This window comes from Felis catus, chromosome B4 (assembly GCF_018350175.1).
Source record: "Felis catus isolate Fca126 chromosome B4, F.catus_Fca126_mat1.0, whole genome shotgun sequence".
Classification (NCBI taxonomy): Eukaryota; Metazoa; Chordata; class Mammalia; order Carnivora; family Felidae; genus Felis; species Felis catus.
The window spans coordinates 122,655,666-122,799,844 of record NC_058374.1 but is presented as its reverse complement, the minus strand read 5'-3'; the positions used below and the strand labels follow the sequence as shown (position 1 = coordinate 122,799,844).

Genomic DNA, 144,179 nt, shown 5'->3' with positions numbered 1-144,179 from the left:
TGTCTGAGTCTTCTTTAGCTCCGAAGCTACCAGGGACTTCACTTCCTTCTCCTGAGTCTCACTTTCCCCACGCCTGCCTGTAGTCGATTGAATCACCAGTCCCAGGTCTTCACTCCTACATTCACAGCCTTTCATGGCCTCTTCATGGGGGCAGTGGGCTTCCCTACCTTTTGATTTTTGAGTCTGGCCACATGATTTGCTTTGGCCCGTGGCATGTGGGCAGAAATAACAATGAGCCAGTTCGAAGCTTAGGCCTTAAAAGGGCTCACATATTTCTCGCCAAGGTGACTCAGTCGGTTAAGTGTCTGACTTCAGCTAAGGTCATGATCTCTTGATTCACGAGTTCAAGCCCTGCACGGGGCTCTGTGCTGACAGCTCAGAGCCTGGAACCTGCCTCAGATTCTGTGTCTTCCTCTCTCTCTGCCCCTCCCCTGCTCACACTCTGTCTCTCTCTCAAAAAGATAAACATTTTAAGAAAATTTTTTTAAAAAGGGCTCACATATTTCTGTTTACACTTTGTTATCACTGGTTCCTAGAAGAGGATAAGAGATATGTGAGAGCCTTCCAATCTGCAATAGCCTGAATGGAGTTATCCCTATCTAACCAAAGATTACATTTACAGGCAGATTTGCTCACCCAAGTCCATTCCAGATGAAAAAACCACAGCCAACTTGCAAAAGCACTAACAATGTATGATTATTATTTTGAACCACATGACTTTGGAGTGATAGGTTATGTAGCATTTGATAACTGATACACTGACTTCCTTATACTGGCTGTCAATATCACCTTTCTGGCCCATATTCTTGGACATTTACTGACTACATATCCTGGGCATCTTGGAGCAAGATGTTTAGACTTCACATCTGAAAAGACTTCGCTTTTCTTCCCTGTAGGGTTGCCAGATAAAATATAGGATGCCCAGTTTAAGTTGCATTTCAAATAAAACCTGAATGTTGTTTAGTGTTAGTATATTCTGAGCAATATTTGCAAATATTTATCTGAAATTCAAATTTGGGGCACCTGGGTTGCTCACTTGGTTAAGCGTCCAACTCTTGGTCTCAGCTCAGGTCATGGGTTCAGCTCACAGTTTGTGGGTTCGAGCCCTGTGTCTGGCTCCATGCTGACAGTGTGGGACCTGCTTGGGAATCTCTCTCCCCCCTCTGTCTCTGCCCCTCTCCACTCACGCCTGCCTGCTTCAAGATAAATAAATAAACTTACAAAGTTTCAAATTCAAATTTAACCGGGCTTTCTGCACTTTATATTTATTAAATCTAACAACACTGCTCCTCTACTGCTTAACTCTGGTTGGCTCTGAAAAAAGAAGAAGATGCCCCTCCCCCACAGCACACACACACTTCAGGTTTAGGATCACTTGCTCTGTCACTTCACGGAAGAGTTATTTGCAATGAAAGTTTAGAGCATTTTTTGGGTCAGTTTGTTTGAAGTGACTGCCCTGTGAATATTCTCTCCAAATTCCAAGGTGCAGAGGTGAGGGAGGGAAGATATGTGGAGTTGTTTACACTCTGTGCTCGTGCAGTTAACTGAGTAAGGACTCATTTCTCTCTCCGTTGGGAAAATCTGTCCATTCTCAACACATCAGAGGTGAAACATAGAGTTAAATTCCAGCAGCCACATATTGAGATTGCAAATGGCTGCTTATCATTCCTCAGTTCATAGAAGGACCATATCTTTTATTGTCAATTTGATTAAAGGCTTCAGCTTCAAAATAAAATTCGTGTCCAAGGGGCTTTCATTTTCCCTTTGATAAACGGGCATAATTCACTTTTCTTTAATGTTATTCCAAAGAGTGTTGTGTTACAATGGGGTTTTTGTGATGCCCCAAAAACATTTTTTGAAACTGTTCTTATCTTTCCAGCCTCTTGCTAACAGCCACCACGATACTCTCTTGGGCATAAGTGTGCCTGCTCTAGTAAAGGCTCAAGAAATAAGTTCATAGCCTCTGGAAGTTGGATCTCCTGGGTGGGAGGGAAAAAAGGTTGCACATAAATTCTTTTCCATAAAAGGCTTTATCAAATGACTGAAACAGAGCATACTAGGTAAGTAGTTCCAGATTCATTTTCAATCAGCATTTTGTGAGCACCAGCTAGGTACAGGGTGGTTCATGGTGGTTCCTAACCTTGAATGCACATGAGAATCACAGAGGGAGCTTTTTAAAACTACTGCTCCCTGGTGCCCACCCTCAGAGACTCTAGCTCAATTGGTTTGGGGTGGGGGCTGAGCATTAGTATTTTAAAAAGCTCCCTAATGATTCTAAGTTGGAGGCAGCAATAAGCCACGCTGATATATACAATTTCGTTTATTCTCCCCTACAATCTGACAAGGTCGGCAGGGGTATCAAGTATAACACAGGAGGGGATTTCTCATTATAAAGCAGCCTCAGTGACCTCCTCAAGCTTGGGCTTATTTCATGCTCAATTTCATACTATGACAGCTCCAGGCACCAAGAGACTGAAGGGAATTTTTTTTTGAGGCCTCTAAAAAGAGTTTAAATGCTCAGAGCATCTCAGAAAATTAAACTCAACATACCAAACCTTAAACTTTATATTATCAAGTGATTAACACACATAAAAGCAAAGGTGCAGTGTGACTGACCCCCCATTACCTGTCTCTCAACTTCAGCAATTACATACAGTTTCCTAGTTCTGCTTCCTCTCTGTCCTCCAGGGTTTCGTTTGTTTTGTTTTCTGAGATTATTTATTTATTTTTAATGTTTTACTTATTTTTGAAAGAGAGAGAGAGAGGCAGAGAAAGAGGGGGACAGAGACTCCCAAGCAGGCTCCACACTGACAGCAGAGAGCTCGATGTGGGGCTTGTACTCAGGAATGGTGAGATCATGACCTGAGCTGAATTCAGACTCTTTTTTTTTTTCAATTTTTTTTAACGTTTATTTTTTACTTTGGAGACAGAGAGAGACAGAGCATGAATGGGGGAGGGTCAGAGAGAGAGAGGGAGACACAGAATCTGAAACAGGCTCCAGGCTCTGAGCTGTCAGCACAGAGACCGACGCGGGGCTTGAACTCACGGACCGCGAGATCATGACTTGAGCCGAAGTCGGACGCTTAGCCAACTGAGCCACCCAGGCGCCCCTGAAGTCAGACTCTTAACCAACTGAGCCACCCAGGCATCCCGCTCTATCCGGTTATTTTAAAGCAAATCCCAGCTGTCGTATTATTCACCTGTGACTAATCCAGAATTTATCTCTAACACCTGAGGACTTTTTTTGTTGCGATGGTAAAATAAACACGACACAAGATTTACTATTTTAACCATCTTTAAGCGTACAGTTCAGCGGTATTAGGAACATTCACATTCTTGTGCAGCCATCACCACCACCCATTCCTAGAACTTTTCTCATATTCCCAAACTGAAACTCTGTTCCCATTAAACAGTAACTCTCCGTTCTCCCTTCACTCAACCCGTGACAACCACCACTCTACTTTCTGTCCTTATGAGTTTGACTCCTCTAGATCCTAGTTTCAGTGGAATCATATGATATTTGTCCTTTTGTGTCTGGCTTATTTTACTTAACACAATTTCTTCAAAGTTCATTCATGTTGCAGCGTGAAAAACACTAAGGACTTTTTTTTTCTGTAGCAAAATCCAGTACCATTTTCATCCTTGATGAAATTAATATGATATTATTAAGATAAATTTCCTTTAATCTAATAGTGCCCTCTTACCCCAAACCCGGCACCATTTTGTGCCATTTATTTGTTAAAGAAACCAGGTCATTTGTCCATAGAATTGTCCATGTTAAATTTGGCTGGTTATATTCTCACTCCCTGGGAAGGATTTGGTATGCCCCTCAATCCCATTATTTCCTGAAAGCTGGTGGGTAGAATCAGAAGCTTGACCAGACTTGGACGATTGCCCAATTTTTTGGCAAGAAGAATTCACGGGGGGTGTGACATATGTTGTATGGTGCCTTTCAGGAGGCTAGTAATGTCTGATTGTCCTTTTAGTGATGTTAAGGTTACTCAGGTGATGCCACCCTGATCTTCTATCCAACTTCTCCATGATAGAATTTCAATACTTAAAGAAGCCACTTTGAATTTATGACCCCCCTAACCAGCTTTTCTCCTCTGTTTGAAGGAAGAAATAGTACCAAAGAAGCTTAAGGATTTGTTCAACATCATTGGTTTGTCAACCAATATATATCAAGTTCCCACTCCTGAGAGAACTCTTTCTTCTCCATCCTTCCATGTGGCTCAGTTCGTAAAGAACTTAGTAGGCCATGAAAACTTCCTAGAGTAGACCACAAGCCACAGGAGGGAAGAGAGCTTATCTATTTATTCTCCATTGAACTCCTTGGGCAGATGGCACAGAGCAAAGACTACTAAATATTTGTTATATCAGAGAAAGACAAAAATGAATGAATGAATAATTACTTAATTTAATTAAAAGATGCATGAACTTTTTGGGCACTTTTCCAAACATTAGTTTCTACATACATCTTCATAAAAGAAAGCCAAGTAGCTTTTAATAGATTCTGTCCATGATTCCATCTCAATATAAATTTTAGATACTTGTAAAAAAGCAGTGTAATCCTTTGCAAAATGCCTTTTCTGGGAGCTCTCACAAGGGGTCAAGGACTGGCTTTGATTCCCCCACAGGGCTCTGAAGTCTCTTACCTGGATACTCTGATGCCCCTCTACAATTTGCAGAGAGCAGCCAGGGTGAAATTTTTCAAATGCAATTCTGATCATGTCATTCCACCACTGAAAACCCTCCAATGTCCTTCCATTGTGCTTTAGAATAAAGCCCAAACTCCTAGCTGGGACCCCCAAATTCCTATCTAGCCTACCTCATATCCATCTCTCCAGCCTCTTCTCTTAGCTTCTCTTCTCCTTCACTGGCCTCTTCATTTCCCTGACCCTAGAACCTGAAGCCTGTTCCCACCCAAGGACTTTTGTACCTGCTTTCCCTTCTGCCTGGCCTGTTCCCCCACAGATCTTCTTAAGGGTGGCCTCTAATCAATCGCCCTGGGAAAACCCTACTTAAAATAGGCCTCCCTCCTCCTGGTGTTCCATCACTGGGGGTATTTACTTCTGTTCCATCACTGTGGGTATTTACTTCATAACACCATCATCATTTTATTTTATTTATATTTTCCCTTGTTGACTATACCTCTTCTCCATTAAAACAGAAGATCCATGAAGACAGAGAATTTGTATTTTTAGCATTCTATTCTCAACAACTAGAACAGTGCTGAAAACAGAAAATAAATTGAATAACTATTTACTAGGTGAATGAATTAAGGCAAACCTTTATAACTTGTGAATGCAGAATGCCTAAATCCTTACATCAGCCTGGCTGCTCCCCTATTCTGGGCCTCAACACAGTATACAGCTAAGCCTTTTGATGCACTATGACTCCCCTCAGACCCAGACTATAGGAAATGCTGAAAGAGCCCTGATTTGCTTGGATCTCACATCTAATTTCCCTCATGTGAAGCCTACTCCCACTTTGGGCCTGAGGTCTAACTCCTAAGGTTGTGGCTTATTCCTTCACCTAAATATCCACATTATTCCTCAGGTCATACATAGACTCTGCCTTTTTCTCCCTGCTTCTCCCTCTGCCTTATTCTTATCCACTCTCCCCCGATCACAGGAGTTAGAGCCTGGTCCTTATCCTATCCCTGTGCTTGGGCCATGCTGCTGCTGACCTGGTGGGTCTCAACTGGATCTATCTCCACTCCCCCATCAAAGCCTCTCACCAACTCTTGACCAAAGCAGCCAACACCAGAATGGTGGGCCATCTTAAGTACTATTACACCAAGAGCAAGCAAACTTGTCTTGCTTCTCCTCTATGGAAGATGGAAAGGGTGTCCCCAAGGTCTTGAAAAGGAAGACGAAGTGGGCCTGTTTCTCTCATAAACACTTAGAATAAAAAGAAACATCAACATTGCAGATTTGAACTATTAAGTTGAACTGCATGAAATTGCCAGTATGCTACCTACCAAAAAACAAAAAAGAAGGTTCTTATCAGTCAGCCTAAAACATTTCCCACATGCCTCTTCCACCCAGTCATGGCACACAAAGCTATTGTCAGCTGTTTTAGACTAACTTGGAGTGAAGAAAATATGGACCATAATTAAAGGGTGAAGTCTGAGACCAAAAAATTCTGTGGAAGAGAAAGCCTCCCAACCCCTTTGTCATTGCTTAGGAACACTTGAAGCCAAGGATAAGAAGGAAATATTGGTCATTCATTCGATTCCTCAGCACAAATGCATTCAAGTCCTATGTGCGCTAGTCACTATGCCTTTAACCTAACATTATCTTCATACTTCATGTTTGATCCTAGCCTTATTCTTCCTTTCTAGGAAGATCTTTGTGTTACAACAGAAACAGCACTGCTTTAGGGTCCCATATCTGTTCTTAATTAGCTGCATGACCATGGGAGAAGTTTCAGACTCTGAGTTCTGATTTTTCTCATTGATAAAATGGGTATAAGAAATACCCACACTATACTTTGAAGATGAAATCAGTTGATCCATACAACAAGTGTACTCACTACGGGAACATTCCCTTCATTTCTCCTTTTTTTCATAAACACTTTATATATTCTCAGATTTCCTCGTAGCAGCCACAGCCTCTATTTTTGATAGGTTTGTACAGTTGGAGCACACACTTAAAAAAGTCTGGGGTAAGGTTCATAGACACCAGGTGAAGAGTCCCTGATGTATGTTTACATGCTCCAATACTCAGTGGATGACTCTGACCCCAAATTATCAATGTTGCTGTTTGCTTTCCTGTTCTATTTTTGGATGTTTTATAAACACACTAATATCAAAGAGCAATATCAGAGTTTGGCTGTCACACTGGACTTTGCCCAAAGTCCTTGGCCAACGTGATCATTGGTCACGACTAATTGTTAACAAAGCTGCAAAGAAGAGCCACCACTCTTATGTCCTGCTAGGGAAAGTATAAATTCAGAATACTTTTTGGAAGACAATTTGACAGTCCATATTAAAACCCCAGAAATGTGTATAACTTGTGATCTAGAAATTCACCATTAAGAATACCTGGTGGGAAAATAATACATTAGATGTTTGTTTATAACACATTGGAGGGGAACCCCTCAATATCCACCCAGAAACTTAATTAAATCAAGTATAGCTTCCCATAAAATGGAATACAATGAGCCACCAGACATTTCACGATGAAATGAGAAAGTGTCATCTGTTGCTAAGGGAATAAAGCTGACTATAAAACAACATAGAACAATGTTTATTTCATTTACTTATTTTTAATAAATACACCAAAGTTTTAACAGCGGTTACATCTACATGAAGGGATTATTGGTGGTTTTTGTCACCCTCTGTGATTTTGTATATTTTCTAAATTTTCTGCAACCCACATAAAATACTTACAATGCTTTCAAAATTAGGAGGTGGGTGAAAGGATGCATCTTTTTGTTTCTAAGTAGTTGATTTAAAAACAACTCTTCAAATAGCACTGCCCCATTGGGTTGTAGAGCAGAGAGCACGGACTTCTGAGAATGATGGGGATATAAATAGCCATTTATGTCTATGAAAGATTTGAGGATCAACTCTGTTGACATTTCCCTGTTCTATATCGTTACATGTTTAGAGGATGTTGTAAGTTTTCCAGGCGACATACAAAAGATTTCCTTGACCAGTTGCATTAGACTCAGTGAATAATAATACAATGAATTTCAGGGCATAAAGGAATCTTCAAAATCAATTTGTTTTGTTCCCTTTCTTAGATGAGGCATCTACTCAGAGGAGTCAAGTGACTTGTCTTAGGCTACAGAGCTAGTCATGTCCTTACATATGACACTATGTAGAAAGTATATTGGGGTTCATATGATGAATGGGGAAAGATTACCACAGATTGGAAAGACCCATCACAAAACTATCCATCTGGAACAAGGTGGAGTATAAAAATCAGTAATGAAACAAGATGAAAACTGTGTCTGCCAGCATTCCACTGAAGGAGAGAGCACAGTGTTTGCTTCAAGGAATGTTATGATAAGCTTACTTAGACTGGAAGTTGAGGCCATGGGGTCATGAAATGGTTGGTGCCAAGGCTTTAGGAAGGGGGCAGAACCTCTCTCCACAAGAGGAGAGAAATGTATCTTTTCCTTAAAAAGGTAAGGATGAGGAAAGAGGAAAGAGATGAGAAATGTTAGTCATGAAACATTGGTGAATAGATGTGTTTTTTTGGGAGGTCCATGAAATAGCTATGTTCTGTACCCAAGTTGAGGCAGTCAGTATGCTGACTTGTCCCAACTCATCCAAGTTTGCCTAGGACTTTCCTAGTTTAGCAGTCATAGTCCCATGCCCCAGGAGACCCTCAGTCCTGGACAAACCAGGATAGTTTATCACTCCATGGCAACATGCATAGTTATGGGAGTTGGAGGCCTCATTTAACATTTAGTTTACAAAATAACTTTTTTAAAAATCCAAAGGACTGTCAAATTTTGCAAAACACTATGAAGTTTTGTAACAGGTTAAGTGAGCAAAAAGGGAAAGAAAACATCTCTTCCCACATCAAAAGAATGTATAATTTTTCAGAAGCCACTTCCTAGGATAATAGTAATGCTTTAAATTATTTATGAATGTGAGAATCTTAATTAGAAAGCTTCTCTCTTGCCAGTCTTGTGCCTGACGAGCAGGGATTAAATTCCTACCCTCCCAATGGTGCAGCTTACCAAACTTCTGTGATACATGTAGAAATCACATCTCCTATAAATAAAATCAAACTTCCATATGTAAAATGGAAATATAATTGTTGTACTATTTCAAAGTTCCAAGGTTTAAATGAGCTCACGAGTGTAATAGTGACTTAAAAAGTTGCAAGTTTCTTTGACTTTTACTGGTTAGAGGTGCCGTTTGCATTTCTATTTCATTTTTAGATCCTCTGAAAATATGCTTAAGATTGAAGGCAGAAGAAAACTGAATGCAAAAAGCCCCACATCATAGTGCTGGGCCAGAAGCTGCTCCCCAGCTCATAGAAACTGCCACTTTTTCCTCTTCTAAGTTTTCTCACTTTTCCTTTCTTAGTCTAATTCTCTGCAGCTCCAGAGTGAGGATTTGGGTGGCCATCACCCATGCCTCAGAGGAGAACTTGCCTTGGGAGGAAGAGTCAGGTCAGTTGGAAAAAGATGTGCCTTCCTTCTTGTCATTGCATTAAAGCCCTCCAGAGTTTGGTACAGCTCTCATAAACTGCCTTTCTTGTGGTCTCTTTGTGGCCACAATGGTAAGGATAGCATAAGGGGGAGGTGATGATGGAAAGATGTGAATTGAACAACAACAACAACAACAACAATGAAAACACCTGTCCATTTAACTCCTAAATAAGAGTTAGGAGTATCTTGTTCTAGTGGGTATAGAATAATGGTTCTCAACCCTAACTGAGCATTAGAATCACCAAAGAAATTTGTTAAAAATAGAAATGCTACTATAGATTTACTCAATCTGTAGGTCAGCTATGACCTGAATGTTTGTTTCCCCTCAGAATTTATACATTGAGATCCTAACACCTCAGGTGATAGTATTAGGAAGAGAGGCCTTTAGGAAGTAATTAGGTCATGAGGGTGGCACCCTTGTAAATGGGATTAGTGCCCTTATGAAAGACATCTGAGAGAGATCTCCTGCCTCTTCCACCATGTGAGGACACAATGAGAAGTCTGCAGCCTGGTAAGAGGTCCCTCACCCAACTATGCCAGGACCTTGTGGTTGGACTTCCAGCCTCCAGGACTGTGAAGAATAAATTCCTGTTGTTTTTAGGCCACCTAGTCTGTGGTATTTCGTTATGCCAACCCAAATGGAGTAAGATCAGGTTTATATTTTTAGCAGGCATATGTATATTTAACTACTTCCTCAGATAATTCCAAAGTAAAGTCAGGATTGAGAATCTTGAGTATAGCATATGTGTGCTATACTGGGTGCAATGGGTCTCAGACTGGGGGGTTCTGAGGCAAGTAGAATGCAAGCTGCACTCTCAGAAAGGGTGCTTCAGTAGTTAAGAGCACAGGTTCTGAAGTCAGGAGGACCTGGGTTGGAATTCCAGCTCTGCCCATGTATAATCAGACAAATTACTTAACCTGGGTCTCACTTTCCTTAGGTATAAATTGAGAATGAAAGTAAGACCTTCCTGTTAGATGAGAGAATGTTTGCAAAATATTTATAAGCACATTAACAAGGTATACAGTAAATAGCAAAATATAAGCGTTCCTTTATTTCTAACTAGTCACTTAATCCTCTGTTAGTCTCAACAACCTCATCCACAGAACAGAGTGTGCTCAAGATTATCTCTCTGGTGACTCTCAGTTCCCATTTTCTGTAAAGGAGGCATTGGAAAACTTTTTCTCTAAAATGGTAAATATTTTAGTCTTTGCAGACCATACAGTGTCTGTTGCAACTGCTAGACTCTGCCATTATAATGTGAAATAAGCCATAGTTAATACATAAATGAGTGAGTGTGACTGTGTTCCAATAAAAGTTTATCAACAAAAACAGGCAGTGGGCCAGATTTGACCCTGGGCTATAGTTTGTAGAACCCTGATATGAAGGATAAAAGGAGAAGGCAAGTTCTCTCCACTCTGTGCTAGTCAGAACAACTGCAGGTACTACAATTTTAGAATATACTAAGGCACAGAGAAGTTACATAATATGCCTGTGGTATGCATATTTTTCAAATATGGTCATAACAACGTCTCCCACTGCACATGCTGTTCATACAATGAGACTTTGACATCCTTTCATCAAGAGGTGGGGTCCATATTTCTTACCTTTAACTCTGGGCAAAATTATGACTATGGCATGATGGCACAATGTGTCTTTTGAGACAAGTTCATAAACAGTGATACAGCTTCCATCTGGTTCTCTTGGGACACTTGGCCTTTGTAACCTAGACACTATGCTGTGAGAAGCCCAAGGTCTTCTTGTGATAAAACCCACATGGAGAGAAATTGGCAGTTAGCACCAAATTATCAGTCATGGGAATAAGCCATCTTGGAAGTGCATCATCCAACAATAGATGGACCACCCCAGCTGCGAGGATCAGAGATGAAATGTTCCTGCTGAGTGCTGTGCAGGTTGAAGATTCATGAACTAAATAAATTATTGCTTTTACTCTAATCTGTAAGTTTGGAATGGTATATCATGGAGCAATTGATAACATTTGGTACTGGGAACGGGAGGAAAAAGTAAAATACACCATACCAGCTTTGGGATTGAACAGTGGGCAGAAATCTAAAGGGTCTTGAAGAGAGTGAAAGCCAAAAGGCCTTAAGAAGGTATAAAAAGAAAAGTGAATTCAATGTTATTTTGAAGCTAGAGGAAAGGGTATCCATACTGTGTAGTGGCAGAAAATTTGACAAGTCAGTCACCTAGAGTAACATGGCCAATAGGAAATGTACCTAGTGAATTTGATGACTTAGCTAAAGGGATTTCCAAAAATATTGGAAAAAGCCACCTTGCTTCTTCTCGCTATCTATGATAAAATGTGAGAGGAGACAAATTAGCTAAAGAACAAACTATTGTGTACAAATAAGCCAGGATTTGCAGGGTTTGAAAATAAAACTGTCTCATTCCTAGCCTTTCCAAGATTTTCAAATCTATAAATGGCTTCAAGGGAAAGATGATTAAATACAGGGTGTGACTATAAATCCTTTTGTTAGGGCTTCAGAAAAATTTAACCTGGTGCCTCAGAGACCTTGATAAAAGGACTTCTAAGAATATGAGGGGCATAGATCACCAATGATCTCCATTAAATAATAGGGTTTCCAAGAATCTTAAAGGCAATGTCATCCAGTCGACTCACAGGGGGCCAAATATTTAAAGGTCTGAAATAGGTTTGTGGGTTTAACTTTTGTCTAATGGGTAAAGATCAATATGATGCATAGAAAACCCACAGTGTTTTTAAAATAATTTTTCTGGTGGAAGCACTACCAATTTAGGTTGAAAGGGACAAAGACTATATAAAATTAAAAGACTTTTGGACTGGGGTATGGACTAAGAAAATTACTCAGCTGCAAACACAGTCTACTGTTTATGCATAATAAAGGATAATTCAGAAGATGGAACCAAGAGTTAGAAGGTAGAGAACCAAGAGCTGTGGAGAACCATTCTAGAGAGTAGGATGAGCCCTAATCAAGGACTAACATATGTGTTTGGCTGGATTCCAAAATTATTATAGCCCCAAACCGTTGTGTGTTTATTTTCCCTCTCTCTGAAAGACAACGTGTGTCAGGTTATTTAATGACTATCCCAAATTATATGTTGGCTATGAGAAGAGCAGATAATTTGCCTCTCTAGTCACAAGTCATCAGAATAAATACTCAAATGACTGTACTTGATGCCATAACGAGATGAGATTTGGGGTTCTGGGAGAAGGGGATGGTACTCCTCTATCAAAACGTGATACTCTGTGCCTTCTGAGGCTAGGTCGTAAAAGATAATACAGCTTTTGCCCAGTTATCTTGAACTACTCATCCTTGGAATTCAACCACCAAGCTACAAGACAGCCCAAGCTCTCATATGGAGAGGTCTCTGTTGAAATTGTCAGCCATGTAAGTGAGCCATCTTGGAAGTAGGTCTTCCAACCTTAAATGTGCCACCCCCAGCCGATACCGTGCAAAAGAGAGATGAGCCACTGAACCTTACCCAAATTGCAGATTTATGCCATAAATAAATGATGATTGTTTTTAAGCCATTATGTTTTAAGCCAACACATTATTATGTTTTAAGTCTGTCACATAGTGACAGATAACTGGAACACTAAACAAATGGTGGAGCTCACACTTGAACACGGGTATTCTAACTCCAGAGTCCACATTTGCAGTTGATACAGAGTTGATGCAGGATCTGCACTGCCCAGATTTCCCTGCAGGAAAGAAAGGCGTATTCACTCAAGTGCTGCGTATGTTGCTCACCAATGGCTCTCAGTTCTCAGGTCCCTACTGTAATTGCCCTTGGCTGAAAAGAGACACCTTGCCTAAGGTCATGGCTCTCTCCAGGAGCAGCCTGCATCCAACATCTGGTTGACGTAGAGACATGAAAGCTCGGCCTCCTTCCCCTGACCTGGGCCAATTCTGAAGGGCTGCCCCAGCTTCAGAACTCTCTGAGGTCAACTAAGGCCTTCCTGCTGCTGTGCCACAGCACAGCTTCTCTCTCTTCCCAATCTGCTGCTTTCACTTCCTCCACAGGTGCAGATCCTGAGAAACCTCCACCAAAACTTCCTGCATGCAAATCTCCATTTCAGAATATTTTTCTTGAGGAACCCAACCTGTAACACTATTCTTATCCATCATGAAAATAGAATGAGATGTCTACAAAGGACACAAGCTTAAGGCATTCAAGCACAGGCACTTGATGGAAATAGGGTAGAGAGGGAAGTTAGTCTATGTAAGTAACTTTTAGTGATTACCTACTACATGGGAATATAAAAATAAGAGACTGCCTTTATCTAGAAAAGCTTGCCATCTAATAAAGGATATAGACAAACATGGAATTACAATACAGTGTTATAAGTACTATGAGACAGAAGGATTCTAATGGGTCCATGAGAACCTAAAGGACCAGGGACAGTGTCTCTGTGCTTTGAAATATGGCAGAACATGAGCAGCATATAGGGATCCATTGTCACTGCTGAAAATACAAAAGGGTGGGAACTGGTAAGTGATACAGCTATAGAAGTTGGCATGGGCTGGACCATGAGAGACTGTGAGTACCCTGCTTAGTGGAATGTATTTTACTCTATAGGAAAATAGGCTTCCACTGAAGGGTTTCAAGAAATGGATCATCAGAGTTATACCCACATTCTAGAAAGATTACAATGGTCACATCTTGGAAGATAATTTTTAAAATGGCAACATTGGAGACAGAAAGAGCATTTAAGGTTTGCTGTAGCAATGATCCAGATGTGAAATTAAGATCTTTATTATTCTTCAGTGGTGCCGACTAAGAAAAATGGGAATTCTGTACCTCTTCCCCATCTCCCTGCCAAAGATTAAACCATCTAATCTGGGAAGTCAATGTTAAATGTGACTGTCTGGACTGATTAAACTGAGCAATTAGCTGATTAATCCTCTCTTCCATGGAGAGGCTGAGAAAGCAGAAGAAACAGCAATAGGTCACCAGTTTTGTTAGGGAAAATTAGTTCCTCCAGCCGCAGCGCTTCAGAGAAAGCACCAGTTCCTCAAAATGAAGATCTGTATTAGCCACTTCTGTGACATGCCACTGCCTAGCCAAGTGTTGAGACATTCTGGGCACCCCTAAGGAGTGATTTCCCTGCCCCGGAGTGTCAGGACCACTCGAGGGACTTTCCTCAAGGATGAGAACATTTCTGCTGGCAATGTCTTATCAAGAATATCTAGTCCAGCTTGTGCCAGAACTTATTTGTTGTTTGTGTTTACCTTAAAAAGTTATCAGCCGTCGTTTCTTTGGTTCACAGGAAAGCAGAGACCTGAGAACAGTGCAACAGCAGAAGAAGTATGAAGGAGGTCATTCTCATGATTGGCTGGGAGCAGAATAATCTCAGCATTAGGACATCTAAGAGTTCAAGAAAATTGCTGGAATCCTTTCATATTCAATTCCCTTAAGATTAGAAGGTGGGAATGGAAATAGGAAGGAAGTTTCTATTTTGTTTCATTAACTACAATCTACACATACACACATACATACACAACTACCCCAATTCACTTAACATTTTAATTTCTTAAAATAGGTCCTACTTGAGCATATTAAAAAAATTACACAATACAACATACTATAGTAAAAATAATGTTTTTCTCTTTCACCTTGTCTAGCTTATCTCTCATTCTTCTCAATTTCCATGTTAGGGGAATTACTGTGTGCAGTTTCTTCTACATCCTTCCAGTGATATTATATATATATATATATATATATATATATATATATATATATACACACACACACACACACACACACACACACACACATACACACATACATACACACATTTTTACACATATGGTAGCATATTATTCAAGCCATTATTAATATTGCTTTTCTATATTAATAATACACATTGATGATCTTTCTGTATCCGTACAGATAGAACCTTCTTATTTATTTAGCAGCCACACAGGATTCCAATATATGGTTGGCAATAATTTGTTTAATCAGTCTCTTACATTGATAGACATTGAAACTGTGTCCAAAATTTTGCTACTACAAATAATTAGGCAGTGAATATTGTGTGTATATGTGTATGTATTTGTGCAGTTGTATGCATTTATCAAGTGCATAAACTTATAGAATTGGAAATATTGCATGGAAGGGTATGAGCATTTAAATTTTTGAAATATAGTGCCATACAGGCCCTTTGTTTCCGATGCCCCACCATACCCTTTCCTTAGTCACTAATGGCTTCCTACTACAAGCACCTGCACGGCTTTGTCTGAGGGATTTCCCTGGCTGTCAAAGTGTGTTTTGAGTGCTCTCGGGTAGGCCAGAAAAGCTGGGAACTGAACATACCAAAGAGAAGTCCTCAGTCAATGACAAATAAATGCCCCCACTTTCTTCACCCATTGGCAGGGAACATCTCTAAACTGAGGTCTGTAGTGGAAATGAGCCTCAGCTATCCACAATGATAGCCCTCTCATTAACGTACCCTTTTATTGGCTTCCTTCCCTTCCCTCGCCTTTACCCATGTTACATGGGATCGCCTACTAAGTAAACTACTTGCTCTCAAATCTTTGTCTCAGAGCTTACTTCTGAGGAAATACAATTTGAAAGTACCCTCCACAAAATTTGTGATAATTTGCACCTCCACAATGTCTGATCCCATCCCCATTTCAATTCCATCCCCACTCCAACTCACTATCTGTTTTATTGGGTTTTTTATTCATTTGTTCATTTGTTCAATAGATACTTCTTGAGTATTCTCTATGTTTCAGGCACTAAGCTGGCCCCTGGATACAATATGAAGCACTACAGATCAGACGTACCTCCATTGCCTGTATTCCTCCTCCTTTAAGTTGACACTTAAATTGCTTCTAAGAAAAGGAAGTCCAATATTACTCCATGGTCAGAGGAAAAGCATTGAAAATGCATAATCTTGACTAAAGAAACACACAAGTGAGGGATTCCAAAAATCTGTTATCAGCAGCAACAAGACTGATTATCAAATCCTCCCCAGGTTTGTAGATGGATGGGATTGAAGAGAACGGGAGATGTCAGACCTTTGAAGTAGGTCAAAGGGACCTAGGACAGAAGATATTCTTCAGAGATTTCACATGGTGATCGAGACTAGGGTCTTGTCCAGTACAAAAAGAAACTGTGTAGTAAGCAAGCAATTCTGTCATACAGCTACAAGTGTTCTGCTTTCGTGATTCATGGACATGTTTTTGTTTTTCAGACTGCCTGTTTTAATAGTAAAGAACTTTATTCCCAGAGCACTAATTAATGGAGGTATTATTGTTCTTAAAAGAACAAGAAGGAAAGTCACCCCTATTCTGGACAAATGCCACAGTCTGCCTTCTCTGCTCCTAAACCAGGCTGCCAAGCTTTGCTGGGAAGAAGTAGCTCCATTCTAAAATCATGGACTCCAACCACAGCTGAGCCCTGGTTGCTCTGAATATGACCTGATGCTTGCCCACAGTCAACTTTCCCCCATTTTTCTCAGCAGCTATTTTAAACTTTCTCCTTTCTCTTTAACCCCCCTGAGCTTCTACCTTTTGCCTTAATCTAAGCACATGAAACTTTTTCCTATTTTAAGGGCAAAAACTGGGCAATCCAAACATGGGCTCCTCCATCCACAAATCTTTCCATATCTGCTCCATCTTCTGCTCTCGATTACTGAGAGGACTCAAGGACCTTACCTATTTCTCTGGTCTCCTCCAACTCATTACTCTAGGGCTCACCTCCTATACCTCTTGTATTTTCATTTTCCCAAGACTTCACTACAGACCTTTGTTTTTAGCAAATAAACATACCCAGATCTTTCCCAACTTTAATTAAGAGGTGCTTTTTGGGTCATTCCCTCAAACTCGCTCCCTCTCTAATTTCTTTGATAATTTTATGGCTTGAAATAATTGCCTATCCTCACTGCCTTTACTCCACCTCCCATCACTCCAAACTCCCTGCATCTTCATCCACCCACCACAAACACATGTACTGTTCTCCTTTTCCATATTTTCAAGTCGAATAAACTCTTTTCACATTTCAACCTTCTTCAAAATCTCCATAGCAGTGGTTCTCAAAGGTGGTCCCCAGACCAGCAAGCAATCAATACATACATACATACATACATACATACATACATACATCACCTGGGAACTCTTGAGAGATTTAAACTCTTGGGCTCCTCTCAAGACTTACTGAATTAGAAATGCTGCGGTGGGGCCCAGCAATCTGTGTTTCAGCAAGCCTTCTAGGTGACTCTGAGTTTAATACTTCTAACCTTTCCTCTTCCTTTCCAAGATTCCTTCTTCACTTAATTTCTGTGAGCTAGATAGTACTGATTCTTCTTTTACATTTTAAGCTATTCTTTTTAGTCTCCTTCTTCCATTCATCCATAAATACGGTTTTTCCTGGTGCTCTATTATCTCACTATCTGTCCTGCCCATGTGATGTAATCTATTTACAATACTTCAGTTACAACCAGCATTAGTCAGGACTCTAGGTTATAAATGGCAGAAAATGCAATTCAACTTAAGTGATGTTGAACAATGTTAAACAAAAGATAGAATTTATTGGTTCATGTAACATGTTTGTCTTGCCCCAGGATCTTAAATAATGTTATGAGGATTTGGCCTCATTCTCTTTCTCTCTTAACTCTGCTTCCATCCAACTTGGTTTTGCTTCTAGTCCACGTCCCTCTATGTGGTCCCTTAAAGCTCCAAAAATACATGCTTTCAGTTCCAGGGCCATATTGGTTTATGTGCCCATCCTAAACCAATCATTGTCTCCAACAAAGTAATATGATTACTTGTTAATCCTGAGTCATATCACCATTTCTGGAGGCAGGAGTGAGGTCAACCTCAAAAAAACTGGTGTTTATTTAACATACATTGAGCACTTACTATGTGCCCAGTTCTTTGTTCTAGGAATGCAATAGTGACCAACAGAGTCAAAGTCCCTAGGCTCATGGAGCTTATATTACAGAGGGAGATATAGTCAATAAACAAATAAAAGAAACAAACAAAGGAAGATAAGCATAGGAAGATAAGGGAGTGGAGAGTGGTAAGCTGCTGAGAGGGACAGGGGTAACTTCCCAGAAAATATCAGGATGTTGTTAACAGAAGGAATAATGAATTCTAAGTGGCTAAAAACAATAGATACAATTCCCAGGTCTACATCTTTAACAATTATAATCAATTGCCTATTGACCCTATCACTTAATAGGAAAATTAAAATTCCCAAACTGAAATTAGCATATGCCCTACTTTGAAGTTCTTACTCAGTTTTCTTTGAATTGTTTTTCCTTTTTAAATGCATGATTTTTTTTTTAATTATTAGGGATCAATATCTTGTCTTCATCCCTTCAAACTGGAAGTTATAAATAACAAAGGATAGTAGAATGGAAGCCTCACAAACAGGAATGGAGAGAAACTACAAAGACTATTTTTGAGAAGTCTTAGGTAGGAAGTTTGTTGAAAGATGAAGTGTAAAGAAATGAACAACAACCTATGAACAACAGAAATGAACAACTTCCTATGAACAATAACCTTCCTATGAAGTCCCCTCCAATCATCCAATGAAATACTCTGGGTAAAATCTTAAATCTAGAATGACTTCATTTGTCCATTATCTCTAGCTTCTACCTGATGGTTCATGATACGAGCCAAACTGATGATCTAATTTCCCAGGTCAAGTTTCACTCACCAAATCTTGCAAATTCTGCTTCCTAAATGTTTTTGGAAAATATTCTCTAACCAACATTCCTGTGACTATTTTTCTAGTTCATGGCCCACCATCTCTTTTCTGATTCTTTCATCTGAATCCTACCCTGTCTTCTTGTTTGTAGTATTGTCCCCTTCCTCAATATTCTTCACATTATTTCTGGAAAGGTCTTAGATTTCCAAGCAGTACAACCTACTGTACTGTAGGTTGATTTGATGTTTTAGGGGAAAAAAATCTAATGTGAGGCTGCTCAGCCTGATTATGTGTTTTTGTTAGCCACATTCAATGATAAGGTGCAGCTAGGGAATCAACAGAGATTTAGAGTTGGGGTTTTTGCCAGACAAATATGGTGGGAGGAGGGATGGACAAGGTATATATACACATAGGGATGGATTAAAGTGCCAGGTCATGGAACCTAAATTGGTAGAGAGGGAAGCAAGGGCATGAGGGAATAAGACAGGGAAATATGGTAGAATCAAAGGATTGGATATCCCAGTGGGGTTAAGAATGGTTAGAGGAAGAGTACTGAAAGAAGTAAACTGGAAAGATAGAAGATGGTATGCAGGCAGTGGTAGGTATACTTGGAATAGGGATTTTGGAGATGATTCTTTTTTTTCTTCCCTGAGAACATGTTTATCTAACATATTCTGAAAACAATGGAAAATGGATTGAATTCAATTTAAATTGAATTCAATTTAAAGTGAAAGCATGCTTTTGCATTGGAATTTTGAGGAATAATACTTGGTCACCTAAGTAAGTGGCAAAAGCCACAAACCCCCAAACATAAACTTGAACCCTGAACCCTCGGACTAAACATCTGATGCTCTACCAACTGAGATACCCAAGAGAGTAGTAATTGAAATAGAAATCTCTAGGGTATAGTGTGTGCATGTGGAAGGTGGGTGATAGCTGAGACAGAGTGAAGGAACAGATGATTGGATGCAAGAAAGCCAAGGAGTTCAAAGACCACATTATCAGATGGATTGTTCATATGGATGCTATAGTCTTCAAGAATGGTTACAAGAACAATGATGGAAGGAAAGACAATGATCCAGACAACAAATCTTCAATGAATGAAAGGGAATGACTAGGAAGACAATGGGTAATAGCAATAAGGTGGGATAGAAGGTGGCATATTCTGATAGCTTGTGCTCCCCAGGAGCTGGAAGTAGAGTAGCTTAGGAAAGAAAGAGCAAAATCAGAAAATTGTCATGGGGAATAAAAAGGACATCTATCCATCATTTCCAGACCCTGCTGTTTATGAAATATAACATGAAAAAATAAAAGTCTCAAGAGAAGACTAGGAAAAATTGCTGTCCTCAAGAGACAGATGGGTTTCAGTTAGAGTAAAAAGGGGAAGCAAAAGATGAAGAAATGGGGGATTTTGCTGATGACATGTCATGAGTTCCAAAGAGCATAGTTGAAGACTTTGGGGAAGGAATACAGAAGACTAAGTCAGATTAAGGAACCTGTAGAGCAGGATAAAGAATATTCATTATGAGATGTGACCTGAAATGTAAACAAGGATCAAAAACATGATGGGGTTAGTCTACGTAGTCTTTTAGAGGGAAGTTAGTAACCAGCTCTGGTTGTAGTCTCCTTTCTGTGACTGGTCTCTGAAGCAGTTTTCAGTAATGAGGTGGGAAGTGTTGGAAAGCAACATGGTCTTGCTAAAAAGCACGAGAAGCTCTGTTAGCCTTTTAAGGAACCCCAAAGCAATTCCTATTAACCTCTGCATAAACTGGAACCTTTACAGGGACTGTTTGTACTTCTAAGTGAGGCTGTTTTCCTTAAGTATATGGAGGGAAGGGATTTGGGCCTTTACATCTTGCCTCCTCTGATCCATTTTTATGTATGTTCCTCCACTTCACCTCAGCTAATTGTCTAGAGAGTTAACATGGCAGAACAAAAATTACAGGTGCTACTCAAATCATCAAAATAAGATAAATGCTAATCATCAAATCATCAAAAATAAACAAATCATCAAAATAAGATAAACACTAATATTTAATGTAATGTCTTTCTAAATTAAAGCTAACAAATATGACAGAGAGATCAATGTGACTATTTTCAGTTTGAATGAAATTTCAGAATCTGAAATTCTTTTGGATAGCTATTAGGTGTCCACTGTGGATTAATGACAGGGATAGTAAATTTTATAGTAGGTGATATTTCCTATGGACATTGCAATCATTCATATTAGCTAGCTTATCTATCAAGGCTTAAATAAATTTGAGAACATCCAAATTGGTTTGAAACAGGTCACCTTGACCTTGACCCAATTTTTCTACTAAAGAGAGGCCATCGGGAAACTCTGTATACAGATAGCACAAAATAGGTTCCAAATTGGAAAACTTTATGTTAGTGGTTTGTACTCAATGTATATAAACATTCTCACACTAACAACATCTCCTTTACTAGCACTTTTTGTGTGCTCAATCCATGAATTATGTATCCATATCCTAATGTTATAGGTAAGTAGTTTTCCAGAGAATAAATAACTAGCCCAAAATCATACCAGCAGTTAATGATGCTGCTGGGATTTAAGTCTCAGTCTGCTTCAACCTGGGATTATAGATAGAAAAGCTCAGAGAGAATGAGTAAATATCCAAGGTCATAGAACTATTTGGCAATACTTCTGGGATTTAAATCCAGGTCTTGTCTCAAGTTCTGTGACACTTAATTTGGGGTTATTTACTCTTTCCAACACAATGCTTCTATGTCCCAACCTAGACCATCTTGAAGCTTGGCCTATCCACCCAAAAATCTATGTCTAAACTTCCTTTCTTTTAGTGTTGCCTCTCTTTTCTGAGGCACACAAATCTAGAAGAAATCTTTTTTCCCAGGCAAGTGCCCATCAATGTGTCCAAGAGGCCATTCTATTTATTCACCTACCTCTCCCACAAAGTGCCATATTAGTGAACATATATAGCAAAGATACATTTCTTCTTTCTTGTTCTGTTGCCCAGTTGAGATCACTGTACCTCATTATTCTGTACATTATCCCTCATCAGATCTCCCATTATCCATTTCAGTAAGATATCAAATGAATAGTCAGGTGGACTTGTGGTTTCTAAGGTCCCTTCCAATACTAAAATACCATGAGTCTCTCAATACTGTACTTCTGATTCTTGTCTTGAAACATGGTACATTAAGCACTGATAGCAAATATGTGCTTTTCCTTGCTATCACTCCTCCTCCACCCCTCCACAAGGATATGCATAGTATTTATTTTAAGTGTTGGCTTTGCATTTCCATAGTTTCTTCCATGATGTCAAGTAATAAGGGTTAGTCACGAAGAGGGAAGGTTGTTATGGTTTTCTGTATTTGCCATCTAAGTTTCCACATACTCAGTAGTAAGATGAAAAGATGATGTTGGCTTTCCTGTCTTTGAGGCTGAGAGTCCATATGTACTAATGAGTGGTTCATGTGCTTCTTCTAGATGTCTACAGATTGTCTGTTTTAGAAACTTTCTTGGCAATTTACCAATTAAGCTTTGTCTATTGCAGCTTCTGATTTTCTATGAGTTTTCTCAAATAGCTTTCCACCTACATCTAACACAATTTTGGTTCAGTTCTGTGAACTAGATAAAATTATTTTCTTTTTTTTTAATGTTTATTTATTTTTCACAGAGAGAGAGAGACAGAGCTTGAGCAGGGAAGTGGCAGAGAGAGAGGGAGACACAGAATCGGAAGCAGGCTCCAGGCTCTGAGCTGTCAGCACAGAGCCTGATGCAGGGCTCGAACTCACAGACTGCGAGATCATGACCTGAGCCGAAGTTGGACGCTCAACCAACTGAGCCACCCAGGTGCCCCAGCTTAAATTATTTTCTGCCAATAAACTAAAATTATCATAATTATAATTCAGTAACATAAGAAGCAGTATCTAATTCACCAATGATTTGTGTTCTAAATGTTTATGTACTCCAAGAAATCGTAGCTGCATGAAGGAACTGAGGCCTGTGGACATTAACCCACTTGCTAGGATATTGGCTATGAAGTCACACTGCAATACAAAGCCCTTCTTTTATTCCAATTTTCTTTTTACTCTGCCTACTTTTAAGAAGTGCTTTTTTTTTCCTAAAGAAAAGATTATTTCTATTCAGTTGGAATCAGACCTTTAGGAATTCTTACCACTGATAACACTGTGATTTCCCCTACTCCCTATAACAATATACACATTTTTAATTCAGTAGGGAAAAGTCCAACAACAGAAAGGTAAAAGGAGAGAGAGAGATGAGCTGGCAGCTGGATGGGAAGGCAGAATCAAGATGGGAGAAGGGCAAGCATATTTATGTGCTAGTGAGAATGATGCAGGAGGGAGGACTAATTGAGAATACAGGAGAGAAGGGAAGAATTTCTAGAGCGAGGTCCTTGTACAGGCAAGAGGGAAGGCAAAGGTGATTAGTCTCAACTAGGAGCATGGGCATGTACATCTGCTAGTGGGAAAGCCACAGTATGTGGCTACAAAAAAATGGGTGGACAAAAGAATACTATGGGAGGAGGTTGTAGGAAGTCTCTTTTGATGCTTCTATCTTTTTGATGAAACAGGAAGTAAGGTCTTCAACTAAGAGTGAGGATGGTGGTAGAGGTGGTAGAGAATTTGAGAGATGAGAGAAAATGAAAACCACCATCTATAAGAGGAGGTGAGTGAACAGATAAAGGAAATGAAGTATGATTGCTAGCCAAGGTCAAGGGCCCATTCTCCCCTCTCTGCTGACCATAGCAATAAATACATACCAATAATCACATAATCTAGGAATTCATCATCACATGTTCAATTTAATACTTCATGGCTATATCATCTCTAATTTTTTTGTGTGTTTAGTGTCTCTTAAATCAAAAGAGCTAGCTCCTCCAAGTCATAGATCATGTCATGTATTTCTCTGTGTCCTCCTGGTGCCAACTAATGGAGTGGGACACATAGTAGAAGTTCCATGAATGCTCACTGCTTTCAATTAGAACCATAACTGCTCCCTCTCTAGAATCAGAAACTGACCTCATGTGGCAGCACTCACAAGCATGATGCCAACACAAAAAGAGAATGTGGTTCAGAATGGTTGATTTTGAGCTCCCTGGTCTTAGAGCTTGGGGATTTGGACTGGGGGTAATGGTTAGGAGGGTACCAACTGGGATACAAACATCTACACTGGAGAGTTGTATGCTCTGTGGAGACTTCAGACTACAGAGGTGGCTTTGGAAGACTTACTGTGTTCAAGTAACGTCACCAGGAATGCATGACAAAACCTTATCCAGCCCATGGCAAGTACAGTAAAACACAGTCAAATCTTTATCTGTGCCATTTAGATAAGTTAACTGTTAATCCATTTGCTTGCTCATTTTCCAAGAACCTTTGAATATTTGTTTCAATTTATACAAACTACAACTTTAAATGAGGAAACTTTGATTCAACTCTTAGTACTAAGCTTATTCTGCCAGCTAAAAAGTTTAAGCAACTTGAGATTTTAGTTTTTATTATTGGTCCTTTAACCATGATTATCATAACAGGTAATTTCTTTTAAAGAACTACTTCTAGATTCTTACATTTTTAATCTTATTTCAAATTTAAATTATTTACCATCTCTTGAGTCTAACTTATTTTCTACCTGCATTTAAAAAAAAAAGTTACTTTGGGTTCATGTTGTTTAGTTAAAGCCCACAGTTAGTGCCCACAGCACACTTTCCCTTTGTGTTTCTAGGAGGCCTTTTTTCAAAGTGGGTCAGTGATACAATCAATTAACCCAGGTACTGGATAGAAGAATGCAGCTAGAAGAATATAGATTGTATTTCTACTTCTTACCATGTTGCCTATTATGCTCAATGACTATCTTGTGAATGAAGGAATAAATATACAAATAAGTGTCTGTATGCCTATACAAATGCATACAAGAGGAGAAGGGCATGAATAAGTGATATGGGAGTTTACAGGGATGAATCATCACTTCTAGCCAGTGCAGGGGTGAGGAGGGCGTGGAAGAAATGGCAGGAGGATTAAGGAAGGATAGGTGGAAAACATGCCAGAATTTTCAAGCCAAATGTGCTGAGGTTGAGGTAAGGATGAAAATGACTTTAGTAGGAGCAGAAGGTACAAATGGGGCAACACATGTCTAGAGTATAGTAAGCAGTCTAATTTGGTCCGATGGACAGATGAGTTATGGAACAAGAGGTACTTTTGTTTGCAAAGGTACGTTTAGGCTTATTTGTAAAGGGCTTGGAAGTTGTACTGATTTATAATAACTTCAAAATAAAAAGCTGGTGTGATTCAATACATTACCCTCCAGGATAGAGAACATAGAGAAGCAGATATCTACAAAGAATCTAAATACTTCTTTTATTTTTTAATGTTTATTTATTCATTTTGAGAGAAAGTGCAGAAGCTGAGGAGGGGCAGAGAGAGAGGGAGAGAGAGAATCCCATGCTGGTTCCTTGCTGTCAGCACAAAGCCCAACGCGGGGCTTGAACTCACAAACCACGAGATCATGACCTGAGCCAAAATCAAGAGCTGGATGCTTAACAGACTGAGCCGCCCATGTGTCCCAAGTCTAAATTCTTCTTAAGATGACTCTTTAGGGGTTGCTTAGAATGTCTCCTTTTGGAGGACATTCTGAAATGTAAGCAACACAACAAATAGAAGCCTCTTGTTCTGACAGTGCAGGACACTGAAAGGTCTGATTTTACAAAGTTTGGATACTCAGTGATACAGTCAAGGTGATCTCTATCTGTATTTGCATTCCTTGTCCCTAGAAATTTCCGGCAAAAGTCCGTTTGACAGTAGCAATGAGCATGGCACCATGAGACTAAAGTGAAAAAGAAAGATCTCAGATGGAAAGGTCCTTCAGTATTGCCTTTGCTTGCTCTTTCTTTTCTTTTTCTCTTTCTTCCCACTGCTTTTTACGTGTTTGTTTTGTTTTGCACACGTACACTTACTTAACTGGAACTATGGGATTTAGCATTATAATTCCACACGTATCATATTTCAAGTGTTTCTCTGTCTCAGTTACTAAAATCAGACTTCCTGGGCAAGGAGAAAGCCTCCACTCTGCTCCCAGCAGATGATTGGGACATAATGAACATCTGGAATGTATACTCAGCTTCTTTACATGATTACTGATAGACCCAATCCTATTGCGTTCTTCCAGGACTATAAAAACGTGTTAACATGGTTACATCACACACTTCAGCTGGTTTGTATAAGGCTGATTTTGTCACATGATATTTACTTTAAAAAGTAAATAATAGTCTCATTCAAAGTGATGCTGTAATTCAGGGCACCCATGTCAGCCCAGCCCTGGCATTTCCTGCCCATTTTCTGGACTTAACCAAATTACTTAGCACTGAGCTATGTAAATGTATTCTCCAGGCAGCACAATTTAGTAGTTTCAGGAGAATGAAGTTTTCTCCAGTTTGGGATGACCCCAGCTTCAGTGTGAGTAGCTGGTATGCCCTAAATGATGAATTGGATCTTCTAGTCATGTGTTTCAGAAATGACTTACCTTTCACAAAGAAAATCCCTCTTGTGTAGGATAACACAGCCTTGGGTTTGGCATGTTCGGGACATGATTGCCGGTAAAATTTTTCAAAAGGGCTCAATGAAGATCCTGTGGAACTGTTATTTATAACCTGCAAAAATGCAAATTTATCATCACTGATGCTAAATGCTGACAATTGCTATTTTCTGGTTATTCCTGACTACACTTAGCATTTGTTCTTGGTTCTTCTCTCCCACTGAAAAAAATTCCCTTCATTCCCCAGGAACTTTGGGTTTTATGCCTTGTCTATTTTGTGTTTGGGTCTTAAGAGTTGGTTAGGTTTGGATCACAAGAGTCCCTTGCCCCACTGAGGCTATCCATGGATGCAACACTGGCATATTGACTGTTGTTTGACAACACATGCTTCATCTGAAAAATCCACAAGTGAGTGGGTAGGAAAAGTTCAGATGTTGGAAAACTTGACCTAGATAGCCGCTTGGGAAAAACAGATGCCCTCACGTAGCAGCCCCAGCCTCTCTTCAAACACTGCAAATGCTACAAATGCCTCTGGATGTCTCTTGCTTTCCAAAGTAGTGGAGTGAGTTTAACAACCTTGGCACCTTGCAGAGAAGCTAGCTACTCCAGGATATGGGATTGCTACCTTGATGGGAACCCAAGCAGGGAAGGAGCCTGCCAGTTGGATTGGCAGTGATCTAGCCCCAGCAAGATCCAAATCTGAAGTCACCATCTTCCTTGTGAAGAATCAGAAAAGGAAAGCCAGAGAGCAGTTGATTAAAGGGAACTAGTTCAGCTAGTATTCATTAGCCAGTAAAAGAATGGAAAGAAAGGGGTATGGAAACGAACACAAAGAGTAACTGGGAACGAAAGGCCAAAATACTAATTAGTGAACATACAGTCTGGTCAAAGCATCCTACCTTGAATCGAAGAAAAGTCAGCAAAAAATTAGGAACTGTTCCTAATCTATCCTGAGGTCCATTTGGGAATTGCCAGACAGGAAAAGAAATAGCTTTCTGAGAACCCTCAACCTGTACTGGTTCTAAGGCAGGTTGAGAGGGATTTGCTATGTTATCCATCCCAGGACAACCTGTAGCTGTTTCCCAACCTTAAGAAGTACAGACACCAAAAATTGAGTTTGCCCTAATGTCTAAGAGTCTAAGAAGTTGAGCATAAATTACCATCAAATAGTAAATGTTAAGATCTTAATGTCTCATTGGAACAAGTTCATATAAATCAGAGTAGAATTCAGTAGATAGACGTTTGGCGGTGCGAGTTGCTTTACTGCAGCTGCCCACATGTACATCCCAGAAAATCTACACTCTGTTCTTACTGTAATCAGGAGAGTATAAGCCTCCTGTCTGAGGCAAGCTCTGCCTGAGCTTTTGGCTTGGGCTCTTGTACCTTTTGCTTCTTGAGAGTAATTGTCTATTTATTTGGTTACTTGTTTTGTTTTATTAGACACAACATACTGTAGTGAAAATTCTGTGGGGACTTGTTTTCTTCTCTATGCTTCTGAGGCAGCAGCTCAGGCTGAAAGTAAGCATAATCTTTCTTTGTTAGTTTCTTTTAATATGCTCCAAACCTGGCTGTAACCAGACTCCACCCTAAGAGCTCATCTCTGAGCTCTTCAGGCTGGCTATTTTAGAAATTACTATTACAATTATTCTAAATTCATGTTTAGAATTAATTATCCCTTTACTGAGCAGCAAAGAAAGTAGAATATTGTACAATGGGGGATGGAGGGATTATACAACAAAATACTGAAAGGATCATCCATCTACTAAAGATGTATAAACCATGTCATGTTATATAGTAGACTAGCCTGAATTTGAGTCCTGGCTCTGTAATTTACCAACCATGGGACATTAGGCAAATCATTATGTTCTCCTAGCTCAATTTTCTCTTCATTCATCCAACAAATACTTTTGAGAATCTGATTATGTTCTAAGAAGTGTGCCAGGCACTTTGACATGAAAATGGTAATAGAGTATTTCATTGGGATATGTGAGAATTAAGTGATACAATTAAAGTAATATGAAATAAAGAACTGAATATAATATATACTTAATAATACCAGTAGTTATTGTCATTGTCAATTAACAAATATATACTGAGAGCCTATTAAAAAGCAAGCACTATGCTGGGACTAGGGATATGCTGGTGGACAACAACAGGTTATGAAGAAGCCATGATGAGCATTATCAAGAGAGGAGGCTACTGGGAAAGGGGGTGTTTTGAATGGGAGGAGAGAGACTTAGATGTGGCCAAGGGACTCTGAGGCAATGTGAAACACATGAACATGGCATTTGAGGAGGATGATTCTAGAAACCAGAATTGGCTAGAATGACATGAGGGAAGATTTGTTAGGAGCCCATGCAATAATCCAGGAATTCATTAATCCAATCTAAAACAATGCTGGGCAAATTGAGAGGAAGAGGCTGAGCTTTTCAGACATTATAAAGGAAGGTGGAAGAATGAAGGTGAGGTTTGATGAGTGAGTGTGTATCCACATCACATAAGTAAGCCAAGACCAAGATAGTAATCACAGAAGTCCAAAAGATTTGCAGAGGTAAACCGAGTTACTAGATACACATCTTCTCAAACACAAATGCATATATGCTCCTATTCAGTCAATACTAAGGACAGATGACATTTTCAATAAAATTTTTGAGACTTTTATTGACTATAAAAGTAGTACCTGCTGAATATAAAATAACAATAATAATAATAATTGGAAAATGCAGGAAAATATTAAGAAGAAAGTTAAAATACCACTTGTCTTCCTGAATCTGAAAAGAGCATCAGCCCCAAAAAGCCAGGCATGGAGTCAGTCTCTGGAGGCAGAAGCATGTGGGAAATTTCTCTCCCATTTTGCAAAAAGGCAAGACATCATCCTACCCAAACACCACCATAGGCCTGAAACTTCTCTCCAGTGATCGAAACAGCTAGTTTTAAAATAAGAGAATGAATACACTTATTATCTAGAGAAACTAAGCACTGATGTTTGAGTGTTATTGTGTGCATACGTTAGAGTTGTGTGAGTGTGTGTGTATGTGTGTTATGTATATTTGTTCCCATTAGTGGTAGGGAAAAAAAACTGTTATTGTTTTTTGTCACCAGTGAGAAGTATCTTCATAAAATATAATGACATGGACAAGGCAAGTGCCCTGTGACTTCCTTTTATAAATAATCAGGGAACAGTGAGTGCAGGAGCCAAAGGTTTAAGAAAAATGTATAGGAAGAAAACTTAGAATTGGGAAATATAATCCATTAACTTGAGTTTTCTTTTCTGCCGGGAAAAGACAATTATTATTGTTCAATTTTAGTGAGGGAGGACTAGTGAATGTACCTTTGGGGAACCAGTGGTGTGATATTAATATATATGTCAGCTTGGCTAAGCCACAGTAGCCATATATTTGGTCACATTCTAGATGTTTTGTAAAGTTAATTTTTTATTTTTGAACTTTTATTATTTTTAAGTTTATTTATGTATTTTGAGAGAGACAGAGAATGTGCAGGAAGGGCAGAGAGAGAAGAAGAGAGAATCCCAAGCAGGCTCCACACTGTCAGTGCAGAGCCAAATGCAGGGCTCGAACCCACCAGCCGTGAGATCATGACCTGAGCCAAAACTGAGAGTTGGACACTCAGCTGACTGAGTCACCCAGGCGCCCCTGTGAAGGTAATTTTTAGATGATGTTAATATTTAAATCAGTATACTTTGAGTAAAAGCAGATTACCCTCCATAAAGTGGGTAGGCCTCATCCAATTAGGTGAAGGCCTCCACGGAAGAAGAGGGAATTCTACCAGCAGACCACCTTTGGATTCAAACTGCAACTCTTCCCTGAGTCTCCAACCTGCTGGCCTATCCTGCAGATTTTGGACTTGCTAATCCTTCACATTCATATGTACCAATTCCTTAAAATACATTGAGAGAGAGAGAGAGAGAGATCCTATTGGTTCTGTTTCTCTGGAGAACTCTGATCAATACAACTGGGTTTAAATATTTATGTTGAGTTCTGGAAGAAGCTGAGGCCTTTAGCAGGTGTTGTGAAAAATAGCAAAGTGTGTTATAGGCATATCTGAATCCCTGCCTGTAAGGTGTCCATAGCCTCCTTTCACCCCATGCTCTCAAAGAGAACAACAACACTTCCCTGATTGACCCACATAAAGAGTGGGATGCTCTCATGAACCGGTTTTTATAGCAAATTCAGGTCTCACCAGAAATAAGACCTTTCTGACTTATTGTGCAAAATCTTTATCAAATATAATTATTTCATTTTTCCATTAAAACCTACTTACCAAAGTATACACACAATTTAATCTTTCCAAATGGAAGCTCTGGCAAGACCATTGGGTGACCAATAGATACCTCAGTCTTTCTCACCTAGCACTGCTCAAATTGACCTATGTTATAATGTAACCCAGGTTTGTTCTTGCATATTTACCTTGGGGCACAATGCTATTCCCAGAGGTAATCACAGATTCAGCTACGTACAAATCTTTGTATCATGAGAGAATTAAGACTATTTTCCAGTCTTGTAGCCAAGCAAGGACTACTGATGGTGAAAGAAGACAAAAGGGTTTCCACAGTGCAGAAGTCTGAGAGCATAGCTACAGCCTCATCCCCTCACATCCCTCCAACAATGGGAACCTCTTCATTCGTATATAACTTTGTCCAAGCTGTTCCTTCTGCCCAGAATAGCCTTTACTGTTTTTTTTTTTTTTTTTCATCTTGGACGTGAACTCATGCCTCAAGACCTAACTCAAATGCTATTCACTCCTTTTTCAACATCTCTAAGCTCTATGAAAGACTGGAATAAAAATGAATGTGAGTTTAAAGGGTATTTAAATTATTAAGAAATGTAATCAATACATTTATATGGTAGCATTTTTTACATGCAGGGTCTTTGTTCCATACTTTTTCATTGTGGCTATGAACTTTTTTTCCCCAACACATGGCAGAGTCTACCACAGTGATTTTCAAACATCAGATATTCAAATATCAATTACACATTTGTTTTTTGGTCATAACTGTTGGCCACCTATATTATCTACTTACTTAATTTTTTTTCTTAAATTGATTTTTTAAAAGTTAGATGCTAAGTTAGATTCTGACAGAATCTGAGATTTAAAATATCTATTTCAAAAACAGCATCAATTGCCCTAAAAAGATCCTTAAAAATAAACTCCATGAAAACAAAATAACACTTTTAAATTCTGGATAAAACCGCTGCACGCAAAGCCTTTGGGCTTAAGGTCCATTTTTGTTTGTTTGTTTGTTTGTTTGTTTGTTTGTTTGTTGTAATCAGACAGGAAGATTAGGAAATGTTAGAGAGGCAGCGAAGGCAGGCTGGTACCAAATTGAGATTTTCTCCCTGGTAAACTTAGGGTAGAAAGAATTGACAATAAAACTACACCCACACTTGTGTGACTCTTTAATGCCCTGTCTTTGACCATCAGTGTAAAAGCCCTTATTTTGAACGGTGATGAGCATAGAGCAGACAGGAAGAGTGGATTTGAGATCCACTTACAAGCACCTAAATTTGTTTCATTAAACAAGTAAGTCACTTTTCTATCCATCGATGCCCCCCCCTTCATTTTTCTTATTCACCCGTAAGAGAATTTATTATAGTTTTCACGTGAAATAGTTTACCTTTATCATCACTTATTTTCCGGACTTGCATTAAATCAACAAAATGTTCTGAACCCATACCAGGAGCTCAGCATTGGGACTGCAGTCACGGGAAAGACATGTGTGCCCTCGCTAAGTTTGTCATCTTTCTCTCCCCTTAGCTCTCTTCCCCTTTTTAAAACTACAGCGAATCAAAGACCCAGCTTATTTATTTCAAAAAGATGAAAAGATTAAAGATTAGTGCAGCTTAAAGTCTATTTGAATCCGGAGATTTTCAAAACGCCCCACTCCTCCCAAACTCCACACATTAACCACGAAGATTGCCCTGGCACTTTCCCTGCAGGCCACTAGGCGGCGCGCACATTTTTCGATTCCAAAAGAAAGTGCGTATGTGGGTACTTCCGCTGAAGTTTGGAATTGGTGTCTCCTTTCCCCACTTTCTATTTAACTTGGGGCAATTGTGGAGCCCTGGGGTTCTCTCACTGCACCAAGACATCCCCGCCCCGTGCAGTGACTCCTTGTCTGCCATTACGAAGAATTCTTTTGCTCCCCAAACCACAACAGTTTTGCTTCTGACTGTTTTCAGCATTTGCCCTTTTGACATTTTAGAAGAAATGGGATCCAAGTTTGATGTTGAAAAGAAAGCACTGATTTATTTAGTGAGAAGATCTCTTCTCGCTATTACCGTTTTCCCTAGCTGTGGGGAAAATGCTCCTCTAAGGATTTAAAGCAGTTCATTTGAGCTAAAGATCGTCCTAAAGAATAACAGAGCTCCTTCTGAGCAGATCTTTCAGAGCTGACATTGGTGCCCTCGTTCAGCAGCATGTTGTATTTTTGAGGTCCAGCCTTCTTCTCTGAGTTTTACATTCTGAACTGACAAACGTTTGATTTCAAACATTGCAGAATACGCTTCCAGACTAACCGTCCCAATAAATCATGGTCTAAGACATACATCCAAGAGTTCCCTACCTTCTTTGCCTGGTAGGTGGCCCTAGAACCTTACACCTCACTGTTTCTCTGATCCCAAAGTCCCCTTCCCTCTAAATATCCATCCTGAGCATTTCTTGGGAGTCAGCAAAGCCATTAATGAAATAAATTGTAAATATGCCCTATTGTACATGGATATGTAATTGCCTTTGGGGTGAGTTCCTCTGCAGTTGACCCGGGGAAGGCTGGGAACATGTTTTGAGAAAAAAGAGTGAAGACTGGGCCTTGCCCACTGCGTTGTGTGAATTTCCATCAGCCTGCTCTTTAAGGAGATGAACAACTTTTTTGTTTGTTTGTTTAAAGAGAGGTGTCAGAAGTCTTCTGAGGCTGCAGCTTTATGCAAATACGCTACTCAAGAAGCCGGCTCTAGGGGAGAGTTATTTATATCCCATAGGCATTACACATGCAAAAGGTGAAACTGTGAATCTCTGAATTTCCAGGAGTGGATGTTCTCATGATGAGCACATCCTTGCAGTTAGCTATTTTGGTGGCACACAGTTCCCATACCTAACTGTCAGATTGTTCCAGACAGGAGACTACATAATCATTCAGTAATTTTAGAATGACCCCGTATGTTTCTCTCCCCATGGGACTTCATGATCTGAACTTTTCCTAGGATCAGATTTACTACCACCTTGGACTGTCTGGTAATAGATACATTTCATTTCTTTTTTTCCTAAACAGGTACAGCCCTCAGTTATTAAAAGGTAATCATGTGGCACATTTATTGCCCTTTTACTTTCATATTGACTCGTGGAATTAGCAAAGAAATTCCATTTCTCTAGGAATTATTGCCCCGCTCCATTGCTGGCTCACCCTACCCAGAAATACAGACCATTCTCCACATCGAAGTATACAATAATCACTTCAGGAAATTGCTTTCCCTATTGGAAACTGAGAGCTCACATCGGAATGTTTCCACAGCACAGCTGATGATAATTACGACTCACTGAAATTTCAGTTTTCTTTGATTGTGACATAAAAACTGGGACATAAATTAAAACCCAATTATCCTTTAAGGGTAATTGGGGTTATAAAACCAAGAGACTGTGAGTCAGTGTGTCGATATCGCAGGAGCACAGCGTCTGACGGAACAATATGTGTCCTGTGTCCCAAACAGCCTTTCACACGAAATGGTTGGGGATAAGGTGATCTGTGCACAATGCATATGCCGAGAGAGTACATCAGACTGGGTTACGGCCTTGGAGAAATGCAGTGAGCCTCTAGGACATCTTGGAAAGATTAAAATGTGCTAACACTGCAGTTGGAACGTCCTGGCCTTCACCTGTGAAGGTGTCCAGTGGTGGAGCAAGGCACTCAGCACCGAGACTCCAGCCAAGACCTGACTGCACGCTTGGAAAATGCAGTTCTTTCTACCTGGGAAATAGGTACAGCTGTTTGGCTTAATACAATCTATATCATCAATGTCCACGAAAGGGTAGGCTTTGTTTTTTACAAAGGGCATGATCCACAAAGGCTGCAGAAAGGATTTTTGGTAAATCATGTCATAAATTAAGTGCGCAGAGGGGAGCTCATTAAAGGAAGACCTGAGTTATTCTTTAGGACAGGAATTGCCCACACACCTGCAGCTGCCTACCAGGCCACCTCCCGCTGATGTGTATTTGTATACACTCTTCAGGTCACATCAAATCCACTGAAACTTCCCAACATTGTACCCCAAACCCTCTCGTGACACATCCCTCATTCTGGATTTCCAAAGAGTTTCACTTCCCCATCTTTCTAGAGAATTTTTTACTCCCTCTTGGTGTGTACTGTTTGTATTTTTACAAGAGCACATACCCGCCACATGACAGTGACATTTTCCTCTCTGGCTCTGCCACTCAGCTGAAAGCCCCGTGGGGGCCTTGACTGCAATTCATGCAGCTGGGCACACAGTAGACACTCACTAAATGATGCTGAATATAATGCACCATCCAAACAGCATGACTCCAGATTTCCAGTTTTTCTTTCTGGAAGGTAAACATTGCCACGAGTTATTAACTACACAGAAGACTTGACCAAACCCAACCCCCTTGCAAAACCAACCAGGTTTTCCTTTGAGGACACTCACCTCTGCAAACAAATTTCTGGCCACAGGACACCATAAAGGTCCAGACTAGGGTTTGGAGCAGACCTCTGTTTTAGTTGTTGCGTCAGACCCATCGAGGCCCCTGAGAATCACGAGAGAGAAACGCAAGGTCCAGGTTATTTCCACCAACCCCGGGAAACCGTGCCTGGATAGACATCTAGGGAAAGTGTTATGTCTGATCTGGGCTTTTGCAACCTTATTTCATAATCTACTTTCTTATCTACTATCTCACAAAACCAAAGAGCAATTGGTACAAACTGTATTGACAAAAGATCAGAACTTGATTCTCAATGGCAAAGGCAAGTATACATTATAAATAGCAAAACAGCTGGCTTGGACCATGTTGCCGGCCACTCATCCAGTTGAGGGATTTAAATGACATCATAACCCTTGAGAGGGTATTGCTAGCCAGCTGGTGTTATTTAGAATACACAAACATTGGAGAAAGAAAACACACACACACACACATTCACACACACACACACACACACACATACACACACACACACACACACACACACACACACACACAGGTTCAAGTTATGTAGAAAAACACGAACAATGGAAAAATAGTTTGCCCCTCAGGTGCCCTTCCCCTGGGGGGTTGATAGGAAGCCTAGCGGAGAAAGGAAGAAAAAGATTTTATTTTTTCAATTGGCTTTACAGCTCAGCAAAGTCTTTGCCCTGTTGTGGGCAAAAAGCATGAGACAGTGTCCTAAAGGGAGCCAATTGCAATGCTGCCTGCCCCTTTTCTAGGTTCTAGGAAATGAGATCATTCCCCTTGCTTGGCAACTAGGACAAGGGGTCACCCCAGTGCTATCTTCCAACCTAGTTTACCCTGGTCATTTCAGGGTTAAAATTATAGGGTTTGCTCAAGCTGGTTTTTTTCTTCATTTCTTTTAATTTTGCATTTGCTCTAGAATATAAAAACGTTTGCCCATCCTCCATCGTATGTTCCTTTAATACTGGTAAGGTGTATTAGCAGATGTGTCTCCCTGCCCAGCAGAAAGTTAATCAGAGAACAGATCCTTATTTTCTATGGCAGCATCAGTATTTTAATGTCTGCTAACCCTGTCACTAACACACATTCTTTTAAGGGAAAAAAATGCTTCTGTGCTCTAGTTTTAAAATGCAAAGGTATGATGTTATTTGTCACCATGCCCAAAAAAGTCCTTACTCGATAACTTTGCCAGAAGAGGGAGAGAGAGAGAAGGCAAATGTTCCCCCAGCTGTTTCCTGTCTACAGTGTCTGTGTTTTGTAGATAAATGTGAGGATTTTCTCTAAATCCCTCTTCTGTTTGCTAAATCTCACTGTCACTGCTAAATTCAGAGCAGATAGAGCCTGCGCAATGGAATAAAGTCCTCAAAATTGAAATGTGACATTGCTCTCAACATCTCCCATCTCTCTGGATTTCTTTTTGCCTCATTATTCCTGCTAAGCAATTCATTTCCAGACTTTGCACTTCAGAAGCAATGGGAAAAATCAGCAGTCTTCCAACCCAATTATTTAAGTGCTGCTTTTGTGATTTCTTGAAGGTAAATATGTCTTACTCTTTAAAGTCATTGGGGAATTTTCTTTAAATTGTGTACTGTTTGCTTCTGCCTAGAAATGTTATTCACTTTAGAATTTTCATTGTTTCGGAACTGGGAGTTATTTATAAATTGCTGAATATGCATTTCTGTGGGATCTGAAAAAATAGCTCCGGGAGATGGATGCCTTTGCACAGATATCTGTATGAGTAGAAACTATTGCAAGGTACTTGTGCTAAATCCTCCACTTCTGCAGGGCTTCAGTGGTGTCCTTATAGAAGATTCCTTTAAATCCTGTCTATGGTTAAAGACTGTAGAGCATGGATATGAACTTTTGGATTTTTTTTGCAGGTGCAGATGTTTTATTTTTAAGACCATGTTCGTGTGTCTATGTGTGTGTATGTGTGTGTATGTGTGTGTGTGTGTGTGTGTGTGTGTATAACTTGTCAGGACTGGACTTTTTATTACAAGGCACATACGAAGAGTTATCTGTTAGATGATATTAAAGCTTTTAAATATGATCTTTGGAGCTAAGGTCCCAGAACTCTCTGCACTTATGCCCAGAGAGTCAAAGTTAGAGTGAAGTTTAATTTGCTCTTCCGAAAAAGAACTCCTTGACAATTCTTGCTGACCTCGCATATTCGTATAATTTAAACAAATGCATACTGTATATACGGAGAGGGAAAACTTTCTAGCAACTGCATGTCTAAGTTTTCTCTTTTGAAGAGGACTATCATGGGCGAAGTTTGGACTTAGGGTTTCGTGTTGTAACACTCTGATTTTATACTCGGTGTTGTAAAGTCTCTTTAGGTAAATTTGGCTGCTGTTGTTAATGCCAACTTCTCGTTTCCAATCACTGGCCCTAGTTCAAGTTTCCATTCTCAGCAAAATTATATCCTTCAAGACTTGTGTTTTTCCAATTTGCAAGCACTTTTAAGCCGCTGTCACTGGCTTCTCGATGCAATTGCCTAAGAGCTCAATTCATAAAACGTCCCTGCACTTAGTACAGCATTCATTCGCTGCTTTCAAATACTCCACCACTAGGACTTTTCTTAGTCAAGTAAGTGGCTTAGGAGTTAGGGATACGGCTTTGTCAGGCACCTGATTCTGCTACCCTCAAGATACAAAGCCACATGATGGGTACTTTGCTTTTAAAAGAAATGAAGTCTCTCTATATGTATATGCATGTATGTGTGTGTGTGCATATATATATATATGTGTGTGTGTGTGTGTGTGTGTGTGTGTGTGTATCCATATATATATGTGTGTATATATATATGTGTGTAGATAGATAGATAGATAGATAGATCACGCGATCTTACAGCTAGGGTTTTTGTCTCCCTACTTAGATATTCATAAAAGAGGTTGTTGAGTGTTATTCTGCATTAATTACAAGTTTAGAAAACTGTCTGCAGATGAACTTTTCAGAAGTAAAGCTAGCAATAAGTTATTGCTTTCCCCCCATTCCTGGAGCAGTAAGTGGTTTGAGGAAGCTGTGTGATCCTTCAAACATAATTCAGTAAGTAAAGGTGTCCTGCCTAGAGGCAGCATTCACAACTTGATTGTACTGAGTCTCAAGATATTTGCAAGTGTTTGAGTCAGAGGGAAGAGGGTAAGGCAGAAGACTGGAGCTTGGGTCACTGTTCAGGGTGGCTACAATAGGCACACAATGGAAACTGGTGCCTTGATTGGGAGCAAAAGATTGACTCAAATCCCAGCTGTGCAATTTGTTCATTGTTTGAATGGACAAAAGGCAGTTTACCCAGGCTAATAGCATACCTGCCTGGGTGTCCAAATGTAACTAGATGCTTTCACAAGCCCCACCCACAAAGCAGCACATGTTTTTAAGTCCTGTTTTCTATTCACATCAGCCTCATAATACCCACCCTGACCTGCTGTAAAAGATCTGGAACAAACAAAAATGGTTACACCTACAGTGAGTATTTTCTTATGACTATTGCCCTGAAATTTTGCTGGGCATTTTCGTTGTAGCCCAGACATCTGGAATCAATTGATATTCCATTTATTTAAGATAAAAAGAAAGGTCTTTTAAATTTTGAAAATGTGAATGATTTTTGAGAAACAGTGTTCTGATGTTTTTCCCCCTTTTTTTTTCTCTCCTTCTCTTTCTGGTTCTTCTTTCCTTTCTCTCTGTATCTTTCCTTTCTGTTTCTTTTGTGTTTGGCAAAATAAAAGACCAAGAAAAGGATGAACATATGGGGCCACTTGTTTCAAACTTTTAACTCCTAAGCGAGTTTGTTATTGTTTTCTTTTAGGGGAACATGATGTGATAAAATTCTCTGGTTCTCTGTGGGTGTACTGGACTGTTCTCTGAACTAAAGGAAAATGCAGTAGAGGTTCTATCCTGTCCTAGAGATAAAAGTGCTGATATTTATCTAACAATATAACTCAGCAAAAAAGAAAAGGAAAAAGAAAAATCTATATAAAATCAATCTCAAATTCTTAAATGTTAGTGATCTATAGGTATTGTTGGGCTTATATGTGTGATACCAGAAATAACTATGGAAAATACAGTTTTGACATCTCCCGAAGTTCTCAATTCACTAAGGCTATCTCTTTCCCTGGGTTTCACGAAAACTAAAGAACTTCAAGGCATCTACAGTTGCAGGTGCTTGGCCCTCGGCATTACTATAAACTCAACAAAGAAGGGAGAGATGGAGAAGTGAGACAGGTAGACTAGCACACATCTAAAACTGGCCCATTGCCAGAGTGTGGGGTATGTTCTGTAAGATCAGTTTGGAGTTTGCTCTTTTGAAAAAGGCAGTGAAGTCTAGTTGGGTTGGAATTGTTGAGATTTCCACTGGAAGTATTGAAGGGGAAAGCCCCCACCAATTATTTTATAACTAAGACCAATGCAGATTGGCTGATGACCTGTGCCCAGCAGTCCTGGTGGCTTTGGCTATGTGGTGGCAGAGGGCTTCCAGGCAGAGATCCTCCTGAGAAAATGGAAGAGATGTTCGGTTGGGTGTTTACCTTCTCTTCTATTTTACGGTCATTATTTATGATGATCTGCAAACAGAGGGCACTTTTCATCTTAAACTGTTTTACAAGCATTAACTAAATATTTACGTTGTGTTAACAAGAGTCAGGGGTTTAAGGTTTTTTCCCAATTTCTGAGCTGAAGGTCTGGCCACAAAAATGGAAATCTTAATTAGAATGATGGAGTAAAGTCTGCCACTGATGTAGAGAGCCATTAAGTTGAGAGTTCATGGAGGGCAAGGAGGACAAATGATGGAGTCTGTTCCTCCAAAAGGGATGGGGTTGAATGGACCGGCCTCTACTGTGAGGTTCAGAAAAGCCTCTTTTTATAATGATCACTTCCAGCGTAACTCCATGACCCTTTTGACAGGGTCCCTCACTTACATCCTGTCAGTGACTCATCCAAGGCCACTGAAAGTAAATGCATCTGAAAGAGGTGAAGCTACTTGCCTTGGGAGTCTTCCTGGAAGAAACCACATCTTTGTGCCACAAGTAGCAATGTGGGAAAGTTAGTGATCACTACTACTCTGAGAGTGGATGGAGCCTTGAGCCACAGAAATCTTGCTTTAGGCAAGGCTGCCATTTGGCTTCTATTATTGGCTAAATAAGTCAACCAGGGGTCCCTTGGTATATTTTGCTGTAAAATGGATACAGTGACACATAAGTCCCTCTGAGACATGAAGTCACAATTCCTGTGACAAAAAAAAAAAAAAAAAAAAAGAAGTCTTTTGCAGGTTTTGAGCTTAATGCCCTGTTCTTGGAAGGCAGTATCTACACATACGTTGATTTGATAGTGCACTTGACACAGAGGGCATTAGAATACAGAAGGTGAAGGGTCTACTTAGCATGAGCCAATTTCATTCCTAAATCCTCATATTTCTCCAGTTTCTGTTCATATTTTCACTTCCACTTGTGGTTGTGTTAACTACTGATATTCCCTAGGTAAAAAGTTTCTCTCTTTGTGCTTCTCTCTGTCTCTGTTTCTCTCTTTCTCTCTCTCATTAAGTGAAAAATTAAAAAAAAAACCCACCCTATAACAACATACAGTATTTTCACAAGTCCTTTTTTATCCACAGTAAATTCTTTTTAATAAGTAGCTGGGGAATGCTGTTCTAGTTAACTTAATATTCTGGTCCATAACGAATGCATATGTCATCTTTGAATGGCCAATCTTCAGAGAATTTAAATTAATAAAACGTATTTGGCCCCAAATCTGGACTGAGCATAGTTTAACCTTTGAAAATTCAGAAGGTTTACCAGGATCTCTGAGTGGTGTGGGATTCTACTGCAATAATAGCATTTTTCATTTACATAGTAAATGTTTCTAGATGTTTTATCTCATTGAATTGTAATAGGAATCTGTAAAGAAGGGGTTCGGAAAAAGTCCACGGTGGCAAGGGGATTAAACACAGGTTGTTTGATGCCAAGACATGATCTGTCCACACCACCCTATGGTCTGTCATGCACTCTGATGCACTTTTGTGCAGGGTAGTTCTGACTAATGGCAGTAACAGAATGTGTGTGTGAGGGGAGGGGCAGGGGGGCAATGTACCTTTGCCTCACCCACACTGCCCTTGCAAGGACCAGGGAGGAAACATGACCATTCTTCTGTGTTTTTGGCAGGTAAAGATGCACATCATGTCCCCCTCTCATCTCTTCTATCTGGGCCTGTGCTTGCTCACCTTCACCAGCTCTGCCACAGCTGGACCAGAGACGCTCTGTGGGGCTGAGTTGGTGGACGCTCTTCAGTTCGTGTGTGGAGACAGGGGTTTTTATTTCAGTAAGTAGCCCTCCCTCTCACTGCTCTGTGGATTTACAACCGCAGGGAGTGTGTGAATAACTGAATGACTGCCCGTGGCTGGCAGCCGTCCTCAGCCTCTGAGATTCTTCACCTTAAAGTAAGCCTAGTGTTTCAACGGGGCTGTGGCAGGTTTTGCAGATTTAGGATGGAATTTTCCTCCTTAGCAGTTTGTCTTTTAACTACTTCCTGCTGAGAGCTTTCCCAAATCTATTGTGCTCTACCCTCACTATTCCTTTCCTTTCAGTGAAAGGATGGGACAAGATGGAGACTAGAGGATTGCGTTTTTTTTTGTCTCAAGATCTGTGGGTGCACATATAAACATATGGAAACAAGTGCTAGGTAATTTGGAGTAAAATAGTAAGGGGGACTTGGAGAAAGAATTAAGGGGGCACATCCCAGATGTCTCCACGCAATATGAAATCACCAGGAACAGAAGGTGAACTTCACTCAAAGGCACATTTGCAAATACAAAGACAGTCTCTAAATGCAAACTCAAATGCCATATTAATTTGTCCTCTATGCAAATTGACCTTGATTTTTTTGGTTATTGCCTTCCTTTGACTTAGCTTTTCTCTGGGACTCTCCATCTGGAAAAGGGTTTCTGACAAGTGTGGGGTTACTTATCCCATAAGTAGATCTCAGGTGATTAAAATGTTGACAGTCAATAAAAAATAGACAGCCAACTCAATGTTTCCAAATAATAAACACAAATATAACTCAATGTTGCCTGGGGGAACTGATCACTTAAAGAATCTACCTCAGAGGTACCTATCAAATTGTACATTATAGGACAGTGAAAGATTTAAAGCCAATTGCTCATTCTATATAATTGTTTGGAATTTTAGAGAGTTCCAGGAAACTGATGTTCAGGTCCTCAGTGGGCATGAATCATTCTTAGAGGTTCATTATCACTCGAGTGTAGACAGCTTACCTCAGTTGCCCACTAAGCTTTGAATAGCTCCTCTGATGACTCACAGACTTCAAGTCTCTCTCATCTTCTTCCTGAGGAAGGTGGTGTGTGCTTGTGTGTGTGTGTGTGTGTGTGTGTGTGTGTGTGTGTGTGAGAGAGAGAGAGAGAGAGAGAGAGAGAGAGAGAGAGAGAGAGACTAGGGGAAGGGTCCTGAATATAGCAGTCTGTGATGAGTCGGGGAGATGGGAAAGGAGAGGCTGGTGGAGGACTGATGGGTACTCATTACAGATTTGGCAACAAATAGTCTTTAAACAACTACAAACAGAGAATGAGAAGTGCTTTCTATACTTGAATGAGTAAATTTCCCCTCTCTGTTTCCAGCTAATGCTTCAATAGAGTGAATTCAGGTATTTTTCTCCCAACAAAGCAATTCTATCTGGTTCTCTGTTGTAGTGCAGATGAATGAGTTCATTGGGTGGGTACTTTTAAAATAGCAGACCTGTTTTACCTTTGAAATATCCAGTGAAAGGCAAATGTGTTTGTTACATCAACATCACCCAATGGTGGGTTGTCATTACTCTTTATTTTGCTGCTACTGATCCACATATAAAAAATGAATAAGTAATTCCACTTATTATGCTCAAGAGATTTTCCCCCTTGATAATCCATTTGCAAAATTTCCTTTGATCCAAGGATCAAGGTGATTGCCAAGCCCACAATTGTCTTCTGTTATGTGCCAAGCTGAATTGTCTTGTTTGACATGATGTGCTCCAGGATTTCCATGCACAGTGCATGGAAACTGGATCATTCTGTGCCTGTGATATTTGAATTAGATGACGAAAAATGGGAACAGAAATAATGATTTGGTCCCACATAATCATATAATACCGATACATGTGCACAGAGACAGTTAAGAGTATGGGACAACTAAGATGGAAACCAATTTCAAGCCACTGAAATGGTTCTTTTATTGTTACTACAATGATCAAATTTTAGCAGATGTTTTTAAACTCCATTTTAATAACTTGAAAGGGAAAGTTTATATATAGGCACTCTTAATGTTTGAAGTATAACTTTGGATAGAAAGTGGTTTCATAAATTGTGATTATTGTCAGCATTGCCATTGAGACTCTATGTTTCATAAATTCTGCCTAATAGAATTCTATGACTTATATAAATTTTTTGTCTGACGCAGAACCTCATGAACAAAAGTATTCTTGTTAACTTTCTAGTCAACTGGACAATCTCTTTTGCCAAAGAGAAGTTAGCTTTAATTCAAAACATTGATGGAGCATGTGCTATATGTGAGATACTGTACTAGGCATGAATAAGATGCCTAGAAATGAATGAGAGATTGACTTTGCTTTCAAGAAACTCATAGTCTGATCAGGATGTTTCAAAACTGCATGTAACTATTATCAAATGTCATATGAGAAACACAATCATAGAAGAATAGATTATAGTCCTTTATGCTTTTCCTGAAGATTTTGTCCCATTTGAAATCACCTAGCCATGATCTACCCCCTCAATGGGCTTCTTGATGCCAAAGACTATATTTATTTACCATTGAATCCTAGTAGCTAGCCCTATGCCTGGCTGATATAGTAAAGGCTCGTATTTGATTATTGAACTGACAAGCTTGAATTGAATTTAATTGAATCCAATTGAATGGAATGGAATTACTTATTTGGGATCTCAGTCTTCAGAACCTTAAAGAACTAGGTTTGTCAAGTACTTTGGACAATTTATACCTCCTATATATCTAGCTATTGGATAAAACTATTTTTCTTTTATTCAACTGAATACAGTGTATACTAACAATGTCTTAGAGACTGCATTTTGGTCATCCCCAAGCTACACTGATGGTCTGGTTTGTGTCTAAGCCAATTATTCTAACAGGCATTAACTGTTGTCAACAAATTTTATTGAGTTTCCTTTTTGTCCGCTGAGATTTAGTGTGTGTAGAAGTCAGCTTTAAGCATTTACAGTCTTTGAGATACTTTTTAGAGGAAATCAGTCTTCCCCACCTCTATCCCCTGTCAATTGACTCTTATCATTGTTTTTATCCTTATTTTCAAAGTTTTACTGTGGCTGTGCTTTTTATTTTAAGCTGTGTCAAATCCATTTTGAAAGTATAGTTTTGTTGTTCTTGTTATTTTTTAATAGTGGAAGGCAGTTTCTGATCTTAGTTTGAAATTCAAACATCTAAAAGAAAATTGCCTCCATATTTATCTTTTTGCTTGGCCCGAATATTTAACAAGGGGAATTTTCTCAACCTATTAGAAAAGAACAGTTCTGAATATAAAAAAAGTTTTTAATGTTGACTTTGTATTGACTGACCCAGTGTGTGAATGAGCTCATCTTTGTCTACAAGCACAAGTTCCACTACAGCACAGTGGAAGCATCCTTCTAGATTATCTGTTTTGTGAATATTTTCCCAGCATAAGTGGAACAGTTCCTCTATAATTAATGCAGCTTCCCCAGACATTTTATGAAATGAAAGTTCCAATGAACAGCTAATTACTAATTCTTCCCTATGTATCATAGTAAGAGAAGGTATCAGCCAGTCTTGTGCTCTCACCGTCCTATGAGGGAAATGGTAGCATAATGAAGTGGCACATTGGGAAAGAGCTAGCTATTATCTTGCCAGATTGATGGAGCCCTCATAGAGGAGGGCTTGTTATAACCTCATTTTGCATGAAACATAGCAAGAGGAAAAGAGCTTCAACTGAAATAGAAGTTAAGCTTGCCATAGATATAATTTTTTGACAGTCATGGTGATTAACCATTTTAACGTGTACTTTAGGGGCTCGTGGAATTTCTCTCTTTGGAGATACTTAAAAAATTGACAGACAACCAACCATCTTGGATGGTTTCAATTAAGAGCAACCAAAAGAAAGCAAGTTTCGGGGGTCCTTTTTAGTTTTAAGAGTCTATAAACAGTCCCTTAAATAAACTGTATATGCTTTACCTCGGCGGTCTGGGAAAAAGGAGAAGTAAATCAATTAGAAAAAAAAGTTGGATACCCTTTCAGCTATTCCAGATTTATGGCTTTTGTAAAACATACTTCCAATGCATAGTTATTAAGAACGGGTCTGAATAAACTAAAGGCATTCTTCATGTATTAAAACATACTGCTTTAAGTGAAACTTTGCAATGAATTTCATTGTTATTGATTGCAACAACCTTCCTAGATCTAGGTATTATTATTAACTCAGGCTTCTTTCATTTGAAATATAGTGCTCAGAAAACTGCTCCCAGACCTGTCATTCATTAGCTGTATGACTTTGGCAGGCATTTAAACTTCCTGGGTCAAAATGTCCTTGTCTATAAAACAAGGGGATTTTGTTAAAGCAAATGACTTCTTCTAACTTTAATGGACTCATAGTCCAGATTGTAATTATCAAGGATTGGGTGCTATTCAAGAAAGAAGAACCTTGGATTTAAGTAGTGGACAAAGTACATTTAGTGTCCTTTATCTTCTCTACAGAGTTTCTGTTTGCCCCTAAAGATAGGCGATTCCACCTACTTAATGAAAGAGTAGCCAGCTTCTTTGTTTTGTTTTGTTTTGTTTTGTTTTGTTTTGTTTTGTTTTGTTTTAAGGTGAGCTTCAACCCCTCAGGGATGGAATAAAAGTTCAGACATGACCAAATACATGAGGGTCATCTGGCCAAAGGAGCACACACCTCATGAAAGCAGATAGATATCTTTCTTTGCAAGGAAGGACTAGCTCACAGGTCTCATCTTTACATATTCTTACTCTCTTGAATGTGAGAACAAGTGAGTAGGTCAGTTTTAAGTTGCACTTGATTACATTTGAGGGGACAAGAAGAATCTATAGGCTTCTAAACCTTGACCAGCCACCTTTTGCCAGCCTATTGATACTGTCTTTCCAACTAAAGAAGGAAGTGTATAGTTTGGGGCATTCAAAGATGCATACTATTAGCATTGCTTTGAATGGGGCTGCGTTTGGGCTACACCATTTGTATTCCTTGTTTTGGTACCCCTTGGACTGCCAGTCATGCATTTGTATGACAGCTGGTCAAAGTTAAGGGTACAGTCACTGGCTGTGGAAAAGATTTTCAAAGAGAAAAGCTTTGAAATTAATTGGCACATGTGGGGTTTGACCTATGGCCCTGGCCTCATTAGCACCACTAAGCTAATAAGTCACAGGTATTCTTAAAGAAAAGCAAAGAGTTTTTACATTGACCTGAAGTGCTTGCTACTACTCTAAATATGCCCAAGAGGACCAGTCTATGCAACCAAAGGACCACTTAAAAAGTGATAGTATCTATGCAAAATAAGAAACTAATTTGCATTTTTCTGACATTTTTAATGTTCTTTGGGTTTATCTTCCTGATGGAGAATTATGGGAAGCAGAAAAGTGAAGGGTTCGAGACTAAGATCCTGGTCTCTATTGACAAAAATTTAGAGTTTGAATTCTAATTTACTTGGTGTGTGGCCCTGAGCAAGCTACTTAACATCTGTTCCTCAATTTCCTCATCTGTAAAATGGGGGCCTACCTCATAGAAGTGGTATTAGGATTAAATGAGTTAATGTATTAGAACATATTGACTTAGAATACTGCCTGGCACATAGTAAGCACATCCATATGTTAGCAATTATATTTATTTATTCTTTTCTGGGATCTGTTGCAGAGTCTATTGCAAAGGTTGAGGAATCTGCACAGCCCAATAAGTTATACACTCATTTTCTCTCCTTAGGGACAACTGATAACACCTGTTATTAGTAATAATTGGTATATAGCAGTATCAGTAACAAGAAGAATGTCTTGTGTTTGAATAGTACATTTACTTTTTCAAAATCCAGTTGCATGAGTTTTCTCACTTTGTTTGGTTTTACCCCTGGAATGCAAGAATTATGGCTTCACTGAATAAATGAGAAACATAAGACACTGAGACTTTGTGACTTACCTCACTGGCTGGATCCAGAACCAAAGCTAAGTTCTCTTGTCTCCAAGAAGCATATTCATTTGGCCATTTACATTGTTTAGAGGCCCAACGTGTGATAGCATAGGGAGACGCTTCCAAAAATCCCAGTCCTCTTCCGAGAGATAAGGAGCAGAAACCCCTGGGTAACCGAATTGATTCTGAAAACTTCTTTGGAAGGAGGCATGAGGGAGATATTCATGTGATAACCCTACAGTTTCTCTTGTAGGAAAAATTAGGAAATACTAGTAGAATTTCCTCAGGGTGCACAACAAAATCTTTGATTGGAGGCTACTGCTGTTCAAGAGCCTTCAGAGACTGGACCCCATTCAGACAGAACACTGCAGCTCACCTGTGAGCACCAGGATATGTAGTATGATCTGGGGGGGGGGGGAACATCTCCTCTGGCCAACTTCAAGTTCTCTTCATTCTCTTCCAGCAAACTTCAGGTGCCTCATTTCTTGCAGCTGTTAGTTCTGTTGCTTTTTCTCAAAGACTGGTTGAAGAAGGGCTGTTTATTTGGACCAGAAATCTTTCTCTGGGGATTATGAGAGAGATGTGGTAAAGGATAGGTGGTCACAAGGTTCCATAATCCAGATAGTGTGCCAGGCAGGAAGAGGCTTCTCCAATTTGGCCATGGAAGGAGTTATGAGAGCAGGCTTGGGTTTGGATGAAAGGCTTCCACCTGTGCAGGTATCACTCAACCAGCTTTTTGAAGACCATTGGTTTTGGATGTCTCGTATCTTAAGTGGCTCGTAGGTTAGGCATTTTAGATCCAGAAGAGAGTTTTGGCATTCTTCAAATTCCCTGGGCCTCCATATACCTTGTCCAGACATCATGTTCCATGCCAGCATTCCTCAGGGCCTCTGTTAAGAGATGACTATCCCTCTAGCAACCTTCCTTCCCATTTCACAGCCTGCAACAAAGAATCCGACACACTGAAAACAGGCACAAGATCTCTCTCAAGTACATTTTTCATTGTTCTCAATAATGGACTACAAAGCCTTTGCTCTTTTATGCAGCCAGACGTCTTTGACAACCATGGTGGCAAAAAATCGTTTTTGCACTGAGCTGCTGCTCTGGCAAAGTTCCATCCTACACCTCTCTGTGAAACATCAGCAAGCTCTTACATCACAAAGAATTACTTTTGGTTGCCTGGAAAGTTCAAATCCTCAGGCCTTATTAGCTGTTAGACTAAGAAGATGACAACACAGCATTTTGTTTGTCTTTATCTACATGTGAGATCATGTTTAAAACAGCAAAGAGCTGTTATTTGACGTGCAATTCCTGAACCGTAGTAAGTTGTATGCCTATTTAATGCATTGTTTAGTCTCACATTGGCTAAAGCCACTTAAAGAAGCACTTGGCAAGCTCTGGCTTTTCATTCTTGGCATAGCTGCCCCTCTTACTTTTTCACTGAACCTTAAATACCAAGAAAAACCCTTCACTTACTTTATATCTGGCATATTGCTTTATGCAGTTGGCCAGAACTTTTTCATGTGGCCCTCTGCATTTGTCCTAAGGTAATTAATGGCTTTGCAATATTTGATCAGCAGCAGTACGGATACAAAGAGAAATTGTGCAACCAGTAGAGACCACACAGTCTTTTAAATTAAAACCTTTTGCATTTAATGCTCAGGCATACTACAGGATAATGGTTTCCATGCCAAAAAAAAGGGGGGGCATGGGGACGCCCCTGGGAAGACATGCAAAAAACTGATTATTGATTAAGCATACATCTCTCTAATATCTCCCTCTTAAAACTACCTGATTGTTCAAAGGAAGTAAAATTAAAGACTGCTACAAGCTTGGAAAGCCTTGAAAAATAGTCAAACATCAAGAATGAAATTCAGAGAGGGGCGCCTGGGTGGCTTAGTCAGTTGAGTGTCCGACTTCAGCTCAGGTCATGATCTTGTAGTTCATGAGTTCCAGCCCCACATCAGTCTCTGTGCTGACAGCTCAGAGCCTGGAGCTTGCCTTGGATTTTCTCTCTCTCTCTCTCTCTCTCTCTCTCTCTCTCTCTCTCTCTCTCTCAAAAATGAATAAATATTTAAAAAAGAGATTTAAACTCAGAGAGAAGTGATGTGTCCAAGGTCACACTGCTAATTAGTGACAGAAATAGAAAAAGATACTGTTGATTCTGTTTTCTGATTCTAATGCAGTGTTTGGCCTTTAGAAGCAATGAACCATGCCTATATCAAAATTACCTGGTAAATTAAAATGGCCAGGAGGGGCCTCCAATCAAGCTCACCCAAATGAACGTAGATCTTGGTGGCTCTCATTCCAACAAACTCACCTGAAAGTTAACACTTTTGTTCCCTTGCTGTAGAAATTTTCACAAACTAAAATAATTCCCTGCCTGTTTCTTATACATTACACAAAACCTGCAGATGCTTTGGGCATTCCACTCCACTTAAGGTCATAATTTAGACTATTATTGTATATTATATTATTCTGACTCTTTGGTCACTCTCTCCAATGTCAACTTGGGTAGAACAGCTTTGGAATGACTTAGCAAAGCTGTGCTCCTGGAAAATCTGAAACAGTCTGACGAGTTGTTGGATCAGCTTTTTTTTCTGGAGATTTCTCTGACGGCCCTAGGCCAAAAGAAATTTACACCTGATTTTTTTGCAGACTTCCAAGCAAATACTCTATGAATCTCTTCAGACTTTCTTCTTTCATCTGTGGTCTTTATGAGGTACTAAAAAGGCTGTTGAAGGGGTCTTTTTAAACTTTGAAATTTTGTTAGTCATAGACTCAATTCTGTGAATATTGCTGGGAAGATGGTACTACCTCTGTGCCATTTACCCTGGTGAAATGGTCTTTCATCAGAAGCAAGTGATTAAGAAAGTCCACACTGAGCCAACCCACAAGCAGCCAACTCCTGATAATCTATGAAACTGGGGAAAGGAGCACCAAGAGTTAGAATTCTGGGTTAAACTGATTTGAGGACACTGTAGATTTTGGCCTCCTTTCTCGCTGCCCCCTGCCCCAGCTCCTTTGTGAGACCAAGTGGCCTGTTTTTAAATCCTACTTCATTCTCATACTCCCCACTTGCCTCCGTGAGCAGTGCCATTGGCAAGAGAATTTCTCAACCTAAGCACTATTGACATTTTGAGCCAGATATTTTTTTTTGTTGGGGAAGGAGGGCTGCTCTGTGCATTGTGAATGTTTAGCACCACACATGGCTCCTACCTTCTGGATGCCAGTGTCCTTCCTCCCAGTTGTGACAATCAAAATATCTCCAGACATTCCCAGTTGTGACAATCAAAATATCTCCAGACATTGCCAGATGTCTCCGGCGGTGGGCCGGGGGGTGAGGGGTAGTGTGGAATCACCCCTAGTTGAGCACTACTGGACTAGAGGTCTCCAGAAGAGAAGCAGTTAGAGATATGAGAAAGCCATTAGTGAAACTAACACAGAAAGTAATTGTCAGTCACTGGTTAATCAGAAGTCTATGTTCCATTACCCAGGGTAACAATGAGAAGACTCATTGTGGTTTCAAAAGTCTTTCCCTGAAAATAAAAAGCTCTTCCTATAGGCTATCTAGAAGGTATTTGTAGGTGCTCCTTCTTGTCTTATAGCTGTGGAATTCATTTATTTTAGTAACGCAGCAAAGGAAGGCGAAATGGTGTAAAGCAAGACTTTGTGCTTCGAAGTATGATTATGACCACCTGGAGCAAAAGATAACTAGATAAGCTAGTTATCTTTGACCTCAATATTTATGGCCATTCCCTTCTTAGTCATATAACAAATAAGCTGTCAATGTCCCACAGTTGAAAAGGCCTGGTTCAGATATGGTGGCCATGATTTTTCTCTTCCCTTCTTGTGTCTTTCCTATCTGAATATCATCAGAGGCATTTTATTGCCAAGAAACAGCCCCAGCAGAAAACAGAAAGAGAAGACACTGGAAATCAGAAGTTCCACATTTGGGCCTCACCCAGCTCCCCTACTTAACAGCATTTCTCCCCTTTGGAGCAGTTAGTTAATATCCTTGCGTCTTACATTCCTCATTAGTAAAGTGGGAATTAAAATATTATACCTCAGAGTTCTTTTGAGGCTCAACTATAGAAGGGTTTGGAAAACCTAAGGGGTCATCCAAACATGTTGCTATAATTGATTGAATTAAATGCTTTGCCTTGTCCCTCTAATCACCACCACAAATTAGTTTAGTGGTTCAACTTCAATTATTAATGACATTGACCCATTAGTTCAATTGTTCTGCAATAATTATAATCTAGACAAGTTAATTTGGCAGTGTATCACCTCAACTTTATTAATTAGAAAGAAAAGTATGTTGGTATCTTCTGTTCACTTCTATATCACTTTACATTTAGACCACCCAAGAGTTAATTAATGTATTTTCAGAATGCTCACCCAGTATTACTGTTATGTCCTCATTGCAGGGAACAGGAAAGAGACAGAGCCTATCACTTTACCACGCTAAGCTTGCTTAAAAAGTCTGTCTCCACAAGGTGGTTTTGTAGGCACTGAGGAATCACATGTAGGCAAGAGATTTCCATTCTCCCAAGTCAGCTATTGGTTATTTCTGCTTAGCCTCAAAATGCGGTGTTCAGCAGAGGGAATGTACTCTCTAATCAGAAAAGTATCTTTGCACTCTCAGGTTGCCCATTGTAACAGCTTCCTTATCATAGCCTGACTTAGGGGAATTGAATTTTTTTGTTTGAGCATGGCTTTGATGAAATCAGAATTGTGAGTTTTATCACCATGCAGTCCAGTGACCAACTGGCACGTGTTTCTTCTATCCCAGAGGCTTCAAATCCAACAGCTCTCAGATACATAATATTTGACTTAGCAAAGACACTTTTGAACCTCACAATCAAGTACTGGTTACCACTGCTGTGAATTTTCATTCTATTTTGAGCTCTTTTAGAAAAACAAAGTTTTACTTTTTTTCCTGTCCTCCACACCATCCAATATTGGGCACTTAAAACTCCTTGACTTGATGTTAACAAAGTCATTCCAACAACTATTTCCTTCTACCAGTCCCCAGAATATACCCCCATCTGCTGCTGCCACCATTAAGGATCTGAGATTTAAGATATAGAACTAAAAATCTATTTGAGGTATCATCTCTTAGGACACATTCACTATTGCCCCAGTAAAAATTTCTCCTTGCTCAACAGTAGGCTAATTCTAGTCAACAGAGAGTTTTCGAGGTCTACAATAGGAGCCTTCACAAAAAGATTCTACCTGTGGAAATGGCTTTGAAAACAGACCTCTATTTAGTTCCTCTCTATTTCATCTGAGGTATCCATACTAAAAGGAGCGATGGTAGCCACGGGCAGGCAGGTAACAAAAGGTAAATCCCTGGCAAATAAGCCCCCAAGGTGGGTAAAAAAGCTGGAGTACCAGCCCTCAGAGAACTCTACAAGTAGTTTTTATTTGCCAAAGTATAATCGAAGAATCGGAGAGCTAGAAAGAACTGCAGAGAGCAATCTGGTCCAGTGCACTCACTTCCCAGATGAAATGAGATCCAGAAGAAAACAATGTGCATCAGGTCACAAAGTACACTGGTGGGAAGGCTGGGACTGCAATTCAGTCACCTTGCTCAGTCTAGGGTTTTTTTTTACACAGGAAGATGCTTTGAACTTAACCTTGAAAAACCCACATGAAGGTAGCATTAACAACTCAGAACTGCTATGTCATTCTTCTGTTGTAATGCATTAGAATAGTATTTGAAAATCTGAGCCCTTAACCAACAAGAAAACATTTTTTCCAACTACTACCACCCTTTGGATAACATCATCAAGTCTCTTTATCTCAAATCTGATCAACCTGACTACAGGACTATGGATCTTCATAGACCCTAGTAGTTTGATGAATTGGAGGCCTAAAAGAAAAAAGTGACGAGTTCATTTCTTTTTAGAGATACTTTTAATTTAAAGTCATGTCAGTTGGTTGTCTAGTTTATGCATTTGTATTGCATGTTAATTCAGAAGCTACCCAAAACAAAAGGCACTGTCAATACATTATTTTTGTCTCCACATTCCTGACTTGCTAGTCTTCCATGAAGGTCTTCCATGAAGAAGCTTAAATTTTCCTACGTATTTTGAGTTTTATGTTTCTTTCCATTAAAGTTTCCAGCCGTTCATAGACATATTTAGTTTGGCAGAAGGTCGTGGTGACTCATGGAATGAAGAAATTTGAAAGCAAAGCTACTGAAAATGGATCTAATTTCTTTTTGGGGTAATTTGGGAGCGAGCGATTGATAATTTGTCTAATTTTTCCTGGTTTCATCAGCTGCCATACTGCCAAATATTTGTTCCATATGGATGCTTTGTTATTACTGAAACATATAACAAATTTCAGCTGCAACTATATCTAATATGGTCAAAGGGCAAGACTATTGTTGGCTCATTTTCTCATTGTTTTTGGCTGGACACCCTCAATCAATGGTTATTGAGTGAAAAAACAGGATCATATTGAAACCATTTTCAGCATGTTCCTTCCTATGGATCCAACCGTTTCACTGTGAGTTTGTCAAGCACGGCAAATGTTCCTTATTAAAGGGATGATTATGTTTTCGGCATAGACGTGACTGCCAGTTAATTGCATTCACCTTATAATTCCACTCTCTCAATTTGGTATAGAGATAGTTTTTGGCTTGCCAAAGATTCCTTCTTTTCTGCTGATTCTTGCCTCCCACTATGGAATAGATATTTGGGGACAGATTCTGAGGAGATCAATGACATACTCACACAATAAGCATCATTTCAGACTTACCTTAAGATAGTCTATGAGCCCTGAGTCATTTGAATCTTAAGACTTATAAAAGGTATTAGTGCCACAAATCTGGCTGGCATTCTGTAGATTACTAGTGCTTTGCATGCAATTGTGGAAATCTCCCTTACCAGAGAAGCCAGACAAGGGTTCAGTAACATTGCATGGAAACACTGGCCTGCATAAGCTAAAGACATGGAAGGACTTCTGGCTGATTCTGAAGTAGGCATTGATCACTTACTGTCTTAAAGTCATTCAGCAGGTAACTGATTTCTTTCAATATATATGATTTCAAATCCCACCCCACAAAAAAACACAAAAGCAATAATAAAAAACAGAGAAGTCTATCTCTTAGAAGAAACCAGATGTTATTGAAGACCATGGAAAGTGATTTGTGGCAAGTAGTCTCTTGTTTATGATAGGAAAATTTGGTTTGACTAACAAATGTTCTAAGGGGCACACATGTCACATAGTAAAAATATAGCTTAGCGTATGAAGACAGATACAGAACCTTGCTACTTACTCAAAGCAACCTGATAGCTTGTTTGAAATGCAGAATCAGGGGCTCTACTCCAGACTAATTAAAACAAAATCTGCACTTGTAACCAGATACCCAGGAGATTTGCATGCACGTTAGGATTCAAAGGGCCCTGGTCTAGGGAATCACAGGAAATAACAGGTACATGTTGATTAGTGACTCATCTCTGAAGAAAGAGAACACCAACTAGTCAGGGCTGAACTTCCACTGAAGTTTTGAAAAATGTTGTTGGGGCCAAACATGCTTGTGATCATTAACAATATATATATTGATTGAACAGTATTAAGTCCCTGATTCCTTAGGTCAATGGAGCCTTTCCTCAGGGGAAGTATAGAACTGCTCCAAGGATAACCCCAAGGCCTGACCTTCTGTGAACTGGAAATTGGAACTCCTAATTGCTGTGGCTGCAATTTCCAAACCCATCACTGGGGCCAGGAACTGAGATCCAGTCCTTAAGATCTTGCCAGCTTCTTTTTCAATAGTTACATTTTATAAGAACAGCCAAGCAAGAGTCCTTAAAAAAAATATTTCTAATTGCATTGAGTGGACAAATGTGTGTTTTACTCATATCAAATTGCTTCCTTTGTCATGCTCAGCCAGGTTCTAATATTATTTCTTATGACTCTGGGTTGATCAGATCCATTAGATTTGTTATCAAGATTTAAAAGAAATGGTTTTGAGCTAAGAAAAGTGGGTTTCTATCTCCTATTGGAAGATGAAGGGTAAACTTTAAAACTGCTTTTCAAAGAGGCAGTTGGCTCCCCAGTTGAAAGCCTTCACTAGATCCATTCTGGAACTCGGCAAGCTCCCCAGCCTGAACTTTAATGAAGGTCTAGATATCTAAAGGACATGTTTCTTCAGAAAGATCTTATCCCACAGCAGGGCAGGTAAAAGTGATAGAAGACCAGTTTATAACTTATTTTCCTTGAATGACACTAGAAAAATGGGGGAGAGCTTTGAATTAGGAAGTTAGGGAATCTTGGATTTACTCATAGGTTTATCACTAAATAACTTGGTAAATTTGGTGAATAGTCCCATGAGTCTCAAAACCTGTTTCTATTGGAACAATACTATTAAGATGAACCATGACATTCCACTACTGAAATGGGATCACTGTGATCTCTTTTCACAGTTTTCTGGGGGGGAGCCGGCGGGGGGGGGGGGGCGGGAATAAGTCATAGACATAGTTTTCACATTTTTTTTCATATTCATTTTCCTTAAACTTTAAATAACTGTCACCTCTTGATTGCGTTCAATTCTAGGATTGGTGGTATTGGACTTAGCTAACAATTATATATTTTATTTGTTCAGACTTAATCCACAGCATTTTAATGCAATAACCCTTACTTCTTAGCACTATACCCATTGAAAGAATGTTGATAAGATACTAAGACCTTTTCCAAAACTAATATTTACTATTGTTTCATGGAAATCTCTAAAATCCTTTAAGAAATCCAACTGGATATAAAGCTATTATTGTTTCTTTATTAGCATTCTTCTTTCATTACTTTTATTCAGAGCTTCAGTAAAATGTATAGAAGTAAAATTATGTACTAACCAATTTAATTATAGCATTGACTAAGTATCTGCTCTGTGTTAAGCAATACCCAAGGGAGGATGAAACTATGCCTTGAAAGAGGTTTCACACTGGTGCATGAGGACCCATTAAATATCAATCTTAAACCCCAAACTTGGGTCAGATAGAAATATCTCTCCCCTCTCTTATTCCAGTCTACACCATCCATTGAGTGCCTTCTGGTTAGCAAAACACTAATGATTGAAAGGAATGTAAAGCATACCTACTACCCTCATGGAGTTACTTTAGAGCAGATGTCACAAAATGGTGCCCTATTCCAATCCCACCTGAATCTAGTTCAAAACTGTTTTGTTTTCTCCAGCCAATATACTTTCTAAGTTTTGGAATTATAAACACCAAGAGATTTAAAATAAAAACAAAGATTAAAAGCTCCTCTTGAAAAGTTAGGTGATCTAGCATTGCTGGCCAGCATTCCTGAGTAGCAGCTATTGGCTAGAGCTTTTTAGGTGGGATATGTATCCCTCCAGCTCACCACCGGGCCTTACAAGCTTGCTTTATTCATCTATATACCAACCTGGCCTTAGCATACATGGACAAATGCCTTTCCTACCCCAGATATGCAAGATCTCTTAACACAACTTTCTTTTTTATTCAACACAACACTCACTTATTGCCTTTGTACCATCACCCATGCATTAGGCCAGCCACTGCTGATTCATATGAATAAGGCACAAAATTTTTATTTAAGGCACTTCATAGTTCTTCTCAAACATAGAAAAGGTATAGTTCAGGTAAAATTTAAAAGACAATCAAGTCCTCCTGGTGAAGGAAGAACCCAAATATGAAAAATTCAACATTCAATAATTTAGAGATCATCAAAGGGATATTTCTTCAAGAGTAAGTGGAGTTTTTGGCCAGTGACCTTGTAAAGCAGGAAAGACCAGGTTCCCAGCCAATGCAATGGATGAGTTACGCAATCACTCAGAGTGCTTAGGACAATGGAGACCATCAGACCCAACTCTTCAGACAAAGTGAGTTGTAGCATTGTAGTTTGTTTTGCACCAAGATCCAGAACAGCTGTTACCAATTCACTGGAAGATTACACATGTGTCCTTCCTTCCATTCCCATCACTATTTAGGACCTCCTCATCACTCACCAAAACTATTGCAACAGCCTCCTCAATGATCATTCTGTGTCCAATATTGCTTGACACCAGCCATCCCACCCATGAAATTAATCTTTCTAAAGCACAGTTCTAATCACTTTATCCCTTTTCTAAACAACTTCAGTGACCATCCATGGCTAAGTAAATTGAATCCAAACTCCCCAACTTGACAGTAAGGCATTTTATATAAGACCTCTACCTAACTTTTCAACTGTATTTCCTAACATTTCCCTACAGCATAGCTCACAAACTGGCAGTCTGTAAATTGTATCCAACCTTCAGGAGTATTTTGTTTGGCAAATGCAGTGTTTTTACAAAACTTTGAATTATCTGTCAATATAAATAACTCTGACTTCTACATTGGCACCAAAGTCTTCACCATTCTCTATTGCATTACTGTGGCCCACTCACTCCTTTACATGATTTTCTTGGCTTTTGTAGGCATTTAAGTTTACAAATTCTCCCTACATATTCCAACATCTAACCTAGATGATTTCCTACTACATATATTATTTTCCTGGATTTTCCTCCTGTTTTTTCACATGTCACCTCCTCTGAAAAATCTTCTACTAGATGTCAACTCTCTTTCCTTTGAATAGCAATAATATTACCCTTACAACTCTTATCATCTATTCTATATTGTGTTTTTTGGTGAGTGTTTGTGCTTTATACCATCTGGTTGGCTGTAAGTTCCTTGAAGGTGAGAGCTGTTTTATTAATCTGCTGTAAAATCCCACATACTCTCTTGTATACAACATAGTCAATGTCTGCATGGAATTAAGCTATCCATTTTTCTTTGGCCTTCCAGGCCTATATTAGTTGTGTGTGCCCATAAGAAGGTAATAACTCATTTGAAATGCAGACATGGCTGAGTCGGAAGGCCTCCATGGACTTTTAAGCATTTTCAAGTAGGGAGTGAGAAATGCTGTATCTAAAGGAAACTACTGAGGGAATTTAGGTAAACAGAACATGATCCTTTTTGTTGGAAGCTGGCTGTGATCTTCAGATTAAATCCTTATTGCATGTCTCACAAGGAGTGTCAGCAAACCCTTTAGTATGCTCAACTTTGTCAGAATTACAGGAGTCAGTCTATTCCTGGGGGCCCAGATGAAACAGTGAGCTGAGCCAGCGCCAGGTAGAGCACAAATACCCCAGAAAAAAATGAAACAGAAAGAACTCTGCACACTGCATTCAAAAGTGTCCATTTCCAGAGTTACTGAGTGCCCAGAAATGCACTCTCATTCCTGTTTGCCCTGGGAGAAGGGCCATCAATAAGTTGCAAGCTTATGGAGTCAGAATTCAGTGGTTCCAGAAATGGATCCAACTTCATGGATTTTGAATCAGAATGATCAGTTGTAAAATATGAACTAAAAAGAAGAAAGTCACTCTTCTAGAATGTAATTCAATTCAGCAATGTTTTATGGACTAATATGCACCCAGGATAGAGCTAGAAATCAAGAGAAAGCTAAAACAAGAAAGCAAGTAGGGACAACTAACCATATTCTCAAGGTATGACATAAAAGCCTGCCTCAAGTTACCTTCAATCTGGTTGAGAATGTAACGCTTACCCATGTGTAGGAATTATCATCAAAGTAAACTGACAGCATTAAAATAAATAATAAAATATAAAAATGGCATTCTTTTTTTTATTCCTGCTAGACATGGCAGATGTCAAACATGTTTACTAAATTTCCAAATGAACACTGAGAATTTTCATTCTCCTCTCTCTACATACAGTTTTGTAAAGTTTTCCATGGTTGTTTAAAAGGAAGGTGGACTTTGTCACTTTCATGTACCTTCTGTCTGCCTGGATCCTTAACTAGGTAGAGGTATGGATGTGCTCTGTTGCTTGAAAGAGGCAAGAAATACTGGGTGAACAAGCTGCTTTGACTTTGAGCTGATGGAAAGTTCATGAAAAACTCCCTCCTTTTGTGAAGTTGCCAGACCAATCTTTCCAACTCAAGTTCAGTGATGTATCCAAATCTTACCTGGAGTCATGAGGCTCTCCTCCCATCTGATTTTCTGTATCTCCCAGTCCAAACAGGATCTGACACAGAGAACATGGGCATCATTGGCTCCTTTTCTTTCAGCACAAGGATTCCTCAAAACAGATATTTTTCCAAATTAAACAGAAATTCAACTGTGAGTGTCCAGGTATATTTGAATAATATGTATGTATGTATGTATACCAAAGGGTCAACGTTAGGTGTCAAAAGAGGCTCTGATTATAAAATAAGGAGACTTGAACCTGAGGAGACTTGGCTTTGCTAGTTATAAGTTGGGTGCCTTTAGGTAATTGTCTTGTTTATAAAAGGGGTATAGACAGCCCTGTTCTGACTCCAGAAAGGGGTTTTTGTGAGTTTCAGGTGAGATAATACCCATGGAGGCATCACAAAGTTTTCAGGGAATCAAGGCCAGCTACAGGTTTCTAGAGATAAACTGAATGAGGTGTTGTTTGAATTGATGGACTGCTAGGTCAGAGTACATTCTAAGTTACAATTGGGTTAGCCAAGATGACATTCAGTCATCTTCCTCCAGAGGTTGAGGACAGCCATCTCTTTTTGGGTCGCATGCATTTTTTTGTTGGCATTACAAGGGCAAAGTAGGAGTAGCTATATTATTGGTCAGTGCTTCCCATATTCCACTATCCCATGAGTAGGGATAAAAGGTTAATTAAATATATCTCTCGGGCAACAGAAATGATCAAGGCTGTCCCTGGAACACAGTTGCTTGAAAAAGTAGGCTTTTGTTTCAGGGAAAATCTCCCACAGAGAAACATGGAACACCAAAGAGAACTATAAATAGGACTATCATTTATGTCAATTATAAATAGATTTGTTCCCTTTTGATTAGAAGATTAGTTCTAGCTGAAAGTCTGTAGTTGAACAGAAATGAGGGAAAAACTGACAAAATATTATTACATGCTAACAATTAGATTTGATACCTTTTCCTCCCTGAGGTATTTTCTCTGATTTTCCCTAAATGAAGACATTTGTGTTTAGAATCCAGATTTTAGTCTTTGAAGTACATTTATTCATATTTCATCACCTCCTCAGTATCTCTCCTTACCTTCTAGATTAGAATACACACACATACACACACACACACATGCACACCACTTTTTAAATTGAAAAAAATGGAATAAATTGAACATCTGTGTTAGAAATTCAAAAGAGGTAAAACTCTCCTCAGAGGCTCCTAAGATGGTCTTCATGCCCTATTACAAATGTTTGCCTTTTCATGAAGCAAATTCTATACCAAATTGTGGGTCCTTAGTAAACAAATATTAGCACAATGACCTAAGGGACCAGAGTAAAAGAGCTATAGAGGAAGGGCCATATCCCATAGGCTCTTGCTACTGAGCACTTGTCAGACATGCAGCCATTTTTCTTTCATTCTAGAGGGAGCAATATCCAGAGGGATCCCAACTCTTTAGATCTGGTTAGCCAACTCTTTCTCCTTTGCTCATATTCATGACTCATCTCTTCCCAGGGCCAGGGAGAAAAGTGGCAGCTTCCCATCCAAGCCGTCTGCTAGGTTCATCCTGGGACGAGGATTTGCGGAGGGAGCAGCAGGGTGCTGCTGTACCAGGCATGATGGAATACAATGGAATGTATGTCTCCTGCCCACTGGGATGAGGGAATGAAAAATCTTACCTGAGTCTAACCTACCTTGCTTCATGGAGACTCTTGATCTCAGCTGCCCCAGACTCAGCATTAAGAAAGAGGCTATAGGTGGGGTAATTGGGAGGAGAGGGCAGATGCAGTGAGCAGGGGCCTTTCTGGGAAATTTGTCCCCACTTTAAATGCCCTATTCTGGTTTCACTGTAGGATATTTTAAAATGAACTTAGCTTGTCAACTGGAAATTCACTGCCTGACCCAAGATTCAAGGGAGATTTCTGGAAAAACACTAATCAGGGATTTGGAAGGGCTGGGCCCCAACACATAAAGAAATATATTGAATATTTTTAAAGATATAAAATTCTTAGAACTGTTGGACAGGTTTCTGCGTGTGACCTCTCTCTTCCAAGTGGCATTGCTCAACAGCCCAGCTCTCATCAGAAGGCTGACATCATGCTGTTGTGCAACTCACAGCCATTGCAATGTCACTTTACTAACTGCATTTGCTGTGCATTCAACTACTGAGAAGTCGAGCTGCTTTAGGTTTTGAGTCAGAAGTTCTGAGCAGGATCATTGCCGTGAAACCTGAGCCCTTGGTTCTTTTAAAAAGTCAAAATACATTTGGATCTTGCAAATGGAGAATGTCAGAGCCAATATTTTCTTCTTTAATCAAAACTCAGGAATGGCACAGAGGGTGGCTTGGGCCATGTCCTCCCTTTTTTTCATTCCCTTCCCCCACACTCTCAGCCAAGAATCTTCAGGCATGAGAGAGATGAATGGAAAGAAGCTGTAGGTCTTGCATGTTCAGTCCTGAACTTCTCTGCCGAGCACTGCATTATGGTGGGCTCTGACACAGTAGGATGTGGAAACATGAGACTGGGTTTATCCATTTGTTCCCAGACTGATAGGTCAACAGAAAATAGGAAAGGCTTCTTTCCACTTGGCCTTGCATTACCAATCAAGTATTTGGGATTCCACCTCCCAAATTTCTGAAAGGGACCTCTCTGTCTTTCTGACAGGGACCTTTCTGAAAGGGACCTCTCAGTCCAACAGCCTGACTCTACCTCCAGTGCTGGCCACTGACTCTGTTGACTCTTTGATAGGGAAATCTTCTATCCTCATCCCCTTGGATCACTCCTATAGCTCAATCTATGAAATAATTTTCAAAAATGAGGAGATGAGACCCTTCTCCATTCTTAAATAGGCTGGTTGGTCCAGAATATTCTTGGGAGCTTCATGAAGAGTTCTGAGTCTTGTCTTATTCACAAAAGTGGCAATGGCCTTCAGACTGAGTTAAGTGAAACATTACTACGTTCAAATGACTAGCTTTATCTTGTTCCTTCCGTGTTGCTGTCTTCTTTCAGGGAAATCTAGGAACAGCAGAGTTGAATCTGTTCTTCCCCCTGGTACATGCACTCCCCTCTAGGGAAAACCCTGACATTCCGAAGACCTCATGAATCACTCCAGAATGTCAGTAGTAGCCTTGGTTAATGGGAAGTTTTAGAAAGGGAGCTTCCAAAAATTTTCCACAATGCCTGTGAAGTGAAATAAGTATATTCACATTTGTTTAGAAGTCACGTCTGGTGCTTAAGATAGGCTTTGAATAGATAGGATTTTGAAAGATGGAGAAAGTCTGAGCAGAGAAAACAACTTAATGAAAAAGCATATAAATGCCAAAATATAGGGCATCTTTGCCGGTGCATAAGCTATCCAGCCAGTTGTTGGGGTAGTATGCTCGTGGAGAGTAGTGCAAAATAAGCCCAAAAGAGATAGGCTGGAGAAACATTTGTATTGAAGAATAATAATAACTAGCACTTTCCCAGCACTTATTATATGCATGGTACTGTTCAAAGCACTGATACAAAAAGCTATAAAGTATGTACTATTAGCATCCTCACTTTAACGTGAGGCACAGAGAAAGATATAATGTGTATAAAGGCACATAGCTTCTAAGTGGGACAAAACCATGGTTTTAATTCAGGCAGCTGACCACAGCACCCATTGTACCTGGTAGACTTTCAGCATACTGCTCATAGCATGACTTTATTCTTTGCTTTTTCTTCCATCCCCTCTTCCATAGCTATGAAAATACTGGCTAGCCTCTAAGGGCAAGTTCATATATTCCTTCTTTAATGAGACCTCTTCCACTCTATCAGTAAGAATTTGTCTTTCCCTACTTGAGGTTCCCCTTTATTTGTATCTACAGTAATTTTTATCATCTTACTTATATTACAGTTAAGTACGTGCTCATTTACAAACTCCTTCAGGCCAGAATTGTCATCATATGCCCCTTTATATCCTTAGACCCTGAGATAGTACTTTACATGTGGAAAGTGCTCAATTAACATAGCCTGAATTGAATTGAATATCACAGTCCACTGGATGAAGCATGGAGATATGTCCCCTAATCCCACATACCTCGTTAAGATCATCTTTCCAAATTCAAAACAACAACAACAACAACAACAACAACAACAACACTAAGAAATCCTGAGCCCTACAGAGAACTCTTCCACTCCTGAAATCCTACAGCCCATCAAAAACCATTTGGAAAAGCACAATGTGGACAATCCCAGGCCACAGACCAAAAATACCATTCCAGGGTTGGCCCTGCTTGGCTGCAAAAGAATGCTAATTCCAACAGTGCTTTTAAAGGCTAAAGCATGGCCACACGTGGATGAAGTATCTCACAAAAGGCTGTGGGGTTCCAGAATTTCTGAGAAGGTTCCCTTTATCCTAATAAAGTTCTCAGCTTCTCAACCCCCAAATCCCAACTCCCTGCGGGAGACTCAAAAACACCCAATTTAATTAAAACCTCTCTTTTTCACATTGAAGTCACAAGTTTTCACAGGGTGCGACGTGTTGCTAACCCAGCAATTTCCAGACTAGACTGCTCAGCAAGGCAGGTGCTGTTTTCTTTTTACGGCCCATATCCTCAAATTGCTTTGCTGCTTAGATATCACTGAGGGCCAGGTTGCTCGGGCAGATTCCAGTCCAAGCTCTCTCTCTTTCACCCAACTTTTTAACGGCATGGAAGATTTCTTTCTCCCATAGGTGAGGCTATCCGATAGGAAGAGAATGTCTTACCTTTTTTAAAAAGTATCCTTTTAATGTTTGTCATTCGTTACCTCCAAGCTCAGGGAGTCAATAACAACAAGTAAGCACAGTGTGATGCCTTTGAAAGGATGTCAGACGAGCATGTGGAATTGCCTACAATTATCTAATTGTCAAGACCAACGCTACACAGATTGAGCGTTATAGATCAGCAAAGTTGAGTGCTGAAAGGTGATGGATAAGTGCACAGTTATTTGCTGAGCATCTATTATACGCCAGGCTCTGTGGCAGGTGTTGGGGATTTAGTGCTGAAACAAACTGACAGGGTTCTTGCCTTAAGCACTTAGAATTTAGCTAGAAAAGTACGGATGGCCAGTGCTAAAGGTAAACAAGGAGTGGTGAGGCCGTTATGCCCTGCAGTTGTCTAGGAGGAGAACTATACAGTACATTCCCCAACCTTTCCTTTCTTCCCAACTGTTGGAATATTTTTAAATCTCCCATTTTCTTCTTAGCTTTTCTTCTTATTGTTGCCTTCTATAGCAGGCATTGTTGCACACCCACTGTTACAGGCACTGGTTTAGATTCCTTGTGTCAAGGAAGCCTCACTGTTAGCTTCAGTTTGGGCTCTGGATCTTTCATCTTCTTATCCCAGACAATCAAAGGAGCCAGCTTAAATTGTGTGACTAGTTTGCTTCCATCAGGAGTCAGACTCATTGTTCCCCCTCTGTTTTCCTGCAAATATTGGGATATTCCAGGTACACTGGAGTCTGGAGTCTCTCGTCCTGGGAAGGCCCACAGTTCCTGAGGCGTTAAGAAAAGGAAACCATAAAATGTCCATGGGCCTATGTATTGGTACCTTGGTCTCAAACTTCTAGAAGTGCCAGCTTCCTGGAAATTTTTTACCCACTCTGTGTAAGCAAACAAAGTAGAAAATGATAAGAAACACTGGATAGGTCTCAAATTATTTGTTCAGGAAATATTCAAGTGCTCTGTGCAAGGGAGAGCAATGGTCTCTGGTCCTTGATAAAATCTATGGAAGTCACAGGTTTTGATACAACTTCATTGATGAGTTTAATGCCAATCAAGGAGCCAATTTGTTTACCTAGAAGAATTCTAGGAATATACAAGACAGACCTAATGTGGAGAATCATTAATAAAATCATATCAAATTAGATATGAAACTGACTCACTTGATATGACATTAGAATGCATATTTTGACATTGCTATTTTTCTCACCAGTAGCCTTTCTGGTTTTCCAAAATCCTCTTCCTTGTTCTCCTCTGACACTATCACAGACTAACCTGCAATAACAAGATCATCTGAAACTTCATTCAAGGTTGAACCTCTGAGATTCTGTATCCCTATATCCCAAATCCCATAATTAATAGAAGTTTAGGAGAAATGATCCAAGACTCTTCTGAAAACCTACCCAAGGTGTTACTGGAGTCTTATTAGAATGACAGGAATGAATCAAAATTAGATGCTAGATATAAGGATAAAATACTGATAAACAGCATGTAGATCTTGAGAAAATAAAATCAAAAGTAGCAGAGAACTTGTTTAAGCGCACCAAAAGAATTCGAAAGAAGAGCCAGTGTGTCCTTTATCTGTATTTGCCAACACAAAGGAAAAATCATAATCTCTAAATGAGATGGTTGAAAACTCTGGCTTTTAAATGGGGGGGGGGGGCAGTGAAAAGAGATTGAGAATTCCAGAAAAGCAGTGTTTTATCAGGTCTAATTTAGTCCCAGAGCTATTGGGAGTCCATTTGTCTCCAAGTGGAGCATTGCCTGGTGTCTGTGTTTCTGTTCATGCAGAAAGCTGCTGGGGCCATCAGAGCAAGAGAGACTTCACAAAGAAAGTCAGAAAGCAGTGCCAAAAGGCAAACACGGTTCCTGTCACAGCCAAAATAGTTCACTTAGCTCTTTGTGTTGCTCTCTTACTCTGTAATGGAGCAATTTCTATGAGAGTTGTATAAAAATAAGGAGATTTTTAGCTTTAAGCAGCAAATGAGCGAACTGGGCAAGAAAAGCATGAAATTTAGTGAGGGAAAGAGTGATAGGGAAATAATATAAGAGCCCTGGAAAAGAGTGCTTCCTCTTTAGAGAAAATACTATGTGAAAATCCACACTTGTAAAACAGATACACTCTGGATGGATTTTCTCAGTTCAGAACAACTTATCACTTTACTGAATGCTTTTTTAAGACTTCGTCTTGTGACTTCACATTTAATGTGGTTGAGCACTTCCTTTTGCTCTCTCTCTCCTTTACCCCTCTCTCTACCCTACATCTACTGGAGAGGTAAAGGAGAACCCATGAGGTGTAATCTCTCGTAGGTCTCCGTGCCTATCCATGTTTGTAATTCACTTCTACCATAGTGACAAGACTCAGAAATATGTCAAGACTTAGAAACCCTTGGTAGTCCAGAGGGTAAGAGTTTCTGTCAAGAATGGAGACAGAGGGACTGTAGAATTATAGGGCTGCAAAAAACCTTCAAACTCAAAATCCCTCTGCTCAGAGAGCAATCTCTTCTTCAACATCCTGACAAAAGGACTCTGCTGAAATCCTCCTCAACCTTATTGTGCCCCTCTTCTGCAAACAGAAAATCCTAGCAATGGGGTGTTATACCAATCCATGAGATGGTCATCTCTCATGGATGGAAGTCACCCCTCAGTGACTCAGCAGGGCTTTCTCTGAACCTTCCTTGTACCTTGTACCTGCTAAGGCACTTAGCCTAATTCTGCTTTGTATTATGGTTATTTATGGGTTATCTCATCCCCTGCTGGGTCATAAACTCCTTGAAAGCTAGGGCTTTGCCTTGCCCAACTATCTCTCATACTCTATAACACTTAAGATAGTGCATCTTAAAAATGGCAGGTAACAAAAAGTTTTGTTTGCTTTTTAAAGTGACTTGTTTTTAAATGGAATTCTATCTTAGTTCTACAGGAAGAGTATCTACATTAGAAATTATTTTGTCACCATAGGTTTAAATTTCCTTAATGTTCTCTTAATATTTAATCCATAGAAAGTATGCTTAACACATAGTAGACAGTGTATAAGTTTGTTGAATGAATTTATGAATGAATAAATCAATGTACAACTGCTCATAGAGGGTGTTCCCCACTTCCCCTGTGAAGTTAAGGCAGTATTAGGAGAATGCTTTACTTATCTGAGCCCCACTCTCCTGTTTCAGTCTAGTATTGCTGATACAAAGGTGTCATCATCACCGTTAACCCAATGCTGATGTAACCTGAACTTTTGCTCTGTGTAATCACAGATTTGGGTGAATTTCCTAGAAAAGAACAGTCCTGAACTAAACTGTTAAGTACATAAAATATAAATTGGGCCTCTTCCATATAGTCAAGAGCAAGGGAGGCCCTAACTCTGCTCTGCCCCTTTCATTCCGACCCCCCCCCCCCCACCTAGCAAGGCCTGCAACAGAATTATAAGAATCTCAAGCTTGCCTATTTTATGCCTCCTCCTACTCCATTCATAAACCCTAAGTGATCTGTTACCTTCCTTCCCAGAAGCTCTGTATAAATATCTCCTAATCCAATGAGACAAAGCCATAATAGGGTCATTAGAGGCACCAATAACAAGCCAGTGTGAACTTCAGCAAACTTTGCTCTTTCAAGAAGTGGTTATCATTAAGATTCTGTGCAAGTAACAGAGTTCCAGGGTTACACTGGCTTAACCAAGATGGAAGTTTGTTTCTCTCCCACATAGAAGCCCCAAGATACATAGTTCAGGACTGCTGAACTATCAACTGAACAGAGTAGCTCAGGTATCCAGGCTACTTCTAATTTTCTGTGTCACTATGTTTACACTGTGGCCCTCCTCTACGTGGCCCAAGATAGCTGATGGAGCATCTTAGAACAACATTCTTGCCAGCAGGAATATTTTTAAAAGCAAAGGATACATACTGGTTGTCTTTTTAGGAAGTATCCAGAAGCTGTCTTGTGACACTGTAACTTATATCCCATTGTCTAGAATTTAAGTAAATGGTCACACTTAGTTTCAAGGGAGGCTGGGGAATATACTCAGCTGAAAATGAATGTTTCCAGTACCATGGAAAGAGGGAGAGTGGGTATTGGGCAATGAGAAGGAATTCCTGCCAAAAGGACCACCCACAGAGCTCCTTAAGTCATATCACTTAGGTGCTCACCTATGCGCTACAAAATCAAAGTTTGATCTTGTGCCGGCCAGATCCAGATGCCAATTCTGGCAGCATCACTTAATCAGCTGTGTGACCTCTGAACCTTTTCCCATGCTATTAAACATGGGAATAATACCTCCCACTTAGGTTCCTATAGGATGATGTGAGATAACTGGTGTGCATAGCACAGTGCCTGGTACACAGTAGACATTTATTATTGCTCACATTTATTATTATTATCATCATTCTCTCCACATATAAGACTCTGCATTCTCTGTTCCAGGCTTTAGACCAAGTTGGGTGTGAAAACATTAACAAAGCTCCCAGTGGTGGTATTTCTTGAACAATTTCACACCCTATCCATTAGCCAGATGTGTTAGAGCAATGAATGGCTGCTCAAGAGAATGCTTTTATCCTTAGTTGTCCTTTCCTTTCTGTCTTTGTTGCATGGTGTCAAACAAGACAAAAGCAATTAATAAAGTTCTCGCACTGGAAGAGATGACAATTAGAATCAGCAGAGATCAGAAAGGAGCTTAAAATGATGAAGGGAGTAGTGGGATTTTTAGAATACAAAGAGTATTCATTTTGACTTCACTGTTTATCAGGTCAAGCAAACTATTGTGGAAAGTCAGTCTGGAAAAGAGTAAGGAATACATATCTCTTTGGCACTGTCCACTCTGCTATATCAAGTAAATGGGTTAAGAGGTATACGGAGCTTTATTTTCCTCTTAGAAGATGCTCCAAGATGCACTAAGCTCCTCCTATTGTTTTCTATCAAGGCAGGAACTTGCCCTTCAAATTGAAAAGTATTGTAATAGAACTATTTGGTGCTTGGGCAGACAGGAGTTTCAATCATGGCTTGGCCACTTAATAGGTGGGTGATCTTGAGATATTAATAGACTTTTCTAAGGATTAGTATTTTCAACTGTAAGATAAGGATAATAATGGTGTCCATCTCATAGGATTGTTGTAAGAATTAAATGAGATAGTGTATGTATAAATCAGATTCCCCCAGGTTTTCTGGTATGCTAGGGTCACACTTTTATCCACTATCTACATAAAATGGCTTAGAACCCCTTTCCACATTTCACGGGAAGTCCATGCACTTCTCCAAAGCTCTGAATATTTGGGGCACCATGCTTCTCCTTAGTTCATTCCACAGTTTTCTTCTCCACTATTTTCCACTCCTATTGTCACTCTTGAAACTGTCATACTGTGTCACCTGCTGCTTCTTCCATAGTTCATCTAAAAGATGAATCAAGGATAGGAAAACACGGAGACAGGAAAGTCATGAGTGCCTGAAATTTTGTGGGAGCCCTGAGAGCTATGATCAAAAAGACTTGAGGGGTATCTGGGTGGCTCAGTTAGTTAAGCATCCAACTCTTGGTTTCAGCCCAGGTTATGATCCCACTGTTTGAGTTTGAGCCCTTCATCAGGCTCCATGCTGTGGGTGTGGAGCCTGCTTGGCATTCTCTCTCTCCCTCTCTCCCTGCCCTTCCACAGCCCCCCTCTCTCTCAACAAATAAATAAACTTGAAGAAGAAGAAGAAGAAGAAGAAGAAGAAGAAGAAGAAGAAGAAGAAAGAATGAAGGAGGAAGAAGAGAAGGATGAGGAGGTGGAGGGGGAAGAAGAAGAAAGAAACTTGATGCAATACATTGCTTGCCTGGATAAAGGGGGAAAGGAATAACAAGTAAACAAAGGTGACTGTAAAATTTTGAGTCTAGATAAGCAAGAAGATGATGGTGCAGACCTGGACAAGTCCAGAGGAATATTTGAACTTGGTCAATGACATAGATGTTGACTTTGGTTTTAGAGATACTGATTCATAGCCATAGTCAAGACAATTCCCATGGCTCATTATTGGTGCTGGTTCAAAGCTCAGAGAGATGGCAGCCCAAAGAAACAGGTTTGGAAGTTTCCTTGTAAACATGGTAGCCAAAGTGTGATCACTGTCACTCCAATATTTAAATATTAAGTTATTTTTTAAAATAAAAAGGAAGAGGGGCACCTGGGTGGCTCAGTCGGTTGGGCGTCTGACTTTGGCTCTGGTCATTATGTCACAGTTCATGAGTTCGAGCCCCGTGTTGGGTTCTGTGCTGACAGCTCAGAGCCTGGAGCCTGTTTCAGATTCTGTGTCTCCCTCTCTCTCTCTGCCCCTCCCCTGTTCATGCTCTGTCTCTGTCTCAAGAATAAATAAACATTAAAAAAATTAAAATAAAAAGGAAGAAATAGAATTGCCATTTTGGAGTCTCACAAGAACTGAGCATCATCTCCCCAAAAAACCATTTCTTCAGACCAGAAACTGAGTTTTTATTCATTGTTATTTTTTAAGTAAAATTTAAAATTACAGCATCATAACATTGCAGTTGGAATAGGCCTTAAAATGTTCCTGGTCCAAATTCCTCACTTATATATGGGGAAATTGACCTTCTAGAGAGTCCAGCAGAGTTATCCTTGTCCACTCATGCTGAATAGTGATGCCAGGTATCCATAACCCACTAGTAGAATTTCTGTTCTTCTTTGATCATTTTTTCAGCTACAGTTCAGCTACCAAAGCTTTGCTTTGAAACATTCTACCTGATTAAAAATGTTCTTTCCAATTAAAGTACATACACAGGCAGTGAGGAGACAGGGTAAAATAAGGAGCCAGAGGGTGTGGATGTTAGTCCCATGCAGAAAGAATTGGCTATGTGACCTGAAAGGAGTCATTTAATCTTTCAAGATCTCAGTGTTCTGGGGCACCTGGGTGGTTCAGTCGGTTGGTTGAGTGTCCTACTTTGGCTCAGGTCATGATCTCACAGCTCGTGAGTTCGAGCCCCGTGTCAGGCTCTGTGCTGACAGCTCAGAGCCTGAAGCCTGCTTCAGATTCTTTGCCTCCCTCTCTCTCTGCCCCAACCCACTCGCATTCTGTCTCTGTCTCTCTCAAAAATAAATAAACATTTTTAAAAAACTAAAAAAAGGAAATATCTCAGTGTCCTCACTTGAGCAGCAAAGAGATTGGTCTGAATTAGCTCTGAAATGCCTTGCAACTCTGATGTTCCTGGGTTCTTGGAGGTATCAGCTGTCTCCAACTGGATCCACATTTTCTAATCCCACACAAGATGGAGAGCAGGCCCATTCCAGTATTTGGGGAGGCCCATCAGGACAAGAACTGGCCTTTCTCTGTGGGGGCTGGAGAGGGGAAGCAGCTGAAGCAACACTATCAGTTTCCTTCCCATTCAGAAGAGAACAGTCGAGCTCCTCCCAGGGGAAGCCATTTGGATTTTGACAGTGCAGGGTCTGTCTTATGACGGGAATGGAGGACTACTGTCAAATGAAGGTGCTTAGCGGCTGTGATTCTGAACACAAAATCAAAGATGGAAGGAAATCCAAGAGGTCCTTGGGTCCAGTCCCCTGTCTCTATCTAAGCCTTCCAAGGCAGATGGTTGTCATCCTACATTTAAAGATCTCGAGGGCAGCTTCCCACAGCGCCCCGGATCAACATGTTTCCCTCTCACAATCAAGAAATTCTTCCTGGTATTTAAGTGGAAACACTTTCAGTATAGCACTAGTTTGTTTACCCTTGTCTAGTCCTCAGTGGAGATGAGGAAGAATATTGTGTGTAATAATAACCCTTCTTACACCTGGGAGTGGTAATTAAGTCATCTATTAGCCCTTTTGGGGGGGGGGTAAATATTAACTCCATTTTCCACCCAGTTAATCTTTTTTTGTTTTTACTCCTAGCTGGATTCTTTCCAGCTTCTCCAAATGAGTCTTAAAATAGGAGGATGAAATCTGAGTTCCCACTCTAATTAAAACCTCAGCAATGCCAAGTTTTGTAGAAGGATTACTCTCTAGGCTTTCATTTCATAATTCTCAACATACGCCTGCCTCATATTACAATTTTGTTGTAGTACTTTCCTGCTGACTTGGGGCCCACAGCTATTTTGCTATAGTACTTGTCTCTGCCAGTTGGAGCCCATTTTTGTCCATTTAAACATCTTCCTGCTTTTAATGACCTCCCCCATTCTACATTGTTAAAGGTCGCTTTAAATTATTTTTTTCTAGTTTATTTTATTTATTTTGAGAGAGAGAGGGAGCAAGGGAGGGACAGAAAGAGGGGGAAAAAAGAGAATGTCAACCAAGCTGCATGCTGTCAGCATAGAGCCCAATGTGGGGCTAGGTCTCATGAACTGTGAGATCATGACCTGAGCTGAAATGAAGAGTCAGACACTTATCCAACTGAGCTACCCAGGTGCCCCAGGTCACTTTAAATTCTAACCTTACCTTCTAATATTTGAAGACCTTTTCCTGATTTAGTGCAATCTGAAAAAACATTCTAGTCTATTATTTCATTGAGGAAAGAGTCTCAATTTTCTTCCAATACCCATAAGCATGGTTTGAGCATGAAAAACAATGTAGTAACCCCTTTCCAGTCATCTATTCAACAAACATCTTTTCAAGCATTCATGGTAAGCACTGTGCATACATTGATGGATAAATCATAATTTCTTCATCCATTCAGCAACATGTACATACAATGCACACAAAATGGATTTATAAAGTACCTACTCTTTGCAGGCCTGTGGTGGGTATAGGGCATATAGAAGTGAACAGGACATAAAAGGCTCTTCCCTTTATGGATCTCACACTCTAAGAAAAATGGAGGAGGGAGACAAAACACTCGTCAACCAATAAATAAACACTACTTTGTCAAATCTTGATAAATGTTCTGAAAGAAAACAATGGGACAATAGACATCAGAGTGGTGGCTATCTTAGGAGAGACCTCCCCAGGCAGGGAGGGGGACTCTGAAGACCTTACAGTCTCACAGGGTTCTGCTCTTCTGAACCCATTCCCTCTAGCAATCCAACCTTGTTCATGGTGTCTTCTCCCAGACCCAGAACTAACTTTTGCTGGGATGTTAATGGCTGATAATGTACTTTCCCTAGTTAATTATTTATAGTTCCAAAGGACTCTTTCACGTTCTTTAATCAAAAGAATAGATAAAAGAAAGGAATTTCAGGATATAGGTGTCTTAGTTCCACAAGAAGTTAATAGACATACCTGGAAAACAAGGGTCCAGTGGTCCCTTAAGTGTGGAGAGAATGGACTTCAATAGCATCACATAAATTTCTTCACTGTAGAGTTTCTCACAATCTTGAATAGGTTGATGAACGTTAGGACTCTCCCAAATGGATGTTTACAGCTGTTCCCTAAGCTCTTTGCATGGACTCTGAGAAAGAATATTCTTTGATAAATGCCAGGCTGAGGAGATGTCCTGGATCCTTTGCTGATGTAGGGTTTGGCATTTGGGATATGATTCCAAATCATAAGCACCCAGTGTGCAGGTCAACCTTGGATGTTTCTAAAAGATTTGGTAACAAGATGAGCTTCTCCATGAGCCTGGGACTGTGCTTCTCTTGTTTCCTTAGATCATGAAGCCTTTTGAGAGTCTTTTGAGTGTCTTGAATAGCCTTTTTCCAGGAAAATCCACAAATATACATTATTACACATGATGCAGAGGGGTCACAGGCCTCCTACAAAAATGTGTGCACGGACTAGATTTCTAAGGATGTGTTCAGTGTTAAAATTCTAAGTTTCCGCTCTCAAATCACACTGACCTCTTGGTTCATATTTTTGGTTAGCCTGTGAGTTTTTTGAGACTGGGTGTTCTACCACCTCCCAAACTCCTTCAGCTTTGGCGGAGTGCTCAGTACACAAGGATGCTAATAAGTTTCCCTATGCCTTTAGTCACCTCCTCAGAGGGTCCTGTGGTGGCTGCTGCCTGAGAAACATCCAGGGAGGGTGAGGAGACCCCCCAACAAAGAAGTACCAGCCAACCCTGGGGATACCTGGTTGGCTTCCCAATTAGTGAATGAGATCATTTTCCCTCTGATCTTTTCCAGAAATAGATCTGTGAAGAAAGCGTGCACTGAAATGACCTAGCGAGGCAATGAGAAGGAAGTGACTAGAAAGGGAATTATTAAAAACCCAACTTCTTCTTTAAAAGGGAAATGGAAACAGGGACCTGGAGGAGGGTTATAACTGCCAAGCCAGCAGTGGCTCCTGCTTTCCTCTCCATGCTCCCAATATGGATTTCCTGCCTGCAGGGTACCGTTTGATTTAGAGCTATGAGAGCCTCACACACACTCTCATGAGAAGGGCTTGGAAAAGAAATAGAGCAGCATTTGCCCTCTTCCTGCCACTTCTGTATGAAGGTAGTTAGATTAATTAACCCTGTTTCCTCAGCAGGATTGATCCTGACACTTGCTTGAGAAATTTGATGATTATGTGTAGCCTGACTGACAAATAACAAATTAAGATTTTTCTTTTTTTGCAAAACGGAATGTCCTCTGGTTTATATAACCACCTTGGTTCTATAGGCAATCATCAGTGGCGTATTTCCCTTTCACTCTCCTTTGCCATGAGTTTTGAATGAACCATGAAAGGATGTTTTGATGATGTGGTCCTGAAGGTGTGCCAAAAACCCACCCCATCTTTTTGGCTTCTCTGCATTACCCTGGGAGGTTATAAAGGGTGAAGGCATAGAAAAAGTAGATTTGGGTCCTTGGGAAGTCTGTCTTCTGAAGTAAGTTTTACAATTGAGCAGATTGGCTTGAATACCCACCTGACAATTTTGAAAGCCTAAAAATAAATTGAACCTGGTACTTAGAAAAGGTGGCTTTCAATATCAGAGGACGTCCCTGTGTTTCTAGCTTTCCATGTGGTCGGGGAATTTGTTAAGGCTCTAATTTCCTTCCCTGCGACCTGGCTTGTCTTCAGGTGCTAGCTGGAAGTCAGAATGACACAGACTGTGCAAATAAAAAATGCAGGGAAGGGGAAAAGGTCAACATGTGTTTTTTGTTTCAGTTTAGTTTCTTACTTTTGAGGGTTATGATTTTTTTTTCCTTTTTGCAATAAAACTGGTCCTGCTACCAGACTAACATATGGATACCTTTATTAGGCAATTATCAAAAGAGATATCAAACATTTCAGGAGTTTTTAAAGCGTAAGAGGTCTTTCCCAGAACTCCTGTCCTCATTGGCCCTTTCCTGCTTGCTAGTGTTCTACTAAATCATATATTATATATACCCATTGGAAGTCTGCATCATATATAGGCATTGGCATGGGCATCACCTGAGAACTTATTGGAAATACACATTCTCAGGCACTGCCTCAGACCTACTGAAAGAAACTCTGAGGATGGGGCCTAGTGATGTTGTTTTAACCAACCCTCTAGGAGATACTGTTATGTTGGTCATGTTTTGCACACTGACTGCTTCAGGAACCCCCACAGATTTATAAATCTGAAATTCATCCTTGCATGGAGGTTAGTGGAGACAAATTGTTGCTGGAGAAGTTTTACCATTGGAAATCAAAGGAAATTTCAGATTCATAAATCACTTAAACTTTCAGTTTTCTCATCCAGAAAATGGGGACAATTCCATCTGCCACATAGGGTTGTTGAAGTGGCTGAAGGACAGAATGTGTGTGAATGTGATTTGTGAACTGCCAAGCACTCTATGCAGTTACCCCTGGAGTTAGCTATACAAATCAATAATGCTGAACCAATATTATGAACTGCAGGCTCATGGGAAGCAGGGGCGGGGGGGGAGAAGGGCACAGACAGGGACTGTGTCTCTTCTGTCCTTATCAGTACTCTAAACCCTCAGCTCAAGCACATAATGGCCATTAATTGACTTTTTGCTGAATAATTATAACTAACATTTGGTAAATGTTTACTCACGCACTCATCAAATACCCTTTGAGGTGGGTACATTCTGCATCCCCCTTTTTGGATGAGAACTGGGATGTTAAGTAACTTACCCATGCCCACAGTTAGAAATGGTGGAGCCAGCATCTGAATTTAGGCAAACTGGCTCTGGTGCTCTGACTTCACTGCACAGCCTCACAATTAATCCATGAGTAGTAATGCTAAGGGTACTCTGTGCCACTCACTGTTCCAAGCTTTCCTGGTGCCTTCAGTCATCACAATCTGATAGAGGTACATACCATTATCATCCCCCTTATTAATATAACTTATTCTTATACATGATTTCAAGGAGTAGAAAGTTACGTGAATAAAGACACTGCTATATTTGTTAAAATAAACAGAGACACAGAGACTAGCCCTGATGTTGGATTTCTTCTTACCAAGGTAAAAATATCTTCATATTACATCTCTGCGTGTACTGTTTGTCCATCTGACTTGCCAGTTCACTAATGAATAAACATTTATGAAGTCCCTGATTAGTGCCCAGTGTTGTGCTTCTAGACACAGAGATATGAAACACAGTTTCTGCTCTTAAGATGCTTCAAATCAAGTTTCAAAAATGGGCCAGTCCTCATAAAACAGAAAATAAAGGCCAATAGATAGTTAAGTGCCAGTTATGATGCATAAATAATCATTTTATACCTTCAGAGAGGTTAGAGGGAATGAAGTCTTCAGACAAGAAATTTAACAAGGGCCTGAAAGAAACTCCTCTTTGGGGTTGGATGGGGAGGCCAATGGTCAGGGATATTACTCCCTAAAAGTAGATTGGGCAAGAGTCTGGCATTCCACAGAGACCTTGCACTCAGAAGGAGAACAGGAGGAGAGACTTTTGTCTTTACAATACAAATCCCTCCACTCCATACAGTGGGGTGTGGTGCTGTCTCCCCACCCGAGAGAAGAAACCTCATAGATACCTGGTGGTTTTGAAGATTGAGAACCAGTGTGTCTTGTCATCAATTTCATTTTCCCTGATTTTACTTCTACTTAACAAACCTTTGGATGCCAAGCCCAAGTCTTGGTTACACCCCATGTTTCCTTCAGAGGAAACTGTACTAGTAACTGAAAACAGAAATGGTTCTTTTATTCTAATTCATGGGATGCAGGTAAGATTCCTGTTTGTGCTCCACCTTGGCTGGTGTCTTTACTAATCCTGAGACAATAGCTGGATATAATTCTCTGTTTTGATCCTTTGGTCTTCCCTTCTGGTCTTTATGCAAAGTTGTGGGCTTTCATGAAAATTGGATTGTCTGACAATATCTTCTGACTCAATAATTCCATTCCTGAGGATTTATTCTTATAAATTATCTCAAGGACTAGGAAGTTATGTGCATGAAAACACTGCTACATTAGTTAAAATAATGATAAAACTGGATATAGCCTAAATGTCTAGTAACAGGAAAATGGTTAAAGAAATAAATGATGAAAAATCTACTCAATAAAACATTCTTCTGCTTTAACATTATAATTCTGAAGATCATGTAACAATATGGAAAATGCTTGCAATATAATGTTAAGTGAAGAAAACATGATACTGCATTAAATTTAAGCTGTGACTGTAGCTATGTCAAAATGATGTGTGCATCTGGGTGAGACCTAGAAAAAAATTTTTTTGAAAGCTAGAAAAAAATTTTAAATGAAGATAATATTATTTGTTGAGATACCAAGATTATGGGTAAAATTTCTTTATTTCAATTTCTGCTAAAGTTGTTATAACTTTGGCAATTCAAGAGAATTGGAAACAGGATAGTCTGGCTGCTGCCCCTTCCTCAACTGGAAAGAATCACAGTGTACTGGGTGAGATGTGAGTATCCCATACCCAGCTGTGCCCCAAACTGCAGGATTACACAGACTTCTCTCTCAAGGGCAAAAGCCATGGATGGCATTCCTTCTGATACTCCTGGAATACCAAGTATAAAACTGTCTACTGCATGTGCTCAAGCCTTGGGGTTGGCTGACATAGACAGCCTCACCCATATCCTTCATAGATGTTAGCATTACATGCCTTTAAGAATCTAGCCATATGATTTGGGTCAAGTTACTTAACCTTGTTAAACCTCCATTTCCTCAGATGTAAAGTGGGTATAGTAATAATGTCTATTCCATGTAGTAGTTGCTCTAGGACATAGATGGGAAAAAGACATAAAAAGTAATATTTACTATAGTAGTTTAATAGAAAGTACTCACCAAAGGGAAGCTATGGGTAATGTTTTATTGCAAAAGTCCCCCATTGTTCTAAATGTCAAAGAAATAAGTTTAAATATAAAATGAACAAAAGAATTAAATGCTGCCTTTCAATCTCAAGAGAAACTTGGGTTTAATGGAAAAGTTTCCAACCTCATTTGGTTATATCTTTGGGTCTTATTATAGCTCCTTCTCTCTTATTAGCTCATGATTATTTCTAGGTTTGAGTCTTGTCAAGTGTTCTTGCTGTGTGAGGAGGTTGTCTGCACTACAGTGTTTAAATCATTGTGCAGGGAGTTTACCCAAGCATCAAACAAAGTAGCATGGTCTGCATAGTAACTCTGACATTTGAAGAAATGCATAATTTTAGGCCAGATAGAAGGCTAGAAGAAAGAGACACTGCTGGTGATACCACAGATGACTAACCCAGATGAAGGAGGTGAGAAGTCTGGGAAGCCAAGAGCCACAGCCAAGGACAAGAGAGGAATTTGGTTTGAAAGGAGAGTGTTAAGACATCAACAGCCTGGAAAGAGAAGTCCAGGGTAATTTGTGGCTTGTTGAGTACCAGGAAAAAAGATGTGGCAAAAGAAGGCACAGATGTGGTGAAGAATGCAAGGAATTTATGACGATTCATAGTCTGACTGCAGGAAATGCCTGCCAAGGGCAGGTCTCAGTGGACCGTGGGAGCACTGGTTCAGGGAGAAGATATGTGAAGATCAGGACTTCACAAGTGACCTTTACCAGAGTATCATCTTGAACCAAAAGCAAAGGAGGAGAAGAGGTAGAAGACAAGAAGTTGTTTGAGAATAAAAATAAATGTTAGCAAGTCTTTAGAAGTAATTAAAATGTTTCTAAACCAACAGCCCACCTTTACCTATCACTCTTTTCTTTAAAAGTCATCAACAGTGACTTGCACTCACAGTTCTCTTATCACAAATCCTACTACTCAGTCAAAAAGCTTTGCTTCTCTCCTCTCATCCCAAGTATACAAAAGTTGTTATAAAACCTTGAGGATCATTTCTTCTCATCATCCTAAAGGTTTATACATGCAGTTTTTATACAAATATGCATCTAATCGACATGGTGGGGATTATAGAGACCATACCTATCAGGTGGTCAAAGGATTTGATATTCTCCTTTCCCACAGATGTGGGGGGCTTGGTGTAGTGTTGCAAGGAAGAAGGTACTTGCTGGAATGCTGGGAAGGGAGAATGGAGGCTACCCTGCTAAAAGACTATGCATCAGAAGAGATCTTTTAGCCTCTGAACTTGGGCCCTCACTTCCTGCTTGAGTTAGGACAGAGCTAATTATGCCAAATTATTAGCATAAGCAATGCCTCCATGCAACCTTCCCAGACCCAGATCTGAGCCAAAGAGAGCAGACAGAAAGCAAGTGTTGTGGGAAATAAAATGTCCCACAAGCAGTTTTCCTGGCCCAGAGTTCCTGCACAAAGGAGCCTCCGCAGCTATATTAGCCCTCATGTCCCTTGTTCCTAATGAGGCTAACTAATTCCCCAACCATGGACAAAGGTTTTGTGATAAACTGAAAAATGACTTCCGGGGCAACTGTCTTTAGTTCTCAGAAAGTAAATTCATGGAAGTGAGTGACTGGCCAGAAGGCCAAGAGGCCATTGCTTCAGAGTGGGGTCCCAGAGCAGAGCGATGTAGTTATTCACAGCATGTTTGACTATGTGAGAAAAAAATAAAAATAAAAGAGTTTGGTTTCTCTTTGGTGACTTCTCAATATCACAAGATGAAAGTACTTTTCTTTGCTGAATTTAGTAAAATAAATAAGAGAAACAGAGAATTTTCTTCATTGATAATATTTGTTAAATAGCATTAATAAGTTTTGAAGAGGTAGGCATGGTAACAGTCTTAGATGAAATACAATTAAGAAAAGTTTTTATCTTGGCGATAAGCTACAACTTAACCACACCTCTCTCTCTCTTCTTATTCATAATTTACTTCTTCAACTCAGAAAAAAAAAATACTTGGGGGAAGGAGGTTGGGATGAGTGGGTGGCTAAAAGCTAACAGTTTAGTGATTGCCAGATTACTAAGAAACCTCTTTAGTTGACCTCAAGTTTGCTATCATGTCCAAAGATATATGAAATTATAAAATACAATAATTTGAGGAAAGCACTTAAAGTCTCTTGGTCATGTTTAAGCAATCAATTAAGAGAAAAGAGAGAGAAAATAATAGCGGTTTAATAGAAATTTAATAGAAAAAAAAAAGAAACAAAGGATGGTCTCATGAGTCCAGATTTTAGCCGAAAGTTCCTGAAATAATATAATCACTCTAAATAAATTATTCAGCCTCAGTCTGCATACCTGCTTGGTATTTTGATAAATACTATGACTTTCTTGAGAACTCCTTGTACAGATTTTTAAACTTTAATAACCTTAACATTAGTTTATTTTACTACAAAAGGGAGTGATGTTTGAAAAGACATGTTACAATGGTCATCTTGTAATTTTGCTCTGGGCAGATCTTGGGTACCAAAAGTAGAGATGATGACCTGTCTGGAAGTCTGTTCACTTTATCAGAGATGAGACAACATGTAGTTGTAGCTAGGATTTTCCAGGGAAACTATGTATCTGTCCCTCTGGAAGGAACTGAATATCACATAGGATTCATATACTATTCATAGACACCAAGGAAACCAGTGAAATAAAAATCAGCCACAGCAAGGGTTACAATGTTTAGCCCTTTAGTCAACAACATTAGCAACCTTCCTAGGGCTTGTCACTTACTCATCTTTTGAAGATGCAGCTTCGTGAAGGGTAATGATCAAAGGTGGTGCCCAGGATTTCACGCTAATCCTCATTTCCAAGTGCCCACATAAGTGAAGGCCATGGCTCACTTACTCCTCAAAGCCTTCAGGACCCTGATTTTCAGAATATAGTTTGGTTCTTTCTACTGTTTCAATAGCTCCAATAAATGACTCTCTTTCTTATCCTGTTTCTAATTCACACCTGTATCTTCCTTGAACCGGCTTCTGCAATCCCCATAGATGGTCTTGTCCTCTCCTCTTACTCAAACCCACCTCCACGTTGGACATTCCCTATTTGCCTCCATCAAATTCAACACTGATCCCTGCTTTCCTTAAATTCGGCCTATAAATCTTATTTTCATCTAAAATTAAACCTGACAAAGAGGAAACTCCTTGTTTTCTCATCAAACTTCTCTTCACTATATATTTTCCTATTATTAGGGAGAAGCACTGATATGCCATATACACATTATTGATTAAAAAGTGGATAGCATAACCATCCAGATAATCCTGAGTCATACTGTTAGAAGGAGCACTTGATACTATACGTACTTTGTTTTGTCGATGTGAGAAAACTAAATCTCAGAGAGTTCGGGTGACTTGTGAGTTTGCACAAAGGATCTGAGGCAAAAATCCAATGTTGTTTTCAGTATACCACATTGCCTTCTTTTTATTCCCTCTCTGCATATGGCATGGTTCTAGGTGCTACAGAAACACTTCCCAGGACCTTTCGGTTCAGGAACAACACTGTTCACAACACCGGCATGAAAGGGACATCACACACAACCCAACTGGCACTGAAGTGAGCTCCGTGTAGTTATTTATATCATGTAACGCCCTAACCACCTTTTCTCTCCCTCCTCTTCTCTGTGTTCAGTCTGTCGCTGACTCTGGCTGTTTCTTCTCTGCAGTGATGCCAAGGGCTGTCTCTGCTGCTGTGGAGGCTGCCTTCCAACAGCTCACTCCCTGATGCAGGCCCAGTGCCTCTCCTTACGGGGCCTCCACCTCCCAACACTCTCCTTCAGACACGCCAGACTGCCCTGGCAGCTGTCACCCCCTTCACCTGCCATCCTGACCGTGTCACACCCACCCCTGGGAAAATCTCCAGATGCACCCTGAGCAAAACACAGAGGCCTGAGTGAGGAGACTGACAGGGAACAGGGCCCCTGAGAACGCAAGGCAGGTGCCAAGTTGCAAAGAAAAGAGAAATGATAGACTTTAGAGTGAAACTAAAAATAAAGAGAATGTGTTTTAATACCCTTTTGGCTGATTCATCTTTCTGTGGCACCCGAGAGAGAGGCGTTACCCTCTATTCACCAGTGCCTTATGTTTTGCCTACAAGGCCTCTCTTCTCACATCTGAAAGAGTAAACGAACAATAACAATGCAAGTGTAGGAGATAATGTTGGTAGCATGGCTGCAATCTCCAGGTTGGAGCCAGACTCATCTTACAATTTCCGTCATAGCCTTTCTCAAAAAAAAAATGAGATAACTGAAGTCCATATATGCAATTCCTCAATGTCCCTCCGTATTCTCTCTCTTGTCTGTTTTCATCTCATTCAGGCATGGGTCCAAGATGGAGTAGTGATTAAGTGGGCCTGGTGACACTGTATACTTGCTGACTGCTTATTCCCAAAGTGTGGTTGGCAGGACAGGGAGCCCCACTTTCAGTCATTCCAGGGAGAGAACTAAACACTAATTCCCGTGAAGTCTGCATAGCATCAACTTTTGTGCTAAAATTCATCAGTGGTAAAAACGTCAGTGGCTGTCAATAGCAGGGGAGAAGAAATAGAGGAAGAAGAGAAAAGAAAGAGATGAGGCATGAAGCAAAGTAAAAAGAGAAAGATACATAGGCTGGTTGAAAGTGATTGGGAAACCACTTCTGATCATCTATTTTGCCCATACCCATCTCATGCCTTGCAACACTGTTTTTGAAGTAAGCAGATGGACGTGGATGCTAACAGTGAAAAACTGTTGGGGAGAAATATAAGGTAACAAAAGGTCAAGATAAAGCCCATATGACTTTGCTTTGTTTGACTTGATATGAGGATCCATTCTGAGGGTGTCTATTCCAGATTAAAATTATTTAGAACAGGCTATACAGCATGTAGTTTGAATATCCTTTAAAAAGAACAGTGATTCATTTATTTTAATGGAGAACAGTCCTCCTTTATCTAGAAAGGATCTTTTTCAACCAAACTTTGGAAAAGATGCATTTTTAAGAGGAAGAGAGGAAAAGGATACCTGCCCAGCTAGTTATGTTATCCAACTCAACTCCACTCCATAATAATAATTACTATTATAGCTAACATTTATTTTAGGCTTTACTGTGTACCAGACATTGTGTAAAATACTTCACATACATTATTGCTTGATCTTCCCATCAGTCCTGGGACTGATGTGTACTCTTTTACATATGTCTATTTCATACAACCTTTGAGTCTTAGAAGATTTTGGTGCCTTGCCCAAGGTAAACAGTAGAATAAGTGGCAGAATCCAGGTCTGTCTGACTCCAAAACCTGTGCTTTTAGCCAGTGCACATATTGTCTCCTTCATTGGTATGACTGATGTCACTGGCAGATAATACTCGAATCCCATAATATGTTCTAAATAATTGAAACTACATAACTAGAAAATGGTAGCTAACGTATATAGCAGGCCCAACTGAAGTAATTCAAACATAAAAATGACCTCTTGGCATTTGATTATCTTTTACCTTAGACGTTGATAAACCAAACCATTCCCTTAGGACAACATTTCTGTCCAGCAAAGCATTTCTCTTGCCAAAGTATAATTTTGTTGGCTACATCTATCTCCTCCAAGCCCTGGAATCAGACCTAAGCTAGTAAATTGTGCTGTCCTGGCAAGACGCTCATCCTCCAGGGCATTGTATCAGACTAAAGCAATACATCATGTTGCTTCCCACTCTGTTGGACCATTTATCCAGAGTCCTAAAACGGTAATGTTTCTTCTCTGAGTCTCTAGTTTTCTTGTCCCTGGGCCTTGTGCTTTAGCATCCTGATCTTAGAGATGGAGGCAAATTAAATCGCATTATTTTTACACCTGTCCTTGAGTTGAGGCTTCCAAAAGAAAGAAGGGTTTAAAGAAAGGGGAAGCCCCACAGATCTCTGTTTCATTCCTTTCAGACCCACAGACACACATTCACTTGATTGGGTAATGAGAATACTTTGATCTTTTGGGGTTGTGGGGATTTAGTACCTGAGAAAGAGGTGCTGAGTGGTGGGGGTAGAGGTGGGTCAAATAGGGCCAAGATTCCTAGAAAAGATGACCTCGTCCAACTGAGAAGTATTGGGACCAGCAAACACTGGCAATTAAAAATTAACATAAACCAGAGTGAAATCAATACCAAAATGTGATAGGTTTTCCAGAAAAGTTCATGACATGTAGTTCATAGACAAGAGGACATTTTCTCAGCGTTCACTTTTACAGATGCCAAAGGTCAATCCTACTTGGAAAGATCCTTCTGCAGGGAAGCAGAAATGTATAGAGTCCACTAGCAACATATAAGGCAAGCAATAGGTATATATTTTAGAAAAAATTCTTCAAAAACAATCTTAATTTCAAAGTGTTTTATAGTAGCTTTGATATGATGGTAAGTCACTTGACTCCCCGATACACGTGTATGTATATACCATGTTATTCTAAGTGCATAATGATGTGCCTGGCCTACAGTCATGAAAGCTTCTTTCCATATCTTTACTAAGCACAATGGGACACATATCTCAATAACTGTTTTCATTCAAGTGTGATTTCTACAGAATTTGTTTAAAAGGTAAAATAATGACTCATCAAAAGGCCTTGAGTTAAATGCAAATCCTATGAATTCACCCATCAGTGTATTACATGTTGGATTTGAATAAACAGTCTTATTACAATTTTCCTTACATTAGGAATTCACAAAAGGAGTCCAGTTTTCCATATAAACCCATAAAATGTGTAGGAAGGATTGAGAAGTGATTCTCACTTTTCCACAAATGAAAATAGCAATTAAAATGCTAAAATAGAGACAACTTTAAGATTACTTTTATTTTACCCAACTTTCCTACAGTATACCATGCAAAATTATGTCAACCGAATGATTTTTTTTATGAGACAAGATGGCCCATGGGGAAATGTTGCCTTAAGAAACTAACCATTCTGAGTTACTCTAAATTGTCAACATGCCTGGAGGTTTTGGATAAATAGCTGGTGTAAGAAACCTAATTTTTTGGCTTCTGTAGATTCTCAGTATAGTATTTAATTTTGTGATCAATCATCAGTTAATCAAAGTTAAATGGAAAGTAGCTTATTATTACTTAATAACCCCATCTGTGTTTTCTATCAAACACATAATCATGAATTTTCTAGGAATAGCCAGCTTGAATTGTCTTACTTATTTTTTTCTGCTTTCAAAATATGATTGACTTTAGAACCTACTCCTATTAGCAATTTCTAAAGAATAGTTTTATTCCTCAGAACCCAAAAAGCAGCAAGGTGTTTTTTCAGAACTGGATATTTCTTTATTTGCAAAATGTTTGCATTTTTCATTATTTCAATACTGATTCTTGGGGCTCTTGGGTGGCTCAGTCACTTAAGTGTCTGACTCTTGATTTCAGCTCAGGTCATAATCTCATGGTTTGTGGGATTGAGCCCTGTGTTAGGCTCTGCACTGAGTATGGAACCTGCTTGGGATTCTCTCTCTCTCCTTCACTCTCTCTCTGTCTCTTTCAAAATAAGTAAATAAACATTTAAAAATAATTAAGAAAAAATAAATACATATTCTTCAAATTAGTGTCTCCTCTTGTCACTGATAGGGTTGAAATAATTAAAGTAAAGCTTTCTCAAGAAGAGGGGAAGTTTCAAAGGAAATTAAAATTGGGTACAGCATCCCAACTGTATTCTGAGAAGCCTATAAGAAACACAAGCATATATAGCAACAGTAAAGTTAGTACCATTTTTACTAGTAATGAACAATTAGAACTCTTTGTTCTAGAAGTGATGACCCCAGTTAAATCTCAGAATTACACCTTCTCCTTCAGAGATGGAGGGAAGCAAGTTGCTTGCATCCATGACAAAATGTGAGACTCAGCTAATTGGTGTGGTTTTGATGATGCCACAATTCTGCCCAAAACCCTTGTAACTAGCAAGTTTGCCCTGAAGATTATTGAATTACTCCACTGACCATGCATTATTTAAAGGGAAGTGCTATTATTATAGAAGCCAGCTGCTTAACCATTGGAATTCTGTCTGTTGGCCAACTTTCAAGATACAGCAGTGCACTGTGACTATGCATTATGTCTACACATAGAGCAGTCAAAGCCTAGGTTAGGTGGTGGCCAGCTTGTCTGCTAAGCAATATTTGATGTGCATGCTTTGGAGAAAAACTACTGATAAAATAAATATATAAAATTTCAATGTCAAGATTCTGTCAGCAAGAAAACTTCTGTGAAATTTTATACATGCGTTGTCTCTTCATGCTAATGGTTGAGTGAGTAGATGGTCATTTCTTAATGAAGTGACCAGTACCACAGAACTCTGGGAGTATACTAGTTGTAGAAAGGTCTATCCCTTTTCTATTCTATTTGTTTTGTGGCAGTTTCAAGGGAGAAAAATATTTTAAGACTCTTGGGGAACTCAAGTGATAAATAGAAAAAATAATTTTGCTTTCTAAGTTAAAAAATATTTGAACCTCTTTTTTGAAGATAATGTAAGTAGCTTCCAACCAATATTGAATATTTGGCCTAGAAGGGTTTTCTCCTACATTTCTTTACTTGTTAGAGAATCTTTGAAATAGGACCATGGCAGTCATATGTTGTGTACAATACAGGAGTATGCTCCTAGGATCTCTGGCAGGTGTTCAGACAGCCTTTACTTAACTGTTTCTAGAAATGGGAAGGTCATTACCTTTAAAAGAAGTTTGTCCCATTTTTAATACTTTTGAACACAAATTGCTGGTTTTTTTCTTATACTAAGGCAATATTGTTTCCTGTTCACCTACCAATTCTGACTCTGCCCACTGGAGTAGAATTACATAGTTACTAATGAGGAGCTTTTATTTTTTTAAAGTTTATTTATTTTGAGAGAGACAGAGCATGAGCTTGAAGGGGCAGAGAGAAAGAGAGAGAATCCCAAACAGGCTCTGCAGGGTCAGCACAGAGCCTGAGCTAGAGCACAAACTCATGAAACCATGAGATCATGGCCTCAGCCAAAATCAAGAGTGATATGCTTAACCAACTGAGCCACCCAAGCACCCTACTAATGAGTTTTTAAAGGTAAGGATAGAACAATTCATTCCATCTCATTTAAAAATTAATCATAATAACAATAGCTGTAATTTAGATGTCATTTAAAAAATCCCTATTTTTCTCAAAATTTATACTGGAGCAAATTATTTTACTGCCTTTCTGGTAAACCACATAGTTTCAGACTTCTAGTTTTGACCATACCAACAAATATCATTATTTTTTGTTTTGTTTGTTTTTTAGAGAAAGAGCACAAATGGGGGCAAGGGGCAGAGGGGGAGAGAGAGAGAGAATCTTAAGCAGGCTGCATGCTCAGCGTGGAACCCAACATGGGGCTTGGGATCCAAGCCCAAGACCCTGGGATCATGACATGAGCCAAAGTCAAGAGTTGGACATTCAACTGACTGAGCCACCCAGGCACCCTTTTACTTTGGTGTTAGAAAAAAAGCAATATGTGTATACTTGTAGTGGGAATGCAAAATGGTACAGCCACTATGGAAAACTATGGAGGTTTCTTAAAAAATTAAAAATTTAATTTTCATATAATCCAGCAATTCCACTTCTGGGTATTTATCTGAAAAGAATGAAACGCTAATTTGAAAAGATTTATGCCCCTCTATGTTCAGTGCAACATTATTTACAATGGGCAAGATATGGAAGCAACCTAAGTGTCCATCAATAGAGGAATGAATACACAAGATGTAGTATATAGTATATACAATGGAATATGACTCAACCATAAAAAAACAGTGGAATTTTGCCCTTTGTAACAACACGAATGGACCTAGAAGTATCACACTAAGTGAAATAAGTTAGATTGAGAAAGACAGATAACATACGATTTCACTTATATGTGGAATCTAAAAAAAACAAATGAACAAACAAATCAAAATAGAAACTGACTCACAGATACAGAAAACAATCTGGTAGTTGCCAGAGGGGAGAGGGTAAGGGATGGGCAATATAGGGAAGGGGATTAAAAGGTACAAACTTCCAGTTATAAAATAAATGAGAAACGGGGATGCAATGTGCAACAGAGGTAATAGTTAATAATATTGTAAAACTTTGTATGGTGACAGATGATAGCTAGATTTATCATGATGATCATTTCATAATGTATAATGTTGAATCACTATGTTGTACACCTGGAACTAATATAATAGTGTATGTCAATGATACTTCAATTAAAAAAGAAAAAGAAGTAATATGAGGTATTTGAAAGATAAAGGACAAAACTTTGACCCTCAACTATGGCCTCTCAATTAGTGAGAAATGTGTTTTTTTGTTACATATCTTGATATAGAACCAGAAATCAAGCCTATAGCATACTTCAAAGGATGAATTAAACTTCAAAAGGTCATAACTAAACACTTATTATATTCATATATTCCAAGTGAAGTACAATTAGTCCATTGTAATATTATGAATAGTCAAAGAAAATCATCTCTCTAGAATTATGGTAGCTAAAGACAACCAGTAGTTACATTTATGGTAAAAATCCAAGTTTTTATACCACCATTTCAACAACATTTAAAAAAAAAAGCCAAACAAATATGGACATAAGGTCAATTTTCTTTATGGAGCATTACAGAAAAGTCCTAAATTTCTGTTCCTAAATTCATTGACCTAGAAGCACAGCTATTTTATAGAACTGAGCCATGCCAAACTCTGAGATCAGCTAAGAGAGGTGACAAAGCACATGCCCAGTATGTGTTATTATTTTTGCTATGTTGATGATTACTTTCTATTTCATAAGAGGAAATAGAACTGTGGTGAGTTTCATGGCTATTGAGAATCTCCAAGAAGGGAGTATGCAATACATACAGTGTTTTCTGCCTTCCCAAGATTAAGGTTGGTGTCTTCCTCTAGAAGGAACATTATATTAGAGATGCATGAAATGGAAATGCTAAAGAGGTCCAGGCATTGCAAAGCCTATCCCTCTCCATATTCAACCCACAAGGATGAATTTTGAAATCAGTTGTTTCTGAATTAGCCAAGTTTGAAGGTTTTTGGAATCACCTTTACCACCCTACCTCCAAGCATCAGATTACTATTCTATATTACACAACAAACGAATCCCAATTATGTCTCATTAAGAAATGTATACTTTTGACAAAGAGCAATCATTACCCGTGATGGACAACAGGGATACCTCAAGGTAGGCTGAGTCACTTTCTCCTTCACCCTAAGAGAGAAACCAAAGTGTATCAGCTACTCTCAACTGGCTGACCCCTTCAATCTCTTGAAATAACCACTTAGCAAGAAGTATGTAGAAGTCCTTTGTGGATTACAAAGAACCATGTAAGCTCATTTGTGTCTTTCCTCTAATTTATAGTCCCAGGAAAAGATTATAAAAACAAAAAACAAAAAACAAAAAATATTGTTTACATTGCCCAAGGGACTGGTCGAGTCTCAGCTTGCCAGGGCCCGGCTGGCGAGAAGAACAAGTCTTCTGCACTGGTAGATCCTCCAATGGCAAGTGAAAGCACTGCTGAGGCCTCATGTGGAGCCAGCTGACTGGTCCCTCCCAAACCTCTCAACCATGAGGCACCCACAGGGTTTGCCCCTAAGCAAGAAAGCAGACCCCACCCAAAGAGACCACAAATGAACCCTCACTGAGTTACTACCCCCCAGCTGCCCTAAGTATGACAATAAACCTGCCTTACAGGGAGGAAGCATCCCCAGGCTCCTGTGCCAAACATCAGGAAAACATTTGGGTTTGTAGAGGATGCCATGAATGGTTGGCCCTTCAAGCAGCAAGGCAGCCAGACTAGTTTGGTAGCAGGCCATTACCATGGGTCTGATCTTCCCTAACGAGGGAGTTCAAAATATACATGAGGATTTTGACTTTCAAAACTCCATTCTGAAGAACGGTGTCATTATGATACAAACCTAAGACTTTTTATTTAAAATATAACATTATCTTCTCTGTCAGGAATAAAGATCAAATAAATGCCAGATTGATGAGTTGGATTCTTCTGGATCAGTGGTTCACAAATTTTCTTCCATGAAGCCTGGATATCAGTGCACAAGACCCAGGCCCCCTACCTCCCTTGGGAGAAGAGAAAGCCAAGATCCTGTCTCCCTGCCTTTGCCCAAGCCAGAGCAGTTTCACTTTTGTCTGTTTTATCTATTGGTATATAAGCAATATTTGATTTAACAGAAGTTCTACTGTGACAAACAGTTTACAAAGAATTCAGGTACATTTTAAGTTCCTGTAAGCTTGTTTTGCCCTCTCTTTTAGTTGTAGAGCCAGGAAAAGTGTGTCCAAATCAAAACAAAACAAAATAAAACTAAACCAAAACCTACTTGCCAAGTAAAGAGGTCTAATTGATTTGTAAATATCAAAAGAAATTTGATTCATCATATGCCCTCTGGGCAATTAGAATCACATGAAAGATGGCCACTTAGTTCATTCTGTCTCAGTGTAGTAGTTATTCTATAAGAAAACAGAATTGATTGCTCTGGTCTCTCTAGGGTGAAAGGAGAGGAAGCCCTGTAACACTAATATTGCTACCAATTCCAAGTTCCAAGGCTTCTGGATGCAGTTAATACAAAAGCTGTTTCTTCAGAGACCATATAAGATCCTGGAAAAGGATACTCAGAGAAGGTGAACCAATATTTATTTAGGACCTGCTATATGTCAGGGGGTGTTCTAAGCACCTTTAGTGCATTTTTTCACGTAATCCTTAAAGAACCTTATAAGGAATATATTAAACCTACTTTACAAATGGGTAAACTAGGCCCCAGGAGGCTTAAGTGTCTTGTCCATAGCTACTCAACAGATCTCCGGGGCTGTCTGAGGAACTTGAACTTTGCAGGGAATAGATCTGAGTTTGAGCCCTGGCTCCATCCCTTACTGCATGAATGACCTTAAGCAACATCAGTAAAATGAGGAGCCCTTTGAAACTCAATTTGATGTTACAATGGAAGCAGTTAAGCAAAAGAGTAAACACTTGAGCCACCCTGTGCATAAAAACTATGCAAATTTGCTAAAAAGATGAAGAAAGCTTGAAACATGATCTTCCTTTAATTAATATTCCTAGCAGCCTCCAAACTAAGGGAATATATAAGGAAAGACTGGGTTTGGGCATAGATAAGATCCTTGACTACAGGCTTCTGAGAACTTGAGAATTAACAAAAATAAACTGCATGGTGCATGAGTTAGTGCTAAGGAGTGTAATGCAGAGTCTAGAGACACACTGTGATCCAGAAGAATCTGTGGGATCAGGAATTGTTGGGGAAGCTTCAGGAAGAGGTTGAGGTGTGTAGGTTGACTAGGTGTGGGGAGAGGAGAGGCTCCAGGGGCTGGGTGGAACTGTGAAGATAGCTGATTCCCCTCTAAATCCAGGCCCCTCTGTTTGATTTGTACAGACAAGCCCACGGGGTATGGCTCCAGCAGTCGGAGGGCACCTCAGACAGGCATCGTGGATGAGTGCTGCTTCCGGAGCTGTGATCTGAGGCGGCTAGAGATGTACTGTGCACCCCTCAAGCCTGCCAAGTCTGCCCGCTCAGTCCGTGCTCAGCGCCACACTGACATGCCCAAGGCTCAGAAGGTAAGCCAGCTGGTGGGGAGGGATCCAACATCCTCAAGAGACTGAGGTATCTTATGCCTGTGGGTAGACCAAACAGAAACTATGTCCCATAGTCTCCTGGCTTCCATGTCAAAAAACCACCATTCTCACCTCAGATGTCCATCCCTTTGGTCACTCCACATTGCAAAGTCTCCTTTTCACCGCTCTGGACAGTCTGATACTGGAAGACAATGGAGAACAGTCACTAAATGTGAGCTTTGGTATCAGATAAAACTGAAGTCCTAGCTTCAGCAGTCACCAGCTGAGAGCCCGTGGCCAAATAACATAACCTATCCAAGCGTTAGTTTCATCGGTAAAACTGATACAATACCTACTGCATCAGGTCGTTTTAAGAATTAATAAATACACATGCAATTCTTTTCACGTTCTGCACAAAGTAACTGTTGGACAAGTGTTAGCATCTGTCATAATTAAAATTAATAACAAAGTACATAACTTTTCAAGTCCTGGTATTCTGCAAAGGTGCAAAGAAAAAAAATGTGCTAAAATGGGAAGTATTTGAAACTCACATTCAATGGCAAACCTGATTAAAGAAAAATATATTAAAAGCAGAAATTTCTGTTTGGTTCTCAGAACACCTAGAAATTTCTAATGATCAAAATCTGTAGATGTCTTTTTCTATGAACTAGACTTCAAACAAACCTCAGAGGTACTATTTATGCCATCCAAAGCAACATAAATCATCTAATACACATTAGCCACTTGATAAATTTTGTTGAATGGGTGAAGAAATGAGTAGAAGTGATTAAATTCTAGTGACTAAGTAGAAAGAATGAGAACTAAAGAGCAGGTGGTAGGTGAAGGAGAAAAAATAAAGTGAGGATGGGTGAGTAAGGAAAGAGAAGCTCTCATTAGGGTCTCCTTGGGGGCACTATTTAAAAAACCAAAAACCAAAAACCCAAACAAAAAAAACTGTGGTTTTACTCTTTGGAGGCCAAACTAGCATTGTGCAGAAAGCATAAGAAGAGGAACCAAGAAGTTCACAATGACACATTTACTGCTTCCTGGTCCTAAACTGCAGCTGAGCCTGGAGGAGGACCAGGGAGCTTAGCAGAGATGTGACCCCAGGGAGCCAGCTTGAATGATGGGAAGGGACTGGGCACAGTCTGGTGCAGAGAGAACACAGTAGCCAATGGGTGAGTCAGGGAGGAAGCACCACAGAAGTAACTCAGGAGAATGTAGCTGAGAAGTGTGCTTGTGGGGACAAAAACAGGTTAATTCTTTCTCTTCCTAGGTAGCTCAGTGCCTCTCAATTTCTAGTTGGGGAGGGGGTGGGGATTAGAGATCAGTCCCAAAGTTCTAGAAGCTTGATTCTTGTGACTGAGGCCTAGACATCCCTCCAGCACCAGTGCTGTCTCCTGTGCCACATGGATCCCGGGCATTCTGGGCTGACTCAAAGGCTCTGTCTTCTGGGACACCAAGGGAACCACCTGTTCTCAATGCAATTATTTTTGTGATGTTTACAGTATCATCCCCCATCTACCACCAAGAAAACGAAGTCTCAGAGGAGAAGGAAAGGTGGGCCAAAGAAACACCCAGGAGGGGAGCAGAAGGTGGGGACGGAAGCAAGTCAGCAGATGAAAGGAAAGAAGAAAGAGCAGAGAAGGGAGACTGGAGCTAGAAACTGAACACAGAGGCAAAAAAGGAAAATGGAGGAGAGAAGGACTAAGCAGACAGAGGCAAGGACGATGAGAGAGAAGCAGACAGCGATAAAGAAAAGTGGGAAGTGCTATAGAGGAATGAAGAACAGTAGGCCTGGTGGAGCTAGATAATGAATGTGATGGAAGGAAGAGAAGTAACCTGTTGTAGAATGTGGATAACAAACATGGAGACAATGGAAAAGAAAAACGTAATGCTCAAGGAAGTCCAAAGAAAGACAGTGGCAAGAATGAAAAAAGAACAAAAATTATAAAAAAGGCAAATAAGACACTACATTCCCCTCCCCCCAAAAACAAATGAGAGTTAAAGAATTAAGACAAAATTCAAGCCTTTTACATGTATTTTAAAATCTTGTGTGAAGCTATTATAGAAGAATTGCCCATGTCAATATATGTCCAGAGTTAAATATTAGCCCAAAATTCTCAGCAAGACTGAATTGTGTCATAGAAGTTCCCAGATTTTCTTTCCTGCAGTGTCATTGGAGGCTGCATTTCTTAGTCAAGTCCAGGTTGAGGCCAAAGGGCATCCAGTGTTTGCTTAAAGGCCTATGAGGCCTGTGGGGTAACCTGCAAGAGGAGTCATTGAACCTTTTCTTTTTTTGCACTTTGGAATCAGATATAAAAGATGTATTGGTCTGCTTGGGCTGCCATAACAATCGCCACAGACCAGGCGGCTTAAGCAACAGATATTTTCACACATTTCTGGAAGCTGAAAGTCCAGGTGAAGGTGTTGACCTCATTTTAACTAAATTACCTCTGTAAATACCGTATCTCCAAATAGGAAACAGTTTGGGTATTGGGAATCAGGACTCTAGGTACTGGGAGTCAGGACTTTAACATATGAATGGCTGAGGAGAGACACAATTCAGCCCAGAACAGATTCCTAATGTCTGATCACTGCCTTCTGATTCTATCTCCTATAAACCTGTGTGTATGTCTGTCTCTGTCACACACACGCACATACACACACAAACACACACACAAATCTAGGTTTTCATACATGAAATCCTATGAGTTTCTGTTCCATGGAAACCCTAGGACCGTGTTACTTTAGAGCTGAAGTTCGTTGGCTCAATCCTTTCATTTCAAAGACAAGGATACAGAGATCCACAAAAGGGTAAAGACGTACTTGAGTTCTAAGCTGCCCTCCTTCTGGCCAGCAGAGAAGAGCACATAATCAACATGGACTAAGAAAGAATTCCAAAAGGAAAATACGGGGCAGAAATAGGCAGATGAAATCTTCCATTAATTCAATATTTTTCCACCAGAAGGAAGAACATGAATGAGAGCAAGGGGTTGGATTTCCCTGAGGGTAAAAAGAGCTAAGTAGAATCACAGAATTTAGGTCTTGTAAATCTTCTCCTTCAGCGTCTCTGATTTAATTAGTAGGGTTAGAGTCTTAATAGATATAAAGCAAAAAGTCTCCAGATCATCCAAATTGTGAATTATAAATGCTGAGAGAGGGTATAAGAGACAAGTGGTCAGTCAAGCAAATAATGAGACTTTGGGTAAGAAGATGACTAAACCAAGAAGTGAAGCATTTCATCCAAGTAACCTACTTTGAAGATGTCATGGTATAAAGGAAACTTTCTGCCTGGTCCTTCATGTCCCTGCTGTATTTCTACTTCAGGATCATTCTTCCTCTATGGTCCAGTGAAAACCCAGGATTATATAATAAATATAACATAACATAACATAACATAACATAACATAACATAACAAAACATATAAGGCCATGCCCAAGACTTAGCCCAGGAGGAAAACGTCCAGTCAGAAGCATGTCAAAGCCCCAAATGGGAGCCAAGCCACTTCTGCTGTGGTTACAAAAAGCTGGCTGATCTGAAATGACAATAGCTAGGCTGGTGCCTAAGCCCATCTAGCCAGCCACCTTATTCAGGAGATGCTGAGTTCTTCTGCTAAGACATCCATGCTTTGGAACCAGCCTCAGGCATAAGCCAATATTTACTGTGACTACCACCTGAGAGTAGCCTGCAAACACAGATGGCTCTTCAAGTTCCTCAGAAGAATTAATGATTTGTGTCCTATGGAAATGTTCCTTAGAGATTTTCTCTTCCCTATTTCACTGTTGACTGAGTAAATGTCAATTATGACTCAAGGCTTTGGATAAGCTATTAATTATCCTCTATGATAAACTTCATTCAAAAGAAGTAAGGCAAAGACTTAAAAAGAAAAAAAAAAGGAATAGAACTTTCTACTTAAAGAACGCTTAACTCTCACACTATGGCTTATAATACACTTCTTCTTAGAATGGGTTTTATCAACTCTAAAGCAGTCATCTTGAATTCCTAACATATGATTTCTGAATAATATGAACGAGGTAAACAGGAAGCATCTATTATAGTCTTTCCATCTCCTCCTTTCTAGTATCAATACTAAGCACCTAGTGATACATGGCATATAATGCTAGATGGATGGATGGATGAAATAGACGGACAAATAATTGTTATATGCAGCTTAATAGTGGAAGAGAAAGACCATAAAAATGAGTAGCATTGCTGAGATGAAATGACTCCTCTTGTCCTGGCATAGGATAGCAGGGCAAGGACACAGTAAAAAAAAGGAGAGCAAAGAGTTGCACTGACCCAAGTCTTGCCTGTTTAGAACTTCCCTCTATAGCTTAAATTGAAATCATTCATGGACCTACTGCTAAAGGTGGCAACTGTCTAAGTAGTACTTTATAGTGAATGTTATGTACCTATCTCTCTCCTTGCTGCTTTCTTGAAGTAGGCAGAGTATTGATCATCATTTAAAATTCTACTGTTTCTCTTAGGGCAAATTGACTGTGTGTAAAACAAATGGGAAGATATAAGAAATCATGATCCTGAAATAAATTTGTTGAAAAATATTTTTATTGAGCACCTACAATGTGCCATCCTCTGTACTAGGCATGAAGGAGAGTTATAAGGACTGAAGAGGCAATAAAACATAGTAGTTAAGAATACCTGGCTAAGAACACTGCCTGGGTTCAAATCCTGATTCTCACTTACTGGTGGTGTGGCTTTGGGCAAATCATGTCCAGTGAAAACCTGTGCCTTATTTTACTCATCTGTCAAATGATGGTTGAATCTGATTGAATCTGTCTCCTACAGTTGTGAGAATTTATTGAGTTTATGTATGTGAATGTGTGTGCACAAACTTTTATATTGCTTAAAATGGTACCTGGCACATAGTAATCACTATTAGAGTTTTAGTTAATATTATTTTACCTAGTTCTGAAAATTTGAGCCATCTGAAAAAGAAACAGATCTTTTCATGTGGAAGTGAGTCTTGTATCACCAAAACCTTCGAGGCCAACTTTGCCAGCACTTTCTGGTGAATTTTCAGCACTTCTGAATTGTAGGGTTTCAAGCAGATGATAGAAGGGAACTCAGTGATCTAAGAGCCCTTCCAACCCAGAGAACACCAGTGCTATGAATAATTCCAACTTAAATGGAAGCTCAGCTCTCCCATGTGAGGAACTGCTAACTTTTACTTCAAGGTCACAGAATGAACTTTCAAAAAACCACCATTTTTCTCAACCAGTTAAAATCAAATGTAATATGTGTTTTCATTTCATGGTGCCTGAGGAAAATTTAATTGTAGCATGAACTCCAGCTCTTACTAGTTTTAAGTAAAATTGCCAAAGTAAATAGAAATGTGGGATATTTCCGGGCTCACACAGCTTCCGGGACATTTCAGTTTCTAGGGCTGCCGATCCAGTGCCTTTCACAGGCATTTGATCTTCTTTCAAACATCTCTTGAAAACAAACAAAAGCTCATACAGCTTCGAATGTGCGTGCTGTTAGGATGTAAGGGTGGAAAAAGAAGCAAAAAAAAAAAAAAAAAAAAAGAGTCCTCAAAGAGACCCTTCTCCCTCCCGTCACCCCTTGACCACCTCCCTCCCACCAACCACCACCAAGAAATAATGTTTTCTTAAGTAATACATTTTGCAGTTTCTTAAGTATATTAACATCCATGGGGAAAGATGAAGTCTATTCTTTTTACTTGTCTATGTGAAAGGAATAGGGCTTTTGCACTATTTACTAGGTAACATGGAGTTGACTTTTAATCCAAGGGCAAAGTTGATAGTTTGAAGTTAAAGTGGAAGCCTTTGGTAGCAATAAGAAGATAAACTGTTTTAGGTGAAGCAGCAGCAGAATGCCCTTTTATGAGGTTAGGAATTTGGGGTAAATCATTTTCCAAAATTATAGGTAAATAGAGTTTCTTGGCTTTTCTTTCAGTGAAGAATTCCTCAGGTTGTATGCTCATCGAAATGAATGAAAGCCCAGCTACCAGATTTCTTTGAAAATCAGTGACAGTATTTACTGACCTAATAAGCAAGACAAATCCTTTTTAAAGGAGCGGGTGAGGTTAGCAAATGTTCCTCAATGGCTACCAAACTTCCAGGTCAAAATCAGCTTCTCCATCCTCAGGGTGTTAACTGAAATTTGAGCACCTTTCCCTGACATTGGGGTTCATCTTTAATGGGGCTCTGTTATGCCTTTAGTGCTACCTCACTTTTATCCACCAACCAAAAGAGCTTGCTTAGAAAGACAGACTTATATTTAAACTCAAAAAGAGAGAAACAGAAATTGAGAACAGCAGGGAAATTATGTGCGATGTGGGACAATGGGCCTGTGAGTCCATATCTGATACTTCTTGAGAGCAGCCAGGAAAGTTCTCACCATATACTAGAAGCTCAATTACAGATCTGATGGGCTACTGCTAGATAAGTAACAAAAGCTAGAAAACATTTTGGAAAATTCCTAGCTTTATTTTATTAACTAATGTGGTTACAGTTTTAAGACCTTTGGTCAGGAAACTAACTCTTTTGAAAAAGTGGAAGTTTGATAGAAGTTTGATAGAAATAAGAATGCTTATTGGTACAACCAACTAATTTTAATTTTAAATGCCCTTGCTGGTAATTTACAATCTGTAATTAACTACAGAAAATAGCTTTGAGAAGAAAGGGATTCTTTTCTTTACCTTCTCCACGTGCATGCATGCGTGCGTGCGTGCGTGTGTGTGTGTGTTTGTATAGTTTTGTGTTCTAGCATTGTTTCAATCACTAGGAATTTGGGGTGAATCACTTTCCAAAAGTATAGATAAATGCAGTTTCTTTGCTTTTCTTTCACTGAAGGCACATTCTTATGGAAAACTAATCATCGTTCAGGAGAAATCACATTATCCCTTTGTCTTCTCAAAGGCCCAGGTTTAGTACTAAGTTAAATATTATTCAGGAAATAAAGGAAACATTACTGAGGGGGCAGAAAGAAGTTGGTTTTCTTTCTGTTGTACCTAAGGGTCGAAGGATTTCAACTACTTCCAGTCTGATCTATAGAGAAAGAGAGTGACTCTATAAATCAGAAAACAGAAACTTTCATACAGAACCAATTTGCAACTATAGAAATTTTCAGGTCTAATTCTTGACTTAGCACAAAAGTCATTGCATCCAGCCTGTCTTCGTTCCAGCATTCTCTTCCCCTGTTTCTATTAGAGATTGGGGGTATTGGCAAAAACTATTAAGTGCCTTTTTCTACCATGTTCCCCTTCTGTAACCATAAACGTCTAACCTCCTCAATTCACTTGGGCATACACATTTGTTCCCATTGGATCAAATAAAGGAACATACATTTATTTGAGTAGGCATGTGTCACTGTCAGTCTGGAAAGAAGGTGGCAATCGTTTCTACCATCCTCCTTGGCTCCTCTAACTGGTAGGATCAGAATTCCTGTAAGAAGGTAGGATGTTAAGAGTAAGACCTATGAAAGTCTGCACATGATGGCAACTCCTCTGTCTGGTAAAATAATACCTAAGTTCCCAATGAGGGACCAAGAGATTTTACATCAAACCCAAACTGACCAAGTGGCCCAGGCTTCCAAGATGGGATTCATATGTCAAAAGTTTTAATATAATTCTGTGTAAAATATATAAATGCTTGCATGGGGCTTTCTGTCTGGCCAGCTCCAGGAGGTCAAGCAATCAAAGACCAACCATCTCTGCCATCTGTGAAAACATGATGTGCTCTTTTCTTAGCCATAGATCACAGTTATGGCAAAACAAAAATTTCGAATGATTAGGTTCAAGACCATGGCAGGTTGAGGGTTGGACAAGAATTTCCAATCAGTTGGACTGTTGTAGACTTGGAGGGTATGCAATATTCATGTCATGGTGTGAGTGTGGCATGCTTGAGTAGTTTCATGAGGCATTGCAGGACTAGAAAATAAGAAAAGTATAAAGGAATCAATAAATATATAGCATCATACTGTTACTTTGTCAGTATTGGTTGACTTAGGCCACTAGTGGATGCTCTGGCTTCTCCTTCTGTAAATAATGACATGCTTCCTTCTTCAAACGAATATTAGGATGGAGGTAAAAGTGATGATGGCACAATGAAGCAATTCTGATTTCTAAAAACTATACACTCATGAATTGTTCTTGTGCCATGTTTTTGTCCTGGAAAAGCTCCGTCTGGCACCATGTGTGTTTACTTTTATATGCTGAAAGGCTCCCATCAACCTCAAACAGATGCAAATCACTTTAACTTGTCATAGTGTTATTTTGTTCATCCTAAAAGTTCAGACAAGCCTTCCAAACTTCCAAAATTTCTCTCAACTCAGTGAGGAGGAAAATTTAGAACACAACATTTGAGTGTTCTGCCCAGATGTGTCACACACACAAAGAATGAGTGGAGGAGGACAACACCCTTTCCTACCGATTCTGTGAACTCTTCACTATGGTGTTGAAATGACACTGAAAGGTACAACCCTGGGCCTCAGAACATTGTAAGATAAATCACTGCATACACCACTGTAAGTACCCCTGCATAAGTTGTATGTCAGATGAAACAATGGCATTTTGGAGGCTTGAGAGAAAAAAATAATCAAATCCAGTTTTTAGGTAAAAATGTGCTGAATCTTTAGCACATATCAGTGAAATTGCTAGAATCTGGTGTTTCACTTTTTAAAATACCACAACATTTGAACCTTTCAGCAATTCCAAAATCAACTCCTTCTGGGAAAGATAGTGTGCTTAATCTTTTTTTTTTTTTAATTTAAAAATGTAACACAAACACAAACAGCTAGCTAAACAAGCTGCCCATAAAATCAACAGTCTAAGCAGACTGAACCCTGAAGTGTTTTACAACATCCTTCAAGACTATTAAAGGCAACGTAAATACCTCTTGCCAATGAGGGAAAATACCCTTCAGTGCCTTTTTTTTCCTTTTATTTCTTTCCCAGGCTTTTAAACAATTTTGGTAGTGATTTCTTACATCACAGACAGAAATATTTAAATGGAGTCAGGTGGTATCTTTTGAAGAGTAAGAAAGTTGCTAAATCAGGATAATCTGTGAATAATTATGGGACAAATATAAATTCCCTAAATCCCGGGGATTCCTAGGGATGCACCAGTCACTAAAAAAAAAGAGGTATACATCTGCTATCCCAGCACTCAAGGGAGCTCTGAGCACCCAATAAGTAGATTCCCTTTCTCCAGCCAGGGAAAGGACAGCACCCTGCCATGGGATGCTCTGACAACAATAACTATAAAAATGGGGGGTGGGCAGTGAGAACACCTGGTATTTATTAAGCACAAGCCCTGTGGTAAGGTTTATAGTGAATTACTTCAGTAAATCTTCACCATAAGCCTGTAGGGTAAATACTAAAATTATCCCCATTGTATAGATGTAAAAACCTGGGCTGAGTAAGGCTAAAAGTCTTGCCAAAGTCTTGCTCTAACAAGTGGCCAGACCAGAATCTATACTCAAAATGGACTCCATTGTGTTAACCATGTACCACCCTCTCTTTTCTGCATTTTTCCATTGATATTTCTTGTACCACAACCTACTAATTGTGAGTTGCAAGACAGGAGGGGCTCTGTGCTGTTTGTCCTTGTGAAGAGGACAGTAAAAGTAGGACGCCATGCAAGGGTTGCTATTGGCCTGAACTCTATTGTGCTACTTCTTCAGAAAAATTTAAACAATTTAGCAAGAATTTCCTGGTTTGCTATGTTTGCTCAAAGCACCATGTCTATGGGGAGGGGAGGGAGATGAAGGAGACACGCTACTTGTGCTCAAGGAGCTTACTTTTCAGTGGGGAAACAAACACGTACATTATTCTGCAGCACATCAATACTCCAACAAAGATAGAGGCAGAGTAAACTCTGATAGCAAAGAAGCCTGAGCAGACTGATGTTGCTAATAAATGAGATCACAGAATAGATCAAAATCAAGGGCCCTTGAAATAGTAGGCTTTCTCGCACACAACTATGCCAGGTAAATGTGTAAGGGTAAACACATGCACTCATAACAACATTATGAGGTGGGTGCCCTTACCCCACTCTTTCGTTTTACAGAAGAGGAAACTCAGAAGGAGAGAGCAATATAGTGATTGTCAAAGGTCCCTTAATTCCTACATGGGGAGATGGGATCTATACCAGGTATGTAAGCCTAGGTCTTTGGGGAAACCAAGATGAGACTAGGCTAAAAGAGTAGGATTTCATTAGGAAAAATACCAATGTGAAAGGAAATAGGGGAGGAACGAGGAAGCCTGGGGAAGCCCTCAGAACACAATGCAAGTCTGACCCCAAGTGAAGGAGAAGGGGAGGGAGAGAGAACATTGGGTGAAAGTGTCCTATACTGCCATACAGGCTAAGGAAAAGTTCAGAAAAGTCACTAGGGAGTCCTTGAACCGAAAGTTTGCCAACAAAGGAATCTCATGTTTCTCAGGAATGGGTGACCTTCTATCCCCACCAAACTCAGTCTTGGCATTGGGTGAGGTGCCAGCTCTGGGCCATTCCCCATGGCTAGAGGAAAGGGTAATATTGGAAAAATGGCCATTACCATCATAACCACAGAAAAAGTAGGATGAGGTAACTTCCAAAAAAAATAAGAGTCTGAACAGACTGACATTGTGTCCAGTCTATATACCTTTCACTTTGCTAGAGAGGCAACCATCCTACCAGCCTCTCAGAATGTGCACCTTTGTCCTTTGGTTTTAAAAGTCACACCCCAAAGCGCTGAGTAGATTGCATGACACTTACTCTCTTGGCTCCCAGAGATGAAAGGCTGACCCAACTCTCATGGAATTTGAACTTGTGATTCCCTGAAGTAAAGAGATATCAAAGTTGATACTGAAATATTTAAACCACTCTCCACAATTTCATGTGTCTCCAGGCCAAACCAGCAAAATAGCTATAACATGTTTTTTTCAACAGGTAAAGAGCTGATATGTGGGTGATCTTTCCAATTATATGATCTTTTTTCCTCATTTTGCCCTTCTTAACAGAAGGTCAATGCTGAATTATGACTTTATGCTATACAATAGCTGCTGATATTCCATGCTGGACAATAACTTCCCAGCATTTTTTTACAGGGCGCCAGGCTTTTCTTAGACTTTATGTCATACAATACTTACTTGTTAGGAGTAGTTGAGATGGAAACAGTCTATTGAAAACATCACTACTTCCTTTCTGAAATTTAAAGAGACTATTATCATCCTTCTTTTAGATACTGTTTCTCAGGCAAAATCTCATAAAGATAGGCAGCAAAAAAAAGGGCTTATAATATCCACAGGGTTCACTCTTACTAATTGAATATTATGCTACTAGATTTCTATCAATAATAATAGACATGGGGCCCAACTCACACTTGTGGTCAGGGAGGGCACCCTACCCCTGAGTTTAGAGTCTTGCCTTACCCTTTAAACAAGAATCTACCACCATCTGGGATCATGGGCAGCTCATAACATTGTCAGTTATTGTCATTGGAAAGAGATTTGGATTTTGAAACACCCAATATTGTTTTATCTTTTGGGGAAGCAATATGGTAGAGTGGCTAACTGATGAGATCCAGAATCAGAGGGAACTGGTACAAATCCCAACCATGGTCACATCTTCCTTATAAAAAATTAGGCAAGTTTTCTAAGATTCAGATTCCTTCAAGGTAAAATGGGCAAGACATAGTGTCCATCCCCAAGAGAACTAGAAGAATTAAGAAAAATATATGCAATTAACATACATAATATAGTGCCCAGCCCCTAAGTGATAAAATTATCTTATTTAAATAATAAATTGTTTTCTTATTAGTCCTAGGTCTATCAGTTTGTTCTTATGTGACCTCAAGCAAGTCACCAAATGTTAGCAAGCCTCAGATTATAAGTGGACTGAAGCAAATAATATCACCTTACTAGAGATCACTGTGTAAAGTATAATGTGTCTGCGAATGTTAATCAAGGTTACTGTTACTGCCATTGTTATTAGCTCTCAGTGATCTTTTTAATCAAAAAGTTTGTGGATTGTTTTCCTTTATAAAGTTAGGAGCTAGGATAAGAGCCAAGAGACAATGGGAGAATGTGAATGTCATGCAACATTTCAGGGCATTTTTCTGCTTCCTAAATATCTGTGTTTGGTACATAATGTGTTAGAATGTATATCGCATATTAGGACCTTGAAACATATTCCCTGATGACTTGGTTTCCTTCAGAGTGATAAATTTCCTCAACCAACCTGAGTGAGCTAGAGGACCAACTTTTTTTTTTTTTTAAATAATCTTACCTTCCCTGGTGTCAATAGGAAACAGTATTTACTCACTACTGTTTTCCTTTCAAAAATCTGTCTAGTTGCATACTAGAAACAGTTTCAGCTGGTTTGTTTGTCTTGGCCAAGCTGTTGAAGTGAAAAGTTTTTGCTTGGCTGAATGTGGGACAGTTTCATAACCCTCAAGAAGTGCATTGAAAGTGGGTGCCAGCTCCGGCTGCTTCTAACATGCCTCCACTTGCTGCCCATTGTCAAGGGTGGCCAGCATAATTAAATTAAGACAATGAGCAAAGCAACAGATGCGACTGAGACCAAATCCCTGAGTGCTTTTGTTTTGTCACCATCATTGTCTGCAACAAAGAAGTCACATGTGAGAACCTGGGAAGAGAGCCAAATGCAAACCAGACAACATCCCAGCTGGTTTTGAATGGCCTCCACCTTACGCATTTGTGCATGGGAACCATGCTACTTGGAGCAATGTCTGCTCTACTCAAGTGAGTTTCTGCTCATGGTTTTGCTGCAATACCGAAACAGACCCAGAAGAAATGGGCCAGAGTATCCCTGTGCTCAGACTGACACTTTACACCTCCACTTTGAGAGAAAAGAGAAAGAATCTCTCTGTTGGGGAAAAGGATAAGATCTATATGATTGACCAATCTAAACTCAATCCTTTTTACTGTGGCCTTCATGAATCTGAAGAGGGAAATATAGAAGATACCTGAATTTTTTTATTCTGTAAATCTGGGATTAATTTGGTTTGAGAGAAAGATTGGAGATTAAGCACCTCCTTTGGCTTTCTTTTAATTTGTTACTATTTCATTCTTGAGCATTTTCCTATGTGGGCATTATCCAGATTCTTAAAAACCTTCTTTTCCAAGCTGGTATGCCTGTTAAACAGAAAAAAAACGCAAACTCAAATTAGTATATTTCTAGACCTGTTATTTGGCTAGCAGTTTGGTAGAGAAGTGGTATCCTTAATAATCGCCATTTTGGGAGCCACCTACCATCAGCAGGGTCCACTGAGTATTGAACAGAAATGTTTCAAGGAGTTTGGGACAGTAGTGATCCTACTCTGTAGCCCCATTTGTCTTTCTTCCATTTGTCGGGAGAATTCCTAAGCAAGCAGAATAACATGTAAGATTAGAAATACAAACTTACTGGTAGCTTAACAGTAGATGTTTTGTACAGCAACATATGAACATTAAATGGACTTGGTAAAGTTGTATGATATTTGGGGGAAAGTGCCAGGATTTTAAACAGATGGCATTTCAAGCTATCCTGTACAAATGCCAAACTTCCTCCCACAAGCTTTTTTCGATGGCCACTGAGCTAGTTATTTTAATAAACATATTTATACAATGACGCTATCTTCCTTCTATTCAGTCAGTACAGGATATTGACCACCAACTAAAAAGTGCTAACTAGTTTTTTTGAAGGACTTGGTGATAACTCTAATGTTCCAGGTAGAGCTGGAAAATATGTGTAAGAAAAATTACCAATCTCTATGGGCCTTAGCCAATAGATATTATTTCCAGAGACTGTAGTTAATTTTGTTCCAGCTTCTCACACTCTGCAGGTCTCAGGTCTGAACAATCTCCAAGGTCCTTACAATGACCTCTAAGTTCCTAAGAATGATTGGATTGAGAGGTCATTACCTTAGCCAGGAGGAAGAATTTGGAGATTCCAGACATCATAATAAGCACTCTTGTTTTGGGTCATGATGAAAGCATGTTCTGGGGAAAAGGGATACTGCGGATTCTTGACCTCACTTTGTACCAATAACTATTCATTATGTTCTCCTCTAAGGTCCTCCTGGCTAGAGGTGAAACCAAGAGGAGAAGCACCTTATGTTTATGCATGCAAATGCCATTTCTTCCTGGATTTAATTCACATCTGATTTGTCTAAATAAACTTTGCTATTTAAATATATTCATGGATAAAATAATAATCATAGGAAAAGCATAATGACTTCGTTCTTCACATTATTACAGGGTCCATTATGGTCATCCATTTAATTAATTCTCTAGCTATTTATTGAGCAACTGCAATATTCCAAGCATGTTTTGGACATACAGATATAACAGTGAACAGACAAACACGTCTCTCTAGGGCTTCTATTTTAAGCAAAACTCAATATTCCTTGGATAACAGCATTGTTTGCTAATAAGTGAATGGTAGCACCAAAGCAAGGAACCAGGGTTTTTAGTCCAGGAAGGTGACTTTCCAGTGAAGATGAAAAAATAATAATAATGAGTAAATAATAATAATAATAATAATAATAATAATAATAATAGCTGATACTTACATGGTGCTTACCATGTGCCAGAACTATTATAAGTCTACTTATATACTAATACTAATTCTTTAATTCTTTTTTTAATATGAAATTTCTTGTCAAATTGGTTTCCATACAATACCCAGTGCTCATCCCAACAGGTGCCCTCCTCAATGCCCATCACCCACCCTCCCCTCCCTCCCACCCCCCTAATTCTTTAATTCTTAATCCTACAGGTAGGAACTATTATTATGCCAGTTTATAGATGAAATTGAGACACAAAAGACTGCCATTTGCACAAGTTCACACATAACTAAACATAGAAGAGCCAAGATTTGAACCCAGCTCAGTATGTCTGTGATTTGATAGATTCTAAATCAATTATAAAACCTCCCAATCTTCTACTTCTAAAACTTTCCCTCTGTCCAAAGAAGAAAAAAATAAAAATGAAAAAGAAATGTCTCCTTTTTACAATAATTAAAATATAACAAAATGCAATAAAACAATGGAGGATGACCCCAGAATGTGTTCCTTTTTAAATTTTTTTTTTTAATTTTTCTTTCACCGGGGAAAGATGCCACAGGCCAGAATTCTCAATTTTTCAGAATCTCCTACCTGTCAACGAATCTGTGATGGCAGCAGTTGAATAGAAACATATTTCTGTGTGTTCATAAAGCAATTTGTGGTCCTCATGACACCAAGGGCACATAAAAGTAGCCTGAGTGAGGTTCGACTAAATTAAAAACTAAAGGCTTATCCACTTCTTTCTTAGGAAAAAGAAAAAAAAAACAGACCCAAGCTCTCTATGAGATTGACTGATGAGGCATAAAATAGGAAAGGTTGAGACCCCATGTTACAAATAGATGGGTAGGGTACGTAAAACTTCAAGTTAATGTCACTTTTTCTCCTTTATTTTTAGGAAGTACATTTGAAGAACGCAAGTAGAGGGAGTGCGGGAAACAAGAACTACAGAATGTAGGAAGACCGTCCTGAATTGTGAAGAATGACATGCCACCGGCAGGATCCTTTGCTCTGTATGAGTTAGCTGATAAACACCAGAAGACCTACCAAAAAATAAGTTTGATGACATTTCAAAAGATGGGCATTTCCCCCCAATGAAATACGCAAGTAAACATTCCAACATTGTCTTTAAGAGTGATTGTTAAAAGCTTTGCACCTTGCAAAAATGGTCCTGGAGTTGGTAGATTGCTGTTGATCCTTTAACAATAATGTTCTATAGAGAAAAAAAGAAATATATATATATATATATATATATATATACATATATATATATATATATATATTTCTTAGTCCCTGCCTCTCAAGAGCCACAAATGCATGGGCGTTGTATAGATCCAGTTGCACTAAATTTGTCTCTGAGTCTTGGCTGCTGGAGCCATTCATTCAGCAGCCTTGTCTAAGTGGTTTATTAATTTTTTTTTATTTGCACTTCTTTCTACGCAACACAGGCCATTTGTTTTACAGTGTCTGATAATCTTGTTTGTCTATCTTCACCCCCTCTCCCACCTCATCATCTTTATATTTGCCAAATTTGGCCTCCTCAAGAGCAGTAACAAGCAGTCAAGTAGCACACCCAAAAGATTTTAACCCAAAAGATTCCATCTGTGGCATTTGTACCAAATATAAGTTGGATGCATTTATTTTAGACACAAAGCTTTATTTTTCCACATCTTGCTAAAAAAATGCAAGTAGTTGCAGTTTTGAGGCCAATCATTTTTAGGCATATGTTTTAAGCATAGAAAGTCTCAAACTCTCAACACTTCTTTCAAATGATGAGTTAGTGTGCAACCTGATTAGTAATTTCTCTCTTTTTATTTTTTCCATATAGAGCACTATGTAAATTTAGCATATCAAGAATACAAGATATATCACAAACAGTATGTAAAACTCTGTTTTTTAGTACAATGGTGCTATTTTGTAGTTTGTTATATGAAAGAGTCTGGCCAAAACGGTAAAAGGTGAAAGCAAAACAAAAGAAGCCTGGAGCCAAAAATGACACAAAGGGGAAGGGTACTAAAAATCCATCCATTTGGGAAAGAAGGCAAAATTCCTGCAATTATGCCTTCCAAGAGAAACTTAAGACACAAAGTCCGCTGATGCAAATTTGATTGGTGAGTCTAGAGAGGAGTGGAAAACGCAGAACGCTAGGAATTTAACGTCCTGGTTTCTATTTCTCACTGAAGAAACAAACATCTGCCGACTCTGTCTTGGACTCACCGCTGTGTGACTTTGGGCAAGTCACTTCACCTCTCTGTGCCTCAGTTTCCTCATCTACAAAATGGGGGCAATATGCCATCTACCTACCTCACAGGGGTGGTATGAGGATTAAAAAGATAAAGCTCCAGATTTTCTCCTGGGTTGCTATGAGGGCACACGGTCAGAGCCCTTGAGTTGCTGGGATGCCAGGAATTCTACAAACAGCCCATCTGCAATATAGCTAGAAAATTGATTAGCCAAATGCTCCTGACATGCTCATTCTTGTCAATGAAGCTATCCAATGAACTATCCAGCTATCTAGTTGTTAAAAGCTAACAGCTCCATCTCCTTTAAAACACTTTTCAAAATAACTTAGAAATGTCTGATTTACATTTGATCTGAATTCTGCGTTTGGATTTATGAATACAAAGTGAAAAGAGAGAAAGGAAAAGGAAAAAAAAAAAAAAAGATTTCCACCAGTGAAACAGCAACTACTCCATCTGACTCTTCCGGGCAGTTACTAGTAATGTGGTAATACTTTTTGCGATATTATAAATGATACTTTATTCATTTTGAACAATATAGTTATTCTTTCTCTTTGGGCAATCTAAAAAAATGGTTTCAAATATTTAAGATTTCAAATATTTAAATAATATCTAATTTTTAAAAATCACAAAATTACTTTAATAAATTTGTGCTTCTCCTTAGCTGTATTTACTTATACATATATATTTTTTTAATTTATGTTAAAATATACTTGACTAGAGTTGCTAGTTGAGAGGCAAAATTTTCCTTCAAAACTAGAAATTTTCCTTCATGTCTGCTTACAGAAGTGACCCCTGACCCGCTGTGGGTGCATCTTATCCATTCAACTGAAAATTGATATCAAGAAAATCCAACAGAGAGGACAGGCCCATGGTGGCCTAGAAAATGTTTCCCATCTACTTATCAAGATTTTCTTATTAGAACAATGAATCATCCATCATTTAGATCTTTTTATCTGCCTTCAAACTTTTTGGTGAAAAGCAACCAGGCTTGATTACTTCATGCAAATTGTATCCCTTTTATTCTTAGAAAGTGTACATAGAAAACAAAAATAACATCTTTAGTTTTCATCCCACTGGTTCACCTCAGGGTTGAGAGACCAGAAAAAGTCTGACTTCCTGCATCTTCAAACATACCCAAAAGAAGGCCTATAGAGCAGGTACCCCTGCTCAGCCAAAAAGTGTTTAAACCCTCAGACCCTCAGCATTATTTGAATTGAGCACCTCTGTCATGCTGAGCAATGTTCTGATCACTACAGACAAATGTAAAAGAAACTGTAACTCATTTTTGCCCTTCATCTATTTTCCAGACAGATGTGTTCTATGGAATTAGGTGCTTGACCCCTCTTCCCAAAATGGCACTTCTGGTTTTTATTTAATGTTCTTTATGTATACCTTCTAAAATTACTGTTTCCCAGCAAAACTTTACCTGTAATCCTCTGCAGACCTATGACTTTCCAGACACAGTTGAATATGGTAATTCTAACAGTGTCTATGACTTATTTGATTCACTTAATAATTCTATTCACAGCCAAAAATACCCCAGTGAGGAAAGCTTAAATGTGCAAAGTCATATTATCTTTCTTAATTTTTCCAACATATAATCCTCTCCTTTATATCATAAATCAACGAATTAAAAATTAACTAATTATACTAACTCAACTATCTTATTTTAAAATGAAATAAAACTAGAAGACAAATCAATGTAAAACTTCAAAAGTCAGTTGATGCCATACTCCACAGCAGAATGACACAGGATTGATAGAAAGGAGCACCTGAAATTTCACAAGTCAAAACTTTTATAAGCTTTGCTTTTGATTTCTCAAATGAGGCAATTTCAAAATGTTTATGAAAAAGCTGTCAATATTGGTAATAACAGACTTAGTTCTAGTTTAACTGACAATACTGAATTACCTACATCAAATCTCTGTTCCCAATTCCCCAAATAATAGAACAGTATCTTTTGAAGACTTTAAGATGAGGAGGCTCCACTGAAAAAGTTAATGTATCTTTACATCAGAATCTACTCTTCTAGAGATAAGAGAAAAATTTGCAATACCCACTCCTCCATACACACATGCATGTGCATGTATGTATACACACACACACACACACACACACACACACACACACACGCTCATCCTAAGAGTCCAATGGAATACTCAGAAGAAATCACTTCCTTGGAAAATCTTATTGAAAAAAAAAAAAAAAGCCTGGCCTCCCTTGAGAATCCATCCCCTCCTTGGAATGTCAATGTTTATGTAGATGAAACCATCTCATGCACTGTGGCTCCAGGGTTTCTGTTACTAGTTTATGCACTTGGGAGACTGCTTGAATGGAAGATGTAGCACATTTTGCTTTCCCATTTATTGTTTGGCCAGCTATGCCAATGTGGTGCTATTGTTTCTTTAAGAAAGTACTTGACTAAAAAAAAAAAAAAAAAGAGAAAAAAAAGAAAAAAAAGAAAGCATAGACATATTTTTTTAAAGTATGAAAACAACAATTCTATAGATAGATGGCTTAATAAAATAGCATTAGATCTAGTCACCACCACCTTTCAACTTTTTATCACTCACAAGTAGCGTACTGTTCACCAAATTGTGAGTTTGGGGGTGTGGAGGCAGAAGATGGCATTTTTCTTAAGTTAGAAGCCTCCATTATTCTGCTGGCTCTCAAACTCAGAAAAATTAGCAATATATTATCCAATCTAAATACCTTAATCAAGAGCATAGAGTATAAATGGAGGGCGGGGAGGACCTTACAGGCAACTGGCAGAACAAAAGATGATAAAGTTACTTATTGATTTTTGTGCTCTCTGCTCTAAAAACGGATATTCAGCAAGTGGAGAAAATAAAAACAAAGAGAAAAAAATGCATAGATTAAATCTGCTAAAAATAGCTTCTGCCATATCCCCCTTAAGTCATTCTTTGGCATTTACTGGTTTATAGAAGATATTCTCCCTTCATCTAAACATCTCAAAGAGCAGTAGCTCTCATAAAAAGCAATCACTGATCTCATTGGGAAGTGTTGGAAAGTATTTCCTTATGAGATGGGGGTTATCTACTGATAAGGAAAGAGAAGAATTTATGAGAAATCGTTGAAAGAGATGGCTAACAATCTGTGAAGATTTTTTTGTTTTGGGGTTTTTTGTTTTGTTTTGTTTTTTACTTTATACAGTCTTTATGAATATCTTAATGTTCAAAAATGACTTGGTTCTTCTTTTCTTTTTTTATATTGGAATGAGGGATGATAAGTTAAACCCACATAGACTCTTTAAAACTATAGGCTAGATAGAAGTGTATGTTTGACTTGTTGAAACTATAATCAGACTATTTAAAATGTTTTTGCTATTTTTAATCTTAAAAGAGTATACTAATTTATTAGAGACAGATCCTGTTTGGCTCTTTTCATAAGAAAGAACATTCCCACTCAAATCACCTGTGCTTTCCCAACAATATTTTCAAAAGATAAATCTGATTTTTTAATACAAGAATTCTTTATGCCCCTTGCCTGCAATGATCATGAAGTTCAGAATATGAGGGGGCAAAAACAAGAAGAAAATTTAGTTGATTCTTTGTTTTTGGTTTGTTTGTTTTCAATGCTAGTGTTTAATCTTATAGTACATATTTGCTTATTGCTATTTTAATATTCTAAAAGACTTTCCTATTAGGTATTAGAAACTGATACATAGGTATTTTTTGTGTGTGTGATTTCTATTTAAAAAAAAAGGATATGAGAAGACTGTCTGAAGCTTTAAGTGCATATGGTACAGGATAAAGATACCAACTGAAATAACCAAGTCCTATCTGGAACAATACTTTTTTGGGGAAACCTCTCATAGATAAGACAGAGGCCCAGGGAGTTTTTGAAACTGTTTCTATTCCTCCCAGTCATTCATTTAGTATCTCCCTCAAAATTTTATAAAGGGGTGACCAGGCTGAAACCCTGGAATTAAAGGGACCTCTTTAAAAATCAATACTCCTCATGTTCCCTCTTAATTTATGGTTACACATTGATCTTAAACATGGTCCTTCTTTCTCCCCATTCTTCAGCTGTCATTGATAAGGTCTTTGAAGGGAAAAAAAATTTTTTTTCATTTGAAAATGGAGAACACAAAAGTCCAAATGTTACTGCCCAATTGAAATGTGATTTAAGATGGAGATAGTTTCTCCTACTTAGTCCTTGCTGAATCACCTGTCACCTTCAAAATGACCTTTCACAAGACTTAGAATCTGCCCTTTTTTTTAATTGCCCAGGCCTACTGTAGCCTAAAAGTAAACATTATATTAATTTTCTTTTACCCAAACTACACTGATGTAAAAGTAGGAAAAATAAAAACAAAACTCAAAATCCCTTCCAAGCCACCCACTGGCCCCCTTTACCTACCCAGTGCAAAGTCACTTCTGTGAATCTCTTAATCTGATTTTGTTTGGATATTTATCTTGTACCTGCTGCTAAACACACTGCAGGAGGGAGTCTGCAACCTCAAACTGTCTACTCACATCTCTTATCTGTGTCTGTGTATCATTAAAATGTCTATTCAAAATATTAAAAACTTTCAAACACCATGCAGCTTGTATTCAGTTTACATAAAGGCCCCAAGTACCATGTCAGATCTCTTGTTACTAAGAGAGTTAATGAACTATGAGAACTGGGATTATATCATGTGTTTTGATTCATATGTTTGTTTGTTTTTTCACACCTACAAACCAGGTGTGATAAAGACACTTACAGACACTGAATTTTTCCCTGCTACTTTGGAACAAGAAAATAATGATTGGTCATTCATTATATCTGTCTTAGTTCAAAGGCATTTTTTATTAAATTAATTCTGATTGCATTTGAAATCATTATTCACTTATGGCAGAGGATATCAATCCTAATGACTTCTAAAACTGTAACTAACTGAATCGTTATCTTACATTTACTGTTAAGTAACCATATTTGGAAAAATGTATGGCTAGAGCGTCATAATAAAATGATATATCTTTCTTTAGTAATTACATTAAAATGAATCATGTTTGATTAATTAGTTCTTTTGGACAATGTTGGTGTAATGTGTCATTCCTTAAGAATTCTATTGTTATGTAGCATTTTTATTAATTAAATCACTGCAACAAATAAACAAAAAAATTTACCCAGAAAAATAAAACTAATCATATACCAGGATGGAGATATCTTATAGAATTTACAGATTATATTTAACAATAAATGTTTCAAAGAACTTGTACAAACTATGTAAAAGATGTATGAATTGTACAATATATGCATTAACAATAAAGCAGGTTTAAGTAACTGACCCCACTCACTGTAACCCAACAGTGAGTTATAATCCGTGACACAAATGGTCTGGGAAAAGATTTTCTATCATGTAGGACACACCTACAAGTAGCATTCAATACACTCCCAATATTGTGTGGTTCCATGAGAATGTGGTCTCTCAGCATTGGGTTTTTATTTCAATAAATTTTTCTAACTCTTTACTGAATATCAAACTCATAGCAGTATTTGTGGAAGCACAAAGTGGAAAGATCAGTAATTTCCCTCTTGTTATATGAAAGCATTTCATTCTATTTGCCTTTTCTTAAACCTCCCATGAACTATTTGGAAAGTTACCTAAATGTCTAAAAGGCTCAGGAGTCTCGTACTTATTTTAAGAAACTCCTAGCAATACCAGTTTATTATTTTCCCACGTGCAGCTCACCGTTACTCTGTGACTCCCTCAGAGTTTCTGCGGCTCTCCTTTGACACTGACATTTTCCAGGCCTCCTTGTCCTATTTGTGCTCAGCATCTTGCTTCCAGTGGCCATGAGCTTCTAACCGCATTGTTTCTCTCCACCTTCCCCCCTAGACAATACTTTTCTCCCTTCCTTCACACTAGGCTAATGTGGGTACCGCCTTTCACTGAAGGCTCTGGGGATGATGAAGTGGGAGGCAATTAAGCATGGGGCAGAAATCTGCTGCCAATGTCAAACATCACTGTCACTAAAATCCATTAAGGAATCTCCGGCAGCTCAAGTGTCTCTTGTCATTTTAGTAAGACCCCTTCCTCTCCTCAGCAAACTCTGCCTGGAATTACTTCCTATCCAATCCTTCAAACTCTCCCTTAGAAAGAACTTTCAAGGACATTCTATTTCATTCTCATGCAGAGCAATCTTCCCCGTCACAGCTTCACCCCTGGTGGGAGTGGGAGGAGGGCCTGCTCACTTTTTATTACTGAATATGCCCCAAAGGTGATTTTTCCTAAACAAAAGAGCAATTCTGTCCCTAAGAGGAATTTTGTCTTCCTTCAAGGTCGTCTGAGCAAAATTGCAGCTGCTTTTTTAAAATGACATTTTTGCTTTCCCGTAAGATCTGTAAGAGTGGTAATATTGTTGATTAATAATATTAATATTTGCTGAGCACTTACTATGGGTCAGTCACTATGCCAAGTGGTTTACCTCTATTATCTCATTAGTCCTTATAAAAATTCCGAGTCAGGCACTGTTATGAACCCTATTTTACAGATGAAGAAATGGAAACTCAAAGACATTATTTAACTTACTGAAGGTCACAGGCAGGGTGGGCTTGCATCTGGAACTGAGGACATCAAAACCTGTGTTTTTACTATTTTGCCATTCATGCCTCAATCCAGACCCAAGGTCAGTTCCATATACTGACAGATACATTCTTGTTAAAGTTTGGTTTTACACGCTATAGGAAAAAAATATAGTTAATTGCACCTTTGAGTGATAATTTATGAATATTATATTCTGAACATAAGTAAGCATTTTTGCTCAATAACCAACGTATCTAACTGGGCCTTCAACCCTACCTGTCGCCATTTCTCTGCTCATTCACACTGCAGTGTCACTTCCTGATAGTCCCTCATATAGTGATTGTAACATCCCATGGTAAGCCAATCTCAGGATTCCTCAATGAGGAGGTATGACTTGGGTCCTTATACAGTCCAGAAATGAACCATTCCCACATAAGTAAAACTAGAAGCTGATGATGAAGAATCTCGCCAAGAACTTTGGCAACAATATGCCTATTGTTCTCTTGACAGCTTATCACAGCCAGTGTGGTCTCCAGGGACATGGTTGAATTGGGGCTTCGTAGACAAATGTGGATTCAAGGGGTGAGTTTCATGAGACACATGTTCTTATATCCCTGCCCTTCAAAAGGGCCTTAATTATACCACTCTAGGGCTTCCCAGTGGGTATAATGCTAGCCCCAAATGGCATTTTGTAAACATGTAAGGACATTTGGGGTTGTCAGTCATGATGATTGAGGAAGGCATTATTGGCATTTAGTTGGACAGGGGTTAGGACTCCAGACATTTCACATAGATGACAAACCTATTTGTAATCACGTAAGCCTAGACTGTAACTCCAGTTTATTCATAAGCTCAAAGTATTTTTGCATAACTTTAATATAAGCTGATTTTTTTCCAGGAATGTAATTACCATGTAAATTAAGAGGAAGGTGGTACTTTATTTCATTTGGAACTTTACCCAGTGTTGCCACTATTTTAGAAAAAAAAAAAAAATCATTGATGACAATGCTAATTGTGCTATTTGAATCTCTCCATTCTCTGAGCGGATCAGTCTGCTTGCAGCTGTCACATTCATGATTCTCCACATAAGTGTAAACATCTGACCACTTCATTATGTGTTCTAATAGAGTTGTGCCTGAGCATTTCTATCTTGTAATGCATGTTATTCTATTATAAACTATTTTCATTTTAGTTCTCCTTTATATTATGGTTCAGGCAACAATTTGTTTTTTGTTGAAGTTGTATATGTCAGCATTATCTATGAATTTCTCTTTGGGGCATTAAAGGGTATATCATAAAATATTTGTTCCATAAAGGGGAGCTTTGGGTTTGACAGAACTGAACCACTGGGCTATACATACCAATTAAGATCCTCCCTGGGTTTGCCCTCTTCTCAGTGAGGCATCTTTAAAGTATAAATGCTAAGCTGAAAGCTGGTGTCTTCCTCACCTGTTTATGGATAGAGATTAAATCTCTCTGGGATCCAATAAAGGATAATGGTTATGGTTAATATAACATCTGGTTTCTGAATGTTCTTTCCTTCACCCTGTGATGGGATGAGATGATTTTGAAAAGAATAAAGCAATCAGTAAAAACAGAAACAGATGTAAATTGGATTTGAGACAATTGGAGCAGCACATCCGAAGTAAAATTCGACCTTGGATTTCAAGCAAGGTAGGAAATGTGGCCTAGAAAGGAGGTTTCTCTTTTTAATGACTACTACCAGGAAAGTTAAAAACGGAGTAACTGTCCTATAATTTCCTAGCTCTACTTTGTTTATTTAACTCAGTGGCTCCTACTTAGCTCCCAACCTCTTTCTCAGGGAACAGTAGTAACAGTCTCTCTCCAAATGGAAATGGGGAGTGGGGTGTGGGGTGGTCATCATCTCTATTCATGGCAAGTCTCTATATAAGTACTATGGTTGACGGGGCGCCTGGGTGGCGCAGTCGGTTAAGCGTCCGACTTCAGCCAGGTCACGATCTCGCGGTCCGTGAGTTCGAGCCCCGCATCAGGCTCTGGGCTGATGGCTCGGAGCCTGGAGCCTGTTTCCGATTCTGTGTCTCCTTCTCTCTCTCCCCCTCCCCCGTTCATGCTCTGTCTCTCTCTGTCCCAAAAATAAATAAACGTTGAAAAAAAAAAAAAAAAATTTATAAGTACTATGGTTGAATCTATCATTCCACCCCACAACTATGGGACTGTCCTTCCCAACCTCAAATCTCTGAGAGAGAGTGAGGAGAAAGTAATTGTTCCTGTAAAGAAGGAAGGAGACAACAGTATCAGAAGCAGAAACCATACCCAGGGTTGTGCTCTGCCACTTTATTTGGCCCAGAACTTCTACATCAGCCACCCTCATAGAACCTAAAATACCCAAAGGCAGGGTTACCCCAAGACCAAAATACTCTTCTTATTTCTTTTGCCTCTCTCTGCTTTAAAGGTCATTTGGGAATGGAAACATTCCCATCCCCTTCCTATGCCAAATAAATTCTCTTACACTGTTAATATTGAAAAGTTTCTCCTGGTATCTCTAGACCTCACAGCCACAGTAAAAGGTACATATTTTACACTAGAATGTTTATCTGTTTGCGCTCATACCCATTTCCCAACATTCACTTCATTCGCTATTTCACAAGGAATATTTCCCTGTCCCTGTGTTCCCTGGTTGCTGACTAGGTTTGCCTAATAAGAGGCACTGTGACAAAAGAAGCAAGGCAGGAGGAAGGAAGAACCTGGGGTGTTTTCCCCATTTTCTCTCTCTGTTTCAAGTAGCATCTTTGGCACTGATGGCAAGTCCTCCATGGTTCCTGCTCCCACCCTGAGTAGCACCCTGTCCCCAGAGGGGACCTAGACCCACCCAGATGGTTTTTCTCAGATGGGAACACCATCTCCTGTCTGCAACGATGGTAGTGACTTCCTGATGTTGATCTCTGGGTTGACTCCCCTTTCTTATTTGGATACTCATTTCTTCCATCACCTGTATTAAATACCCTCTGTTTACAATACCTAGAATGGTTTCTGCTCCCCTCACTGGACCCTAACTCATACCCACAGGGATAACATGGTGGTAAGAAGCATGAGCACCGAAATCAGGCAGATGTGGGCTTGTGTTGTGGTTCTGACATTTCTAGTTGGCTGCTTTGGACAAATTAAAACAACTTCTGTGAGTCTCGGTTTCCTCTTTTGTAAAAATTAATAATAATAATAATAATAATAATAATAATAATAATAATATAGTCTACCTAATATTAGTATTTGAGGATTGAACATTATCATGCAAGTCCCTAAACTTCTAGATTTCTCAAAATAGTGCAATTTCCAAAAATAAATGTATAAATAGACATAAGGTAGAAAAATATATTTGACTACAGTAAGGACATTTAAAAAGAATCTTTCTGTAGTTACAAGGGAATGCATTTAAATATCATGGATATAATCTCAGAATAAAGAGAAGTTTCTTAAATTTAATAAATTAACCTTTATGGAAACTCATCACTTTGTATTAATTTTTTCTTTTCATCTTTTCAATTTCTCTATGGCTAGATTAAAACACTGGCACAGTTCTGCATTGGTCTGCTCATCAGCTCTTGTTTAGTGTGATTCCTAACTTTTGTACGATTTCCTTCATTATCTCTACTTCCATTGTCTTATTGGTCATGAGAGAGGTAATTAAAGACCTAAGATACCCAAGGTAGAACTCTCTCCATTGGCTTGTCACACCCTTTCCTATGTACGCTCTGGTTCAAGGCCTCAACTTTTCTGACACTGACCAAGTGACCACTTTTTTCCTTAATTTGATTCTGACAGCAAAATCAAGTGAAAAGAACTGTTTGAACCTAAAAATCCTTGCATCACAAATGTGAGCCCAGCATTTTCTTGCTGTGTCACTGATCCTTTCTTTTTATTCATCCTGGCCCAGCCCAGCCATCAGAGGTACAAACTTTCCATATAATGATTTTTAAGAGCTTATATGGTATTTTCAGGCTGTCCCTATATAATATCAAAATAACTACTCTTTTACTATAAGTTCAAGAAAACAATGCAAATAAGTCCCTTGTGTTTCATTATGCACAACCTAAATACCAATAACTTTTTAATCAGTTTTCCTGAATTCATCAGCATATAACTTCAGTTATTCTACCTTTTACTTTTAGTCATATTTGTTCCATGCTGTATTCTTCTAAGTCATCACTGTAATTTTTGGCAACCTGTTAAATAATATTTGATGGTCTAGTCTCTTACTACTCAGCCTTTCAAATTTTCCATAATGTCAAATAGAAATATCCCTGATGTGGCAAACACAAGAGTCCCTGAAAGAAAAGTGAACCTATTTTCAAGTGCTTCTTAAACTGAGGATTTAGTTTGAATCTTTCAATATGTGTGTAACATTATTCCAAATCTTCTTTGGGTTGCTCTTGCAACCCAAAAGGACCCAGGGGTGTATCAGTCAACTGGAAAAGCAATTTGAGAACCTCTAGGATTGATTTTTGAAAATGCAGTATCCACAAAAACAGACTTCAGATGCTATCCCAGCAAATCTTGGCAACTCTGTACTTATGTAGAAGATGCCTTCTGTGGGTTTGTCCAAAGGTTGTTCTATGAACACCGTCACTCTTTTAAACACAGCACATTCTATGCTGCATCCACGTATGATCATTTCGCAAGAATTCTGAGTGTAGACTTGTATTTCCCAGTAAGAGTATGCAGCAAGCTAGAGCAGCCTGATAAGATAAGGAAAATATGTCAGTAAAAGGTTTGCTTAGAGAGTCTTTTGGGCACATTCATGTTCTCCAGGGTTTATTTGTACAATATTAGTAAGCCAATTCCCAAAGTCAGACTGATAATATTCAAATACTTCCAAGAAGACACTTGCACTGAACAACACATTCTTGGATCATCATACTGCCTTTTACCTGAGAAGTAAATAAATGTGGTAAAACAGATGTGGGTGGCCATAAACAATACTGTTCCATGTGCATTTGGTCATGACGTTGTCTCTGAAAATATGATCTCTGAAGAAAGGCAAACAAAATTTCTTGAAGAAGCAACCCAGATAAACCCACGTGAAGCCACTCTTCCAGTAGTTTTACTGGATTGCACATAATCACTCATACTTTCTCATGTCCCCTGCCTTGGGACCAATGCTACATAGTTTAGAGACAAGTAGACAGGATTAGGGGTGAAGTCTGTGAACCACAGAACACAGTTTTCCTCTCCATGAAACTAACTGGCCCTTCTGGGGATCAAACCCATGACCTTGGGCTCATTAGCACCCTACTCCAACCGTGCCCAAAACAAATACAGGTTTGAAGCAGAGGAGCTTCAAACCACACATAAGAATGTAATCAACAGAGCCACAGGGAAACACATAAAGTAAACACTTTCTATATAGGCAAAAAGAAAAAAAATATTTGGAAAGAGACTACATTCTCTAAATCCCTTAGTCATCTGAAGTCTTACTGGAAATTTCCACTTGGATATCTTCCATCACTTTGACTTCTACCCACTTTCCTCTCTCAGCCCCTACCTCTGAAAGGAATTTACCATTTGGAACTTTTGTCTATGGCACCATCACTCAGTCAACAAAGTTAAGAACCTTGGAGTTGTCCTTAGCAACACATTTGACCATCCAATGCATATTTAGTCCAAAACAAAATCCCCCTGAGATCTTTATTCAAACATCTTTCATATCTCTCTTTCTGTCTATCACCAAAGACATCACCATAGTGCAACACCTACTGCCTTCTGAACAGTTGCAATGACTGCCTATAAGCTCTCCCATCTCCAATCTATTTTATATAAAATTCTAAAAATCCTAGTTAGCATATCTTCTCAAAAACCTCAGTGACTACATACTGACGTCTCAAATGTCCAATCTGATATCTTAAATTTTCCCAATATCTACTACAACTAAACTTTTGACATGTATCCCACCTTTGCATAAACCATTCACCCTACCTGGAAAGTGTCCCCCTTCTTTTCCAAATATCCAAAGGCTAGCCATCATTTAACATGTGGCCCATGTTAAAATTCTGTCTCTCTAGCCTATTTCAAGCCAGGATTTTCCTGGATTTTTCACTCTTTTAAACTAATGAACCCCTCATTAGCAATACATTCATTAGGAATCTAATTCTCTACTAATCCATCATTAGTTTATTTTTCCTCTATGTAACACTTGTCCATCAACCATATTGTAGATTCTCTGAAGGCAGGGATTTGGCTTTCATCTCATAGGAATTCATTGAATTCTAATGTGTGAGAGGTACCATTCTGGGAATATAGTCATGAAAAAAACATTATATGATAGTAATAGTATAGTATAGTCGTATATTACAGTAAGAGTGAGATGGGAAATAAACAAATACATGAACAAAGTACTTTCTCTTTCTCCCAGGTATTCCCATGGATCTTCCTACTTCACACAGTTTTCACTGAAAAAGAAAAGATGCCATCCCTGGCCTCGATCTAAAATAGCATACCCTGTCTTGGCCTTTTGATCCCCTTACCCTGCCCCATAGCACTTCCCACTGGCTCTATATTATACATATGCTTATGTATTGGCTTGCTTACTGTTGGTTGACCTCAGTGATGTATCTCCAGCACCTACAACGGTTTCTGATACATATAAGGTCCTCAATAAAGATTCATGAGATGTATGAATAAATGAATGAAAACTTGAGCTGGGGCCTGAGGAAAATGTGGTAGGATTTTGTGATGAAAAAATATAATAAACAATAATAAAATATAATAATAAGATATATAAACAATAATAATATATTATTTATTATAAACATATAAAATAAAAACAATTAAAATATAAACAATAGCAGCAGCAACCATTTATTGAGGAATTCTATGTGCCAGGTATTGGATGAAGGGCTTTAAATATCTTACCTCAATTAATCCTTAAAATAACTCTATTAGGTATTCATGATTACCTATTGACTAAAGTGAGCTTAGGAATATTAAGTAGCGTGAACATACATAACAGAAGAAACTGCCCATAATCTAACATAATTCCTATAAATCAACATAAAAATAAAAATAACCCAGTATAAAATTGGGCAAAGATATGAACAGAGAACTTGTGGAAGTGAACATACAAATGGCTGATAGTCATATGAAAAAGAGTGCTCACTCCCATTTATAGTGAGAAAAATTAAAATCTAAGCCATAGTGAAATGGAATTTTTTACTCATAATACTGGTAAAAGTTCTAAGGTTTAGTGATAACAAGTATTGACAAGAGTGTGGAAAAACATATTCTCATATTCTACTTGTGGATGTATATTCTAGTTCACTGGAGGGTGAGTGGGCAGTAATTAGTAAAATTTAAAATGCCCATATCCTCCATCAGTTCTACTTACTACCCTAGAGAAGTCCTCACAAGTGTATGCATGGGGAAAAGCACAAGGATATCTGATGCACCACTATTTATTAAAATAAAAACCTGTAAATAATATCAATGTTGACAGGGGTGGGGGGTAATGATTAAATAATTGTGAATATGTTCATAGTAATGAACACTACCATGTCGTTTTGAAAAATGGGGTATATCTCTATAAACTATATGATTAGGTGTCCAAAGAAAGATTTAGAATGATATCAAGGGGCACCTGGATGGCTGAGTCAGTTAAGCATCTGACTTCAGCTCAGGTCATGATCTCGTGGTTCATGAGTTCAAGCCCCACTTCGGGCTCTGTGCTGACACCCTGGAGCCTGGAGCCTGCTTAGGATTCTGTGTCTCCCTCTCTCTCTGCCCCTCCCCTGCTCTCTCTCTCTCTCTCTCCCAAAAATAAACATTAAAAAAATTTTAAGATTTATAATTATATCTAAAGTAGCCTATAATATATGCAATAGAAAACAAAACAGTGCATTTTCTATGGAGATAGATGATAGATAGATAGATAGATAGATAGATAGATAGATAGATAGAAAAAAAAGAGATAGGAAGAGAGGTGGGGTAAGGAGGGAGGAAAAAAGGAAGACAATTTAGAAAAAGAAAATGGATAAGAACACCTAAGGAGAGAGTATGGAGAAGAGTGGAGGGCCCAGGACTAAACCCCAAAGAACTACATTACTCAGTTTGGGTAAAGGAAGGGGGTTCTGAGAAGCTTCAGTCACAAATATAGAAAGAGAGCCAGAACACTGAGGTGCACTGAGTGAGGTCAACAAAATGTTACAAGGAGACTATCAGTGTCCCACTACATTGAAAGGTGATAAAATGTTTAGCAGGCTACTTTTGCATCATAGCAGATATTGGTGGCTTTTCTTGACTAATTTTTGGACAAGAGAGAGCAACACATTAAGGCAAAAATAAAGAATTAATGAGAGGTCAGGAAATGAAGAAAAAGATATAGAGAACTTTTGATCAAGAAGGTGTCAGAGACACAATGGGAATGTGGGCCCCAGAGTTATTTTTAATGGAAGATACTAGAGAAGGTATGTATGTTAAGAGAAATGACCCAGTAAAAAAGGTGAAGATCAAAGATTAAAATAGAGAAAAGGAACAACTTGAAGAACAAACTCCTTGAAAAGATTAGAAGGGATAAGATCCAGACCCCTGCAGAAAAAAAAAGTTATTTGATAAGAGAGGGATACTTCCTGAAGGGTAGCAAGAGGGAAGAAAGCAGTGTGACTGCAGGTAGGTTTATAAATCCGGTAGCAAAAGAAATGGGTTGTGCATGTCTGATGATGTCTACATTCCCTGTGAAGTAGGAGGATTCAAGGTAACCATAAAAAGAATGAAATCTTTCCATTTACAACAACATGGATGGAACTTAAGAGTATTATGCTAATGAGTTAAGTCAGAAGAAGAAAAATACCATATGACTTCACTCATATGGTATGGAATCTAAAACGAAAACCAAAACCAAACATGTAAGCAAACGAAACTCATACATACATAGAACAGACCAGTGCTTATCAGAGGGAAAGGGGTTGGGGTGGGCAAAGGGGCAAAGGGGGCCAACTGCAGGGTGATGGGTGATAACTAGACTTGGGTTTATCACTTTGTAGCGTAAACAGAGGTAGAATTATAATGCTGTACAACTGAAACACATATAATGAAAAAAAAGTGAGGGCAATGTGGAGAGTGGAGGAGGTCAAAGTTTGAGGTGGGAGCAAAAGGTATAAAATACATTTTTTGTGGCAGGTAGGAGGACAACCTTAGTAGAGAAATGTATTAGCAGAGAATGTCTATTTGAAGTTGAGAATATATGCCAATATAATCATTTGTGACTGTAGGTTAAATATACCAGAGAAAATGTATAGCATTAAGCTTTCCTTTCATTCAACTTTCAGTAAACATACAGTTAAGCAAAAAGTGTGCAATCTATCAGGCATTTATTTTCTGAAATCAAAGAATCATTTGAAGAATACTGTTCGGTGCTCCTTCGTTAATGCTGTTCTAAAAGAAAAAAAAACTGTTCTGAAAGCTTCTCCGTTAATTAAATGAGCAGTATTCTTTTTGTTTTTGTGAATTAACTGAGAAACAATAGGTATAAGTGAGTTATCTTTGATCCTTCTTTCCTTCATTCCTGTAGCCACCTTAGCCATCAAGCCCTCGCATTCTGCTTTCCTGGTGCTTCTCCAGTATGTCCTCCTGTTCTATAACTACTGATATTACTCTAGGCCTGCACATCAGTGGGGCAAAAGCCAGCTGCATATAAGAATCCTCAAGCTCTACCAGAATTGGTTCAGCACTCAGACACTGGAACTCTAAAGTGTCCATTTTTAAAATTGAAGTGTAATTGACATAACATATTAGTTTGAGGTGTGCAACATATTAATTCAATATTTATATACATTGCAAAATCATCACCACAATAAGTCTAGTTACCATCTGTCATTATGTAAAGTTACCAAAAATGTTTTTCTTGTGATGAGGATTTTTAAAATATACACTTTCAGCACCTTTGCAATATATAATACTATTGACTATAGTAACCCTGCTATACATGAAATCCCCATGACTTATTTATTTTATAACTGAAGTGTGTACCTTTTGTATGCTTGGTTATAGATCCCCTTTATCCATTTTGCATACTCCCTAACCCCCTCGTCTCTGGTAATCACCAATGAGTTCACTGCATCTATGAGTTTTGTTTGTTCATGTGTTTTCTTTTTTAGATTCCACATATAAGTGAAATCATACAGTATTTCTCTTCCTCTGTCTTGCATATTTCACTTAACATAATACCCTCAAGGTCCATCCATGCTGTCACAAATGGCAGGATTTCATTCTTTTGTGTGACTGAACAGTATTCCATTATATATACATTACATCTTCTTTATCCATTCATTCATCCAGGGGCACTTAGGTTGGCTCCATATCTTGTCTATTCTAAATAACGCTGCAATGAATGTAGGAGTGAATATATATTTTCAAATTAGTGTTTTCATTTTTTAAGATAAATACCCCAGAATGGAATTGCTGAATCATATAATATTTCAATTTTTAATTTTTTTGAGGGAATTTCATACTATTTTCCATAGTGGCTGTACCAATTTACATTGCCACCAACAGTGCACAAGGTTTCCTTTTCTCCACACCATTGCCAACACTTGTTATTTTTTTCTTTTCAATAATAGCCATTCTAACAGGTCTGAGGTGATATCTCATTGTGGTTTTGATTGGAATTTCTCTGATGATTAGTGATGTTGAGCATCTTTTCATGTGTCTGTCTAATCAATCCTCTGCCTATTTCTTAATCAGATTGTTGGTTTGTTTTGTTATTGAATTGTATAAGCTCTTTATATATTTCGGATATTAGCCCCTTATTGGACATATGATTTGCAAATACCTTCTTCCATTCAGTAGGCTGCCTTTTGATTTTGTTGATGATTTCCTTCACTGTGCAGAAGCTTTATAGTTTGGTGTGCCCCCATTTGTTTATTTTTTGCTTTTGTTGCCCATGCCTTGGGAGTCAAATACAAAAAATTATCTCTAAGACTGATGTCAAGGAATTTATCTCCTATGTTTTCTTGTAGTTTTATGGTTTCATGTCTTACACTAAAATTGTTAATCCATTTTGAGTTAATTTTTATGTGTGATTTAAGATAGTGATATAGTTTCATGCTTTGCATGTGGCTGTTTAGTTTTTCCAACACTGTTCATTGAAGGGATTGCCCTTTCCCCATTGAATATTTTTGTTTCCTTTGTCATAAATTAATTGACCATATATGTATCCATTTATTTCTGGGCTTTCTGTTCTGTTCTATTGATAAATATGTCTGTTTTTATGCCAACACCACACTGTTTTGATTACTATAGTTTTGTAATATAGTCTGAAATTAGAAAGTGTGATGCCTCCAGCTTTGTTGTTTATAAAGATTGCTTTGTCTTTTGGGATCTTTTGTGGTTCCATACAAATTTTATGTTTGTTATATTTCTGTGAAAAAAGTCATTGGAATTTTGATAAGGATTGCATTGAATCTGTAGGTTGCTTTGGATAATATGGACATTTTAACTATTAATTTTTCCAATCCATGAGCATGGAATATCTTTTCATTTATTTGTGTCTTCTTCAATTTCTTTTATCAACGTCAGTTTTCAGTGTATAGGTTTTTCACCTCCTTGGTTAAATTTATTCCTAGGTATTTTATTCTTTTTGTTGCAATTATAAATGGAATTGTTTTAATTTCTCTGATAGTTTGTTATTAGTGTATAAAAACACAACAGATTTTTGTATATTGATTTTGTACCCTGCAACTTTACTGAATTTGTTTATTGGCTCAAAAGTTTTTAGTGGAGCTTTAGGATTTTCTATACAGTTGACCCTTGAGCAAAATGGGTTTGAACTCTGTGCATCCACTTATACATGGATTTTTCTCAATATAGTACAGTACTATAAATATATTTTCTTTTCCTTATGATTTTCTTAATAACATGTTCATTTTCTGTAGCTTACAGTAATACAATACATACACAAAATATGTGCTAATCAACTATGTTATTGGAAAGGCTTCTGGTCAACATTAGACTATTAGGAATTAAGTCAAATTTGGGGGGAGTCAAAAGTTATACACAGATTTTCAACTGTGCAAAGGGTCAGCATCCTTAGATGCTGCATTGTTGAAGGGTCAACTGTATGTAAAATCATGTCATCTACAAATAGTGACAGTTTTACTTCTTCCTTTTCAATTTAAATACCTTTCATTTCTTTCTCCTAAGATTCTAATTGTTCCAGCTACTACTTGAATAAAAGTGGTTGAATAAAACTGGTGAGAGAGGGCATCTTTGTCTTGTTCCTGATCAAATGCTGAATGTTTTTGCACTGTTGAGTTTGATGTTAGCTTTGGGCTTGTCATTTGTGACCTTTACTATGTTTAGTTACATTTCCTGTATATTCATTTCATTGAAAGTTTTTATCATAAATGGATGCTGACTTTCTACATCCACTGAGATGATGATTTGGTTTTTTACCCTTTATTGCATTAATGTTGTATGTCACATTGATTGATTTGTGAATGTTGGACCATCTGACATCTCTGGAATAACTCCCAATTGATCATAATGAATGATCCTCTTAATGCATTGCTGAATTTCATTTGTAATATTTTGTTGTGTTGAGTGGGGGGAGTGTGGTGCATCTATATGCATGAGGGATATTGGTCTGTAATTTGTTTTTGTGATATGTTTTTTCTGCTTTTGGCATCAGGATAATTCTGGCCATATAAAATGAGTTTGGAAGACTATACGTTTCTAGGAATTTATCTATGTTATTTTATTTTTTGCTTTTTACTGGATTTTTCCCCAATATATGAAATTTATTGTCAAATTGGTTTCCATACAACACCCAGTGCTCATCCCAAAAGGTGTCCTCCTCAATACCCATCACCCACCCTTCCCGCCCTCCCACCCCCCATCAACCCTCAGTTTGTTCTCAGTTTTTAAGAGTCTCTTATGCTTTGGCTCTCTCCCACTCTAACCTCTTTTTTTTCCTTCCCCTCCCCCATGGGTTTCTGTTAAGTTTCTTAGGATCCACATAAGAGTGAAAACCTATGGTATCTGTCTTTCTCTGTATGGCTTATTTCACTTAGCATAACACTCTCCAGTTCCATCCAGGTTGCTACAAAGGGCCATATTTCATTCTTTCTCATTGCCCTGTAGTACTCCATTGTGTATAGAAACCACAATTTCTTTATCCATTCATCAGTTGATGGACATTTAGGCTCTTTCCATAATTTGGCTATTGTTGAGAGTGCTGCTGTAAACATTGGGGTACAAGTGCCCCTATGCATCAGTACTCCTGTATCCCTTGGATAAATTCCTAGCAGTGCTATTGCTGGGTCATAGGGTAGGTCTATTTTTAATTCTGTTTTCCAGAGTGGCTGCACCAATTTGCATTCCCACCAACAGTGCAAGAGGGTTCCCGTTTCTTCACATCCCCGCCAGCATCTATAGTCTCCTGATTTGTTCATTTTGGCCACTCTGACTGGCGTGAGGTGATATCTGAGTGTGGTTTCGATTTGTATTTCCCTGATGAGGAGCGACGTTGAGCACCTTTTCATGTGCCTGTTGGCCATCCGATGTCTTCTTTACAGAAGTGTCTATTCATGTTTTCTGCCCATTTCTTCACTGGGTTATTTGTTTTTCGGGTGTGGAGTTTGGTGAGCTCTTTATAGATTTTGGATACTAGCCCTTTGCCTGATATGTCATTTACAAATATCTTTTCCCATTCCGTTGGTTGCCTTTTAGTTTTGTTGGTTGTTTCCTTTGCTGTGCAGAAGCTTTTTATCTTCATAAGGTCCCAGTAGTTCATTTTTGCTTTTAATTCCCTTGCCTTTGGGGATGTGTCAAGTAAGAAATTGCTACGGCTGAGGTCAGAGAGGTCTTTTCCTGCTTTCTCCTCTAGGGTTTTGATGGTTTCCTGTCTCACATTCAGGTCCTTTATCCATTTTGAGTTTATTTTTGTGAATGGTGTGAGAAAGTGGTCTAGTTTCAATCTTCTGCATGTTGCTGTCCAGTTCTCCCAGCACCATTTGTTAAAGAGACTGTCTTTTTTCCATTGGATGTTCTTTCCTGCTTTGTCAAAGATTAGTTGGCCATACATTTGTGGGTCTAATTCTGGGGTTTCTATTCGATTCCATTGGTCTATGTGTCTGTTTTTGTGCCACGTTTCTAAGAATTTACCCATTTCTTCTAGGTTGTCCAATGTGTTATCATATACTTGTTTATAGATTCTTTGTATTTCTTTGGTATCAGTTGTAACATCTCCTCTTTCAGTTCTGATTTTATTTATTTGAACCCTTGCACTTTTTTTTCTTCATGAGTCAAGCTAAAGACTAGTCTATTTTGTTTATCTTTTCAAAGAAACAACTTACTTTCATTGATCTTTTCTATTATCTCTTTAGTCTCCATTAAATTTATTTCTGCTCTTTATTTATTATTTCCTTCTACTAACTTTTCCTCTTTTTCTAGTTCCTTTATGTGTAAAGTTAAATTGTTTATCTGAGATTTTTCTTGTTTCTTGAGGTAGGCCTGTATCACCATAAACTTCCCTCTTAGAACTGCTTTGGCTGCATCCCACAGATTTTAGTATCTTGCATTTCCATTTTCATTGTCTCAAGGTATTTTTATTTCTCTTTATTTCTCCTTCGATTTCTTCATTGACCCATTGGTTATTCAGTCACATGTTTAACCTCCATGTATTTGTGGGTTTTTTTCCATTTTATTCTTGTAAGTTTCCTACTATTGTAGTCAGAAACAATGTGTGATATGATTTCAATCTTCTTAAATTTTTTGAGACTTATTTTGTGGCCTAATACATGTTCAATCCTGGAGAATGTTCCATGTGCACTTGAGAATGTTATATTCTGCTGATTTTGGATAAAATGCTCTGCATATATCTATTAAGTCCATCTTGTCTAATGTGTCATTCAGGGCTGATGTTGATTTTCTATCTGAATAACCTATCCATTGGTGTAAATTGGGTATTAAAGTCCCCTACTATTATTGTATCACTGTCAATTTTCCCCTTTAAGTCTGTTAATATTTGCTTTATATAGTTAGGTGCTTTCATGTTGAGTGCATAAAAATTTGTAAATTTTATCTTCTTGTTGGATTGACCCCTTTATCGTTATGTAATGTCTATCTTTGTCTTATATTACAGTCTTTGTTTTAAAGTCTATTTTGTCTGATATAACTACAGTTATTCTAGCCCCCTTTGGTTTCCATTTGCATGAAATATCTTTTTCCATTCCTTCACTGTCAGTCTCTGTGTGTCCTTACATCTGAAGTGAATCTCCTGTAGACAGTACACATATAGATTTTTTTTTTTTTTTTTTTTTTTTTTACAGTTCAGTCCCTATGTCTTTTGATTGGAGAGTTTCATCCATTTATATTTAAAATAATTATTGTAGGTATGTACTACTTACTGCCATTTTGTTAATTTTCTAGTTGTGTTATAGTTCTTCTCTTTTTCTCTTGCTTTCTTTCCTTGTGGTTTTTCTATAGTGTTATGCTTAGATTCCTTTCTCATTACCTTCTGTGTATCTACAATAGGTTTTTTTTTATGGTTACCACAAGGCATAGATAGATAGATAGTGCATTAAATTTGAATGCATTCTAAAACTCTACATTTTTACTTCCCACCCTCTATGTTTTATGTTTTTGATGTCACATTTTATTTTATGTATCTCTTAAGTATTGTAGCTATAGTTATTTTTCTAATTTCATCTTTTAACCTTCATACTAGCTTTATAATTGATTGATCCATTAACTTTACTATATAATTTCTTCTAAAGGCAGTTTAGTAGGTGATGAACTCCCTTAGCTCTTACTTAGCTGGAAAACTCTTTATCTCTTCTTCAATTCTGAATCAGATCACTTTGCCAGGTAGAATATTCTTAGTTGGAAGTATTTTCTTTCCAGCACTTTGAATATATCATGCCATTCCTTTCTGGCCTGCAAAGTTTCTGCTGAGAAATCTGCTGACAGTCTTATGGGGGTTCCCTTATACCTAACAAGTTGTTTTTCCCTTGCTGCTTTTTATATAATTATTGTATTCTTCAGTTCTGTGACTTCTGTTTGGTACTTTCTTATACTTTCTCTTTGTTGAAACTCTGTGTTCATCCATTCAGTGAGCATATTTATGTCTAAGTTCAGTGAACATATTCAAGTTCAAGTTCAAGTTCAGAGAGCATATTTATGTCCATTTGAGCTCTTTACCAAGTAAATTACTTATCTATATTTTATTAAGGCTTTTTCTGGAGTTTTATTTTGTTCTTTCATCATGCATGTGCAACATATTCCTCTGTTACCTCATTTTGCTTGACTCTCAGTGTTTGTTTTTATGTATTAGGTGAAACATCTCTCCCAGTCTTGAAGTAGTAGCCTTGTATAGAAGATGAACATTATTTAACCTTGCCCTAGCTCTTGGTTGTCTCTTGAGCCTTTGTTATTGTCCAAGCAGCCTGATTTATTCTTGATAGAACCCTATTGTTGAGATGTGTCAAATGTTCCAGAGGGAGAGATCTCGGTCACCACCTAGTTTTAGGCTGATTGGAAGCTAGAACATCAGAAAGCAGCTTTAAAAATGTGTAAACATACACAGTCCTGTGGGGTTGCAATTGTAAATCCTGCTGGCTTTCAAACCAGGTGACCTGGGGGTATCCCCTTGGCAACGTTGCAAAAATCAGGGCTCCAGACAAGTGTATGAGCTCCTTTCTGGGAGGTACTGATGAGCTGCTGTGAGGCCAAGAGAAAGTACAAAAATGGTATCCTCTGGTCTATGTTCCTTAAGAGCCTCTAGGTGTGTAGTAAGCCTAGAGTCTGCCCCTCAGGCTGAAGGTCCAGGACAAGTAGATAGGCCTTTTTCACAGGAAGACTAGGATATGTTTTGGTCTGCTGTATGTGCGGCGCCCTGGAGTGGCAACCTACCAGGAACTGTCCCTCTGATTGTTTCAGATCCATGGGGCCCAGAAAGAGAATCCCCTCTGGCCACCTTACCTAGGTGCTCCAGGGGCATACCCTGTGTGGTCTACATATGTGGCTTTGGCAGGGCCATGGGAATAACACCCTTCCCTGCCCTATGATGCTAGCAGGTTAGAAGGAAAATATAAAAATGGCACCTGCCAGTGCCTCAGTCCCCAGAGTTCTAACAAGCTCCTGCCCTTCTAACAGATGCTTTAACATTAGCAAATTAATCCCTTTGTCACATGGTCTAGGTGTTTTTCAAACCGCTGCCTTTTCACTGGGTCCCAAGGTGAATGAGTCTGCATGTGAACTCAGAATGTAGAATGTTCATTTAAAAGTAGAATGTTCATTCCTGACAACCCTCTGGTTCTCCTTAACATAAGCCCTATTGGGTTTCAAAGCCAGATGTTTTGGTGTGGAGCACAAACCCTTGGCTCCTCAGTGATAAGTTCCATATTTGTGAGATCCTTCACAATTGTGGGTCATCACACCAGAGGTGGGGGTTTTTTTCTGGTTTTTTTTGTTTTTGTTTTTGTTTTTTTTTAGCAAGCCTGCATCTCTGCCTCTCCTTATCTCCACATGGCCCTTCTATCTTCTGTTGTGAGCATGCTGGTTTTTCAGAGGGAATCATCACATAGGTAGGTGTCCTTTCGTTGTGTCTGTGGGAGGGGAGTTCAGGATCTTCCTATACCGCCATCTTCAGGCTATCTCCTAAAACTCCATTCTTGACAAACTCAAGTGATATTTTTTCAAGTCTACATCTGTCCACATTTGGAACACACTCTAATACATGCAAGATATATTTTGGTCTTTCCTGACTCTGGAAAGAAGCACACCACTGCCCCACCTGATAGAGAAACAAATCTGAGCAAGTGAAAGAGGATTTCCATGTCTGCACTAATAAGTTATCCTCACAGATGACTGCTTGAGTCTAAAGTACATAAGGCCATTTTGTGTGTAAGAATTGTTTGTGGAATGAATAAATTAATGAATAACAGTTGAGTCCAAGGAGGGGACAAGGAGATGCTACATTTAGTAGTGGTCTATAAGACTGGACAAGAACTTTGCACATCCTCTGTTGAAGAGCTGCCAGGGATAAGAAATGCTTAAGGCCAAGGAAAAGTAGTGTAAGAGGAAAACTTAAAGAGGAGTATGAAGCTTGGAAGGAGCCACATATTAAATAAAATGCCATTTATTCTTTTCTAATCACAACTCAGTTTAATGAGGGGATTTGGCAGGGAGGGGGCCCCGGCTGGAATAAAGATGCTCTATTAACCAAAGAAGCCAGAGGAGATTACGTAGCCAAATAAACTGTAACGGCCTTCCCTAATTTACCAGCTGTTTCCTTTCTGTTGAATGGAAATAGAAAAATTAAGCTCCTAAACTCAATATAAAAATAATTCCTTCAGACTCTAGAGAGCATGATCAGGTTCTTACAAGAGAAACTATTTAGCAGTGACTTAATAATGCATCTTCAGAATACAAATTCAAGGGACCAGACATGGAATGTTCATCAGTCTTTCTAATGACATTCGCAGAGTTATTTTTATGCTTAATCAAATGAGTCTCAGACAGCTTTTGAATATGGAAAGGATGATACACAAATGTTTGTGCCAATTTCTGGTTATGCACTTTGCTTAAAAATTGACTTGGACTAGCTGAAATTTTGGCTGAAGGGTTTTCTTGGTAAGAACACAGTTAAAATATGTGGGCATTTCATCGGAATTGGGGAAGGTGTCACTTCACTTTGGGTCTCAGGGTTGGAAAAGGTCAGCTAGGTGACAAAGTGACAAATTCTCTTTACACTATTTAACAAGATTTTATAGATTACATGTTGAAGTAGGCAATTTCCATTACCGTTTCCTGGATGGGGAATGCATTGAAATCGATTAAAAGGATAATAAATGACTCAAAACATAAAAATTAAAGTATATCCCCTGCATTTGCTTTTGCCTTAGAAATACAAATGCATGATACAATTTAGAACTAAAAGAAAGCTAACTCAAAACATTTGTTTCACAAATCAAGAGAAGTTGTCGGATTTAGTCCAAAATTAGAGCACCTAAAAGTTGACTGGCTTTTGATAGCACTGCCAACTTAGTATGACTGAGAACCTTGCTTCAATTTTCCGTATATGCACTGGAAAGACCAGGGCTCCCAAAATAACACCCCATAATGGACAGCTGTCATTTCCCTCAAAGTCCTTGTCTTCATATCTTTCCCACAATTTGCTGGTTTCTAGGAAATATCTGTTGGAATAAAGCAAAGAGGGGAAGGGAGACCCCTGCAAGATCTTACCAAAACTACCAATTCATCTGAAAAGAAAAAAAAATAATTTTTTCCTTGGCTAAAGTAATTTGGTTTGGCTTTCCACATGACCCAAATTCACCAGATAATTACCAGTTCTCTGTTTCTCTTCATGCCATTTTGGTCTGGCCTTTGAATCCTGAGTGTACCCACAGTCCAAGGGATTAACTGAAAATTTCCCTTGACATTATTAAACCCATATACCATGCATTTTATGGCCTGCTACAGGACCCCAGATTGCCAGCACTATGGAGTATGCTCAGGAGATTGTCCTGTGTCCCCAGATCAGATAAAGGGAAAGAAGCTATGTGAAAAGACTATTTGGGGTTGCAAACTACATGAGGGTGGAAATATGTATCTCTTATGTCATTGTATCTTCACCACCTTGCACAGTACCTGTCAGTCAGAAAGAAGGGGCTCAGTAAATAGTTTTTGAAGGCACATATAAACAAATGAATAGAAAATCAAATGGTAACCCTAGAAAGTTGACACACTGAAAATATAACTTCCCTTTTGGTTATGGTAAAAAAAAAAAACCTGTCAGTTTGCTAGCTCTGACACACCACACACACACACGCACACACACACACATTTGCCTTGGTGTGACTGAACAGAAATACTAAGAACAACTGGAGCTAATAATTAGTGGACTCTTTTATGTATCAGGTATTATTCTGAGTGGGTCCTTCATGTGTATTAATTCATTTAACCACTGCAAACTTATGTAGCAGACATTGTGATTATGACATCTGGCAGACAAGGAAACCAATGGGTTGAGAGTCTGGTAAATTTTCTCAAAGATTCCCATCTAATAAGGGGAGAGAACCAGGATATTAGGCACACACTCTTAATCACTATGCTCTGTTAACTTCTAAAATTAACATTAAACCTAAGTAATGAAGATGGCTGGTGACCCAGGATGAGTGTTAGGGTCTTACTCTCTACATTTCCACCTATCTTCAGAGAACTGTGGCTGTGTTATTTGTTAGTGTCATTGGCCACCAAATGAGAAATATAGGTAGCTCTTATGGAGCTTAGCAAAATCTTGAGACATTGTAGGGTTTCACTTCTGCTGATAGCCCACATATGACATACAGGCAGCTGTTTACAGAAGGTCCTCAACAAAAAAGGATGAAACAGCTAACACAACCCTCTGCTTAATGGGAAAGCACAGTCTGCAAGGCATGCCCTGTCCCTCAATGCTCACCAACTCCCCTACATGTGGCCCCCTCAGGTCAGACCTGCTCACCCCAACACTCATCTTACCCCTTCTCCTCTCCCTTTTCTAGCCAGACAACCACCACTTGCTAGCCCAAAGAGGAGGTGCAATAATCTGGCTCTTTATTTTCTTTGTCACCTAATTTGATGTCATAGATTCTATAGCTTGCTTCCTTAAGGAACTTTCCTTTGGATTCTCAAGGTTTTTTTTTTCTCTACAAAACCTCCATCTTACAAATCAAAAGCTTTGATTTGGCATTCAAATCTATGCTTCTGTAGTAGGCTGCATGAACATATTTTGTTAATTTCTTTCTTTTTGCTTTCTTTATCTAACAATCCTAACTCTCCTCAAAGCAATATAGATGCTTCTGGCTGAATAGGGAAAAAATGCTGAAACATAAAGAGAGGCTAGTATTTCAAAAACAAAAATAAAAATAAAAACCTCCCTTTCATGCCAGCCAACCATAGTCCACTCAATTTAAGAAATCATCAAAGCTTAATAATTCACTTCATTGAAGTGTTTTGTTTCATTTTCTTTTGTTTCATTATGCCTCCTCCCAAAATCTGCGGAAGCAATTCATGGACATGGTCCGATTTGCTCCATAGTGGAAAACAGCTCTGGGCCTTCCTTAGCTTTTGTCCTAAGTCTGCCATTAACTTACTGCAAAACTTGGGCTGGCCACCTCCCTGCACTACTGGGTAATCTGTCCCAGTTGCACAACCTATGGAATAATCATTTCACCCGCTGTTTATGAGGCAATTACTGTGGGCCAGACCTCTCTAGGAAGGGGTACAAGCATTGCCTCTCCTGACTTCACAAAAATCCTGAGGACAAGAAAGGTATTTTCATCCCCATTTTAGAGACGAAGCAACTGAGGGTAATCCAGGTGTGGTGACAAATCCAAGATTCAAACCTAGGTTTTCTGGACTCTGAAATGTTTTCCAGTCTACAGCAATTAGTGTGTGTGTGTGTGTGTGTGTGTGTGTGTGTGTGTGTGTGTTACTATAGAGCTGCTAAGTCCATCATAGAGGAAACATTAATGGGCAAATAAATACAAATTCCAAAACACATCTATGCCAAAGAGAATACCCAGTAGTTAGTCACCCTAGTCAAGGGGCAGGGCCATGGGGATATCCTCATCCAAGAAGATACAGGCAGCAAATGTGAGCGAACAAGCAAATTCCCTTTGGTTGACCAATCTGGGTTGATTACATTGTTGGGACAATTTCTCACCCTTCTAAGGCGAGACCAGAGTTGCAAAATCTTTTAAAAGGGCAAGGCAGAGACCACAAGCATTCTGGCAAAATTCTGGTTTGCAGTGGCCTCTCATGATGACTTATTTCTGCTGAAATGATAAGGATCCCAGGCAGGCTCTCCAGGCAGGAAACTCCAGCGCCTAGGGAGGGAGCCTAATTGGGAAATGGATAGTGAACCATATGCAGACTCTCATATCCCTGACGCAGCAAAATACTCTCTTTGCTCTGGATGGCAAAGTTGTTTTCCCACTGTGTGCGTGGGAGAGAGATGACGCATTCTGTGACAGTAACTGCGAACAGGTGGGGGGAAAAACAAGGGTCACTTCCAAGAGGTCTGTTAAAACTTTCCCTTTTCAAAGTCTGAGGAAATAATAATGTGGCTGCACAAGTGAAAGTCTATCTGTTGCTATGTGTTCAGTGTACACCTTGCTTATCCACTCAAAAGTCTCAATTAAAATCACAGCTGTTATTTGTGTATTGGGTTCAGAAACTTTCCCATGGCCATGGCAAAGGAACAAAGGAAAATACCCTTGTTGGTTGTTACACCTGCAACTGGGATGAATGGAGGTTGATGTCAACTGCATTCATATTATGTCTGGAATAATAATAATGCTTTTCATTTTCAGAGAGCTTTACAGTTTATGAAGCCCTTTTATGTACATTTCCTGCATTCATTTAAATATGGTACCTCCTTTACAGAAAACAGTACAAAAGGATACTTTTTTAAAAAAATCAGCTTCAATGGCATGTAAATGACCAAATGGTTTTGAGTGTCTGAATACATTCATTACATGGTCATAGAACCCCAAGATTTCCCACTCAACAAATTTCTCCTCCATCATAACAACAGTAACACACACACACACACACACACACACACACACACACACACACACACAAAGTAGGTAAGTATATTTCCTGTTTTTAGTTGGGTTGTCTCTTTTTTGCTTATTGATTTATAGGCGAACCTTATACATTCTTGATATGAGTTCTTTGATACGAGTTCTCGATATGAGTCAGATATATGATTATGACTATCTTCCAATTCCTTATGAGTCTGTGATTCATATACTATTTGTGGAACCTCAGAATTAGAAAAATTATTAGTGATTCTTTAACCCAACCTCTTCATTAACAAATGAGGAAAATGGGAGCAGAGAGAAGTTTATAAAGCTGTTTAGTGGTAAAATTAAGATTAGAATCTTCTGACTTTTTCTCCTGGGCTGTAGCTAATGTTCTGCACTAGTAAATCCTTAAGTTGTATGATTGTCATACAATGTGATATAGTCATATAGTTCATACACGCAAGTGAAAATAAAACAACCTCCTGACACGTGAAACAACACAGATAAATCTCAGATGTAATGTTGAGTGAAAGTCAGACATAATAGGTTATATACTGTGTGATTCAATTCAGATAAAGTTCAAAACCAGGCCAAATCAGACTGTGGTGGTAGAAATTAGATCTCTAATTCCTTAAGGGAGGATAACAACTGGAAAAAGGCATGAGAGAGCTTTCCCATGGTGTTGAAATGTTCTATATTTTGATGTGGGAAGTAGTTGCATGGATGGATACGTATGTAAAAATTCACCAAGCTGTCCATTTAATATTTGTGCATTTTACCATATATAAGTTATACATTAGTGTAAAACAAGGAAGAAAACCAAAGCAGTGACTCAACTATTTCTCATTGACTTGATGGATATTGAGCAAACTAGAGTAATTCTGGCCCTGAAATAATTTTTAATCTGAATTGTTCTTTTTGGCTGACTTTCACTATTACACAAACCACAAAGTTGCCAAATCTTCACTTCTTTGAATAGTCTGGCTCTGCCTTGAACATGGTATGGGTTGGGCTAATTGACCTTCAAAGTCATTCCTGGTCCAAATTTCTGGGATTTTTGAAAGAGATGCCAATATGAATATACAATCTCTGAGTGAGAAGGAACATCAGAAAGTGTCTGGTTCTTATCTACTGTTTTGTAGGAGCAAAGAGTGAGCGTGGAGAATGGAAATGACTTGTCCAAGTTTGCCCCGATAGTAATCCAGTGAAGCTTCAGATATCATCTCAGCTCAGTGCAGCAAATAACCTGAGTGCCTGCTATGTATGAGGCACTGAGTCAGACACCACACTGGCTTCCCAGGTCCCAAAAGGCCACAGCTAAAGGCACCACTGTGTTGCTTTGTAGAGAAGCAATTATTTCATTTCCCACATCCTCCTGTGGCAGCAGCAGCAGACAAGCTCAGTAGACTTGAAAAAGAAGCAAGACAAAGGTCAAAGGACCAAAGTAATGTAATCAACCACATAATGTCCTTTCCTGCGCTCAGCCACAGAACCATGAAAGTCTTTCCCTGTCCCAGGGTAGTGGTTCTGGGACTCTAAATAATGATGTCAAGATATAATTCTAGAATCTACTATATGAAAAAATCTGATCATTTGACCTAAAATTATATGAACCTGAAATTCCCTATTTTGTAAATTTGTACTTCCTTTCTGGTAAAACTTGTGTTTTTAAACAAAGTAGTTTTCTTCTTCAGTTGACTTGACAAACATGAGGAACTACTTGTTGTAGCCTCCTTATAAAATGGCTGTAGGAACCACACATGATGAATATAAAATTTCCCACTAAAAGCTTGCAAAATCTAAGAATTCACCATTGTGATAACAGTTTAGTACAGTAGACACAGGCTCAGAAAGTCAAAAGATGTGGGTCTGTCTTTTGTTTGTTTGTTTGTTTTGTTTTGTTTCTTTTTCAAGTTTTTATCTCAATTTCAATTGGATAATATACAGTATAATACTAGTTTCAAGTGTAGAATTTACATAAAACCCCAGTGATCTGCCTTACTTCTACCACTGACTAGCTGTGTGATCTTCTCCTCTCTGGGTAGTCACTTTTCTTCTTTTACAAATTAAATGAGTTGGACCAAAAATTGTCCACATTTTTCTCAGCTCTAAGATTCAACAAAGGCTGTGAGTCCTGGGCTCATTTAAAACTTGAGTCTGGTGGGCTTTGTTGGTTGTTCCTGGGAGCCCTGTGGGTAATGAGGATGCAGAGGGTTAATGAAGAGGAGAGAAGATGGAGAAGACAGAAGAGAGAAAGGGGAAATTTGAGGAGACTAGAAGAGGAGGAGATTTCACCAAGGTCTGCATGACTAGGTAGGGCCTTCAGGTGGTTCCTGTACTGGACTTCTGACCTCCTTTCCTTTCCCTTAACATCTGTACCCATAAAATATCTCATTCTATCGTGATCAAGGTGACCACTAAGGTCCCAGGACCTCAGACTGGGATGGTGACTGGCTGTTGTCCTATACTTTCTCCCGCTTCTATACTATTTGATCCACCCCAAAACTACTCCTCTGTGTTCTAAATGTACCATAATCCACACATTTCTTTCTACTCATGAACCTCAGGGACTTGGGTGAAGCTTATACCTCTAACCTCTGAGCTTAATGGAGGCTAAAATGTGTAACCCCCACTACCAATCTCCTTGCTGTCTTGTCTCCTTGAGGCTCAGAATCCACCTGGGGTACAAACAGGGATTTTTCAACAATGGCCACAAGATAGGTGCCTGATGCATCTCTGAATAAGCTAACAGGAATACTCAGTGCCCATGTACTGGGAAAGTGCAGCCATCCTGAAGGCATAGCTGAGCCACTTCATGTAGACAAGCTTCCAGGAGAACATCCCTTCCCCCAACACAAAGTGTGTCCAAACCAGATTTGGTCTTGTTTTCTACCACCACCGTTTAGTGAGACCTAAAGAAAAATGTGAGCTTGTAGGAGCCACCTCTATCACCCATAAAGTCAAAACCAAACTCCCCAATCTGGTATGGAAGACCCTTCATGAACTTCTTACATCTCCATCATAATTTGTAGCAGCTCTCCATGTGCCTATTTCACCTTCTTGAATCTGATGCTGTGGTCCTATGGTTCTCAATTTGGGTGGAGTGGTTCTCCAAATTAGAATCACAAGGGAAGCTTGCCCTCATACGCAGGCCACACCCAAGGACCAACAAATGAGAATCTCTGAAGGTGAGACTCAGGCATTAAAATTTTCTAAAGCTCCCCTAGTGATTATAGCATATGGAAGTAGAGAATCACTGCATTAATTGGTTTAAGAATCATCTAGGAGGCTTGTTAAGAATAAAGATGGCTTAGCCCCAACCCCTGAGATTCTAAATCAGTGACTGTGAGGTGGAGATCTTGAAATGTGCATTTTCAACAGGCTCCCCAAGGAGTTGTGGTGCAGATGGTGTGAGGACCACACTTGGAAAAAACACTGCTCTTTGTCCACTAGGCCGCTCAGTCCAAGTTGCCTGAGCACAGAGAGCACTCTCACTCTCCTTGGCTTTGATTCGGCTTTGCTCTCTCCCTGGAATGCCTTCCCGTCACCCTGACCTCTGAGAGAACTTTCAGTCACCTTCCAAATGTAAACTCTTCTCGGCGACTTTTCCTGACCCTTCCCAGGAGGAATTAATCACTTCCCCGTCTGAGTTTCCATAGCACTTTGTACATGCTTCTGCTAAAGCATTTATCATGAGGTATTATGGCTGTTTCTTTATGTGTCTGTCACACCCTTTAAACTATGAGTATTTTCCCTTTTTCATCTCGCCAGCACCTAGCACAGTGCCTGGGACATAACTCAAGTCAGTAAATGTTTATTGAATTAAGTGATGTTGTTTGTGGAGTTGGTCATCATATTTGATATCCATCCATGCATGTGTGGCAAGACTACAGACGCTGGGATAAGGCACAGGAAAGATCTTAGTGCCAGAGAGGAGTGTTGGCCATAATAAGGTGGGGTAGGAGGACTGCCAGCCCCAGGACCAAGGCTAGGGCATGACTCCTTCAACACAGAGGGCACACAAAACAAATTCAGGTTTACGTCTTAACACCAGCAGGGACAAGGAAAATACCCAGGATAGTAATTGAAAGTTAGAAGTAGGTATGAAGCTGAAGTCCAGGCTCATTGATATAGTTAGTATTCATAACAATAACTGGTACACTTATTATTTAAATTCAGATAATGCAGGCTCTCAAGCCAAGGCTCAGACCTATAATAAAAATCTCCATGAAATGTGCTAAGAATCCAAAAGTTTAACAAGAGCCACCAGGGGATCCTTATAATCAAGTTTATGAAACACCTGGCTAAGCAACTTTAGGAAGTGGCTGACAATGGGTAGAAAAAGTGTTTAATGCAAAGGAAAGCCAAGCACCTAACGACCCATCCTGGTGGTACCAAATCCATATCTGATAGGAAGTGAGGGAGATTTGAAGTTTGGGGAACGTAGGTATTGGTCATCCCTGGGTCCCTGAAGGTCATGTCTAACTTTTAGAGAACACAAATAGTGAATTGCGCCAGCTGAGAGGCAGCTGTTCCTATCACAAGATATATCACTTGGAGAAGAAAATGTTAACAACAACAACAACAAAAAAATGCACACACACAAAGAAGTCAGTAGTTTGCTGGAAAAAGGAAGTGTGGAGCTGAGCAAGGTTGAGTACAAGGTAGTGGACATTGTGAAGAGGGAAACCAGAAGTTGAGCAAGGGCTGAAGAAATAAAGCTGGCACAGACTGAGTGGGTGGAAAAATAAATCAGAACAAAAGAAAAGGTCAGCCCTGTCTCTCCCAAACTACAACAATGTAAAGTTGTGATTCTGGTCATGTTTCAAACTCTGAGAAATGAGGGGAATATGAGGGTGTCATTACCAGAGTTAGTCAAACTGCAAAGTCTCAGGGCACAGTCTCTCAGACTTCACTCATGTCTGACACTAAATGCAAGTTCAGGGATTCCCACCACCTCAGTTTTGATCACTCACTAGAAAGATTCACAGAACTCACTGAAAGTTATTATATACACAGTCATAATTTGTTACAGAGATTAAAACAAACTATATAGGGTAGAGTTTAGGAGGGTTCCAAGTGCAAAGCTTGTGTCATCCTCAGGACACATTACCCTCCCAGCATCAATGTGCAACAATACAGACACGTTATTGCCAACTTGGGAAACCCAGCTTCAGTGTCCAGAGTTTTTACTGGAGTTTTATTGCATAGGTATAGTGGATGGAAGGATGGGTGGGTGGGTGGGTGGGTGGACAGGTGGATGGATTTCCCACATTGTTGAACTTGGTCTCCAGTAGCACTTCCACTTCCCCAGAGGCTGGGCTAGAAGAGGCCTGAGGGTGACAGGATGCTTGGTCTTTGCCAAACTTGAAATGGGCGTTAATGCTTGAAGAATTAAAACTGGACTTTCTGTGGAGCTGTGTGACCCCCCATCTACAATACATAGTCAGGTCATCAATCCAAGAACAGCTTTGCTGAAAGTCTGGAATAGAAGTAAAGGTATTCAAATATGTGTGTGTGTGTGTGTGTGTGTGTGTGCGTGTGTGTGTGTGTGTGTTTGTGTGTGTGTGTATCATGATTCACCTAAATTTCAGTAAAACCCTTAATTAGTAATCAATCAAGAAATCTATCAATCAATTGCTTTTTGTTGAAAGAGTATTTGCAATATGCCCAGCACTATCCCATATGTAAAGCCACTATTTGGAGAAATACTATAGAAACATGAGATACAGTCAAGGATCCCAGAAGTTACAAGTTGAGAAAGATAATTGAGACAAATTAAATCAGCAGAGGCTTTCAAATAGAATGCAAATGGGGTATGTCAAATTCTTCACTATTGATGATTACTGAGAGCGATGTTGCTGATGAGAATGTGGGAAATGGTTAACTACCTAGAGACAGAAAAGAGTTTGAATCCCCCAATGAAATGGAATGCCTAACAGTATGTAAGCAAGGGCTTCAATGTGAGGTAGAAACTATATATGTAAAATGAGCTCACATGAAAAAGAAATGAGGCATGGAAAAGCGGAAGACATTTCTGGACCAATCTTGAAGAAGCAGGATAGTGTAGACAGAACAAATGGAAAAATAAGGCCACCTTGACTGCCCTGGTGGGACAGTAAAGAGTTAACTCCATACTATATTTCACTAAAGCCAACCCTCTAAGTAGCAGTGTGGACATTCTGATAATGAAAACAAAAGCTTCAGATAGCTTCAAAAGCTGATATGCAGAAGCAAACAGGGACATTAATCAGGATGCTGGGTGATAACAAAGGTATAGGGCCCTTTCCCACCATCTTTATGAAACAGCTGCTCAATAATCAAGATATATCACCTAGAGAATAAAATGTTAAAAAAAAATGCACACACACACAGAAGTCAGTAGTTTTCTGGAAAAAGGAATTGACGATGCTCAGAAGGGAGATTTGGAGGCGGTTTGGGAAGAATAGGGATCAACTTAAAAGCATTTTCAGAGTAGAATAAGCCTTAGTAGAATTCTGAATGGCTAAAGAGCTTGGAAGATAGCAAAGGACTCTGAGAAATTTCAAAAACTCTCTAAAACATCTTTTATGTTATGCTTATTAAACTATCTGAACTTTGAGAGATACAAACATCTCATCTGATTCCCAAGTCTTTCCATGGTCTGGTAATACATTTTATTTATGGCATTAATTAATCAACTAATTAATTAAATCATTTATGCAATGAATATTTGAACACCTCCACTATTCTAGGCCCTATGGAGATAACAATAAACAAAAT

The 144,179-nt window shown here is 39.0% G+C and overlaps 1 protein-coding gene and 1 long non-coding RNA gene across 5 annotated transcripts; one reads left to right on the top strand and one right to left on the bottom strand.

Annotated features, from left to right (window-relative positions):
- Positions 1 to 12,654: 12,654 nt before the first annotated feature.
- LOC123386708 lies at positions 12,655 to 14,701 on the bottom strand. The gene is made up of 2 exons (XR_006601017.1): positions 14,410 to 14,701; positions 12,655 to 12,878 (listed from the first exon to the last, which is right to left on the bottom strand). It is a non-coding gene; the product is annotated as an uncharacterized LOC123386708 (long non-coding RNA).
- Positions 14,702 to 36,244: 21,543 nt separating this feature from the next.
- IGF1 (insulin like growth factor 1) lies at positions 36,245 to 113,826 on the top strand. 4 transcript variants are annotated; one of them, XM_006933975.5, is made up of 5 exons: positions 36,245 to 36,592; positions 41,210 to 41,366; positions 91,388 to 91,569; positions 93,075 to 93,126; positions 106,997 to 113,826. In XM_006933975.5, the coding sequence occupies exons 1-5, from the start codon at positions 36,530 to 36,532 to the stop codon at positions 107,020 to 107,022; spliced, it is 480 nt and encodes a 159-aa protein (XP_006934037.1). In that variant the 5' UTR covers positions 36,245 to 36,529; the 3' UTR covers positions 107,023 to 113,826. The 4 variants fall into 4 exon arrangements, with proteins under 4 accessions (XP_006934037.1, XP_003989226.1, XP_023113142.1 ...); XM_003989177.6 differs by lacking the exon at positions 93,075 to 93,126 and having other exon boundaries at positions 36,256 to 36,592; XM_023257374.2 differs by lacking the exons at positions 36,245 to 36,592; positions 106,997 to 113,826 and adding an exon at positions 37,996 to 38,522 and having other exon boundaries at positions 93,075 to 96,132.
- The last annotated feature ends 30,353 nt before the right edge of the window (positions 113,827 to 144,179 follow it).

Coding starts and splice junctions, on each gene's coding strand:
- IGF1 (XM_023257374.2), top strand. Junction 41,367..91,387: donor AGACAGGGGTTTTTATTTCA/GTAAGTAGCCCT, acceptor TGATTTGTACAG/ACAAGCCCACGGGGTATGGC. Junction 91,570..93,074: donor ACATGCCCAAGGCTCAGAAG/GTAAGCCAGCTG, acceptor TGATGTTTACAG/TATCATCCCCCATCTACCAC.